The sequence below is a fragment of the Xenopus laevis genome, chromosome 6S, assembly GCF_017654675.1.
Source record: "Xenopus laevis strain J_2021 chromosome 6S, Xenopus_laevis_v10.1, whole genome shotgun sequence".
Lineage (NCBI taxonomy): Eukaryota > Metazoa > Chordata > Amphibia > Anura > Pipidae > Xenopus > Xenopus laevis.
Window position 1 is genome coordinate 21435955 of NC_054382.1, and position 114929 is coordinate 21550883.

At 39.1% G+C, this 114929-nt stretch overlaps 1 protein-coding gene and 1 long non-coding RNA gene across 3 annotated transcripts; one reads left to right on the plus strand and one right to left on the minus strand.

Moving 5' to 3' along the window:
• Window positions 1-44139: 44139 nt before the first annotated feature.
• st8sia6.S (ST8 alpha-N-acetyl-neuraminide alpha-2,8-sialyltransferase 6 S homeolog) lies at window positions 44140-97855 on the plus strand. Of its 2 annotated transcripts, none has more exons than XM_041567439.1 (8): window positions 44140-44907; window positions 65400-65453; window positions 75096-75191; window positions 84996-85082; window positions 91390-91534; window positions 93544-93656; window positions 95336-95428; window positions 96369-97855. In XM_041567439.1, exons 1-8 carry the CDS (start codon window positions 44801-44803, stop codon window positions 96742-96744), a joined length of 1071 nt encoding a protein of 356 aa, XP_041423373.1. In that variant the 5' UTR covers window positions 44140-44800; the 3' UTR covers window positions 96745-97855. The 2 variants fall into 2 exon arrangements, with proteins under 2 accessions (XP_041423373.1, XP_018124620.1); XM_018269131.2 differs by having other exon boundaries at window positions 44149-44907; window positions 96276-97855.
• On the minus strand, window positions 67632-74850 carry LOC121395002. The gene is made up of 3 exons (XR_005962168.1): window positions 74595-74850; window positions 68684-68774; window positions 67632-67693 (listed from the first exon to the last, which is right to left on the minus strand). It is a non-coding gene; the product is annotated as an uncharacterized LOC121395002 (long non-coding RNA).
• Window positions 97856-114929: the final 17074 nt, after the last annotated feature.

Below are 114929 nucleotides of genomic sequence, written 5' to 3' on the forward strand. Positions count from 1 at the left end.
AATAGTCCAGCTCACGATGGCAGAATTTCCAATACCCCTTAGTCAATGGGCCACATACACATGGCTTTCTGCAATGCCAATAGTCGACATTGCAATGTTGAGCAGTTGGAAGTAATTTCTGGCCTTTGAATCTCTTATAGAGATGGAAAAACTCTTGACATTGCCATCTGCCATTAGCCTAAGGCAATTATTACATTATAAATTGTTATTATTAATTTGTCCGTTTAAAATATTAGCACAATAGATGGCTGGAATAAACTAGAAGACTACAAGTAAACACTATATTTTTTCCTAAAAGAGTTACACTGGAAACAGGATGAAACAGAAATCCTAATTGCTAATGTATTCAGCTGACTGACAGTAATTTCTGCCTTTGCTCAATTTCCACAAATTTCAGTTCAACTCGTATCATTAGAACTTCACAGACTGTCAGAGAGCAAGAACCCGGAATCCGAGCACTAAGCAGGAAACAATGACTTGCACACTGTTTATATTTTCTCTCTTTCTCGTGAAAGATGTAATTCTACAAAATGAAATGCAGAATTTCCTTCGGGAGCCAACGCAAAAGAGAACAATGCTTCCCTGACAACGCACAAAAAGAATTAATAAATGCTCCGCAGATCAAAACCCTCTCGGAGGTGATATAGTCTGATAGCCCGGCTAAGCTTTAATACGATGACCCAGGTTTTTAACATAAGAATTTAAGCTCTAAGTTCTTATATTATTTTATATCTCTTTTATATCTAGTTTCAACTATTGATGGATATGCCTCAAACTATGCAAGTGATACACTCTAATGAGAGGACAGCTACTAAAACTGACATTCTGCAGAATTAGCACAATAACTTACTCATATCGAAAATGTTCATTATTAATGAAAACATAATGGAACATATTGCACCCCTTGGCCCAAAGTTAATGTAACACTTAGGGGGCACATTTACTAAGCTTGAGTGAAGGATTCGAAGTAAAAAAACTTTGAATTTCAATGTTTTTTTATGGGTACTTCGACCATCAAATAGGCTACTACGACCTGCGACTACGTCTTTGACTTTGATTCGAACGATTCGAACTAAAAATCGTTCGACCATTCGATAGTCGAAGTACTGTCTAATTCCTCCATTAAAATTTGAATTTGGCGCCGTATGCAAATTAACCATCACTAGCGTAATTTCACTTCACTTAGCGAATCAACGCTAGCGCAACTTTGCAACCTTACGCTACCCCTGAGCGCAACTTCGGATTTTAGTGAATTTGCTGAGCGCTGGCGAAACTACGCCTGGCGAAGTGCGGCAAAGTTACGCCTGGTGCAACTACGAATCTTAGTGAATTTGCCCCTAAGTCTTTTTTGATCGAAGGAAAATCCTTTGATCAATCAATTAAAATCCTTCTAATCAAACTTTTTCCTTCAATCGTTCGATCATAGGATTTGCGGTAAATCCTATGAATTTGATATTCGAATTTGTAGGATTTTACCTCAAGGGTCGAATTCAAGGGTTTATTAACCCTCGATATTGGACCCTTAGTAAATGTGCCCCTTAGTACTACAGGTATGTTGAGAGCCACAATCAGCACATTTTTCCCAACCTTTTTCTTGAACATTTAATCCTATTGGTGTTTAGTTGCCTAAGCCGAGGTTGTTGGACTGTTTGCTTGAAGTCCCTCCTTGGAGGAACAATCTTTGTTTAGGGCCTTCCATAGCTCATAGCAAGGTTACTGATATACTGTAGGAAATCATTGTTGTTATCAACCATTTAGCCATAGCAAATCAGTGTTAACCCCCAAATCCCACCCTAACTGTCTTTTTAGCTGGGCTAATTGATATTTAGGAGAGCAAATTCTGCTCAAAGCTCATCCCAATTTTCCTTTTTAGGTCCGAGACCCAGGCCACTGTTCCAGGCCTCCTCCACAGGGGGACCAGCCACAAATCTTGGTAACCACTACCTTAAAGGACAAGGAAAGTTTAAAATAGAATAAGGCTAGAAATGCTGTATTTTGTATACTAAACATAAGCATGAACTTACTGCACCACAAGCCTAATCAAACAAATGATTTATGCTTTCAAAATTGGCCACAGGGGGCTGTCAAATGTGTAACTTTGTGAAACATTTTTGCAAGACTAAGACTGTGCACATGCTCAGTGTGGTCTGGGCTGCTTAGGGATCGTCATAAACAAAGCTGCTTGAGTTCTGCATGGCTGGCAAGTAAGGCGGGAGCTCCCCCTGCTGTTCATAAGTATGATTGTTTCCCTGCTTAGCAGTTAGGGACCGTCTGACAATTCCTATCCACAGCAGTAAATGAAGGGAGAATTTCACTGTCATACAGTCATGTTTCTTATAAAAACGGTAAACATTTTTTAATTAAAGTATATTGGAGATAGGTTTCTTTTTCATTAAAGAAAGTAAAAATGGGATTGAATTTTTTTGCCTTTCCTTGTACTTTAAAGCATGATACTTCACATTATGGAAAATCACAGGTACTAGACATACTAGATAAAAGATCTCATACCTATATCTCACATACACATAGTTCCCATATAATAGAATTCTGTGGTACTTTCTGAAAAAATGTATTTATTTCCTTCCAATAAACATAAATTTATTTGTAACTTCATGTGCTGTCTGTTCGGGGGAAAAGTCAGTACAGGTATGTGACCTGTTATCCAGAATGCTTGGGACCTGGGGCTTTCCGGATAACAGATCTTTCCGTAATTTGAATCTTCATACCTTATGGGGCACATTTACTTAGGGTCGAATATCGAGGGTTAATTAACCCTCGATATTCTACTGTCAAAGTAAAATCCTTCGACTTCGAATATAGAAATCGAAGGATTTACCGCTATTCGTTCGAACGATCGTAGGAAAAATTGTTCAATCGAACGATTCAAAGGATTTTAATTCATCGATCGAATGATTTTCCTTCGAACCTAGGAAAGCTAACATTGATGTCCGGTAGGTTTTAGTTGGCGAAGTAGGGGGTCGAAGTTTTTTTTAAAGAGACAGCACTTCGACTATCGAATGGTCGAATAGTCGAACGATTTTTAGCTCGAATCGTCCTAGTCGAGGGTCAAAGTAGCCCAAAAAAACATTCGAAATTCGAAGTATTTTTTATTCTATTCATTCACTAAGAGCTAAGTAAATGTGCCCCTATGTCTACTAGAAAATAATTTAAACATTAAATAAACCCAATAGGCTGTTTCTGCTTCCAATAATGATTAATTATATCTTAGTTTGGATACAGTACAAGGTACTGTTTTATTATTACAGAGAAAATGGATTTTTGGGATAAAATGGAGTCTACGGGCGATGACCATTCTATAATTCAGAGCTTTCTGGATACCAGGTTTCCAGATCTGCCCAAGTAAATATATTTAGAACTCGTGACTTCCAGCAGTCTTTTCAAAATCTGAAACTGTCTTCTCATTGTAACTGCCTAGGACATAACCAGCAGGTTGAGTCAGAAACATCCGTGTTTTTCTAATGATGTCCTTTTCTATAACATGTACTGAAACATCTTTCTTCTTCTGTCAAGGTTTTTAGCTTGTTCACTCCTTACAGTTGAGAAAATGTGTCATTGTACACGAGTGCTTATCAGGTGGTGAATTTTCATTTCATTTTATGGAACCACACACACAAGAAAATGACGCAAATGAAAAGCTTAAATTGCTTGAACGGAACACGTTTACATCTTTGTCGTACAACAGCTGTATTGTTGAGAGATTTCTGTTTTCACATATTCAAAACATCAACGGGGCACCTGTATCAATAAAAAAAAAGTATTCTATAATGTGGTGCATCACTTCTCTTTATTTTCAGTGGGAGAGAAAAGGGAGCCGTTATAGTTCAGATCGTAGCTTTACATTTCCATGAACATGAAGATTAATGTAGGTGATTAACATAATCTTGAATAGCTAAAAATTCAGACGAATGTAACCTCATAATTTTTGTATTATTAGCAACATATATCACTAGTGTGGAACTAGGCTGCAATTATTTCCATTGTTCCTAGGTGATATAATACTGAGGTTATTATAATTAGCAGTCTGGAGTACAACAGATTAGTCATCAGATACCCAAATATATACCCTTTGTTTTACATATGGCGATATTCTAACTTTAATTAAACAGCAAAAGGTATTTTTTTTAAATGCTGAATATCATCGTACTGACCTTATGCTTTTGCCATGATGTTAAATGCTTACCCTGTATTATCCTCTGATGTTGTAGTGCTTCATTAAATTCCTTAGACTTTGGCCTTGTGTTTTCTTATAGCCATAACAATGGCATTCAGACGTAGTTGAAGCTCCACTTTGCTCTCCAGCATTTGGCTAGGACCTTCTTAGCCTATAGCAAGCTTACACATGTATGAAAACATTTTCTATAAGATAAAAAATATTTAGGACTTCATATAAGTGGGTGCTCCACATCTCACACCAACTGGCCTTCAGCCAGGTTCCCAGGAGAATATAACAGAGTATATAATCAATTTCCACAATATTCTTACATCCTTTATAATTGGGCATCACCAGCCAAGTCTTTAAGGGGAAAATTATAGTTTTATTACAATAAAATCCGAATTTTTTGTGAAAAGAAAACTCAAATTTTTCGAGATTTATTAGACCCCAGGGATGGAAAAAGTCTGAATCTGAAAATCAATACCAGTCAGACCTGCCAAGGTTGAGAGGTCCCTGTCCTATTTGGAAGTTTCTGTAGCCTAAACTGGAATTAGCCAGAAAATCCTACTATTTCCGGCTTTTCAGAAGAAATTCCGAAAAAACTCGATTCAAATTTTCACTCGATTTTTTCGTGTTTGTCCCTGATCTGATAAAATTGTGATTTTTTTTTAAAATAATAAATAAGGTCCAATAGTGGATTCTAGTTTGGTCGGACTATTAAAATAATTAGAAAAATTCAAATTTTGATAAATAAGGCCCACTCACAGCAGTAGAAGTTTCCTACCCCCTGATGTAGACCTTGGTGTTTATCTCTGATATCATAGGCATATCTTATATGACATTATATAGAATCTGTCCCATGAAGGTAGACAGCCAAGGTAGGATAGATAGGCCTAAATATGGTAGCTTGCAGGAATCGGGTCAGAGAAATATAACAATGCATTTTTGTTTCATGGGCATAGTAGTTCCTCAAGTTTCATCACCCATGAGAACACAAGGAGCCTGAGAAACAATCCATTTTTGTATTAAATACAATATATGATCTGCAATATTAAGCCGTTCTGTAGGTTGATAACATTTCCCATTCCTATTTAGAAGCCCAATCATTTTTACAAATCAACGGTAGGCTTGATCCAAATTCCCTGTGTGTATCATAGCCCTAACTGTACAGATTTAACCCCTTAGTTAAGCCTCCGTTTTTTGAAAATTCTCCATAGCAAGAAGAAGCCTAACAGATAATGATGCAAAGGAAATATCTCAAAACATCTAACTGAAATATGGTGGATTTTTCTCCAGCCACACACAAAGATACAGATGGAAAGACTGTTGAACGCAAGGCATATTGTCAGAGGTCTTTCCGATCTGATCTGGTTCGTGTTCTCTTGCAAGACCTTCAGTTCCCTTGTAAATTGTTACAAATGGGATTCAATAAATGAATAATTCTACCTGCCTTCAGGCTGCAGCAACATATGAATCACAAAGAGCAAAACACGTGAACTACAATGCCAAGCATCCTCAACTGGCAATAAGTACATTAATTAATGCTGGTGCACCATAAATAAGGCATTCTAATAAATCATACATTCTATACATTGCATACAGACCTCTCCACATACCCTGCTGAACACGTACTCTTCTGCTAGGGGAGTTCTTCGTCTTTTTGAGTTATTGAATCTTTTGGAATTTGAGAGTCCATGAGCCCTTTTTCCGTAGATCCAACCTAAAATAAATGGAAATATTTCAAAGACTCTGACTGTTCGGGGCCAGAGAGGCCATCGAGACGTGTCGTGAATTTTTATACTATAGCACATTTAACGGGCAAGTACAAGCAGGAAATACAAATGCCCAAAATGTATTTTACTTCACGTATACTACACTTTGATTCAGCATTTTTAGAAAACATAATATTTTTATTTGGAAATAACTGTGCTATTTGGCATCGGATGAAGTCGTATGGAGGTATTCTGAGTTTCTGCTGGAGTCTGAGCTCCAATAAAGCATTGTTCTAGATCAGGGGACAGGAATAGGATGGCTGAAAAGGAATATAGGAGATAGGAAATCTATTCTATGCTGGAGACCTGATACTTTGCACTTGTGTTGGTAAATGAGCCTTTAGCAGTGGAAGTTGGTGATAATAAGAGGACACAACATCAAGCTGGAAACACATGGAAACATTTCTATAGAAAAAGCATATAGAAAAACACACGGGGGCAAATTCACTTAAGGGCGAAGTGATTAATGTGACGTAATTTCGGAACTTCGCAGATTTACTCTATCGGCAGGCGACTTTTTCTCTCTGGCAAATGGACATAAGTTTGCTAATTCACTAAGATGTGCATTTTACTGAACGTATAGGGCTTCCTCAATTTTTTGTTGAAAAATTTTCTAAGTCCCAAAAAACATTTGCGTCTTTTCCCTTTTTCAGGGTAATAGGCTGCAAAAGTCCATAAAAATGTTCTTGGGTACCTGCTCTCCCCCCTACATTTCCTAACATATGGCACATAAACTATACACTGGGCTCATGTGTAGGGCAATATAACAACTATTTTATTTTATTAAGGTTCCCTGGGCTTGTGTAGTGTAATGCATTTGCTGCAACATAAACGAGCTTTGTACTTTCATTTCCAACCATATGCAAATTGCCCAACAGTAGCGCAACTTCGCTTTGCTTGCCGAAGTTGCGCTAGCAAAAATTAGGTTGCGTTCGGCACCCTGGACGCAACTTTGCATTTTAGTAAATTTGCGTTGTCCTTGTGAATTTACGCCTGGCGAAATGTTGCGATGGCTGCAAAGTCATTGCTGTCAAATTTTCGCTGCTTAGTAAATTTGCCCCATGGAATCCATCTACCTAAAAGTAATTTTAAAGAACTTAAAAGAGAAGAAAGCATTAAAGGGTCAACCTATATGGATCAATTTGATTTTTCTGCTGTTAGGGTTGGCACCTTAACCAAAAAAAATTACAGTCCGGTGATAAAGAAGAGTCGTAAGTGGTGGGGGCAATGCTACAACTAGCAGGACAGTGATATAAAGGGGGGGTCAGTTGGAGATTCAGTCAGTAGGGTAAGAGGATAGTAGGACAGGGAATATAAAGAGTGAGCTGGGAGAGGATATTGGGGCAGGCTGGGGGCGGAATTACATCAGATGACAAATTTCAAAGCCAGAACTAGGTGTATTCAGAAGAAAGTGTACAAAGCTTGGGTGGCACTAGGCAAGTATCTCATATGTATCCTACCCCTAGTCCAGGCTCTAGTACTTACACAGCCCTCAAGTTGAATTATTCCCCACCCCAACGCCCTGCTTGTTCACGCACATATCCTCATATTGTCACATGCACATGTGGGCGGGGAGGGGGGCGAGATGGTGGGCCAGGTCGCTTAGGGTGCCTGATTGGTTTGACTCGGCAATTACAAATTTACATTAACTACTGTAAAGACTAGTGATGGGTCGAATTTGTCCTGTGAAATGGCTAAAAATTTGTTAAACTCATTGACGTCAATTTTTACGCGCGTCAATTTCGACGACCGCAACAATTGTTATACGTGCGGCTATTTTGGCTGAATGCATTAAAGTCAATGGGCGTCTGAATAATTTTGATGCGTGACAATGTTTATGCGCATGACTATTCTGACCCGCGTCCACATTTTTTTGACGCGGCAGATTTTTTTGGGGTGAATATTTGTAGTTGCACCCTTTTTCCTTCCTCCTAAACTTAGCACGGGCCCATCTGATTAAGAGACTTCAGTGTGATCCCTGTTGTACCTGTACAGGTCTGGAACCTGTCATTCAGAATGCTTGGCACCTGGGGTTTTCCGGATAAGGGATCTTTCCATAATTTGGATCGTTATACCTTAAGTCTGGTAGAAAATAATTTAACATAAATTAAACCAAATAAGGTTGTTTTGCCACCAATATGGCATTATGCAAATTAGTTACATTCAACTACAAGGTACTGTTTTATTATTACAGAGAAAAGGGGAATCATTTTTAAAAATTGTAATTATTTGATTAAAATAGAGTCTATGGGAGATGACCTTTCTGTAATTCAGAGTTTATATATATTTGGAGCGGATCCTTTACCTCTACTTGTTTGGGAAGGTCTATTTTAGCCAAGATAGTGTTATAGTACATTACTCCATTACAGCCTTGGCTTGAATATTACTGGCTAGGCCTGTGAAATACTGGCCAGGGGGCAACCGTGGCCATAAAACTTTATATGTTAGATTAAATCTACCAATCTCCCTTCTGAGGGAACATTAGAAATGACTGATCCCAATCAACCTGCTGCTGTAGGAGCCTGAATATAAACTCCATGTTAATGTGCAACATAAGGAGTGATGTTATTAAGCTGTGGGTGTGCATTAAATCAGCCATTGGTGGTTTAAAAATAAAGCCTACATTATGGACTGTGCACCTGTCACTGAAGCTATTTTAATGCAAGACTTTTCGTACACTGAATGGCTATATTATGGCATAGGAATTAGTCAGCAGAACAAAATCTCTCATAGTAACAGGTCAGCACTTAATAATAATAATAATAATAATAATAATTATATTAATAATAAAAATAATACCCCAGTCTTTCCCACTGTCATATTGATCATTCATAGTGGATTCACCCACAATATCTGTTCAGCACAGAGATAAAATATTACATAACTAATAATTATGTAACATAAGATTTGGGGGGACGATTTACTTAAGGGCGAATTGTCGACAGCGACCACTTCGCACCCATCGATACACTTCGCCAGGCGCAAATGCACTCAGACTACGCTAATTCACTAAAATGCGGAGTTTCATTGTGGGCGTCGACTGCTGGCGACTTTTGGCTAGCGGTACTTCGGCAATGTGAGCATTTGATAGTGAAGATGCGCTAGCATTCATTTCTACCTACCGATACTTTGCCTTGGATCTTGCACTCAGGTCAATTTGCATAGGGCGGGAAATTTAAAGTTGCATGGACGACTTTATGTTAAATGTTGGTGCAAATACTTACAAATTACACTTTTTAAAACACATGTCCAGGGAACCTTAATAAAGACAATAGAGTTATTCGAATGTCCTACACATGAGCCCACTGTAAAATGAATGTTCCATATGTTTGCAAATGTATGGGGGAAACCGGTTACCCAAAAAAAGTTAACGTTAGGCTGAATCAGGCTGAAAAAAGGAAAAGACGCCAGCGTTTTTTGGACTTTGATGCATTTTCGCATCACAGAATATCATGTAAGTGACAGAAGATTGAGGAAGATGTAGCTACTTTAATGCACTTTGTCTGGTCTGAGGTGGCAAAGGCAACTCTGGCAAAGAGATAACATTCAGTAAAATCCGCACTTTAGTGAATTTGCGGAGTAACGACCATTCGGCAAATCGAAAAGTCGCCTGGCGATAGAGTGCGAATGAGCGCTAGCGCCAGTCTCTTTCGCTAGTGAATTGGAATTGTCCCTGCGGCCGGTAACGCTAGAGAATTGTCGCTAGCGTTAGCTACTTCGCCCTTTAGTAAATCTGCCCCTTGGAGGGTAGTCAAGACTTACAAGCCAGTTAAAGGGCAACTATAGTCAGGGTCGGACTGGGCCATCAGGACACCAAGAGAAAAACCTGGGGGGGGGGCGCCACCAACACAAATCCGCTACCCTCCAGCTGGGGGTCGAATCGGACTCTAACGTAGTTCTCATGAATGCAAAGTGTGCCTATTGGACATGCACATATATTAACCCCTGCCAGCCCACCCCAATGATTTAAATGCCCGCTACCGCTTCACCAGATCTTTGTATTCACTGGAGGGGATGAGGGAGGGTCAAGTGAGAATATATAAGTAAGCACGGAGAGAAAATGCCAGGCTCAGAACACCTGGGAAACCTACAGAATTCCTAGTCTGAAATTGAATACATTACTGCCCATTATACAGTATATAAAAGCTTTTAGGACACTTTCACTTCCAGGTTGTGTTCACAGTAATGGCATCCCAGGTGCAGCAAGAACTACATTCCCTTATCTGGCACAGAACTGCTTGCATCCAATTAAGTCTTCGTCCCTGTGACTTCTGTACTTGCTTTCTATTTTCTGCCTGGAGCTGGTGTGTAGTTAAACATGGCATCAAAGTGTTGAGTTTTACAGACACTTCTCAGATTTGCAGAGTCTGTTATCTACAGCAAGATCCAAATCTTCCATTGGTAATCACTCAGTACAGCGTACTTGTTCTGGACAATGCTGAACCTGCTCTATTATTTAGTGATTCATTTATTTTATGCATTAGCTAAAGAACGAAAAAGCTCAAATGCCACATTTAGTTCCAATTCCATAATAAATCGAAGTGGCAATATAATACGCTTCTCTTAAAGGGTAAGTGTCTCCACATGTCATAATCATTTGTACAAATGAATATAACATATTTTGCATATCTGCACAGTATGGATAACTCCAGTATTTCTTGGCAGCAACACTTCTTTGCTACCTGGTCTGTATAATGTGCTTTACCACCCAATAGAACCATCTATTCAGATCAGCATCCATTAGCAATAAACATACTTGTTACTAATAATAATACTGGCTGTATTTAGCTATTTGCTGAATGCCTCATTGCTTTAAAGGAGAACTAAACCCTAAAAATCAATATGGCTAAAAATGCTATATTTTATACAGGGCCACCATTAGAAATCACGGGTAAAGTAACCCCCCCACACACAAGTTATACAAAGCTATTGATGGTCAGGGCCCCATTATAAGTTAAAAAAAAAACATTGGCGCCAGGGCCCCCCTTACAAGTTAAAAAAAATTGGGGCCCCAAAGAATATTTTTTAAAACAACATTGGCGCCAGGGCCCCCCATCCGAGTTAAATTTTTTTTTAAAAAAAAACATTGGTGGAAGGGGCCTATAGAATATTAAAATAATACATTGGTGGCCAGGGGATTAAAAAAAAAAACACAAATTGGTGTTCAGTAGAATTGAACTCGTGGCTTCAGGACTTCAATTTCACCTCCTTTCGTGACTTTGGGTCTTTTCACCGCTTCAGGACTTCAATTTCGGCTGTTTCGTGGCTTTGAGTCCTTCGGCTGTTCGGCTTTTCGGCACTTCCACATTTCGGCTGTTCGGAACTTCGCAGATAGCCGCAGGGGGGCCCGGCTCTTTCAAAAATGCAGCACTGCCGGGTCCCCTTCATGCCCAGACCTGGGACACTTGTCCCCCCTGTTCCCCCTGATGGCGGCCCTGATTTTATATACTGAACTTATTGCACCAACCTAAAGTTTCAGCTTGTCAATAGCAGCAATGATCCAGGACTTCAAACTTGTCACAGGGGGTCACCATCTTGGAAAGTGTCTGTGACACTCACATGCTCAGTGGGCTCTGAGCAGCTGTTGAGAAGCTAAGCTTAGGGCTCGTCACTAATTATCCAGCAGAAAATGAGGTTGGTCTGTAATATAAGCTGATGCTACAGGGCTGATTATTCAATTCTGATGCTAATTGCACTGGTTTCTGTGCTGCCATGTAGTAATTATCTGTATTAATTACTAATCAGCCTTATATTGTGACATTTCTATTCTATGTGTACTGTATATTGTGAGTGGGTCCCTAAGCTAAGTAAGTGACAGCAGCACAGAGCATGTGCAGTGAATCAGCAGAAAAGAAGATGGGGAGCTACTGGGGCATCTTTGGAGACACAGATCTTTACTGCTAAAGGACTGTGGTTGCCTTGGGCTGGTACAGAAGCACATAACATAAAATACAACATTTCTAGCTACTTCTTTAGTTGAGCTTTAGTTCTCCTTTAAGAAGGAACAAGATCCTATGAAACAATCTATTTGAGGATCAATTCAGTTAACATCCAAAGACTCTTAATTTGCCTGAATTTGGCCATACACCTTGAGGTGGGCGATATCGGGCTGATCAGATCATGGACTGGATTAGGACCCAACAATCGGATCATAACGATGGGTAAACAAGTGGTTGGATCGCAGGACCGCATCAACAAACACATTCGGTCCACGTTCCGACGTGATTTTTAGTCCTGTCCAATCAACATTTGCCCGACTTTCGGCTAGATATTGATTGGGGAAGCCCATCAGAGGGCCCCATACACTCGGTCTGTTGGCACCTTTTATCGGCCCATGTATGACCACCTTAAAGGAAAACTATACCCCCAAAATGAACACTTAAGCAACAGATAGTTTATATCATATTAAGTGACATATTAAAGAATCTTATAAAACTGGAATATATATTTAAGTAAATATTGCCCTTTTACATCTCTTGCCTTGAGCCACCATTTCGTGACTCTATCTGTGCTGCCTCAGAGATCACCTGACCAGAAATACTACAACACTAACTGTAACAGGAAGAAGTGAGGAAGCAAAAGGCAGAACTCTGTCTGTTAATTGGCTCATGTGACCTTACATGTGGTTTGTTTGTGTGCACAGTGAATCTTACGATCTCAGGGGGCGGTCCTTATTTTTTAAAATGGCAATTTTCTATTTATGATTACCCAATGGCACATACTACTAGAAAAGTATATTATTATGAAAATGGTTCATTTACATGAAGCAGGGTTTTACATATGAGCTGTTTTATGCAATATCTTTTTATAGAGACCTACATTGTTTGGGGGGTATAGTTTTCCTTTAAGTGGGTGAACAAAACCATTCCCGGCTCCAAAACCAGTCCCTGGATCAACTCTGTGAAAAGAGTTCATTTCAGTAACCATGTCTTTTCTCACTTGCTAAAAAAAAGGCATTCGTCCCTTTCGTGCAATGATCTCATGTATCTGCCACCTACAATAGCTTCAGGGAACAACCATTAATAGTTTTTCTGCAAAGAAACCTATAATAAGCTACATTTTTGTTGTGGGATTGACATGATCAAGGTTTAAAATGCTGATTTCATGTGGTGAAAGAACCAAGACCATCCAGATCTTGCATTTCACATAAAAGACCCTCTAGCAGCGCTTAAACTATAACAGCCCCTGCATTTAGAGGCAGCCAGTGGTGGGATTCAGATGGCACTTAGACATTTCAGATTTAATGATGGATGATGACAGCGGCTCAGCGAGCCTTAAAGGTCTGAATTACCTTGCGCCCTTTACTACCTGTATCATGAGTCAGATCCGGAGTTATCTGAGCTGCTTAATGCCAGCAATCATTGTGTTATCTACACTGTGTGTCAAATATATCTAATGTGTACATGTCATCAGGCTATTACGCTGTATATATGTGATCATTTTATAGGGATAATTAACATGAAAGATAACAACAGTTTTATTCATGTTTTGCCAGTTGCTATGTTACTTCTTCCCACTTATGTTAAAAGTGTAACCAATATGAACCAGCTGGTTTAGGGGGCACTTTTATCATTTTAAATCTCAGCATCACCTTTCTGCTGTATGCAAAGAGAATGTTAGTCAAAGCAGTTCTAAGAGGTCATCATTGTTTTAAAGAGTAAAAATGTGAAAATTTGGTATAGTGGCTTTAAGGGTCACAAATATTTCCTTCTGTAAAGGGGTGGTTCACCTTTAAAGGGGGCCCGTCACCCAAAAAAAATATTCAAAATCCTATTTTATTACATTAGTCAAGCACAATGAACTTTAATTACACCGTATAAATTATTTGAATCTTGTTTCCTTCAGTCTGGGAACTCATAATTATAGCAAGCAGGCAGCAGCAATTTTGTGGACACTGTTATTAAGACAAGTCTTGTATCATCTCAGAATCTTGTTTGTGCACCAGAATGGGGGACCCGATGTCCATCCCCATGCCCTGGTTACACAATTAAATGGTGAAGAGAACGGGGGAATGTGGGGAGAGCAGTGACATCTAGGAAGTGCTGAATGGAAAGTGAAAGTAATTGTCTGCCCCGCCTCTCTTCCTAAGGCATAGAGAAGTGGCTGACAATATTTGATTGACAGCTGAGATTTTTAAATGAGTTTACAACAGCTATGAATGCTTTAATAAAAAATAGAAATTGGATTTCATGTTTAATTTGAAAAGGGCTTTTAAGTTAACTTTTAGCATGTTATAGCATGGCTTTAGCTAACTTTTCAGTTGGTCTTCATTTTTTTATTTGCTGTTTGAATTATTAGCTGCCTTCTTCTGAGTTCCCAGTTTTCAAACCAGGGTCACTGACCCCATCTAAAAAACAAATACTCTGTAAGGCTACAAATGTATTGTTATTGCTACTTTTTTATCACTCATCTTTCTATTCGGGCCTCTCCTATTCATATTCCAGTCTCTTATTCAAATAAATGCATGGTTGTTATGGGAATTTGGACCCTAGCAATTACATTGCTTTAATTGCCAACTTGAGAGCTAAAAACTAAATGCCCAGAAAATTTTACAATTTAGTTTTTTCCAATAAAAAAGGTATTCTGAACTGAAATTAAGTTATATCAGACTCTACCGTGCTGATATTCTGGGTTTGATCGCATGGTGCAGCTTATCTGATCAACCAGGACCAAACTGTCCAATTAGCCTCAATGTAGGAGGAGTTGGACCACCCCAGAAGCATCTGGTATTTCAGTGGCAGCCTTTTTTTTTCTTTTTATATTTTGCTCACCATTCCCTTCCTAATAATTTCCATGAATTGAGAGAAACCAGCATCAGGTTCCTGAACAGGTTCTGTGTATCTCATGTATTTTGGGCTCTGGTAAGACAGGAGGTGCCTTGATCTCATTGCATGAACCTCTGTACCAAATGCTTGATTTCCTTTTATTCTTTAATAAAAAACTAAGCTGGATGAATCCACATTGGTTTCAGAACAATCCTATTTGCCACCTATTAAAAGTTTTAAATATTTTTTTTGTAGACTAAAGGGATGGAGATCCAAATTATGGAATCCAAATTAGACCCCTTATCTGGAAAATTACAGGTGCTGAGTAATCTGGATAACATATTCCATACATGTATATATATATATATATATATATATATATATATATATATATATATAATGCTTATTGAGGGACCCGCAGATAGCACAGTTTGGCACAGGGTAAGTGGCAGATAGCACAGTTTAGTACTCAGGCCAGTGGAAATGGCAGGCAGATAGAACAGTTCAGTCCTTAGAACAGGCAAATAAGGGAATAAGTGCTGCTCACCAAAATTCCTTGTTTGTTTATTCCACGGGTTATCTTGTGTTAGATATCCCAAATGAATGTATCAGTAATGCTAATTGTTGTGGAACAAATCCAGGGCAGCAAACTTGACTGCAATATTCTTTATTGGGAAGCAGATTTACACAACATGTTTCGGGCTATACCCTTTGTCAATTGAGGAACTCAGGACAGGCAAGACCCCAGCTATGAGTAGCAGGAAGAGGCTGGCTTATATACCCATTGGATCAATTGCAGTTGACCCTATCAGGTAGACTCCAAGAAGACTGAGTCTGTAGTGTAAGCTTAATTGGTCAAGCTCTCAGGACCTTTTGTGGCTCAGTAGGGAAGGGCATAGTTTAGCAACGGTGTAGTCTTGGGTTCTAGGCTGGGCAAGTCCTGGCTGATTTAAAGTTTTAAATTGTTTGTTTGTTGGATCTCGTACAACTTGCCCCCCCCATGTATGCCTGCAAACTTTATAGTTATCAGGAACGTGTTAATAACATTCCAGAACTTAAAGAGTTTCCTCTTGTGCTACAGGTTTCCTCTTAGCATTATCCGCTCTGATTTACCGCAATGCAAGCCCCAGGACAGAATTTGGTGCATTACAGGGGACCGCAGAGACTGGTGCATGTTGAGACAAGAGGAAACTTATAACTGTGCAGAGACACAAACTGCAGCAATTAGCTTCAAATTCCACTAGAACTGGGGCAACGACAATCTCCCCCGAGTACTCATTTAACAAGACTCTAAAATATTTTAGGCTTTCTTTTAAAAGGAAAGGGAAAAAGATCTGATACATTTCTATATACACTTATTCTGATAAAAATACTGACATAAATGCAAGTGCATCCAAAGACAAGGAGCCGCCTCCTCATTTCCCCCGGCTATTACCCCAGGCTATTACCAGTAGCATTTACTGGGCTCTTCCCTTTTGCCAAAGCCAAGTACACCAGCTGCATGAAAAGCAGATTCAGATCAGACCGATCTCCGTATAAATTTAACATGGTGGATAAATATCTATAGCAAAGCCACCGAAACCAAGGCAATCCGGCTAGCCACAGCGCTCTCGCAATTCTCTCTCGACCGTGACTGAACACACACCGACATTGGCAGCTCACGCACACACACCAGGGTTGCCCGGTCTAATTCTCAAAACCAGCCAAAGTCAGCTACAAAACCAGCACAAAACTAGCCAAGAGACACTTCAAAAGTTGCCCCAAAATAGCACAATATGTGCAGTGAAAATAAATAAATAGATTAATATATAAATATATATATATAATATAAACTATGCCTTTCTCAAATTTTCACTGTTTCACATATTTTTCCATGAAGCAAAATGGGACAGATTCGCCCCCACCAGGAGCGTAACTATAGAGGGGGGGGGCAAGGAGGTATGGGGGCCCCATAATGCCCTAATACATAAACAATTTCAATTAATATTGGTAAAACATGTCAACCTATAGACATTTTGGTCACCAGCAGATTATTGTCCCAAAATTGTCTGAAATTGGGGAAAGTCACCGGAAAATGCGAGAATGCTTGAGAGGGACAGGAGACTCGGGTAAAGAGCCTAAAATCTGGTAACTCCCGACTTCTACACAAGTCATGCAAAAGAGCTACCAGAAGAGTTATAATATGTTGCACCATCCAGTGTAAAATAAAAAGGAGAAAATAGAAATAATGAAATAATTCAAAAAGCAGGAGAGTTCATGTGACTCTCAGAAAAATTCATTGTGCATTATTATTTTACATACAATAAATTTTCATAAGAATTTTGTGAAACGTTCATGTAACTGTTTTTTTTGTGATGAATTCATTGAAAAATAAATAGATATAAATATAAAGTGCTTTCAATTAATAAAGTGCCCTGTGTCGTTGTTTCTGATTTCTGAGCAGAATTCATGTGTTATGCTGATATAAAACTTAACATTTAATTGGTCCTTTAAAAACAAAAGAACAAATGATGGGGTTAAAAACACTTAAAAAATTGAGATGAATGGGTCTGGTTTTACAGGATAATACCAAATGGTACTCACAAAGAGTAAGTCTCACCTTGATCATGATATCAGACCACCAAAAAACCCCTTAGCTGAACGAACTTGCTATATAGGAGATATAGAGATAATGGGAACGAGCAGGAGCGATCCTGGCCCCTCTGCCGCAGTTGCTGCCGCCCCCCCTCCCCCGTGCACTTACCTCTTTGTGCCTGAGAGGGTTGAATTTACCCTTTAACTCTAACCTATTCTTGCTCTGTATCTTTGGAAACAAGTAACGTATCCCATTCTGCAACCATAGACTAAAACGCTTTCTTAAAGCCAGTCGGATGATTAGCGGAACGTCTTCAAGGAAAAAAATAATATAGGAAGTCCAGCTGATTTGACTTATTGCTATACCATGTATTTCACAACTACAAGAAGCTTGAATCTTTAAATTATAGGATAAGCTTACCGCTTAGTAGGCAGGCATCAATCCGGAACACCATAAAAGTAAAATCTGCGAGCCAAAAAATTCAACATAATTATTATGTTAAAAATGAACTGACTTTAGACAGATACGTGATATTAAAAGAAACGAAAGCTAATTGGTTAGCTTCATAAACTCCGCCTAAACGATTTTCTATTGGCTCTTGTTCCTTTAAATATCATGTATCTGTCTTAAGACGGGTAGCCTATTATTAAGTGTCCTTGGATGACACGAAACGCGTAAGGCTGTTTCATTTTTTGAACTTAATGAAAAAGAAAAACTTTTTGTATTATTTAGAATTTTGGGCTCCTGGATTTTACTTTTATGGTGTTCCGGATTGATGGCTGCCTACCAATTGTATTTCCGTATAGATATACCATGACCTGAATGAATGAGAACCTTCACAGATAGTATTTAATGTTCTTCCATAAGAAGCAGAGACCTGGATCAAGCCTAATATCAGCTCAGCCTTAGGTTCCTCTGGCCTCAGAATTTCAGAGGGGTGCTTAGTATGGAAGCTGGAGGACATTTTGAAAAATGCATCAACAAGATCCAGTGCAACCATCTGTACAACAATCACTGTGGTTACACACACGACTTTACAGAGTAGCTTAATTAAATGAATAGTCCATGAATATGGTGCAAGCTACACTATAATGAACAAAGTAGAGTGTAAAGAACGTGATGGAGGCGCCTACATGCCACCCCCAGACTCCATTCATCAGATAAGCACATGTTCCACCACCACAGCCTGTGCATAGTGTAGGACTACAACCCTGAGCTAAGGATCCAGCACTCTGTCCACCTCAGATTATCTACTTGTTCTTTAATTCAGGGTTACATTTTTAACTAAAAAGGAGCACTGGCCCAGAGTCCAAGTTGAGCAATTGTGATCCTTATCTAATTGGCACACCCTTTGATTTACACTTAACTTGTCTTTTCATTGGGTGGTTAGTGTACCTTTAACATCCACTGTCCATTGACCCTTTTAAATGAGAGCATCCCGGTGATGTACCGTGCCCTAGAATGCTAGGCCATAACATAATACACAACACTATTTCTGCAAAATTAACTTAGCAATCAGAATTGCCCTACCGTGTATCATTACATGCCATTAAGGAAATGAAAAATTCCCAGCATCCTCCCTGGAACATTTTATGCATGACCTAAAGCACTGAAATATTTCAATCAAGAGTCACGTCAGTGACAATTTTAATGATCAGCCTGGTTTAGATTTCAGTGTAGCTGTTGTTGCTATAGTTATGCCAGTCATCTCATTTATACATAGGATTTTCTGGAATACATGAAAGTTGAAATGTCACATAGTAACAATAAGTGAATACAAACGAAATATATAAATATTATTAGCAGACCAGCTATTATTTTCTACATTCCTTTGTTAGGCGTCTGAAAAACCAGGACAAGAATAGAAAATTAGAGCAAGAGGGGGAAAAAAATCACAAAAGCCATACAGTAACAGTTCTTTTCTCTGGCATATTGAAGTATAAATATTATGTTCATTAGACTTCATTTAGCGAGATTAAATCTAGCTTGACATTCAGTGTCTCCTTTGTGTGTTAAGGGAAAGGTACACATTTTTGGCATTCTGTGTGCATTCTAATGTCGTGTTCTTAGTGACCTTCTTTTGTTCTTTTGTTGTGCCATAAATACACATAGACAGAAGAAATATTTAGGGTACATTATACTGTATATGAGAAAATAAATGACACACAGTCAATTGTGAGGGTATCTGGACAAAAGTGATCTGCACTTGAGAAAAAAAACAAGCAAATAAAAAGATGAAATTTAGATATCTATGTTTTGCTATAGGATTTTCTACTTCAGATCATTTGATTAATTTGTTATATTTGGCTGCAGAACGAGAACTGGCAGAACGAGAACTGGCTTGGTCCCCCCAGAAAAAAATCTTTGGAGGGGCCCAGCGTGCACATCTCTCTACTCACCTCCTCCTTTCCGCCCAATCACAAATGCGAACCTTAAGACACTAGGTATGGAAGACTTTCTCTTAAACAGTTGAAGTTTATTGCTGTGACTCCATAACAGGTAGACAGTGCCACAAACTATTCTCCTTACCTCTCCCAAACGAAGACTGCTGTTTCTTCCTCTATCACTGCCATAATGACCACAGTATTTCCTTTTCCTGCTTTCTTCATTCACTTTTCAGTACCAACAACTTTCACAGTTCAACTTAGGAACACTGCCACCTAGTGGTCAAATAATTACACATTAACTGTTTAACCATGCACATTTTGCCTCCTTACACACGCCTGCTACTAATAGTTTACAGCGGGTACACCACTTTTCAGGAAGGAAAAGGCAGCTATGGAGGAAGTGGACACTGTGGCCCAGACCACCCTGTCTGCTTCCTCTAGATTGCTTCCAATCTAGTTAGTGATAACCTGAATTCTATTAAAACACATAAGGGGGCAATCTTATATGGCTGCAACGGTTTATTCTATAGCTGAGCTTCCATAAATTCCCCAGCTAGGATTCAATCTAGTTATCATTAATATTCCTGGGCTGACCAACATTATATTTTCATTCTATACCGACATCTATGGAGACACATCTCAAAAAACGCCAAGAACCGAAAATGAATGTAAATTGCAAAAGTGTTCACAGGACCGCTCTAAGTAGCTTTATCTCAATTCATGTTTTGGGTTTATATCCCCTTTAAAATGCTAAACAGTCTTATACACAAGTTTTTATCACAATATCAAAATAACACTGTTTTTCCTCCTGATGTTTGATTACATGAAACAATCATTTAAATATGTGAGCTAAGATAAGTAAGCAACAATTCTTTAGGAATTCCCCTGCATCTGGAATTAACTGATAATCTTCCTTTAAAAACTAGGAGGTGTAAGCAATGCAATTTTATGGAGGGTATAGCTACATCTTTATATGTGGGGTTCATGTTGTTTTCTCAAACTTGGATTTCAAGGTGACTTTAACTGGACTTCTTAAATCACTGCACAAGCTCTGTGGTTTTCTCAAACTTGGTTTTCTAGGTAACGTGACTTCTTCTATCACTGCACAGCCCCACAAGCTCCCGAAAGCCCTCCCAAAAGCCTTTGACTGATTATGACAGAATAATGAAGAAGCAATAATTATGGAAAGAACATAAGGCACTGGACTGGGGCCCAACAGAGCCTGATTTGTGGGAAGAATGAGTTAGAAAGGTAGTAGGGGTCAGTATGGCAGCAGAAAGCCAAGATGATGACAATAGGACAAGCTGGTGCTGGGAACTTTTGATTTTACTGGTACCGAACCTACACTTCTTTAGCTGTTTTTAAAGTATAACTCGGCACACCCACTAACAAAAGTCAGTTGTACATCAACAAGTGCTGAGGGTCCATATACAGATAAAGTCTTGCTTAGACTAAGCCTGCCAAAAACGGTCTAATACTTTGCATTTCAAATGGTTAGAGGACAACAAGGTGCTCCAGAATTTATTGTAAGGTTACTCACCAAACAGTGAAAGTGGTCCGGGTGCACCAGCCCCAGACCCCCAGCTTCGGGGAGCGGTACAGCAGAAGATAAAGAAGCAGGGCTGACCGGCACTCAAACGGATCCACAAGACCAAAGATGCTCAGTTAAAAGATTAATTTATTGGTAGAAAAATTAAAAATAAAGCTTCATCTCCATCCACCCTACGCGTTTCACACCCTTCAGGGTGCTTAGTCATGGGCTCGTGACTAAGCACCCTGAAGGGTGTGAAACGCGTAGGGTGGATGGAGAGGAAGCTTTATTTTTAATTTTTCTACCAATAAATTTATCTTTTTTGGTCTTGTGGATCCGTTTGAGTGCCGGTCAGCCCTGCTTCTTTATCTTCTAATACTTTGCATAACATTTTAAGATTAAAAAAAAACTGCTCCCATAATAACTTTCTAGTGTGCAGTCGGTATCTACGTGGGAGTGGGAATCTGAAGGAACTTATAGGTTGTGTAACATGAAGCAGCAACTGCTTTCCAACACTAAACAACCGTAGAATGCAGCACACGCATCTTCTGACATGCCTAGGAGCTTCCATGTGGCTGGGTTTTCCTTTGAACTTCCTTACAGCCAATATAAATCTCGCAAGGCAAAACTAGCAGTATGGAAGTTCATAGGTATGATAAAGAGTTTTTTTTTTTTGCATTTTACACAAGGCAAAGGAGCACAGGAAGTAATAGTAGGGTTGTCACCTGTCCAGTTTTGATACAAAGATCAGGTTGATGTTCGTTTGCCCCCCCAACATCACCTGCCCAGACTTCCCAGAGCAGAAAGGTGGCAACCCTAGGCAGAAGCAGGGACCACCACCTGGACACCATGGGCAGAAGTGAGAAAAGGAGGATAAACAAATGAAAAAATGAAGCAAGGCATAAACATAAAAGGGAAATAATAGAAAATCAATGAACATGGAGCAAAAAATACAATGTGAGTACGGTGTTCTATATTTTATGTACATCTATAATTTACATGATTGTTAGAATCATGTTGCTTGTATGCCTAGAATTGTCCATGCTGGTGGTGCAGATCCTTAAAAATTAGTGATGGGCGAATAAATTCACCTGGCACGAATTCGCAAAGAATTTCCACATTTCGCCATTGGCGAATAAATTCGAAAATCTCCCACGAAAATTCGCCTGCATCAATTTCAGATTTTCCCGTGAAAACGTTCGAATTACTCGTTTTTTCTGCGAAAGCATTCCAATTGCTCAATTTCTAAGTGAAAACGCTCAAATTGCTAGATTTTTTGGTGAAAACATTCGAATTGCTCAATTTTTTAGTGAAAACTTTTGAATTGCTCGTTTTTTTAGTGAAAACTTTCAAATTGCTCGCTTTTAGTTATAACGTTCGAATTGTTCGATTTCTCAGTGAAAACGTTCAAATTGCTCGATTTTTCTGTGAAAACGTTCGAACTGCTCGATTTTTTCATGAAAACATTTGAATGTCACGATTTTTCGGCGAAGCGAAACGGGAGAAATTTGCCCATCACTATTAATAATAATATGACAGCACTGAATTGTCTAATTGGCTGAAGGAAAACCATGCAGTGCCAGCAGTTTGGCCCTCCCACTGTAATATCTGCTAGTGCCAGTCATGTAATAGTTCTGGATATCTTAGCAAATGCCAGAGGCAATCGTGTAATAGACCTATGATTTAATTTGGACTAGTTGAAGGCTGGCTGGATCTCAGAGTACCTGAAAATGCAAGGGTCCATTTAAAATTCCAGTTTATATATTTATATGTGATACACAAACCATTTGGATTCTTTTTTACAGCAGTTGAGAATCCACTAAATGTGACACTAGCTTTAAGTTAGTTTGTATAAAGCCACCTGTAGCCTCTCCAAAAATTCTCCCTCTGTGTGAAGGTCCATAAGTTTGACCTTTTCCTTTGTATAACATGCAACCCCACTAAAGGTGGCCATTCACTATAAGATCCCATCGTGCCAACAAGGGGATTGGGCTTTAATCCGATTGTTCGCCCTAGGGCCAAACAATTGGATTACGATGGCCAGTAAATGAGCTCTCAGAGCAAGGGCAGCATCAACTAACTGATCTAACAGGAAAATCATATCAGCCCTATTAACACCTGGTTAATGTCCGGCCAGATATGGGTCTGGTGGGCTTGTTGGAAGTCCTCATACAAGGGCAGATAAACTGCTGTATCGGTCTAAAGGGGCTAAATCTGCCTGTGTATGGCCACATAAACCTGTTTTGTCCTTGTCCCCATTACTGCTAAAGATGGACCTGGTAGTGCACAGTAGAATTCAGTTTCTCTCCATAAATGCCCCATTACACAACCATAGCGCAACTTGGAATTAATAATAAACACGAGTTCATTTAAAGAAACAACATCTAGAATTAAGAATTTGTTGATTAAAAAAAGAATGCATTGATTAAAATATTGTTGTGTTCTAACTTTTTCCTTATCAGTAACTCAGGTTCATTTATTTCTATTGCTGTTACATTTCAGAGCACAGCTGCAGGCTGGTTTTTAAATATTGAAGGAATTTCAACAACGAGGGGCTTTAATCTTTGCTCTAATACGAAGAAACAAAATATTTGTACATATTTCTTCTGAAAATGTTCAACGTTAAAAAAAAAAAAATCAGTTGGATGAAAACGGAGCAATTATGGAAGGCCGCTGACACAGTCTCTGCAAAAACCAGATGCTTCTTGTTAAAACTAGAATAACGAGTGGCGATGACTCTTCATTTGATCTCTTAACATACAGTTACATACGTGTAAACAAACTAGATAAAGCTCATTATATTAATATATGATGTCAGCAGGAGGCCACCATTCTCATTCCAGCTGCTACATTCCCAACATGGCTTCTATCAACCACAGGAGCACAAAATTACTCTTTAGAAAAGTCTATGCTGATTCTAAATATAGCAGAACAATACTGTTACTGAATGCTACAGTGTAGCTACAAATGTTTCCATGACAAATGATTAGTGTTGGACAGATTTATTGTAGGTGCTTTTGCTTTTTTTTGTGTGTATATATATATATAAATATATATAGGTGCAAGATCAAAAAGTCGCTGTATATCATGTGTCATTCATGGGGGGAGCAAAGTTTTTATTATCGTGTGCACCCAGTCTTTTAAAATAGTTTTATATTCCTTGGCCATTATATGACCCTTAGGATCAAGCATGGGATTTAATAGAAAGACCACGTTATCAACAGACATTGAGGTTCAAATGCTATCACTGAATGTAAACAGATCCAGGAAAAGTAAATGGGGTGAAAGATTTTTCAGGGATCCAGCCTTTGTGCCCTTGATATTGAGTTTGTGTCCTTTGCTTTGTACTTGGATACAGAACAGAACAGCAACCCTTTTTTAAAGGTAAAATTCAAGGTTCATAAAACTCTCACCCCAGGACAGTGACACTAATATGGATCGGCCAACAAGATATCTGATTTGAGCTTTGTAACCTACAGTAAAGGGGCAGATTTATCAAAGGTCGAAGTGAATGCGAGGGAATTCGAAAAAATTCGAAATTCAAAGTAATTTTTTGGATACCTCGACCATCGAATGGGATACTACGACTTCGACTTCGATTCGAAGTAAAATCGTTTGAATATTCGACCATTCGATAATCAAAGTACTGTCTCTTTAAAAAAAATTTGACTTCAATGCTTCGCTAAATTAAACCTGGCGAAAGTGCTATGTTAGCCTATGGGGACCTTCGACAGCATTTTTCTAAGTTTTTTTTAAGTCGAAGTGAAATCAAAAAGGATTTAATCGTTCGATCGAACGATTTTACTTCGACCGCAGAATACCCTAATTCGAAGAAAAAAGTTTGAATTCGATATTCGAATTCAAAGTATTTAAATTCGATGGTCGAATTTCGCAGTATTTTTTACTTCGAAATTCGACCCTTGATAAATCTGCCCCTAAGTTTCCAGTATGTAAAAATTATGTAAATGTGTTAATTTTGCATTATCTGGAATTACAGAACTGATGCGTATGGTGTGTCTTCATTTTGGGGCCCCTATATGCCACATACTTAGGTAAACCAATACACATTGGGCATCAAACTGTTCAGTGGACTCATTGCAATACTATATCGGCTGTTTTACCTTGGTAGCTAATGATATGTGGGATTTATGGTGCTCTAGACTGGAAGCTTTGAGGTCATTTTTCAAAAAAAATCTGTTCTTTCTAATAATGGGTAGTTTTCTAGAGTAAGGGGCAGATTTATCAAGGATCGAAGTGAATTCGAGGGAATTTTCTTAGTAAAAAAATTCGAAATTCTAAGTAATTTTTTGGATACTTCGACCATCGAATAGGTTACTACGGGGCAAATTTACTTAAGGTCGAATATCGAGGGTTAATTAACCCTTTATATCCGACTGTCGAAGTTAAATCCTTCGACTTCGAACATCCATTTTAATCCATTGATCGAACGAAAAAAAAAAGATTGCTAAGCCTATGGGGACCTTCCCCATAGGCTAACATTGACTTTGACTTAGGGGGCGAACTAGGGGGTCGAAGTTTTTTCTTAAAGAGTCAGTACTTCGACTATCGAATGGTCGAATAGTCAACCGATTTTTAGTTTAAATCGTTCAATTCGATGTCGAAGTCGTAGTCGAAGGTCGAAGTAGCCCATTCGATGGTCGAAGTAGCCTAAAAAAACATTCAAAATTCGAAGTTTTTTTCCTCTATTCCTTCACTCGAGCTAAGTAAATGGGCCCCTACGACTCCAAATTTACTTCGAATTCGATTCGAAGTAAAATAATTTGAATATTCGATAATCGAAGTATTGTCTCTTTAAAACTTCGTTTTAAATAGTTCGCCAAATTAAACCTGCCAAAGTGCTATGTTAGCCTATGGGGACCTTCTAGACCATTTTTCTAAGTCTTTACACATTGACGTAAAATCGTCCGATCGTACGATAAAATCGTTCGAATTGTTCGATTAGAACGATTTTACTTAGATCGTTCGATGGCCAAATTCGGTGAAAAATCCTTCGACTTCGATATTCGATGGTCAAATTTCAAAGTATTTTTTTACTTCGAAATTCGACCCTTGATAAATCTGCCCCATAATCTACTGTTAGTGGAGTGTTTGGCCTTGAAATCAGAAGTTTGCCATTTTGTAGAGCAGTGCTTTAGATCTTTGGTAGCGTACTACTTGGAGTTTTTGATCTTTACAAGTGAGAAACCTCCATAAAACTATAAATATTTGGTATTGGCACGTTCAGGAGACTTTCCAAATCTGCTGTGTTCTCATACATAAAACAAATTTCTGATATACAGGTATGTGTTTGTATTATGGGAAATCTAAAAATCATTTAGACACTTAGAAGTGCAATTACACCAAAAGCATATTTTAAAAGCTCAGTTTGTCCTGAAAAAAATGATATATTGTTTTCCTGGGTAAACGAAAAGACCCTCCCAGGAAAGGCTCCTAAAGTGAAAGAGCGCAAAATGTTCAAAAATGGTCAGGCAATAAAAGTATCAAATCACCCCAATTGGCTGGCAGTGAAAGGGTTGAAACATAAGATCTGCAAAGAAAAGCTATAGAAGCTCACTTTCTTTCCTAGCAAAGATCAGCCTTTCGTTCGTGGTTTTTAGAGGTTTTCAAACATCAAAATGTTTATTGTCACACAATTTCATGAAAAATGTGTGGTTTCGGATTTTTTTTGGCACCTATTGTTGTTTTGTACTTTTTGTATTCGGATCTTTTAATAACTTTCGTGCCATTCGTGGTTTAAGAGAAATAGAGTTTATTCATGGTTTCAAAAACCTCTAAAACCAATAAAATCAACCTTTAATATGTCGGCCTCCACACATCTTTGTGTTTACCTGTTACAATGGTTTCCATATAAGCCATGGAATTGACTTCAGTATTTGGGAACAGAATATAGATATCTTTCATCACAAATACAAATTACCCTAGCATGTATCCATTTAGGTTACCCTTTCATGTAATAAGGCTAAATGATTTGTGGAAGGCGGTAGTGAACTCCATCATTGTATATACAGATGTTACCTGACAAGAGGAGGAAATTATCTTCCTTGGTTCCTGTTCTCATTGTAGACATTACAAAGGGACTTCACAAAAAATACAACACACTGTTTTGACATACTAGTTATTTTTTATCCTAAGCATGCCATAAAACATATTAAAAGCAGAGATAATGATGAGTTGCTATCTACTCCCTACAGTATTTTATCTTGAGTTAAATAAACCACCACCCAGTTTATTGTGTGCATATGCAAATCTTGAGTTAGAAAGTTCTAGAGGATGAAAGAAAAGGTGATTTCATATCATGGTTAATAGATAAGATCAGAAGTGAATATTACATGGGAATGGTTAGACAGCATTTGCATTTCCTTTTCCTTGTCCTTTGGGCTGGGCACTGGTGTGATGTATTCTATATAGCACCAATACTTATGAAAGAGTTTAGAGTTCTTGAAACTAGCTGGCAAAACATTTAGGGGCAAATTTACTTACCTTCGAAGTTGCACCAGCGTTGGCTTCGCCGCACTTCACCAGACGAAGTTTCGCCAGGGCGTGCTAATTCACTAAAATCTGAAGTTACGCTCGGGGAGGTGAAAGATAGCGAAGTTGCGCTACTGTTAATTCGTCAAGCAAAGAAAATTTACACAAGCGATGACTAATTTGCATATGGCGCCACGTTAAAATACAATGGACGTATATGTAGCAGTAAATACATTACACTACACAAGCCTGGGAAAGCTTCATAAAATAAAATAGAGTTGTTATATTGCCCTATACATGTGCCCACTGTATAGTTTAGGTGCCATATGTTAGGAAATGTAGGGGGGAAGGAGGGTACCCCAAAAAAATGTACGATCTTTTGCAGCCTATCACCCTTAAAAAAGTAAAAGACGCCAGCGTTTTTTGGGACTTAGAAAAATGTTTTACTTTTTTTGAAGCAATCCCTATCTACTCTATTGCACTTCGCTTGGTCTGAGGTGGCCAAGGCAAGTCTGGCGCAAGAGGTATAGTTCAGTAAAATGCGCAAGTTAGTGAATTAGCAGAGTTACGTCCCTTCGCCATAGCACAACTTCGCCTGGCGTAAGGGTGCGAAGTAGTACTAGAGTAGGTCCACTTCGCTAGCGAATTTACGACAGCGCCCGTTAGTAAATCGGCGAAGTAACAAAATGACCTCACGCTGGCGAATTTTCAAATTTTTCGTTAGCCACTTTGCCCTTTAGTAAATTTGCCCCTTAGTTCAGGTGTTTTATGACATTGCCAGTAGCTTGATGGCAGGCAGGATTTTTTGTTGAGAAACTAAATACATCATGGACTTTTGATGTTATATGTCATACCCACAATGCTCAATGAAGTCATCACTAATTTTTGTTGTAGGGATTCCTAATGTACATGCATTATGAGAAATCAATGTAAGCCTTCAAGTGCATGTTATATAGTGAATAAAGTACCCCCTTTTGTAAAATATAAGGATATTATAAGTTACCGAGGAGTTTCATGACCATATAAAAACACGAGGCCGAAGGCCGAGTGTTTTTATACAGGTCATGGAACTCCAAGGTAACTTCTAATATCCTCATATTTTGCAACTGGGGGTACTTTATTTATTATAATACACAAATTTCGGTGAGTCATGTGACAGAAATGATGCGTTTTCAATAGTTGCCCAAAGTTGCCTCAGTGAGGCAATTTCAGGCAACTATTGAAAATGCATCGCCGTGTGTGCATTAACGCAGGCAACTTTTCATTGTAGCCTATGGGGAAAAACGCTGAGGCAGTTCAGGGAGATAGTTGCTCAAAAGACGAGGCGATTAGTAGCCAGGCGAAAAAATCTCCCTGAATCTCCTCGTGTGTCCTTACCCTAAGAAGGAAAAACAGCAGCCTTCCAGAAAGCATTTCTATCCTAAGGTGCAGGCACAAGTCACATGACCAGGGGCAGCTGGGAAATTGACAATATGTCTAGCCCCATGTCAGATTTCAAAATTGAATATAAAAAAATCTGTTTGCTCTTTGGGAAATGGATTTCAGTGCAGAATTCTGCTGGAGTAGCACTATTAACTGATGTGTTTTCCGATGACAGGATCCCTTTAACTTCTTAGCTCCATTAAGCCCAGCTCTCTGCTTTGCCTAAATCAAACCCCTGGCATTCCCGATGACTGCACCACAGTGCTCCCCCTCTCACCTACTGTATATACTCACAAACACAATTTTAAGAGTATATATGCAGGAGGGGGAGCACTGTGGTGAGCCCTTACCTGATACATGTTACTCACATTCCCTGCTAATTGGTAACAGGATTTTGAAACCTTGCAATTATACCATTGGTGATACACTATGGAAGTCTTCCCTTGTGCTCTCTCCTTCTCTTTTTAAGCACTTCCTGGTTGGTGTGTATGAAGCTGAGGATTCTACAATACTGAGAGCTGCCTCAATTTGGATTTGAGTTCAGCGAGAAACCTTTAAAAAAGTCAACTGAAACTGTGCCGTTACTTCGCACAGCCAACTAGATATTTGTGTTCATATTCTAAAATATACAGTAGTAGATTAATGATAATAGCAAATTGGTTGGTATGATTAAATACAATTGTTCAAGTTACCCCAGCCCAAAAATGTAGCGGGAGTACATTACTGCATAAACCTAAGGCCAGTTTTGGCCAAAATGTACACTACATTCAGTGCTATCTCAATCACATGAAATTTTCAAGCAATGTTGCATATGAATGATTTGATCTGTGCATTGATGGCCATATTTTTGTAGGCAGCACACTGCTCTTATATCCCCAGCTTGCTTGGATCTGTGACAGAGGGTAATAAAAATAATTTTATGTTTTGGTTTCCGAAGATCCACATGTTCATACATGGATCATACAAATGAATACTGATATTACCAAAGCTGTGATCTGAGCACTTAGTGCAAGACATCAATGTGTTCTATCACGTGTAGTAGGAACTATGTGTAAAGTTGATTATTTCTGTTTACTTTACCCTTAATGGATTTGCTACCTAAAGAATTAACCTTCTTCATTCAGTTCCCAGTAACTCCTTGGGCTAAATTCACAAAAGTGGCTATATTGAGACAGTGGAGATAAAAATGTCAGATTTCCCACCAAATTCACAAACCTCTATCTCCACTTTTGTGAATTTGTCTTTTAAACAGACATCATTCAGATTTTGTCTTTTGCATGACATTTTAACAACATTTTTTCTGAATTTGTCTTTAGCTCTCACTAAACCTGTCAGTGAGCCATCAAATTGGATTTTTTGGGGGAGGGGGGTTTATTTTACCTAGGAAAGTATACATCATTTTCAGGATCACCTGGGCTCTAAACCTGCCTACATATTTGTGTAATTCCACTTCTGTAACAAGATACAAAGGTCTAAATACAAGAAATGATAATTTGCATAATATAGGGATTTGTATCAGAAACATGTTTTACCTTAGGTCAAGTATTGCAGTGCTGCCAAAACTAAAAAATTGCCTGGGAAGATTTACTTTTCCTTTAAATAATATGGTCACTAAAATTGCTAATAGTGTTTCATTCATTAAGCTAAAAACTAAGAAAATAATGCAAGTGGGACTTTTAACATATCAAATTGTATAAAATACACTTTTTTTTGCTTAATTAGTGTTTTACTTGTTTTGTTAAAGAGGCTTTCACACCTATAGGGTTAGACAGAAATTTGTGCCCTGACTATAAAATGCTAATCCCTATTAATATGATAATAATTCCCCAATGGGGCACCTACAAGAGGTGTGGCATAAAGATTGGGTGAACCAAAGCAGAGCAAATCATCTTAGAATTGATCTGACACATGGGGAAGAGTTATACTGAACTTTACTCCATTTTTAAAATATCTGGAAAAAATAATGTTGTTTGAAATTTTGTTTTTGCACCATTTTTATGTCGTTTGAAAGACAAATTTATAAAAGTGTCTGTAAACTGTTTTTCTTTTAGTAAAAAATGAAAAGTGGAGGTTGAGTCAGAATTTAGGCGGATTTCTGTTTGTGAATAAAGAGTAAGTATTTTAAACCAGATTACCACCACTTTTACTCCAAAAATGAGCTATCTCCACTTTTATAAATCCCCCCCCTTGAATCAATAGAACTTACAGGAGTAGGAGAAATCAGGGCAAGTGTAACATCTCTGGGATGCCATACAAACGAAGCAATCCAAAGACAACGGCTTTATTAAACAGACACTTCCTACAATTAAAGCGCACATGAAAATATCCTTTAATTGGAGTCAATGGAATTTCAGAACACTGAAACGTCCTTTTTTTTGTATGTGGATTTTGTGTTTCTATTGTTTGGCTGAGAGCAAGGCCTATAAAAACCTGCAGAGCATCTTAAACTTTCAATAAGCCCAATTATTTTTGAAGAAGGGGAAAAATAACAACTGCATTTCTATGAAAAACTTTTAGCAAAAATACCAATAAAAAAGTAATGAAAAAACAGGGCTGCAAATTTAGAATAAAATTCTGTTTACGATGGTTATAAAACACCATGAGCTTTTTATAATGAGGAGAAATTTTCTTTCTAGTAGTAAGGGATATCTTCTTGCTTGAACTGGGTTTCTTTTGCAGAAATGGGCAGGCTGTACATGTATTTATTTTGTGGCTTAAAACACAAGGCACTAACATTGGATGCAGCATTTTAGCCCTTTAGAAGTAATGTTTCGGGCCCTGTGTCACTTGAATGCTTATTAAGTTGATAGATTTTCCCCAGACTTGTCATCATATGAACTGTATATCGGAATTGGAACTGTTACTGAAGTGTAACACCTTTTTGGATCTGGGTTGCTCACTAGAACATCATGGTACTTTACTTGATCTTACCCAGGAGTGGTTCTGCCAGTTGCAACTACAGCGTGTGTGACATACAACTCTTTTACTCGGATGGGCCCTTACAGTACTGTTGGAGGAAGGGTTATACATGCTTTATACCAAACACGACCGTTTTGCCCACTTCGCAACACTTCGCTAGGCGTAAATTCACCAGGACAATGCTAATTCCCTTAAATGCAAAGTTGCGTCCATGGCGCCAAACGCTGGCGAAGTTGCACTAGCATCACATCGGCAAGCAAAGCGAAGTTAAGCTAGCGTTGGCTAATTTGCATATGGCGGGAAGTTAAGGTTCAATGGACATATGTAGCAGCAAATACATTACACTACACAAGCCCAGAGAACCTTAAAAAAAAAAAATAGAGTTGTTATAATGTCCTAAACATGAGCCCAGTGTATAGTTTATGTGCTATATGTTAGGAAATGTAGGACCTGCGTGTCCTACTCAGCCTGTGGAATGTGAGCCTGGTACAGTTTGTTCTGGGGATTAGTTTGGAAATTGTTGTTTTGGCCCCTAAGGTGTTTAATCATGTGCTGGGGGGAAGGGGGAGCAGTGTTATCCATAGGGGAGGAGGAGGCATATGGATTTAAGGGTATATTTTAATATGACTTTAATTTTTCACATATGAGTGATATCCCTGCAGCAAGTACCAACCATTTTTTTGGTGTGCTACCACCATAAATGTGATGGTAACAGTAAGTTATTGTGGTAAGTTATTGTGGTAACACTGGCTTCTATTATCGGCCCTCCACCACGTAAGCCAGAAGTACTACAGAAGTTGGAGAGCACTGCTGCAGCACATCTAATTCTCACAATCCTTTCTGCAGGAGGGCAGGGCTGATTTTCAAGTAGTTAACCTGATAAATAATTCTGTAAATGGAAGTCTAATGCCCTTAGGCTTTTTAGACACACACAGAGCAACTTTTCAGGCATTTTGCTAGCCAGATCCGAGCTATGGTATTAACTGCCAGCCTCATGTTCCATAGATCACAGGTCCGTAGCATGCTTTTTTTTTCATAGGTCGATTAACCTGCTAGTTCTGCCACAAAAAAAAAAAAAAGTGAAGAGACTGCTTTTAATGACAACTACATTACAAATAACTTTAATATCACTGGAAAAAAATAAGTAGCGATGTTTATAAGGCAATACCTAAAACATGTCCTATCACTGCTATGATAAAACACTTTGCAGTTTATAAATAGTGAGACAAGCTGTCTACATGGCATCATAGACTATAAAGGGTTTTATTGATAGCAACTACTGTATATGTGTTAGGCATTGCCCTTTAGAACAAGGCCTGACTCATAAATGTGCTGTTCCTGCTTGATCTGTCTGATTGATCTTACCCGTTTAATGTTGGGATTATAGGTGAAAGAGTGTTTGCTATTTTGACCAAAGTGGCATAACATCAGTTTGTGGTTGTGACCAAAAGTAAATTACAAAATTAGCAAAGAGAATAGATGAGGCGTTGGAGACAAAATTGTATATTAAATATAATTCTCTTGATCAGTCTGCAAGAACATTGTTTTTGTCTACGTTTATTACTATATTCCCAAATAGGGATGGGTGAATTTTTTCGCCGCAAAAATGACGCCCATAGACTTGTATGGCGTTGAGCGTCAATACTGACTTGCCATTGACACAGATGGTGCCATAGTTATTGACACTCAGTCATCCTGGTCACCAAATAACTGTTGGTGCACTCTGGGTTAACGCAAAAACATATAATATCAACAGTAAAACAGACCCAGTTCAAAACACTGCACTCATACGTAGTCTTAAAGGAGAATTCAACCGTAAACTTAAAAACCCCTACCCCCTACCCTACATAGACCCCCCTCCCTCCTCCCCCCAGCCTAAGTGTTACCCCTGGCAAATGCCCCTAATGTTTTACTTACTCCTCGGTGCAGATTCAGGCATTGGAGTTAACGGGCGCCATCTTCAGCCACTTTGGTAACCTTGTGTGGTAAGGACCCAGTATTGGGTGACCCTGCTATGGTGATGTGGACTCAGGAAACTCACACTGGCACTGTAACAGTTTTAGACATTGGCATATTTTACAGATTGATCAAGTCCCAGGGTTGGACTGGAGCTTTGGGGGCCCACTGGGTTTCAAACTTCCGGGGCCTCCACGCATGCCTGCCGGGCCGCATATCTTATTTAGCGGGGCCAGCCGATTGGGGAGCAGGTCTGACCCTTTCCAGTCCTACGGTTTTTGAGGCACCTAGTATTACTATAGTTTAGCAAATCACTAAATGTGTGATAACAGAACACAGCACTTTATTTTTTTCTCTATCCCTGTGTTTACATTAACCCTAGTAGTTTTACGACATGAGCACCCAAATATGACAGGGCACTACATATGACATTTCTCCTACTGGCCACCACCTTGATGATCTCCTATTGGTTTAGGGGCTGATACAAAAAAAAAGGTAGTTTGTCAGAGTTTTGCCTTGACAAAGCCCTAATTGGGGGTTAAAAAAGGCCTCAGTATTTAATCTTCTCCTCACTTTTTTATAAATGGACTTCTCAGTCATTACTTCTATTTGTGGGGATTTCAGTGGGGGATTAGAGGCGTCAGGATCTTTATAGCAACAGATTATTGTATTCAGTGTTCAACCTGCAGCTGAACAAGAAAAGCAAATTACTGTTTGGATGCTATGGGTTACTGCCCAGTTCTTATAAAGGAGCCCCAGGGCTTCCTTTTTGCTCTACGGACATAATGTTCTTCTGTCTGTTCTATGGCACTGTACATAGGCTTTTTCTCACTGCTGAATTATTTGACTCTAATGTATGCCATCTATTGCAATACTAGATTTATCTCTTCGAGGGTCAGAGCCTAAACTGTATAAAACGCAATAAAAATTATGTTCTTTCTGTCGCGTCTCTCAAAGGTAATGGACATTATCTCAGTCTGCATTTATGGTGGATTGCTAATCTGGTTTATCACTTTCCGTGACAGAAGTGATTTACTTAATATCTAATTCTGTGCATATATAGCCAGTAATCATTGATAGAAATTTATTTTGAGACCATATATATATATGTGTTTATTGCAGTACTTACGCAATAAATATTCAAGGAAATATAAAAACATGTAGAGGCATGTTTAGTAAAGGTCAAAATTTCAAATTCATGTGATTTTTAACTTGAACTCGAAATTCGTTTTGGGGTTTTATTTATTTAAAAAATCGAATATCTAAAATTGTGCCGAATTTTACTGACCCGAAGTTCAAATTGAATTCGACCAAATAAAAAACTCGAATTGAGTTTTTTCTCTGAAAAAAACTCGAAAGTCAGAACGGCTACTCACATCTTAAAATTGGTCACTGGACCTCTCCCATTGACTTATACATGAATTCGGCAGCTTTTAGGAGGCCAATAGTCAAATTCGAATTCTAAAGGGCCAGCTTTGATAAATCTCGAAAATCGAATTCGAATTTTTTTAAAGAATCCGAATTGAGTTTGTATAATTCCCTAGTCGAATTGGAGTAGAGTAGAAAGGCTACTAACATCTTAAAATTGGTCACTGGACCTCTCCCATTGACGTATACATGAATTCGGCAGGGTTTAGGTGGCGAATAGTCGAATTTGAATTCTAAAGGCCAGCGTTTGATAAATCTCGAAAATCAAATTCACTAGCTGAATTTGACAGTTTAGACCATAAAAAATTCCAATATTCAATTCCACCCTTAATAAATCTGCCCCTTGTTCAGCTAAAGAAATGACTGGGGGGGAGCAGTAATAAAAATATAAAGTAGGGGCAGGAGATGATTGCATTTGTTTCTCCAGCTTTATAGAAGCACTCAGTGGCGTAACTAGATATTACTGGGCCCCACAGCAAATTATTTTTCAGGCCCCCAAAATGTTAAGAGGTTGACTTGTTTCTCCAATATTTATTGAAATTGTATATGAATTAGGGCCTCGTGGGCCCCTATACCTCCTGGGCCCCCCTGCAGCCGCAGGGTTTGCTTCCTCTATAGTTACGCCCCTGGAAGCACTGATATTCTGTAAGGATGATAATGGCGAGTAAGGGTATTTCGTTTGACTAAGCTGTGGTTTGAGGCTGGAATTGTAGGACTCACGAGCAGCGATGTGATATTTTCTATGTGCAGAAAGCAGCAGACAGAAGACACACTGCAGGCATACAATGGCATTAAAGGGTTTAGAGTAGTGACTGCACTTACATCCATGGAAATGATCTGCTGCACAGGATTTCAGCAGTGACATCTCTGAGTATCAGGGAGAGAAGTGGCTTTTATCTGAAACACTTTTGTGATCATGATGTTTCAGAGACATAATCATAAGAGGAAATGAATATCAATTGTATAAAAGTATTGTCTCCATCTCTGTTTGCATGGTAGCTACAGGCATCAAATCTATATAACCCCTGCCATTTTACCCTGCTTATATCAATTTACCTAGAGGCCGACTGATCCAGTTTAAAGGCAGATGACTCACACATAAAAGGAAAGCAAAGGTGTTCTGTGCAAGGAGGAATAGAGTGCTGCGCAGGGAAAGAAGAAAGGAAGGCATGTGCACTGATCTGTAAATAGAAGAAAAGCTCTTATTAGTGAGCAGTAGTGATTAGCAAAATGTTCTCCAGGTTGGGCTTCAAAAAAAAAACACCCATAGACTCCAATATATTGTGCTTTGAAAAAGTCCCAAGGAAATTGTGCATTGTACTGATTTTTGCTGTTTTGCTAATTTTTCTGCAAAGCGAAACTAGACAAATTCGCTCATCAATAGTGAGCAGTTGTGTAAGTAGCATAGAGCAGACCCTTTAATCGGGGGGGGTTTGATTGTCGTAGGATCTGTTGTATGGTTCCAGCTCCATCCTGGACACCAAGGGCCCACCAGAGAACCTGAAATCAAGGGCCCGCCATAGTGAGCACTTAAACCATTTCTTCTTTAAACCCTTTCTTCTTATTGTATGTATGTATGTATATTTTCATTTATGTAGTGCTACTTGAGAACACAGCTAGCTACAGTTACAAAAACAAAGAGCCAAGGAGAAAAGAGGATGGAGGTCCCTGTCCAGTAGAGCTTATATCAAAATGGAACGGTAACTTACAGGCACAAATAGGAATATATTAACCACTGTAGGGTATAATGGGTGACGCTGCCATATAAGTGCCAGTTCTTATTGCGAAAAACCCGGGTATTCTCATGTTTGAGGAGTTATTTGTTCAAATATAACTGATTGATATAGGCTTATAGCCTAACATAGAAGGCACTGGTAATTTGCCCACTGTATTCCAGGTCACTGAAGTCTTTGGACGATTAATGCTAAAGGATGATTTTTTCGGACAGACATAATATCCAAGGCTATAGTGATACTAAAAGCTATAGTTAGTTTAGATATGGATATATATAGTTTATGTGAGTGTATGGAGGGGTCAGTGTGTGTATGGAAGGATGCTGGGTTTCATTTGGAGGGGTTGGACTTCAACAGATCTAACTGTGTAATGATACACAGAGATATCACAGTAACCAGTGTGGTTTCCAAAAAGATGCATTCAGGACTAATTCTATATGGGCAGCTGTGCTCTCCGCCATCCTCTGTTTGTTGCTAGTACAAGTTGAGTAAGAACATAGAGCAACAGTGTGTTGGCCAAACCACTCTATGTTTGTGCTATTTACAACTCAGACTATATGGTTGTTTTGTGAGAAACTCACATGCCAGCTCTGTATAGTTAACAGCCGTCCCGGGTTCTCCTGCTTATCTGTGGCTATAAATTTGGCCTCAGAACAAACACGGACTTGGGGTAGGAAGAAGGTCCTTTAACAGGTACCTGCCCAGCGCCCCCTATCATTGTGCTCTAGACAGGTGCTTCTGCCGACCACTAGTATTGGCCTTGTTCTTGTGAGCTGTACATGGAAGGAAATCCTTTTATAGTGAGCTGTAATAATGAGCAAAACTTTTTTTCATTGAAATTTCAACAAATACATTATTTCTGGAAGCATTAAATATGAGTATGATCTAAATAACACACTTCTGTATATAGTGTGCAAGATCGGACTGGACCAGACCATCAACTACCCTTACTTTACATTCAGGCAATCTGTACCCTCACCATAGTTACCTGGAGGCACCTCTAAATTACAGACCAGAAACATTGGCTTCAAGATTCACAACAAGCCTTTTTCATAATGGTACAAAGACATCAACATGAATGTGCACTGGATGGTATCATTATGTTCTGGCACTGGATGGCAATAACATTGGATTTAAAAAAACAAAAAACCCAGTCTACAGCTGAATCTGAACCCGTCAAGCTCTTAAGTGTATTACATAATGAGATCTGTCACCGGGAGAACATTATACTAAATGGATTTGATTTCGAAATAAAGTGAACACACAACAGGGAATCATTTTGCATAATGTCTGCAGATCTGGAGCCCTATAAAACTGGTATTCTACAGTTTCACCCACTGTAAGACTGTAAGGCATTTTCGAAAATTTTTCATATCTAATGCAAAATATTCAGCATGTAAAATGTGTGTAGCATTACCTGCTGGAACCACCATCTCAAAACATGAACATTTGTTGTGCCTGTCTTTGCTGACAATGAAACTTTCAGTGGCAACTATAAACGTATCACTTATTATGAAGGCATAAAGTAGAGTCCTGCGCAGGTCCATTTTTTGGAACCCATACCCGACCCCCAACCTGCAATCTGCAACCCGGATCGGCAACCTGCATTCTTACCCCAGGGACCCGCTACCCGACCAGCAAGTACCTTATCCACAACCCGCAACCCGCTGACCATCAAGAATTAGAAAGTGCTGTCATTGTAAAAAAGTGACATCATAGGAAGTAGGAGTGATCAGAAAAAAGGAGTAAAAATCGCTATTGAGAAGACCCGCGGCCCAACCCGCGATCCCACAAACCCGCAGAACTGCCGAACCGCGTCTAAACCCGCATTCTTACTTTGTCCCTGCTGAGCAGAATCCCTTTTTAAAGACAGCTGTTAGAATTGATACAATAGTTGCTTACATTCTGTTAATGCTGATAAATGTATCAACTAAAGGAACAAATTGTAACAGTTCAGAATCTGCCACACTGAAACACAAGCTTTACATTTTGAAAAAAATGGTAAAAAAAATAAACTATGGAAAGCAATTGTAAAAAGTTTATTTCTGGTGAAAAATCTGAACTGAAAAAAAAGTGTTTGGAAGGTGAACAACCCCTTTAAAGGGATACTGTCATGGGAAAAAATTTTTTTTTTCAAAATGAATCAGTTAATAGTGCTGCTCCAGCTCCTGCACTGGAATCCATTTCTCAAAAGAGCAAACAGATTTTTTTATATTCAATTTTGAAATCTGACATGGGGCTAGACATATTGTCAATTTCCCAGCTGCCCCAAGTCATGTGACTTGTGCTCTGATAAACTTCAATCACTCTTTACTGCTGTACTGCAAGTTGGAGTGATATTACCCCCTCCCCTTTTTCCCCCCAGCAGCCAAACAAAAGAACAATGGGAAGGTAACCAGATAGCAGCTCCCTAACACAACATAACAGCTGCCTGGTAGATCTAAGAACAACACTCAATAGTAAAAACCCATGTCTCACTGAGACACATTCAGTTACATTGAGAAGGAAAAACAGCAGCCTGCCAGAAAGCATTTCTCTCCTAAAGTGCAGGCACAAGTCACATGACCAGGGGCAGCTGGGAAATTGACAAAATGTCAGATTTCAAAATTGAATATAAAAAAATCTGTTTGCTCTTTTGAGAAATGGATTTCAGTGCATAATTCTGCTGGAGCAGCACTATTAACTGATTCATTTTGAAAAAAAATGTTTTTCCCATGACAGTATCCCTTTAATATCTGTAATTGACAGCTACACTGTCACAGCATGATATTTAAACGGCGAACACAAATTCATACTAAACCATTCCAGCCAAGTTTCCAAACCAACTAATAATTAGCAATTATATAGGTTATTGTACAGATAACTGGAAAACAAATGGCTGATTCTACAATAGTGGTGGATACATTTTAGCAGATAAATAATTTTCCCCTTTAATCTCTCACTGGACCAAGAACCTGGTGGGCACCACTCTTTCATCCGCATCCGGAAACTTGAGAGCTGAAATACATTTCTCTGCATTGACTCAGGTCACTATTAATATGACCATTTATGCAGCAACATCAATTACACTGGAAATGAATCATCTTCGTGAATTATCACATGACTATATTTAGAGCTGAGTTATAACATTATGAATATTCTCTAGATCATGTACATTGTTAAAGGTAACCCTTGAGCAGAGCGTATGTTTTCTGGAGCCTACAGATGCCTACGGAACAAGTGATTCAGAGACCTATAAAATTCATTATAAACCCAGATAGCTCATTACGACCTGGACAGCGCTGGATTTTAATAAAACAACTTACTATAGAATTATAAAAGTGCTGTGTTCATGACAGCTTTGGATCTTCTGCAGATAATGAGATTTTTTTTCAAAAAGAGTTTATGATATTTTTATAAAAAACTAAAAACGAAACATACAGGCTTTGCAGAACACACAGAACCAAGATACTCTTGGTAATTGCATATTCTTTTTACATTGGACGCCGGGCGGTTCCTGCCTCAGGCGGCAGTGAGGCAAAAAGCCGCCTCCTGTAACTTTAAGAGCCGAATTTTTGTTTTTTATACCAGAAATTCGGCTCTCCTAGTGCCGAAAGCACGGTACACGCTCGCTGCGCTAGCAATGCAGCCCGCTTTGACCCGCTCCGATGCTAAACTTTTAAGCGCGGCGTGGGAGAGGGGGGCGGCATCAGGGTTGCTGCCTCAGGCGGCAACAGCCCGCAAATCGCCCCTGATTGGACGCCATTAATGTAAAGGATGGTCTGACTAATGGTTGTAAGAAAAACAACTGTTTAAAGGGCAAGTCAACCCCAAAATGTATATTTGCCTAATAAAAGAAAACATAATACTAAGCAACTTTCCAATATACATTAATTAAAAAATTGTCAGTGTTTTTAAAGTGATCTGTAAAAACAATTGCCATTGAAAGCAGCATTGGTTTAACTCCTGGTTGCTACTTTTTAAACAATGTTGCAAAAGTCTTGGTTCCCCAGCAAAGACATTTCTGTTAATCAGCTGCCTTGTCTTACATTGTATCAACAGTCTCAGCCACCAGGGCAGAGGAATAGACAAGCACCACTTTCTAGTGATGGGCAAATATATTCGCCAGGCACAAATTCACAGTGAATTTCCGAGTTTCGCGGATTGGCCGCGAAATGTCAAATTTTTCTTTACGCCGGCGTCGGAACTGGCAGTACCGACAGTACTGATGCCAGCGACAATTAAATGGACACCAATTGACTTTAATGCGCATCAATTGTCGTCGGCATCAAAATCGTCGCTGACGTCAAAAGTCGTGTTTGGCAAATATTTTGCCCATTTTGCAAAATTTGCAGGAAATTCATGAATTTCGTAGTGAAGCCAAGCAGGACAAATTCACCCATCACTACCACTTTTAAATAGGGATGCACCGAATCCAGGATTCGGTTCGGGATTGGCCAGGATTCTCCCTTTTTCAGCAAGATTAGGATTGTTAGACTGTAATAACAAATATTACAAAATAACTTTGCCATACATACCACTTTGTTAGCCTAAGAAATATGTATAAGACTTTATATTTTCAGGCTTTAGCAGTGTTACTTACGTATTATAAATAATATAAAAGCTCAATGAGAAAGCAAGTTATCTGTTACAAGGGGCAGGATTATTTTGCTCATTGAAAGGGTTGTTCACCTTTGAGTTAACTTTTAGTATGATATAGAGAGTGATAGTCTGAGACAATTTGCAATTGGTTTTAATTTTTTATTATTTGTGGTTTGTGAGTTATTTAGCTTTTTATTCAGCAGCTCTTTAGTTTGCAATTTCAACAATCTGGTTACTAGGGTCCAAATTACCCTAGCAACCATGCATTGATTTCAATAAGAGACTGGAATATGTAAGTGATAAGTAATGTGAACTGTCCCTTTAATTGTTAGATTGCTGGACCTAATGGTGGAGGAGGAAGAGAGAGTGAACAGAAGAGCAAATAAAGGCTTACAATCATTGCATGTCCTAATCACCTCGTCTTTGCGGCAACCAATCTCCCCTAATGCCTTCCCCGACTCTGCGCCGGCTTAATCACACGCGGCAGTTCATTTTCCGAAGTCACCCGAAGTTGCCTCACAAGGAAACATAGGGCAACTTCATAAAATGAATCGCCGCGTGTGATTAGCGCCGGCGTTTTTTCATTTTAGCCTGCGCCGAGTCAGGGAAGGCCATTGGGGAGATTGGTCGCCGCAAAAACAAGGCTATTAGTCACCAGGCGACCAAATCTCCCCAAAACGCCCAGTGTGGCCTGACCCTTAACAAGGTAATGCTCCACCTTGTTATCATACAGCCCAAGGTTTGAATCCAGCCAGTAGGGGGAGTTAGATTTGTTCCTTCAAATGCTAAAATGTGGGGGAAAAAGTACATCACATAACCTAATACACAACTAGAGAAACCAACCTGGCTAAAATACTGTCGGTAGTACGGAATGCTAAAACTATAACTCATTATTCTGTTTAGAATCAGTACTTTTATATATACAACAGTACAACAATATATATGGCTGATTCAGTTAATGCCTTTAAGAATGGCTTGGATGACATAATATTAAAGGCTATTCTGATACTAAGCTCTATAGTTAGTATAGATATGGGTATATAGAATTTAATAGGGAGGGGTGTGTGTATGGATGCTGGGTTTTCATTTGGAGGGGTTGAACTTGATGGACTTTGTTTTTTTTCAACCCAATTTAACTATGTAACTATATGTTTACACTGTAGTTCGACCAAGCATGCTGGGAATTATAGTCCAGCAATGGCTACCTAGTTAAGCTAGAAGCCAAAATAATATTTGGCCAAGCAAGCACCCTCTACATTCTATAGAGTGAATATACATTGGAAACAGCAGCATTATATGGTAAATCTTTAGTTCCACTGAGCATGCTGGGAATGGTAGTGCAGTGATGGCTGCATTGTTAACAGGCAAAAACAATATTTGCCCAACTAAACACCCTCTAGGGGTTACAGAGTGAGAAGACATGTAGTTAAACGGAGCATGCTGGGAATTGTAGACTAGTAATGGCTACATCGTCCCAACATGTCTTTAGCTGACCTGAACATCTCTCATTTCAATCCACTTAAATGCCACTGAGCAGTTGCAGAGCTTCTTGTTCCCTCGCACCCTGTGTCCCTAATTATCAGCTCCCCTGCCACCAATGTGTATGTGAAAAATGAGTTCAGAAGTTAAAAATAAAAGTGTGCTTGGGTGTGGGAGAAATTTTAGGGGTGGCATTCCACTCCCCAGTGATATAATCTATCTATCTATCTATCTATCTATCTATCTATCTATCTATCTATCTATCTATCTATCCATCCACTTATCTGTTCAATCTACCTATCATCTATTTATCTGTTTCTATCTATCTATCTATCTATCTATCTATCTATCTATCTATCTATCTATCTATCTATCTATCTATCTATTTATCTATCTATCCATCCACTTATCTGTTCAATCTACCTATCATCTATTTATCTGTTTCTATCTATCTATCTATCTATCTATCTATCTATCTATCTATCGGTATGGGATCTGTTATCCGCAAAACCCGTTATCCAGAAAGGCTGTCTCCCATAGACTCCATTTTATCCAAATAATTCAAAAAAATTATTTGCTTTTTCTCTGTAATAATAAAACAGTAACTTGTACTTGATCCCAACTAAGATATAATGAATCCTTATTTTAAGCAGAACCAGCCTATTGGGTTTATTTAATGTTTACATGATTTTCTAGTAGACTTAATGTATGAAGATCCAAATTGCAGAAAGACCTGTTATCCAGAAAGTCCCAGGTCCTGAGCATTCTGGTTAACAGCTCCCATACCTGTATAGTATATAATATGAAGAAGTGATGTAGGCAGGGGTGCAAGTTTCAGTGAGCAGAAGAAGAGATTGTGTGTGTGTGTCGCTGGGCAGGGAAGCCTGTGTTAGAGGGCTGTACTTTGATCAAGGCAGGCTGATGCTGCTGCTGCTGCTGGAATGAAGCTGCTGTCGGGATGAAGCTGCTGCCACTACTGCAGCTCCTCTATGGGATAGAATGTTGCTGGCCATGAGCAGCAGCAGGCAGACCTACACTAGGAACCATCAGAGCATCCCTGAGCCCATGTCTGGCTGCTGTCCCCGGGCTGCCAGGGTTTAGCAAGGGACTGTGCAGCAGCCATCCTTTCAGTCTTTGAGGTGGCTGGGGTTAAATACTGAGTGGATACGTGTATCTGATGCCCATACAGAAAGGACCGTCAGCTTAGGGAACAGTGAGCTCCATGCCATGGAAAAATGGGAAAATGTTCAATGTTCCAGAGGTGCGGGAACCGGGGGAGGGAGCCATGAGTCTGACTAAGGTGATGAGGAAAGAGCACACGAGAGGCAGCTGAACCCAGAGGAGGAGGAGGAGGAGGAAGACTGGGTGGGCTGGAGACAGGAGGGCGGAGGGTGTGCAAGCTCATATCTCTAGGCTCTCATGCTTTGCAGACAGGTGCTGGGGGATTCGTGCCAACCTGTGAAGAAGGAGTGGAAGTGGCTGGATGAAAGGAGCCGGGGGTGGGGGTGGTTGGCCCTTCACTGACTGCCCCACACCAGCAGGACAGTGACCAAGCTCTGCCCCAGGGGCCACACACACCTCTCAGTGGGATGAGGGGCCGCAACATGAAGAAAACTCTCTTCCTTCTGCTTGGGACCAGCCTGCTGCTCTTCATCCTCACTGTCTGGCTCTCCATAGGCGAATCTGCACGTTACAGGTACGGTGGCGACCCTCACTCCAACTCCCTCTGCCCCTGCCTGTTGCCTGTAGTCTGAACAGCATTTCTAGGGACCTTCTGTTAATGTTGGGCACTGGCTTTAGTCTGGGGGCAATACACCCACCCTACATGGCAAATGGGCATTACAGTCATTCTGGAAGAATTTCCAATAATCCCTTTGCAATAACTACACAATCTATAGGCATTGAATTGCTGCTATGCAGTTGGTCAGTGCAAAAGAAACTAAAAACAACTTGCCAGATACTACTATTTTCTTTCACTAGTCAGCTGCCAATTGTCTGCATGGGACATCAGAACTGTGACCAGCCAAAAGCTGGTCTTATAACAACTGGAGGGGCTGCAGGATCCATATACCTGCTGTAGTCGTAGGGCGTAGGTCCCGAGCATCCCAGGGGCCCCATAGGTAACAATGTGGATAACAGCAATGTGGATAACAGCACATGGGATGTTTTTTCTAACCCTTTTTAAAATCTGTCAATAAATACATTGGGAATGTCTGACATGCATTTCTCCAGCTGTTGTTGATTTGCGGCTCACAAAATCCTCCCCAAAATTCTGGATTTATGTATTTTTTTTGCCCAACATAGATAGGGGAACCTTGACTTTCTGCCGTGTGCAGCCCCACTTTTACTCAAAGACCCTACTTCTCCGTATGGAAACACAGAAAGGAAATTATCTGTGTTCACCAGTATCTGTCTATTTCTGTATTTATCTAAATATATATATAGATATATATTCTTATCTGAAAGACACAGTCTGCCACAATTTAGGTATATGGCCACGTACCTCCCCCCAGGAGGGGTGGTAACCGAGACCTTATTTTACTGCAACTCGAATCCCGATGGATACATACCCTAGATACAATATTTCCACGGGTTTAAATGAATCATTACACATATCTGTGTTTTTCTAATTCTGTAATCAGTTCTACAGCCCACACAACTTACTGTAATTTCATGTGACTCTTAGTGTATGTTAAATTGACCAGTAGTCGCCCTGACCAGTGGAATTCATAATAATTATGGCATGTTGGTTAATCTGGTGTTCTACTCTTACACGCAGTAGGTTTGCACTGACAGCCTATTAAGCAATAACCTTATTTACCTTTTTTGGGTTTTTTTGGGTGTAATTGTCTATGTTCCTGATATAATTATGCTAATTATAGGACAGTTTGGGAATTTTACATTCTGGCTCTTGCCTCTGAGTCTCCTTAGCCTCCTCATTGGCTCACCTGTCTTTGAGCCCTGTTTTTATATAATAATACTCATGAGACACCTATGGCAAATACAAAACTTTGGCTCTTGCTTAGATCCCCCCTAGTCTCAGCGTCACCTAGTGCATAGAAACACAGACATTGCTGGGAAAGGCTTTCTTAATAACTTCTGAGACCCCAAGTGTGATTTTTAATACCAATTTTAATACTATAGGGGAAACAGACCAGGGACTTGGGCCCCCCTTTTCCCTGGGCCCCCAGGTCTGCTTCCTCTATAGTTACTCCAGTATATATATATATAGAGAGAGAGAGAGAGAGAGAGAGAGAGAGAGAGAGAGAGAGAGATACAGATAGATAAATAGATATATATATATATATATATATATATAATGCCTTTGGCGTCCGCACTCGCAATATACTCGCATATACTGTATATATGTAGATATATATATATATTGGTACCCCACCTGAGGAAGGTTCTCGTATCTGAACCGAAACGTCGAAATAAACATTTTCACTTTTTTTGCATTCACAAGTCCTGTGTAGTGCGGTTTATTATGTTTGATTTATATGCTATAGATTCTAACCAGCACCCAGGCAGCTGCTATTTTTGAATGTGTGCTCCAGTACAGGACTTAGCTAGATATATATATATATATATATATATATATATATATATATATATATATATAAATATCTGGTCTGACAATCTGGTATGATGGTCAATAACAGCAGTAAATGTGCCTGGGTGCAGAAACGGCAAAATAATCTCAATATCTCCAGAAGAATCCACACTCACAGGACTTAAATATAAAGTATACGTTTTATTTTAGAACTACATAAATAAAACAAAAACATATTTAAAACATAAATAAAACATATTCTTTATTTTTAAGTCCTTTGAGTGCAGATTCTTCTGGAGATATTGAGATTATTCTGCCGTTTCTGCACCCAGGCACATTTACTGCAGTTATTGACCATCATATCAGATTGTTGTACTCCTCAATAATGTCATTGTTCTGCCACCATGTTTTTGTTTGATTTCACTCATTTACATATATATCTGGATCCACTGGCAGTTAGGCAGGTGAAATTGAGATCAAAGGTTGAACTTGATGAACGTGTGTCTTTTTTCAACCAAACTTACTATGTTACTATATAGAAATAGATGCCACTTGTATGCCGAAATACACTGTAATAAAAAAAAGTCTCAGGAAACCCACTGTCAAAGTACAAAGAGAGATAGAAACCCTGTCACAAAAGCACATTTGACAGCAACACACACACACACATTATATACAAACAATACAATCCAGCAAAATGGTAAAAATCCCCCATAGAAAGTGTTTCATTAAAGCTTTCTGTACTTCAGGTATACTGACCAGGTAAATTAGCAACAGCAAATCAGCTGCAGTGCTACATAATGATAATTAAGGCCCCCTCGGGAATTACCATATACTGTAGGACCTCCAAGAAAGAAAGAACTTTAATTCGGTCGCACTCACTGTGAAATCATTAGTCAATAAGCTCTTTTTTTCCCCAATGGCATTTAAAGTAGTTTGTGTGCAACTCAATAATTGTCTATTGATCGGGTCAGTCTTTCTAGGAATTGTCTCATTACGTTATTAGGACATTAGAAACGGCAATTGGTTGTTAGAAAGTGTATGTGGCCTTTACTTCTACGTTTGTACAGTCTCCAACAGATTTACGGCACGCATATATATTCATACACAAAAGCTAAGATCAATATTTCAGGGATGTAAACCCACCACTAGAATTTCGCTCGATTAAAGAAACTTTCCAATACGCATTTACTAAAGATTTAAAGTTATTTTTAAATGTTGCTGAAAGTGAAAACAGCCTGTTTGTCTGTCCCCTTATGCACAGCTGGTTCTGTCTCTTGAATCAATGTAGCAGAAGTCAGACTTTAAGGGCTCTTACAGACGAGCGTTTTTACCTGCGCTCCCCTGCGTTCCATTTTTCTGCGTTCAGCCGCAGGGGAGCGTAGGGATAGACGCATTACATTTTTTCCAATGGGGCTGTACTCACACAGGCGCGTGTAGGCGCCGAACGCAGGAAAAATGCAGCATGTTGCGTCTCAACCTGCATTCGGTGCCTACACGAGTGAGTACAGCCCCATTGGAAAAAATGTAATGCGTCTATCCCTGCGCTCCCCTGCGGCTGAACGCAGAAAAAACGGAACGCAGGGGAGCGCAGGTAAAAACGCTCGTCTGTAAGAGCCCTAAGACTTTGTCACAGGTTTCCTCCTCTGTTGGCTTCTGCTGCATTGTTTTCAAAGTGAGGACCAGCAGTGGGTAATGTTTAAAACTCTGTGAAATTAATTCATAAGTAATGGAAGGTAGATGTTGGCTTCTGCTTCCTTTTTTTTCAAAGGGAGAACCAGCAGTGGGAAATGTTTAAAACTCTGTGTATGACAAGGCACATTTTTGTTTTGGGGTATGCATCCCTTGTAAAAAAAAAAAGAAGCAAACTAAATGCTGGGAGGTTGCATAGATGTAGATTACTAAGCTTATATCCAGTGTTGGAAGTAGCAACCCATGCGCAATCTACAGTGTAGTATATATTTTGCTTTACAGGTATGGGATCTGTTATCCAGAATGCTCAGGACCTGGGGTATTCCGGATAACGGATCTTTCCATAATTTGGATCTTCATACCTTAAGTCTTACTAGAAAATCATGTAAACATTAAATAAACCCAAAAGGCTGGTTTTGCTTCCAATAAGGATTAATTATATCTTAGTTGGAATCAAGTACAAGCTACTGTTTTATTATTACAAGGAAAAAGGAAATCATTTTTAAAAAATTGCATTATTTGATTATAATGGAGTCTATGGAAGCGGCCTTTCCGTAATTCTGAGCTTTCTGGATAATGGGTTTCCGGATAATGGATCCCATACCTGTATATTCAATTAGTGTGCTCTTATAGAGAAACCAAACGAAATATCAGGTGTATTGACTAGGGAGATACCAATCTTATTTCTACCTATGAGGCAGCAGTCGGACTACAAGCACATTATAATAAGGATTCTCAGATATGTATTGGCTGCCAGCAATATATTATATATATTAACCACGCACTACATAATGAAGCAGTTCATTGCATTAATAAAGCAAGTATTTTGCAGCCAAGTTGACAGTGTATCTAATCATACGCTTATACAGAGAACAGAGAAGTGCTTAAATATTTGCATGTACTGAACTAACTGCCCGGCCGTTTTCATACTAAAACTTCAAAGGAGAAGTGGGAAGGAGGGGCTCAGTCGTTAAACAGAGTATACTAATGAATAAGTGATAGTGAAAGCAGTGCTTGTTTGCATGAGTGACTGTGCTGCGGAGTGTAAGTCCCATAGATGCTCAGTTCAAGCATAAAAAAAATTGCTTGAAAAAAACCAAATAGGCACTCTACCAATTTCCATCGTAGTTTGGTCAATAAAAAGTGCTGTGTCAATTCCGTTTTCCTTATCATCATTATAACAGTGTTATTATGCAGCATATAAATACGGCGCCCTTGGGTAAAAAAACCTGGCTGATATTTGTTTACAGTTAATTTAAGGTGTACTGTACTTATAATTATGCCATCAGACTGGAGGCACTGAGGCCCACCAGGGCTTCCTCCACAGGTCCCCCTCCCCCCTTCAAACTCTCCTGCCCCTTCCTCGTGAGGCAACTTCGAACGAATGTGGAAATCGTATGTCATCCCACCAGCGATTCATATTCTTGCCGGAAGTAGAGAAGATTTGTCGCTGGGTGACTAATCTCCCCATCTGCCAGCACCCTAATGGTATATGATTTTTTTATCCCAATACATCCCAATTGTTCAAAAGCCAAATGTTTGAACAATGTTAGGCACCCCCTAGTGAATGTATTTACTTATCTGAAGCTCCTCGCTGGAATAACCCCGGGCCGGTGCAGCTTTCTGCTGATAGGAGCACCGGCCCGGGGTTATTCCATCGAGCACCACAGAGCGATCCTCTTCTGGCTTCTTCTTTCTTTAAAGTTCCCAGGGCAGACGCATGCGCAGTAGAATGAAAAAGCCGACTTTTTAGTTAAAGTTCAGCTTTGCACTCTAATGAGCATTCGCAGCCGCGCAAAGAAAGAGGAAGATGAAAGAGGATCGCTCCGTGGTGCTCGCTGGAATAACCCCAGGCCAGTGCAATTTTCTGCTGATAGGAGCATCAGCCTGGGGATTCAGGTAAATAAATACATTCACTTGAGGGTGCCTAACATTTGGCACCCCAAAGTGCCAAATGACTTTCCTTCTCCTTTAAATATGTTTATTTAATATAGGAATGCACCGAATCCAGGATTCAGTTCAGGATTCAGCCAGGATTCTTCCTTTTTCAGCAGGATTCGGATTCGGCCGAATCCTTCTGCCCAGCCGAACCAAATCTGAATCCTAATTTGCATATGCAAATTAGGCACAGGGAGGGAAATCGTGTGACTTTTTGTCACAAAACAAGAACGTAAAAAATGTTTTCCCTTCCCACCCCTAATTTGCATATGCAAATTAGGATTCAGATTCGGTTCGGTCAGCCGAATCTTTTGCAAAGGATTCAGGGGTTCGCCGAATCCAAAATAGTGAATTCGGTGCATCCCTAATTTAATATTTACATGATTTTTTTGTAGAATTAAGGCATGAAGATCCAAATTACAGAAAGATCTGTTATCCGCAAAGCCCCCGGTCCTGAGCATTCTGGATACAGTGATCTGCAGCATGTAGTAAGCTATAGGTCCACAGTAAAAATGCCACAGTGGTCTCTAGCATAGGGCAGTGCCCCCAAGAATATAAATGTACAGTCTAACATATCCCCAGCATATAACAGTACAGTGAGCCCACCTCTAGTATATAAGGATACAGCATATAAAGGGCTGCATTCCCTGAAACCACCATTTGTAAATATACTATAGGTTAACTTAAAGGGGAACCATCCCTTAGCTTTTAGTATGTTGCAGAATGACTTATTCTTAGCAACTTTTCAGTTGGTCTTCATTATTTAATTTCTATCGTGTTTTTAATTATTTGCCTTCTTCTTCTGACTCCTTCCAGCTTTCAAATGGGGGTCACTGGCCCCATTTAAAAATCAAATGATCTGTAAGGCTACACATTTATTGTCATTGCTACATTTTATTACTCATCTTTCTATTCAGGCCTCTTATTCAAGTCAATGCATGGTTGCTAGGGTAATTTGGACCCACAGCAACCAGATTGCTAAAATTGCAAACCAGAGAGCTGCTGAATTAAAAGCTAAAATAACCCAAAAACCCCAAATAATAAAAAATGATAACCTGTTGCAAATTGTCTCAGAATATCACTCTCTACATCATACTAAAAGTTTATTTAAAGGTTAACAACACCTTTAAAGGGGCGAGATGGTAACCCTTTATGTGATAGATCATAGCAGGTTATGTTATGCAGGAAAGTTAATGAATACATCGGTGTGTCTCAAAAAATGTTTCTGTTTGTTTTCTGAAAGACACAAGCGTATGGAAAGGTACAGAGACTGTACTCTCTACTGTTAGGGATGGGCGAAATTTATTCGGCAGGCGCGAATTCGTCGGCAAATAAATTCACGAAATTGCAGCAAAAATTCACAAAAAACGTTGAAGCCGGCAACAATTCTGACGCCGGCGTCAATTAAACGGACACCCATTGACTTTAATGCACGTTAAATGTTGCCGGCGTCTGCATTTCAGGAAATTCGTAAATGTCGTGACAAATTCGCCCATCACTATTTACTGTATGTTAATACCAATATGCTCCTGAGTTACTTTGCTTTCTGGTCCTATAGTAACCAATAGACTTGTGCAGTGGTATATTTGTCTTGTTTAGAACAAAAAACTTTTCTTCGCCTTGCGCTTTCCATGTTTTATTTGAGACTTGATTGCTTGGGGCAAAATATTTGTTGACAGTTCTACTAAACAAGATGTACTGCAGCAGTCCAGGCTTTGGAATCCCAGAGGTCATTAAAACCTCATAAGCACAGAGGTAAATTGGCCACCTGCTATCTGTGTCAGACTGACTCTGATAAAATAAATGTCCACAGACAGAACTCATGTAAAGAATACACACAGGATAATGGAAGATGACAATGTCTCATAGAGGTTATGGTGATGCATCATTGCAAAGGAACTTTTAATAATTCTTCAGTATCTGGGAATTATGCCCTATATTCGCAGCTGGTTGTTAAATGATTCCACACATTTGGATTTACTTTTGTCCAAGGGCCCTACATGCAAATTGTGCTGGGAACTTTGCCTCGTACAGGTATTCGATTCGTTATCCGGAAACCTGTTATTATACTTCGCTAGAGGTCTTGCACTCAGGCTAATTTGGATACGGCAGGGAATTTATAGTTGAATGGACCTCTTTATGTTACATACATTGCATCTAATACATTACATTTACACTGATAACTACACATGCCAAGGGAACCCTAATAAAGTCAATTGAGTTGTTTTCATGCCATACACAAAAGTCCAGTGTAAAATAATGTTCCATATGTTACAAAATGTATAAAAAAAATTTAAAACACTTTTGCAGCCTATCACCCTGAAAAAAGGAAAAGATGCCAGCAGTTTTTTGGACTTTTTCCACTCAAAATATATGATGTAAGTAACTGAAGATTGAGAAAGATCTATGCACTCCATTGCACTTCGCCTGGTCTGAGCTGGCAAAGGCATTCGCTAGTGAAGTGACGCCTGTGCCCGATAGTAAATCGGCAAAGTCCCTGAAAGCGGTGACGATTCGCCAGCGTTAGTCACTTCACCCTTTAGTTAATCTGCCCCCAAGTGTTTGCCACACAAGTGTTTGCACTTGCAGATCTGAAGCTGCATTTATGAATGTAAACACATTTTCAATGTTCTAAAATTGAGGCAAAGTTATATTGTGCATATTTATACTATTCAGAAAGGTACTGGGGCCCATAAATGCTCCTTTGTAACTTGCAGTAAACATCAACATGCCCCGTCAGCCTGTTCTGAATTACAGGCAAGTGCACCCAATGATGCAAGGGAACCCTCGTATTACTGTTAGCCTGAAGCTGCTGGTTATTCCAGGGTTCCAGGATGTTGCTGGAAGTGATGCCATTCCAGCACAAATGCAAGAGAAATAGTTTTCCCTGCAACATGCTTGTGACTTACCAAAACAGATGCAATTCAGTGTCCATATTGGTGCATCACACTTAAAGGAGAAGGAATGTTGTTCAGCACTTGGGGGTGCCAAATGTTAGGCACCCCCAAGTGATTGTATTGACTTATCTGAAACCCCGCTCCTATCAGCAGAACAATGCACCAGCCCGGGGTTAATCCCAGTGTCAGACTGGGCTGGCGGGACACAGGGAAAAAACCCGATGGGCCCCGGGCACATGTGGGCCCGCCGGCCCAGATCGGATTGTAAATGGTAAAATAAAAAGTTGGCGCGTGCACAACTGACATGGCGCCGCACACATAAACACGAACCCGGCACTGCGCACATATACACAAATGAGGCCGGTGCAGTTTTAGGTAAGTAAATACATTCACATGGGGGTGCCTAACATTTGGCACCCCAAGTGATGAACAACTTTCCTACTTCTTTAAGCTGTGGTGGGCTGGCTGTCAAGTTGTGGTGGATGCAACTGGCTGTTTGCTTGCACTCACAACCAAGGGTGCCAAAACCCCTTTATATAAAATTAAATGACAGTCAACATCTTTTTCCTAGGTGTCTTAAAAAACGAAAGACCACAGAGAAAATACTGTTGCGCTGACCATAATGGTAATTGTGCTGACCCTGCTGGTGAACCCATGAGTTAGGTGTCTAAATTATCCTTGTTGCATACCTCAAAACATTTTGGAAATAGAAAGAAGGACAAAAAGATTTGCCGCGTGGAGCTGGCACCCTCTAATTACCATGCTCATTTTACAAAATTTTGCAGGTTATGAAAGTTTCTGTGGTTTTTATGTGTTATTACAGTTATGCTTATGAAGGTGAATTGCCCTTTAAGCTGCAAGTCACAGTTTCCCAAAGAGACCTGCTTATCTTAAATTGTTACAATTGCTTCTTTGCTTATCTTAAATTGTTACAACCGTATCCAAATACACCTGACACATATTCTGGGCCCTCTGCCAAAAGCCAATTAAGTTAGAAACTTTGTATCTATTTCTGGCTGTTCAGTGCATCAAAGGAAAGAGAAAGTTGGGACATTTCAGTAACCTTCCGGGACTGCGGGTTTAGCAGTCAAAATCGAAACTGTCCGGTGAAAAACGGGACAGTTGGGAGGTATGTTGTTGGATAGGTACTTGAGCAGCTTAGACCCTTGCCAGGGTTAATAGATCATGAAACATAGAAAATTCTGCAACACTTCCATTTGCAAAGATGAAAAATTCTTTTTATTTTGGTCAAAGATCAGGTGATGTTTTTAAGCCTTCTCTTGTCCTTTCTCAAGCCTCTATTACCCGTTACACTTAAAGGGCACACAGGCCCCCCCATTTGTTTCAGTGGGGGGTTGCCAATCATATTAGAATTACCTAGTTTTTTAGCCTTTAGTTCCTATAAAGGGAGGATGCTATCATTTAGCTCTTATTCATAATCATAAAGCCTGCCTGGATTTAGAACTAAGAATGTCCCATCTGGTGTCACGAACACCCCCCTTTGTGTAATAAAAATGCATCAAATAATTACAAACTGGAGAATTTATTTACATTAGAATACATTTATTTAGGTATAAACATTGATGTGCTAAAATAAAATGTACAGCTACACTTTGGACTTCATTGCATGATAAATTGTAAGTAAATGTTTAAATTCCACTGATAGGCTTGGAATATTCTTGTCTTATTGTTAGCGAAGTATCCTGTACTCTGTAAAAACATGTGATGCTGCCAAGTGTTTGAGCAAGCTGGAAGAATGCTAGAAGTTATTTTCTTTATCTACATCTTACGGTTTTTGAAAGTCTTTGATCATTTTTATGGGGATATTTTACTGTCATGTAATCAATATATATTGCTCTATGAAATGGTCATAGTTAAATTCTAAGATATACTCAGTTTCCTCCTTTGAGTTATACTTGTCTTCCATAAACGTAATTTTAAATGACTGTTCCACGGAAACACAAACATAATCTTTTTTTCTCATATTTGGCTTTCATTTTGTATTTCGGATGTTCAACTCACCACGGGACCGGGGTTAGGGATCAGGGGGACTGTTAAATGTAGGCTGGAACCCCAATCCTTGGGGATGTACTGTATGCCTGATTAATAATGAAATGTTACCACACTTGCACACCCTGGCTCTCCGTGAAGGGAATGCTCAGTGCCTGGTGAAGAAGGCTTCGGTTACCGCCAAATTCGTAAGCACAAAGAATTTCACTGGCAATCCAAACAGGGACAAGCCCTTGCCACGTTTATTTGCAAAAGGTGCAACGTTTTGGGGTAAACCCCCTTTGTCATGCTTGACAACGAGTTCCAGTGAAATTCTTTGTACTGTATACCCGATTAGCCTCTAGCTGTTAAACTAAACTTCTGGCAGAAAAGGTGGCAACCGCACCAAAAGCTGAAGTTAGGTGTTGCTAGGGTTGGATTAGGGCTTTTTCTATGTTTTGCCCTCTCCAATTCTGCCTCCTCACATTCATTTTTCCATTTTGGCACCCAGTCTCCTAAAATTTTGATGTTGGCCCCAGAGGTCCATGCTGAAAAAATTACATTTTGTTATAGCGTTATAGTTTTTTTCACCAGCCAAGATTTTCCCCAAGTCCCCATAGTACTTTGACTTACCGTGTTATTTACAGTTGATTGGCACAAACATGGTGGCCCTACATGCCTTAATTTGCACCTTCATGTCTAACTCTAAATTTCACCAACCTTTTAATAAAATCTGTTCAGAAGGATAGGCGCTCAGAGGAATTCTGTTAAATGGAATGTTACGAGTGGCATGAATAATGCATGTCACTTAGAAATACAGTGTGAAAGTAACAGCTGCTAAGAATTGTAATGGCCCTGGGATTAGCCTGAGGCCAAACCAGAAGCCCTCACTGCCGCCTCTCCTAACTGCCCATCACCTGTTACAGAGACCCAGTTACATAAACTGTACACATTACCCAGGCATTGCCATTTTGGCTAAATTACTAAAAACACCAGCTGCTTAATTAGCTGTGCTAGACAGAAAACCACATAAATACACAGGAAAGCTTTCAGGAATAAAATAGAAGATATGGCCATTTGGTTTACATACATCTGTCGCAAATTGAACTCCTAATACTCAGACAGAGTTGCAAAAAGGCAGAGCATGCTTACGGTAGGGAAGAAGCATCCTGGAAATGTGTTTCAAAAGGAAATATATGTGCCACCTTTATCTATCTATCTATCTATCTATCTATCTATCTATCTATCTATCTATCTATCTATCTATCTATCTATCTGTTTATATAGTATTAATACTAGAAATATTAATACTAAATTAGCAGGATAGAACAATGAGTGGGGTGGAATGAGTTGAATGACAGGATGAGGTGAACAAAATTGTTAGAAAAGCATGATAGTAACTGTGCTTGATAGACTGACAGAGATGTGAGGTTTATAGCAATGATAAGTAGAAAATAATATTGCAGCTTTCATTAATTTTAGCAACTTGCATTAATTTATTTGTAGGGTCTAGCACCTCTATAATGTGTACTGATGGTTCTGGCCTTTGAGGTTTCCTTATGCCCTTGGCTTCATGAATAACCCTAAACAATACCTCCCCCTGACTGACCATCTCCTGCACCATACTGCAATGTCATGACCAACCATAGGAATTCAATGGGATTTAACCATAACACATACATTTGCTATTAATACTTCTTACAGTCCCCACAGCATTAAAATAGCATTTTTTTTTTCATTGTTAACCTTAGAAACAAACACACCTTTACCCACAGGATCAGGTTATTCTCCTAGGAGCAGATATAGTCACAAGTCACACAAATAAACAGAAATGTTTGTATCCATCCCAGTATATGGAGAAAATCCCAGTACTTCACTGATATCACTGGGTCTTCTGTCATTTTAAACATTAGCAGAAAATATAATTAGGTGGTGGTGGGCGAGGCAAAAACAGTTGTGGTCTCATGGAATGTCCTTGGTCTCATGAAATCAGCACTAGTCTTCTAGTTGCCACAGTCAAGCAAATGAGAGCAATTATATACAGTACCTGTTATTATCTCTGCTTCTTAGTTTCTGTGGTTTGCAGGACTGTCCAGCTTATGCACATGATAGTTCATAACCCTCTTGAACCATAAATTAATGTGAAAAAAGGGGAGTTCTTTAAATTCACAATTTCACAAAACTTTTTTTTTAATTTTGGTGTTCAGTATGCTCATTTATACTGAACTAAAGTGTAAGTCATTATAATCAGAAGGGTTACTATATGGCAAGAGTTCTTTGGGTATTGTAGAGGACTGGAATTGAAAAAAACAGGGTTTGAATATTAGGGAAAATTAGTCAAAAAGGCATTAATTGATGTCCTGCAATTAGATTATCCTTCTAGAGCTTGGGGGAGTAAAACCGATATTGGTTTGGGGCCGAGTATCCTCAATTTATGCCAATGTAAACAGTAGCAGGTGATTATATTGAGCTGAGCAGAGCCAGTAAGTCCCTGAGCATATTAATCAGGAACTGACTTCTCACTAATATAACTGAAATTATGCAGCCTGATAATGCAACTTATTAGTGTATAAAACTGTTTTTCTATAGCAGAATCCTGGACCTGAAATATCTCTTCAAGAACGTATTACGGCTTACATAGACATTTTGTTTGAATTGTTATTGAACATGATGCTTGTTTTTGCATTTGCATGATGGAGTTGATGCTAGAGAAAGATGGACACACTGTTATACAGCATGTGTGTGTTTAGATATGGCAGAGTTTCCCAAAATATGCAGCTGCCCCTCATCCTAAGAGTCAGTTGTGGGTGTATACTGGTGTATACACCATTTGGCCAAAACTTTGTGGACACGTGCCAATATCTTATCTTCAAAACCATGGGTAGATGGTCTTCTCTTTGCTGGCACAAGAACTTGACTGTAATGTAAGGTATCCCAAACCCAGAACAAACCCCTAGGTCCCGGCCTCAGCTCACGCTTCCGCCTATAACTGACACCTTTTCGCTTCAGGAGGAGCCCTCTGCTACTCGGATGCCGCCAGGTCTTATAGTGAGAGGACCAAGGAGAGAGTTCTGGACCTAATTTTGACAGCTCAACCCGCAGCTCAATTTCGCTTCTGAAATATCTACACTTTCTTTTTGATCTCCTGCACTTAACAGTCAGAAAAAGATACAAGAGGTCTCTAAAACTAAAAGTGGCTTTTGGCAGAGAGCTCAGAATATGTGGCAGGTGCACTTCGATACATTTGTAACAATGTAAGATAAGCAAAGAAACAATTGTAACAATTTAAAATAAGCAGATCTCTTGGGGAAACTGCTACTTGCAGCTTAAAGGGTAATTCACCTTCATTAGCAAAACTGAAATAACACATAAAAAACACATAAATGTGTTCAAACTTCATAACCTGCCAAATTTTATAAAATGAACATGGTAATTAGTGGATGTGGCCACAAAAAAGGGCATGTTCAAAAAAATTTCCAGAGCGCGACAAACCTTTTTGTGCTTCTTTCAATTTCCAAAATGTTGGGAGGTATGAGCTAGGGAACCAAACGTGTGTAGGTAGAACAGAGAACAAGCAGTACCAAATCAGAAGACAGAAAGGTAGTCGGGGTCACAGGCCGAGGTCAAAACCAACCGTAGCACAGTACAATAATGATATCCAAGAGAATGGTCAAAGAACAGGCAGAGGTCAGTACAGGCAGCAGAAAAGCAAGGGTCAGGGACAGGTAGTGGTCAATAACAGGAACAGACAAGATTAACACACCCAGGAACTATGGAACATAGACCTATGTTGGGCAACGAGTGTTTGGACGAGGCCCCTTTAAATATTTGAAATTCCCATCAAGCTCGATGACGTCACACTCGGTACACCCATCAAAACCCACTGCAGGGTAGCGGTGGCCATCCCTGCAGTGGGAGCAGCAGTCATCCCTAGACTAAACTAGACTACCAGGTGCTTTCACTTTGACCATCAATTCTTCTGGGAAGACAATTAATTAAATATTGGAGCATTGTTAGTGCAATTTTCTAAGGGCTGAGCACTAATGTTTGGAATCAGGCATGGTTTGCATTGTTATTGCAATTCATCTTATAGCTGCTCGACTGTGTTGAGATCAGTGTGGTTCTTCCGCTCCCATCTCTACAATACACTTCTTCCCAAACGGTCGCTACAAAGTAGAAAGCATGGGACAGAAGGGTTCCAATAATTAAAAACTAGAGGGCCAGACCAAATTCTGGATGACAAATGGGAGCGAAACCTCTTAGTTATGGGGTTATCTAAGGCATATATCTGTCTATCTGAATAAATCATCAAGCTGAATCCCTATAGGAAAGGACTTTAATTGCCCTGGAGCTGAGCTGTAGTTCTGAATTTTTAATTCTAATTTGCTTGAAATATATGCTCATATTTAGCTGACCTAGGTTCATTTGGTTTTTAGCTTCATGAGCCTGCATTGCATGGATTAATGACACACTTTCCTCAGCCTTAGATTTTATTCTTTCCTACCAAAATAGATGGAAGTTGGAAAGAAAACAAATGGAAATGTACCATGTCTAAACTTTAGAAGAAAATGCACTGTATTAAAAAGTAATGACCTCATGTTCCAGTTCAGAACATCAAATCAGTCTTCTCTTATGTGTTATTTATTTGCCACATTTGACTTTTGAACTTGTTAACTCAGCCAGTAATGTTGCTTTTGAAAGATTTAGATGTGTACAGAGGCGAACAGAGGCATCCGCTAATGTCCTGAGATTATGAAAAAAGATTGTACCGGCGCTCCCACTCTGTATGTACTGTATTTCTCTACAGATAGATTTGAAATACCATAGAAACGGCACTACTGCACTTTATTCAAACTGTATTGTAACTTTATTACAATACAATGAAGACTACACAAAATAAAACAAGTTGACAAACACCTGAGGAAGAGCAAGGCAATAGCAGAAGAACCCTCACCACCCAACCTGTGCAATCAAATGCAGAAGTAAAACACGAATATGGAAAAGTGCAAGTAGTAACCACATATAAGTCTCACAATAACATGAATATCTGGATACGTAAATAATGTGTTGTGATAGTAAATCCATGTATGAATCTCCCAAGTGCATCTTAATTATGGATAGGCTGCAGTTAAAGGAGAACTAAAGTAAAGATTGCGATTGAAGAGATGCTGACACCAGAAATTAAATATTTTTGCCATAAGGTATTTGTCCAATGCTTTTACATTACTTATCTATTCCCCTGTGTTTCTCTAAGCAGTGGTAGTACATTTTAGAGGATGAGAAGGGACAGTCAGGTTTAGGAACTTAAAGTAACAATTATTCGCAAAAGCAGAACAATCAGCCAAAAAAGGACCAACATGACCTATAAGGTAACTTTTAGGGGCAGATTCACTAACTTCGAGTGAAGGATTCGAATGAAAAAAATTCGAATTTCAAAGTATTTTTTGGGTACTTCGACCATCGAATTGGTTAAATTCGTTCGAATTCGAACGAAATCGAACGATTCGAAGTAAAAATCGTTCGACTATTCGACCATTCGATAGTCGAAGTACTTTCCCTTTAAAAAAAACTTCGACCCCCTACTTCGGCAGATAAAACCTACCGAAGTCAATGTTAGCCTATGGGGAAGGTCCCCATAGGCTTGCTAAACTTTTTTTGATCGAAGGATATTCCTTCGATCGTTTGATTAAAATCCTTCGAATCGTTCGATTCGAAGGATTTAATCGTTCGATCGAACGAAAAATCCTTCGATCGGTCGATCGAACGTTTAGCGCTAAATCCTTCGACTTCGATATTCGAAGTCGAAGGATTTCAATTCGAGGGTCGAATTTCGAAGTATTTTTAACTTCGAAATTCGACCCTTAGTGAATCTGCCCCATAATGTGCATTCATATTTTGAAGATTAGTTGTTTTAGTGTCAATGCCTTAGGGCAGATTTACTAAAGGGTGAAGTGGCAGTCGCTAGAGAAAATTCACCAGAAATCCCATCCGAAGGGACAGTGCCAATTTACTAACAGGCGTAGAGCTCAATCCACTAGCGAAAGAGACTATCGCTAGTGCAGTTTCTCACCCAGGCACATTTTCACTCAGGCAAATGATCATTACAAATTTTACAGAACATTACCTCTTTCGCCACAGTTTCCTTCACCAGCTTAGACCCGACAAACTGATAAGATGAAGTTTCATCCTCCTCAATCTTATGTCAATGACATCATATCCTGTATGCCTGAAAGTCATAAAAGTTCTAAAAAACTTGTTTTTTTATATTTTAAAGTGAGATTGTCTTTACAAGTTGTAACTATTGAAATATTTTATTTTAACATTTTTTTTTTAGGGTGGGCTCGTGTCTAGGGCATTAGAGAATCACTTTTGTCTTGATTTTGCTTCCTTGAACATTTTAAATAATAAGTGGGCACTTGAAGCATTTGCACCAACATCACTAATAAAAACATATATATGACCTATATGTACCCGCCCTAATTAAATTGACCAACGAGTAAGTGAACTAAAGAAGTTTCGCTAGGCAGAAACGAACGTTGTCGAAAGTTTGCTATGAAATGCACATGCAAATTAACGATAGCAAAACTTTGCCAGTGTTTGGCTGCAGAGACGCAACTTCGCATTTTAGTGATTTAGTAGTGGTAGCAATTTGCGGCTGATGAAGTTTCACTTATTCACATAGCCCGCACTGTTTGGAAAATGATGCTTTGCAAGCAGAGACACAGGGGGTTATTACTAAACTCCGAATTCAAAAATCACGAAAAATTTTTTACATTTTTTTAAACAAAATCTGACTTTTAAAAAATCACAAATTTTTCAGAATTTATGAAACCCTGAGGATGGAAAAGTCCGAGTCTGAAAATCCGGCATCTCAGACCTGTCGAGGTTGCATATAAGTCAATAAGTCACAATGATTTTTTGCGCTGGGTTTCAGGCAATACCCCGGAGTTTTCGGGTGAAAATTACAAAAAAATCGGATGAAAAAGTCCAACAAATTCGTAAAAAATAGATTTTTTCCCGCAAAGCAAATTTTTGGGAAAATGTAATAATAAATAAGCATAAAAAACCCAAGCGGATTTGATCGGAGTTTGTAGCAGAAAATATTGAGATAAATTCCGACTTTGATAAATAACCCCCACAGTGTTTTGGAGGTGCAAGAAAGGCACATGCTTGTGCCCCTTAATACTCTTGCACTTCGGTCCGGGGTCCTAAAAAATAATCCCTTTTTTGTTGACTTGCTGTTGCTCTTGTCACTGTCCTTGTATATTAATGAGATGTTTCCTGCACTGTGTTCATGTAGCTTTACAATTGAGCTTAGTTAAACTAGTAATAATAATAATACGTTTTGCCAGGGGCTCTCTTGAACTGTATGGACTTTTGAAAATAGGACAGAAAAAAATTGGAGATGTAGCATGGGTCCTACAAGCTGGGTTACACATTTAAAAGGTATTTGTAATGGATTTGAAAGTAGTATCTGTCTGACATTTGATATTCTCTACACTGCTGGTCCTGGTTGCATATATTATTGAAACAATGTTGCAGCTGTTCTTCAGAAAAAGACAACAGTTCCCACAATGCCTTACAGACGAATGACAGAAGTGAGCAAGGCATTGTCGGTAATGGAGTGACTGGAGGGAAGCTGCTAGTACATAATTTTAAGGGGTACAGGTAGTCAGGGCCTCCAATTGAACAGCAAGCGGCAGCTCTTTGTAGAAATTCCATGTACAAACTACTTTTTAAAATCTTTGCAAATTGAATTAATGCATTATGAAAAGTTGTATGCATGCAGTATGCAAGGTGTTATGTTTGGGTTTACACCTTTAAATTAGGGAAACCAGGGCAGCCCTTCTAGCTGGAATTCTAGAAGTTTCCCTGTATTTTTTTTTTACATTATCAGGTAACTTTAATTTGCTGCCAATAATGTATTGTGAGTCACCAGGAGAAAGCTTGAGACACAACTTATGTAGTTACGGTAATTGCCAATCCTAATAAACACACATGTATATAATAGCTTGATATAGAACTGCATTTTCTGTAAAGAAGCTGTTGCTTTGCAAACTCTGTATAAAGAAATTCTCTATTTTTCATGTGATGTTCTAGGGATGGTTATTAGAGCCCTGCCCATACATTTGCCAAGCACACTATAAATGCAGCGAGAGTTATTGCAAATATTCTCACACTCAAATGCTGACAGATAAGTGTGTTTCACATTTAACTCTCATATAGAATGGAAGAATTATGTAGGAGGCATGAATGGAGTAAGGAAAATGTTGTGTTTCTATAAGGTGTCTTTATATATATATATATATATATATATATATATATATATATATATATATATATATATATATATATATATATATACATATATCTATATATATATATATAATTGGAAGGGAGGTGACCGGACATGGAGTAGGCTACAGAGCAGGTACATACCTGGCGCCCCCCCAGATTTGCGCCCTAGGCACGTGCCTACTCTGCCTACCACTAGTTCCGGCCCTGCTTGGCGGGCTCTGTTAATTACTAGTCACATCATGTTACATCTGTACCATGTTTTTGGGACCCCTCTGTCTGTGTAACAATGGTGTGAACACAATCTATACAGTACAGGCATGGGATCTATTATCCAGAATGCTGTGGACCTGGTGATTTTGTGTAACTTGGAATACCATACCTTAAAGCTACTAAACATTTGAATTTGAATGAAAACCAATAGGATTGTTCTGCCTCCAATATGGATTCATGCAGCTTAGTTACCATCAAGTACAAGCTACTGTTTTATAGAAAAATGAAAATGATTTAAAAATAAAAATAGTTAGTTTAAATGAACATGGCTTTCTCCTAATTGAAAGCTTTTTTTTTGTACATACCAAATCTTTTCTCTGTACAATTCTGTGATCATATGGTCTATGAGACAACACTGATACAGGTATGGGGTCCATTATCTAGAAGCATGTTATCCAGAAAGCTGCAAATTATGGGAAAGTTGTCTCCCATTGACTTCATTTTATAGTAATCCAGATTTTTAAAAATTATTTAATTTTTTCTGTATTAATTAAACAGTACCTTGTACTTGTTCCAAACTAAGATATAATTAATCCTTACTGGAGGCAAAACCAGCCTGTTGGGGTTTATTTAATATTTGAAAGATTTTCTAGTAGACTATGAAGGTCCAAATTACAGAAAGATCCGATATCCAGAAAACCCCAAATCCCAAGCATTCTGGATAACAGATCCCATACCTGTACACTAATATAATTTTCCAAACTTGTTTTTATTAAAGGATCATCACATAATAGTTACATGGTCGTGACCAAGTAAGAAAATGTACACGCTAGTTTTGTAACATTATGTTAATGCGATAGATATATTTTATCAAGAATAACAATAACAAATCAAACTAAACTAACAGCTCAGACAAAGTACTAAGATAATCAGAAGAGATCCCTACATAGGGTTCCGTGAATAAGAATGTAATAACCAGTTGGTGAGATGTATCCCAGGGGGCGTGTGGCTTAAGCGCCGTTGGTCTAGTTGCTGGTCTCTAAGATACTGGGATGATTCCATAACCCTTGGATGTTCCGTAAGTAACGATGTATCATACCAGGTAGTATAACGAAATGTGTTAACTGTAAGGTGTCTAAGTAATATTGGTAGAGATTCTATATATGTCGACCATGTCAAAAAAAATTTTTCAGTGTTCTGTTCCTTTTTTATCGTAGTTTCCAACCAGTCCATGTGAAAAATGAAGTGTAATTTTTGTTTTACTACTACCATGGTGGGTGAATCATTATTAAGCCACTGCTGCAGAATCGTTTTCCGGGCTGCTGCAGCCAGTTTCCCCATGAAATTTTTGTCAGACTTCGATAAACGTGTCAAAGTAGTAACATCACTAAACAACGCCCATTCTAATTGCGCAATAACGGGTTTACCAGTCATCTGAGCACCATATTTAGCAACCTCCTCCCATAAGGTCTGTAAGAAGGGGCAGGACCACAGACACACTAATATAATTTTAAAGAAGTGGTAACAAGACCTGTATGTGATTTTTATTTTAACTGCTGGCATGTTACAATGATTCTAACTCTTAATCTTATTTTTGTTTCCCTTTTACAGGTCTGGAACAGTTACATCCAGAGTCGGATTAGTAAAACCGGAATTAAGCTACACGTAAGTTATTATTGGTATTGTCATTATTTCCATAATATATATATATATATCCTTTGTGACTTCTAATAACCTTAAATTACAATAGGGGGTATACTATTCACTATGTAATTGGTTAGCTTAAAACAGGGGTGCCCAAATTATATTATTATTAAATAAATTTAATAATTTTAGGACCATTTGTAAAGAGCATTGAAATGGAAAAGCTTGATGAAACATGTTCGTATTCTTACATTATTAAAATTGCTCATAAAACCAATATTTTATTGTTAAAAGCCAGACAACATAAATTACTAGCAGAAAGCATGACTTTGCATTCTGAATGTCTGCTGCATTAAAAATACATTATAAAGTAGGATTTCGGCTAAATAAAACATGCCCTTTTGTCACTGCTCTATTAATTTGATAAGTTGTGTGCAGGCGCGTAGGCATGCATAAAGCTCATTTTGCAGTAATATTAACAATTATTTTTGGGGCTGCTGAAATGCAGACAGATAATTGCAAGCCATCCACTAGGAATTGTGCCGGCAGAACAGAGAAGACTTCTTGCTTAAAGATTTCTTTAAATGGGTTAATGAATGAGAAAGTAATTGTGCAGCATTAGGGAATGAAAAGGCAAGACATATTTTTTTGTCTTTTCTTTCTGGGAACTTTTAAAGGGGTACTGTCATCAAATAACTACACATAACTCTTTATATATTAAGCAGAATGCTCGGGATCTAGGGGTTTCCAATCAGGGATCTTTCCATAATTTGTATCCCTGTATCTTAAATATATATTAAAAAATATACCACATAAAATAGCTCTTATGGAAATCCTCACGTATCTTAACCATTTTCATAATAATACACTTTTTTAGTAGTACAGGTACGGAACCTGTTATCTTAAATACTCAGGACCTGGGGTTTTCCAGATAATAGATTTGGATTTTTATACTTTAAGGGGGTTATTTACTAAACCCAGAATGCAAAAATCAAGACAATTTTTTGATTTTTTTTTTTAAAATGAGACTTTTAAAAGAAAATCACAAATTTTTCGGAATTTATTAAACCTAGAGGATGGAAAAGTCTTTATCTGAAAATCTGGCATCTCAGAGACCTGTCGAGGTTGCATATAAGTCAATGGGAAAAGTCCCAATGAGTTTTTGATGTGCGCTGGGTGCAATACCCCGAAATTTTCGGAGTTTTTGGGCAAAATTCTGAGTTTTAGGCTGAAAATCGGATGAAAGATTTGAAAAAAACGTGAAAATCGAATTTTTCACAATTTTTTTGGATTTTTTCCCGTAAATGAAATTTTCGGAAGGTGTATTAATAAATAAGCCCAAAAAACCCGTGCGGATTTGGTCGGAGATTTTTTCAGAAAATATTGAGATAAATTCTGACTTTGATAAACAACCCCCTAAGTCTACTAAAAAATTGTTTAAACATAATAGGCTGGTTTTGCGTGCCATTGGGTAATCCTAAATAGAAAATTGCCATTTTTGAAAACTAAGGGCCACCCCCTGGTATTTTTTTTGCTTATAATTGGCTTTGTCGGTGATGGCTTTCCCATAAATTTGTACTTTCTGGATAACAGGTTTCCGGATAAGGGATTCCATACCCTATCTATCTATCTGGCTATCTATGAAACTCCCCAGCTGGCTCACAATTAATTGTATTGGTGTATAGAGAAAAATCCAAAGGCACGTTTAATGCAGAAGTGCAATGTTTTAGGGGCACGCACCTCACCCCTCTCTTGTACCTTTAAAATAACAGAGCTGTACAAGCCTAGTCTAGAACACATTGTAGCAGAAAGAGCATTGGAGATGAAGGAGATAACTCAAGAAACAAATGCCTAGGAATATAGTATAGCTTATCTTTTAATATCGCACAGCCTCTTTAACAATTATTGGTGATTTAGATAATGACTATTTAATATACAGTTATGGGACCTGCTATCCAGAATGCTCAGGACCTGGGGTTTTCCAGATAATGGATCTTTTGTAATTTGGATCTTCATACCTCAAGTCTACTTGGAAATAATGTTAACATTTAATAAACCCAATAAACTGGCTTTGCTTTCCAATAAGGATTAATTATATCTTAGTTTGGATTAAGTACAAGGTTCCGTTTTATTATTACAGAGAAAAAGGAAATAATTTTGGAAATTTAGATTATTTGATTAGAACTGAGTCTATGGGAGATGGCCTTTCTGTAGAGTTTTCTGGATAACGTGTGTCCGGATGATGAATTCCATACCTGTATCTGTACAGAGAAGGGGCCAAAATAATATTTTCAGAATTCATAATATTTAATAATCTATGCATCTGCAATTGTCAACACTCTAATTAACCAAACATATTACATTGTTTTCAGGTACATGTAAATAGGTAAAGGTAGTTTTTAGGGAGGAAATCAATGTTCCTACATTGTAGTCTACAAATTCTAGAAGTGAAGCTGATGTTTTTGATGAAGTTCTGGGTAATTTAAATGTAGACAATAAACAGAACACACTTTAATTCATCTGCTACCAAATCAGGAAAGTTATTTCCACTGAGCATTATTACACCTCTAGCTCTATTATATTTTAGTATTTCCCTTTTTTAAAATAGAACAAGGTATAATAAGGGGTTTTAAAGGCTAAATTTGAAACTATGTACTATTTAGAAAAATGGATATTATTTTTTGTTTTTTTCCTCCTTTTTGCCATTCAGGTTTCTTCTTGATTTGGGTGCTGTGGGTAACCCTTTAAGTGCACCAGCACATCCTACCTAAGATGGAGTTTGGCCACAGAATGTGCAAGTTAAAAGCAGAGACTGCAGGGCATGAATGTGTTTTCCATTAAATACAAAGGCAGCATTTTACATGGATACCTGCAATTCACAGTAGGATGCAACACACTTGTAAAGTCCTTTTATGAGGCTGACAATAAAATAGCAAAGCTGTGCCAAATTTCTGCAGGGTTCTAAGTCAACACCCGCTTAATAATATAGGTAATTGCATGCAGGGAAAGAATAGGTCTCTTTTTTTGTCAAAATATAAGAAATCATGAATCTGTTTTCTTATCATTATCCATTTTTACATAATTCCACGCTGGAGATTCAGGTATCAGATATACTGAAAATTGGTTTGAGAGTAAAAATAAGCTTTTCTAGAATTCAGCATATTCGGCAAGAGAAGAGAATGTGATATCAGCAAATTTTACTTCATTCCCTCCAATGAATCATCTTGTGCAGCTATTGCCCAGTTACTTACTTCAGCAGGTACTAGAAAGTTTCATTAAATTAGAACTGGTATCTAGCCAAATATGCTGTTATAGGGCTGGCAAATCCTCCATCTTGAATGTCTATGAATGGAACACAAAACACTTTTAGACTTGTCCCCAGCTCACAGCCCCTACACACTTCCAGAGCTTGCAATCCAATCCCCTCCCCCCTTTGCTCACGCCACTAGTATTGGTCTGTGGAACCAACATAGGTCCCGTGGGAGCAAACTCATCAACCCAAATCAAGCCTCCATACAGTAACTAGACGTTCATTGACTGCCATTTAATCTTAGCGGTGATTTGTAGGAAATTAATTTATGGGCAATACCCAGTAAGCAGCTAACAGTTTCCACACTTCTGTAATTAAGGGGGCTGTTTAAGTAGAGGGCATAAGTGATAACATCGCGTTGCACTATTCATCACACACTATTCATCACACAATAATAATCAATAGAATGTCAGAATAAAGCCCGAGTCCTGTTATTTATATGGACCCAGGTTCAATACCCAGATTAAAGAAACAGCTGCAGGTAGCCATGCTCCCTTCCCACCTTCTGCACATTACTGAACTCTCACACACATGCACAGATATAGAGAAACAAGCTCATTCCTTATCCTTCACTTCCATGTACAGAGCCATATTGTACCACACACACACAATCTCACTCACACACACCATCATGTGACCAGGCTTCGAGGAGCCATATTGTACCACACAGTCTATCTCTCTCACACAGTGTCGGACTGGCCCACTGGGATACCAGGAAAACTCCCGTGGGCCCAGATGTCAGTGGCTCCTCATGCTGCTAAACTTTTGGCCTATTTCATGGTTATTCCTTATTTCTATGAGAACAAAGAGGTTTACTAGATGCAATAATAGATTATAGTATGTAAAGAAAAGAGACTAGGAGAATAGAGGTCGAGTGAGGAGAGAAAGAAAATAGTTCTGAGAGTGGGCCCGAGTCTGAAGTTTTATGGTGGGCTCCTGGTCTAAGGTTTTTTGGTGGGCCCCTGGTGTCCCAGTCTGACACTGCACTCACACCATCATATGACCTGGCTGCTCAGAGCTACATTGTACCTCACAGTTGCTCTCTCACGCAGCATCATGTGACCAGGCTGCATACAACCATTTTGTACCACAGAGTCTCTCTCACACCATCATGTGACCAGGCTGCATACAACCATTTTGTACCACAGAGTCTCTCTCACACCATCATGTGACCAAGCTGCACAGAACCATTTTGTAGCATAGAGTCTCTCTCACACAAAGCATCATGTGACCAGGCTGCATACAACAATTTTGTACCACAGAGTCTTTCTCACATCATCATGTGACCAAGCTGCACAGAACCATTTTGTAGTACACAGTCTCTCTCACACAAAGCATCATGTGACCAGACTGCACACAGTCATTTTGTACCACACAGTCTCACTCACACACAGCATCATGTGACCAAGCTGCACAGAGCCATTTTATACCGCAGAGTTTATCTCACACCATTATGTGACCATGCTATGTAGAGCCATACTGTGCTACACAGTCTCACTCACAAACAGCATCATGTGACCAGGCTGCGCAGAGCCATTTTGTACCGCAAATTCTCTCTCACACCATCATGAGACCAGGCTGCACACAGCTATATTTTACCACAAAGGGGCAGATTTAATTTGTGTTCTAAAAAATGGCACCACACATCACCAGGCATTTCTGTGTAAAAACCGGAGTTAAAATGACTTGATTTTTTATGGGCTTTTTCTTCGAGCAACTTCTGCCGGGAACTTACTTAAAAAGGTCTGAAGCAGTGTAAAATAAGGGTGGAAAATCTGGCATTTGCATGGTATAAAATAAAACACAACTTGATATATATTTATTTTACACAGCTTTGTACACTGTTTTTTTGGTGAATTTCGTTTTACGCAGCATAATAAGTAGGCCCCATAGTGTCTCTCACAAACAGCTTCATGTGACCAGGCTGTGGCTCCAAAAAGATACAGTAAGTAGCAAGTATGAGGCCAGTACTGCCTGGCAGCCGCCTGCAGTTTTATCAACAGACTCACAATCAGTACTTGCTAAGATCTTAAACACTGTTATGGAGACTTGTAGAACTTGCTTTTGCCTGCTTGAGATAATACTCTTGCTGTCTCCCCATGGATGCCTATGATCCTGGACAGGGGCCTTGAGCACTTTTCAGGCCAGTGGCAAATTCTATTTGGTGCTGCCATTGGGTAGAAAACTGTTGCAGACAAAATGACCATGGGGCAGATTTACTATGGAGCGAAGTGGCTAACGCTAACGACAATTTGATAGTGTGAGAACCCGCAGTGACATCACCAATTTACTAACAGGCGCAGGCGCCAAATTGCTAGCGAAACAGACCGTCGCTATTGGTCATTCGCACTATATCACCAGGCAACTTTTCTCCACCTCAGACCAGGCGAAGTGCTGTAAAGCAGCTATATCTTCCTCAATCTTCTGTCACATACAGTACATCATATCCTGTGAACTGAAAATGCATCAAAGTTCAAAAAAACGCTGGAGACTTTTCCTTTATCAGTGTGATTGCCTGCAAAAGACCTAACTTGAACTTTTTTTCGGTAACTGGTTTTCCCCATAAATTTTACAACATATGGGACATTAATTTTACAGTGGGCTCATGTGTAGGGCATTATATTTAACTCTCTTGTCTTTATTAAGGTTCCCTAGACATGTGTTATAAAAAGTGGAAATGTTAAGTATTTGCACCAACAAATAAAATAAAGACCTTCAAATTTCCCTACACAAATTGACCTGAGCGCAAGATCACTAGCGAATTTCCACTAGGCACAATGAACGCTAATGCATCTTCACTATCAAATGCTCGAATTACCGAAGTACCGCTAGTGAAAAGTCGCAAGCGTTCGGTGTCCAGGATGAAACTCCGCATATCAGTGAATTGGTGTAGTCTGAGAGCATTTGCGCCTGGCAAAGTGTTGCGTTGGGTGCGAAGCTGACGTTGGTGAAAATTCGCTTGTTAGTAAATCTGCCCCCATGTTTGCCTGTCACCTGATTCTTACACAGCTCTGCTTCCTATGTTTTTGTGAGGGTCCCATACCTCACAACATTCACATTTTAATTAGGCCTATTTCTTTAAAAATATTAATGAATGCTGGTTTGGGTGCTTAGGTTGGTCGGACCATGACTTTTAAAATATTAAACCCACAATGCAGGCATGTTTCTTGAATAATTAGGATTTAAACATATATGTATGTATACATAAACCCCAAATTGTCACACTGTATGGACAGGGTTTTGGGTGGTTCATTGTGTGCCTAAATGTAACTGGGCAGGTCTATGTGGATTAGAGGTGTAATATGTTCTTAACCTTTACTTATGGAATGCACATGGTCCACAGCTAATTAGTGGGCTTTGCTGGTATATTAGGACCTGGGAATAATACTCAAGCACTTCACAATATACTTCACAAATAAAGTTCAACGTTAATATGTATTCTATTGTCCATCTTATTGTTTAAAGGGGTTGTTCACGTTTAAATGAACTTTTAATATGATGGAGAGAGGGATATTTTGAGACAATCCTCAATTGGTTTTCATTTTTTATTATTTGTGGGATTTGTGAGTTATTTATCTATTTATTCAGCAACTCTCCTGTTTGCAAAGTCAGTCATCTTGTTGCTAGGGTCCAAATTACCCTAGCAACCATGCATTGTTTTGAGAAAGAGACTGGAATATGAATAGGAGAGACCTGAATAGAAAGATAAGTAATAAAAAGTAGCAGTATAAATGTGTAGCCTTACAGACCATTTGTTTTTTAGATGGGGTCAGTGACCCCCATTTGAAAGCTGGAAAGAGTAAGAACGAGAAGGCAAATAATTAAAAAACTATAAAAATGTATGATGAAGACCAATTGAAAAGTTGCTTATAATTAGTCATTCTATAACATACTAAAGTTAACTTAAAGGTGAACCAGCACTTTAAGCGATTTCATGAGTAAACTGATCAGCACCCAGTCTGCTGAGAGATGCAAAATGTTATAACATACTGTATATACAGCAAATATTACAAAATTTCCAGTTATGGTTATAATACTTGAGTTGAAGGAACTGATAAGCCACTTCTCCACCCCAAAACAGTTTTTTTCATAATGAAAGGAAGTATATTGTATTTCTAAGCAACTCTGCTATGCTATCCCTTATACAAGCAATGGCATGCTTACATTTTAATGCAAATTTCCCGGCATCCTCAGCCAGCATGGATTCCTAACTGCAGTGGCGTAACTAGACCCCTAAGGGCCCTGGTACGTAAATTTACAACTGGGCCCCCCCCATTATAATCAAATAATTCAACTTTTTAAAAATGATTTCCTTTTTCTGTGTAATAAAAAAAACAGTACTTTGTACTTGATCCCAACTAAGATATAATTAATCCTTATTGGAAGCAAAACCAGCCTATTGGCTTTATTTGATGTTTGTGATTTTCTGGTAGACTTAAGGTATGAAAATCCATATTAGGAAAAGATCCATTATCAGGAAACCCCCAGGTCCTGAGCATTCTGGATAAAAGGTCCCATACCTGTACTCAAAGGATCTAAGCACAGGAGTCTGAAATAAATTTTTTACTGTTTAAATGACAAGGGTTAATCAGTGCTGCATTAAAGGGGTTGTTCACCTTTGCATTAACTTTAATATGGTGCACAGAGGGATTTTCTTAGAAACTTTGCAATTGTTTTTTTAATTTTTTTTGTGGTTTGCGTTATTTTGCTTTTTATTCAGCAGCTCTCCAGTTTGCAATTTCAGCAGTCTGGTTGCTAGTGACAAAATTGCACTAGCAACCATGAATTGATTTGAATGAAATATTGGAATATGAATTGCAGAGAGCCTGAATTAAAAAAAAAATTGGGGTGCCAATGGTTAGGTACCCGTTACCTGATAATCCGGGTCAGTACCTTTGTGACTGAAAACTGCACTGGCCGGGGTACTTCTGTAGGAGCATCACAGGGCAATCACGTTATTCTGCTTCTTCAATGGACACGTACATGCATGGCAGAGTAAAAAAATTTGACAGTTTGCTAAAAGTTCAGCTTTTAACACTACTGCACATGCACCAGCCCAAAAGAGAAGAAGTGCATGAAGATTGCACACAGTTCCTATAAAAGTACTCTGGGTCAGAGACCAGGAACACCAGCCCAGGGGCATAACTATTGAGGAAGCAGACGCTGTGGCTGCAGGGGGCCCCATGAGGCCCAAATAAAGAGCAATTTCAACATATATTGGTAAAACAGGACAACCTCTGAATATGCTGGTGGCCCTAAAATAAATTTTCTGTGGGGCCCAGTAACATCTAGTTACACGACTGGATCCTTTGCACTTTCAATTTGCACTCTCAATACAGTGATTATAGTCTTTATAGATTCTTTTGTGCCACAATTCGAAGACATGCTCGAATGTAATGATTACAAAACCACAGAAAAGTGATATGTACTGGTGCTTCCAATGCTTATTATTCAGCACCAAGAACCCTGGTGTGTCATGGGATTCCATAATTTCAGCTCCTGCCATAGTTATGTAAGTCTAAAACATACCAAATGCTGCTATAGTAGTCAGGCCAGAATGTATCCCCCTGACATCCCAAGACCAGGCAGTAGCAGGCCAGTGGGTTGTACACTGCCAGCAACTTTCAGGTGCCCACAAATAAACAGGGCAGCAGGGAACGGCAGTCAGTGAGGCAGGGGGTTGTGGTTCATTTGCAGCAATCCCTGGCACATCCACTCACCATTCGTGCTCCAAGTGCCAATGGGAGCAACATGAGCACCACAGGCCGGAGGGATACACAGAGCCGCTGTGCAGCTTCCTCCACTCTGAGCTGAATGGAACAAATCCGAGTGAGGAGGAAGAAAGGACTTACCGAACGGAGACATGGAGGCAGCACTCCGTCGGCCCATTCGGCCTACCAAAAACCATGATCAAAATTGGCGCCGCCAGTGACGTCACACGCAGCACGCCACCTTGATGTCACAAGCAGCGCGCCGCCGGCGACGTCACACACAGCGCACCGCCGGAGGAGTGCGCCATTGAAAAACAGCTTTTTCCCTCTGTGGAGTTGAAGTTCTTTGCGCACAACCACATGCGGGCCCTGGGCTGCGCGCCGTTGCGCACGCGCGCTCTCAGTTGCGCACGGTTACACACAATTATGCACGGCTGCCGGGGGGCCCTGAGGGGGTGCGGGCCCTGGCCCAATCGCACCCCCTGCTCCCCCTGGTAGTTACGCCACTGCCTAACTGTTCCTCCTTTTAATAATCTCTGATCAATTTTGAAACATATAAAGCAGCTCATTGTGATAAAGTGTTATATTAATGAATCAAGTTTTATAATTGATCTTTTTATCTTCTCATTGATCTAAATGCAGAGTTCCTTCACAGTCCAACTATACTACAAGCCCTGTAATCAGCTCATTCTGCAGGGATGTAGAAGATCGACTGCTGACTGTATCATTAAAGAAGCGGTAAGTTTGATCTTAGTTTTCAATTTCTGTGGGGTTTTAAGTTCATTTCTTTTGATTTAAACTGGAGTAAAGTTTACCCATGTTCTCAATCTGTGTTCATCTGTAAAAGAAAGTTATAGTCCCAGATAAAGACTATTGACATTCCCAAACAAAACAAAATTAAATTTGTTTCGCAATCTGAATGGAACGTGTATACTATATGTTCCAGGTATGTGGTGTGACAAGCTGGCTGCTTCTACATGCAATTTTTTGGAGAAATTAGCAATGGTAGGATGGTAAGCAGAAGAACAGGAGCATAAAGACAGGGATACTGGGGTCTCAACACCACAGGTTTATTTAGGCAACTCTTTCCAAGTTTTCAGGAACACAGTTCAATAGCGTTCTAACAGCACCCATTCAAGACTTTTCCCCACACCGGGGTTCTCACCATACAGGGTGGCTTCCACACTCTAGAATATTCTGGGCTTCTCACTTAGCCTTGCTGTCTCTCCCCTCCAAGGATACAAACTCGCCAACCTCTGGCCTTTCGCACCTTCTGGCTTGTCACTTTTGACTCTGTCATCTGCTCACGTCTCCCTCTGTTCCTTTCATTGACCGGCAGCACCCCAGCCCCTCTAGGAGTTCCTAACACAGACAGGTAACCTTCCTGCTCAGAGAGACTTTCCTAACACTCTCATTGCCATTAAATACCATTCCACAGGACAGCCTTCCTGTGGAAAGTGAGCTCAAACATTTGAACTGGACCACTGGAATGGATTATCTGGCTCACCTGTTCCTTCCAGAACACTACAGCTTCCAGGGCCAGATAGCAAACATCTCCCACTCTGAAAAAATTAAAGGCCTTCTCTGGGGTCAAACTACCACAGTGGGCATTCCTTCTAATTATTAGAATTGGCTATATAAGCTACAGCTATCTTTGATGACACAAATGCCACTAAATCACATAATGATATTCCTGAGAAGTCCATGCTTCCTTCCTTGTTGGTATAAGTTTAGGGAAGAATTTTATCCTGTTTTAGCATAATAATGCCCTCATGCCCATACTGTACTGGAGTAGAAGAACCTGACTGGCCTGCAAAGGGACCCTGACCTCAAACCAACCAGGGCCAGATTTGTATTTCTTGCACCCCTAGGCCAGCCCCTCCCTGTCCACTCCCCTGCCCACCCCCTCTCAAGTGCAAAGGTGCACATCACATCACTCCATCAGCACTTTGTGCACAGGAGATGTAAGTAACTTTGGCAAATTTGCAGCACACCCAGTCCTCAGTGCATGTAGAAATTAGTCCAGTCAGCATGCATCCCCTGAAATGGTGCCAACTAGTCGTGGACGTTTTGTGGTCTTCCCACAAATCTGGGCCTGAACCCATCTGAACACCTGTGGGATGAATTCTGGGCCTGAACCCATCTGAACACCTGTGGGATGAATTGGAACACCCCTGTGAGCCTGTACTGATCCCCAACATCACTGCCCAAACATGAATGGAAGAAAATTTCTCAGACACTGTTCCAACATCTAGTGAAATGCTCACTGTCGGACAGGGGCCCACCCAAAAACCTAAGACCAGGGGCCCACCAAAAGACCTTAGATTAGTGGCCCACTCTCAGTACTATTATTCTTCCACTCCTCACTCAACCGCTATTCTCCTAGTCTCTTTTCTTTACATACTTTAATATTATAATCTATTATTCCATCTATTTAGCCTTTTTGATCTCATAGAAATAAAGAATGATCATGAACTATGCCAAATGTTTAGCAGCATGAGGGTCCACTGACACCTGGGCCCACCAGGAGTTTTCCTGGTATTCCGGTGGGCCAGTCCAACAAAGGAAATGCTGTTGCAGAAGGGTAAAAGCTGTTGTACAGTAGTAGCATAAACTCAACCAACTTCATACTGGAATGAAATGTTGAATGGGAAGGTATCAGGATACTTTTAGACATGTGCAGTGTATGTCCTCCCTGTGTTGGTTTCCTTCAAGAAATAGAAAAGTGTGTACGCACTCCCTGGCCCTCCTCAAATTCCAGAATCTGGTGCTCAGTCCTCTAGGCAGACGGCCCTACCCTGAATCCACTGGATACAACAAACGAGGAACCGGCACACAGAAACGAATGCAAAAGGGTATTAACCCCTAAGTGTTTAATGTGTCAAACGATACATGTGTATTCCCCTTTTGCATTCACTTCTGTGTGCAGGTTCCTCGTTAATTGTTTCCTTCAAGAAACCCACTGTTTTTTCACTGCCCAAAACATACTAGCAGGTTACTACTTTCATGATGACAGTAACTTCATTGTTGTCTGCATTTATGTTACCAGATAGAGAATTTAAATTGTAAACTCTCCATAGAGAGGGTCCCAAAGGAAACCCCTTACTGCAGTAGGGGATATATTAGAATTCATCCATTAGTTCTGTACCAAATAAAAACACAACACCGCAGGCTATGAGATTTTTACAGGGAACAGAACTCCAAGGTGACAGCATTACAAATTAAAGCCAGGGATTTCGTTTGCTGTATAATCTGCTATTTGCTTTTCTGCAAACTATAAGTAAAATATACTATTAAAGCTACCTACATTACTTCATAGCGTAGGCATTCTGCTATTCAACTACCACTGGTATTTTTCAGAGGCTGCAACTGCATAATTCAAAATCCTCTTTCTTGGCTTTAAACTTCTTTCCATGCAGGTTCTATTTGCCATTAGGGACTGTTAAAAATAAAAATGGTTGCTTCTGATGTCAGTAAGCCTTTAGAACTATTTTTCATATCACTGCCAGAGTGCAACAGCAAGAGACATTCTGGGCTACGTCGGACCAGTGTGGCCACTACAATGTGTCTTTATGTGTAGGTGAAACCCAAACTACATTTAATTGTTTGTCACTTTATTTGTGAAGCAATGTTTGGAGGTGCCTACAAGCATAAATGCACTTTTGACACAGATCTTTTATAAATTTGTTACATAATAATTGAGTTTTAAAAACAAGTGAGGCCTTGTGAAAATAAGGTTGGCAGTCTCCAATACTAAGAAACGTCTCTTAGAGCAACACAATATTCAGTAATACAAGTTTTCCCATGTGAATATGTGACAATACAATAAACAAAGACCATGCATTGGACTTTTCAAGTATTCAAGTCTGTACAATGGCACCCATTACAAATAAAGAGCTTTGGAATATATGATCAGCAAACCCAGACTAGCTACCTGACACCAGAACACTGTATTATATGTATTATATTATAGATACATCTGATCAGCCTGTGGGATTGTGCTCAAATATTGTGATGATTCCATCCTCAGAGCACTTGAACTGAAATAGCCATAAATGTACTCTTGAATCTTTCAAAGTCTTGGTAATAACTGTTTAGCATTTTCTAGATATTACAAGTGACAAACAATAGGCTACTTGTCTTAACCATAATAGGGAGCTGTTTCTTGGTTAGATAGATGCCCGATAGCTCTTCCATATTCTTTCTTTCTTTCCAACAATGTACTGTATCTGATAAGCCCTTGGCTCTATGTGCTAACCAAAGTTTCTCTCCTGCCATACTGCTTCTAATGCTATTAGCCATCTATACTTATAGGTGAAGATTAGCAATTGCAATAACTAATTGCTGGCGTTCAGCATTTAGCCACAAAACTAAAAGTTTTGCGACTTCTGCATGATAATTATCTTATTGTATTTTCAATATGTATAAGCCCAAATCTGAAAGCCACAGGCAAATTCTGTAAAGCTCTCAAAATTGGATTTGTTTTCTAATAAACTTGTTTAACAAACCCTGTTCTATGAATTGAATGAGTTGCTAGCTTAAGAATATATTGCATATATAAACACTAACAACTTGGTCCAATATACAGTAAAAACCACAGCATTTTTTTGCTGTTGCCTTCAAAGTAAGAAAGTAGAGGCAAATTTTATGCAAATTCCTTTCATTAATCATTTTACTGAATAAGCCTCTGGCAAAAAAGCACTATTTCTGTATATTTAGGAATGCTTTCCTGGCCTCATTTCCTCAATAAAAAAGGCTTAATTGGTTTATAGGGTTTTTGCTTCTAAAGAACTTTTTATTGCTGCAGATTTTGACAAAGCAAACATTTTTTTAGCACTTCTTGAGTAGTAGGGCTTTTGTATATCCACACAGCCCCGTCCTGAATTTACGGCCTCTTCCATTGTTCTTGGGTAATATTTTAAATTATGTTTCCTCAAATAAAAGTTGCTTTTGGCAGGATTAGACTTTTTCTCCAGTTTAGTTAAACATTTCTACTTCATCTTTCCTACCAATGTGTCAATGGCATTTTTTAAGCAAGACTGAGACTAAACAAACAATACATTTTTCGAAATTTATTATACCCTGATGATGGAAAAAGTCTGAATCTGAAAATCCAGCATCTAAGACCTACCAAGGTTGTATATAAGTCGGTGGGAGAAGTCCCTATTCTATTTGGAAGTCTGGAATTACCCTTAAAATCCGACTATTTTGGACTTTTCTGGCAAAAATCCGGAAAATCTGGGCGTTTTGGGAAAAAGCCAGAAAAAATTTAGTGAATCGGGAAGAAACTCAGAAAAAAACGAATGATTCTGATTTTCAGTCAATTTTGGTCCAATTTAAGGTCCAATTGTGGATTCTAGTTTGGAGTCATTTGAGTATGAAGGGTCCTCTTATCATAGACCTTGATCCTCTGGCCAAAGGTCCCTATTATGAAAGTGCTCCTGGAGTAGTGACCTGGGGGGCATGTAAACTCGGCATATGAAAAAAAAAAAAGCATAAGAAAAAAATATAGTTACCCAGTATTTTCAAGGGAAAGTACACCAAGAGCTCCCCCCCAAAGTAAGGTTAAAATACATTTAAGAAGAAAAGAATCCGTATAGCGAACAATTACTTAAACAGGGGGTCTCACTAAAGGGATATTTTACCAGTAGTGAGACCCCCTGTTTAAGTAATTCTCCGCTATATGGATTCTTTACTTTTTAAGGGCATGTAAACTCACAGCTCAAGTGGTGGCCCACAGTATGTAGAAAGGCAACACAGTACTGTATAAACGCACATAAATTAATCAATATAGCTCAGTGCATTTTCTATTTTAAAATTGCGTCAATCCGCTACTAATGGTCCCTTCCAGATCCTAGTTCTCAAACATGGATTCTTTTAACGATCATTAGCAAAAACCTCTTCAAATAGTGTAAATTGCTCACCCTTTATCCACGATGACCCGGGTGTATAAACCCCAGGTTCCACACTTCGGTAAACACTTTAACTATGCATGAGGGGCGATCCTGGTCCCTCCGCCGCCTGAGGTAGCAGCAGTTGCTGCTGCCCCTCCTCCCCCGGAAATTCACTCTTAAAGTACCAGGAGCAGCATTTTTGCTGCCCCTGGTACCTAGTGGGGTGCTGCCGCCTGAGACGACAGCCTCAACTCGCCTCATTGGCGAAGCACCCCTGGCCATAGGAGAAAATGCAGGGCATCGCCCCAAACCCGTAGCTGGAGGTAAATTGCACTTAAGGACAAAAGTTGGCAAGCACTCCATATTTCACCCTTTGGATAAAATAACGTTTATTTCAGCAAGTTAAAAAAATCCTGACACATTTTGTATCAAAGATATGAATGGAAGCATGGAATGTTGGGTAAAAGAAGAGGAAAGTTTGGTACACAGCAAGCATGACTGTTCGTGTCAAAGTGCAGGATCTGTGTGTTCTGTTTTCCTTCTGTACATCAGTTATACTGCACAGGGTATCAGAGGATCTTCTGGTGGGTATAGGCCTTAGTGGATCGATAAGAAAATTCTTATAGCACACTATTATTTTCACCATAAGACTGTATAATCTCTATATCAGTGCTGTCCAACTTATTACATACAATGGGCCAATTCTATGTCATATAATATGATGGAGGGTCAGACTGAATTAAAATGATGATGTCATACAGTGAAGTCTATGGAGCCTGTGAGCAGACAAAATCTTTTGGAGGGCCACATCCAGCCCTGCTCTATACAATTTGGAATTGTCTCTGTCTTATTGTTGTGAGAGTGAACGCTGAATGTCAGGTTCTCTACTGTGTTCTAGAAAAAGTAGTCAAACCTGTCCCTCAGCCTATGGTAGTAAAAGTCTTTACAAAGCTTATTTCCAGTGTCAAAAAAACTACTGCAAGTGTTTATATAATGCTGTTTCTTTATTATTTAAAACAATGATAGGTCCAATCTAGTAAAACAACTGCATAAAAGAGCTTTATAATATAATTCTAAACCATGATAATTATAAAATTATAATATTTTTAATTGAATTTAGTGCTGTTAACAAAGAAACAGAGATGCACCAATGTGTGTTAGTTGATTTGTATTGCTTTTCAATAAAAAAAAAAATAATACTATGCCTATGATGAGAAATTAAGAATGATGTACTAATTCCATTGCATTAATAAGCAACCTGGCTGGGGAGACTTAAGTAATTAGGAAGCAGTTAAGCAGCATAAAACTTAATTACATTTCTGATAGCAATAATTATTCAGAAGCAACATTAGTCTGTCAGACAAAACAGATATAATCACCCCAATTTATTATTTCTCCGACGTGTCACATGTGAAGTGAATCACAAGCACTTTAATCACTAAGACTGAACGATATCAGGGCGGTCCAACTGCAGGCAAGATGTCTCCCTCCATTACATATTTATGGCTACCAGTCTGCTCAAGAACTCCACTGACCTCTTTGTATGCTATCATTATGTTTTAATCATCTGAGCATGTAGCATGGTGAATAATTGGCCCACTATATGATAATTGATGGACATCACTGAACTATATTATGTGTAAAGGTTACAAACGCAAGCAGTAACATATGAGGATAATGTAATGAAAGGTGCAATGTTTGCTATTGGTCTAGAAACCTACAGCGATGTTTCCTTTCAAACAGCTTAGCTATCTCATGATTGGTTGCTATGCGTTATACCAACTTTGCACCTCTTATTACATTAGCCCCTAGGACATAAAGCATGCAATATTATATTTATTTTTTCTGGCATTTATATAGTGCTGAAACATTCCTCCAGTGCTTTCCAGAGATTATACATCAATCTTATACATCAGTCCCGGCCCTAGTGGAGTTTATAATCTAAGGTCCCTATCACATTCATACACAGTAGGGCCAGTTTTATCAGGAGCCAGCAAACCTGCCTGTATATTTTTGGAGTGTGAAACTGAGGCACCTCCAGGAACCCCACACAGACACAGTGAAAAAATAGTGTCCTGGCTAAAATTTAACTAAGGCAGTACCGGGCCACGCTGGGCAGGCCCGGCAGGCCCGGCGCCTACACGAATTTGCGTGCACATGCGAATTTAAGGTCGCACGCTCGTGCTCGAGAGCTGAGAAGCGCGAAGAGAAAAGAAGGGAACCGGACTTGGGGTAGGCGACAGAGAAGGTACGTGCCTGGTGCCCTCCCAGCTTTGCGCCCTAGGCACGTGCCTACTCTGCCTACCCCTAGTTCCGGCCATGCACTCAGGCCTTGCTGGGGTCAAGTGTTCCATTCCATATACAGTTATGGGATCTATTATCCAGAATTAGTGATGCACCTAATCCGGGATTCTGCCTTTTTCAGCAGGATTTGGATTCGGCTGAATCCTTCTGCACGGTCGAACCGAATTGGAATCCTGGTTTGCATATGCAAATTAGGGGCGGGAAATCTTGTTTTCCCCTTCCCACTTCTAATGTTAATATGCAATTTAGGATTCAGTTTGGTATTTGGACTAATTGTTTTCGAAGGATTCGGGGGTTCGGCTGAATCCAAAATAGAGGATTTGGTGCATCCCTCTCCAGAATGCTCGGGACCTGGCGTTTTCCAGGTAACGGATCTTTCCATAATTTAAATCTACTAGAAAATCATGTGAACATTACATTAACCCAATAGAATGGTTTTACATCCAATAAGGGTTAATTATATCTTCGTTTGGATCAGGTACAATGTACTGTTTAATTATTATAGAGAAAAAGGGAATCATTTTTAAAAATTTGGATTATTTGGAGAAAAAGGAGTCTATAGGAGCCATTCCATAATTCAGAGCTTTCTGGATAATGGGTTTCCGGATAACGGATCCCATACCTGTATACCAATATAGAAGATACATAATTCTATACCATGTATATAAGATACAATACTATATGTTCTATATGATACAATGTTAAATAGCATATATAAACCATAAAATATGCAATATTATATACCGTATAGAGAACATATAGCATACAAATATACTACACATTTGATCTCCATGCCTTGTATTCTCCCAGAGTTTGTTTTCTATATCTGTGACACTTATATTCCTGCTTGAAGAATGTCTACGGCAGCTGAATTACATTTCGGTACTCCTTAGTCTATAATTGTTTGAGTTGCAGCCACATTAGAATTAGAATTAATGAAAACTAATGAAAATAGCTGTAGGCTATCTATATAAAAAAGCAACATTTTGCATAGGGTCCCAAGGTAAAAACTATTTGCTGACAGGAACAAAGTCTTTGCATATTCCAACCATTTTGTGGTCACAGCTTTTAATGAAGAGGGAACAGATTAGGAAAGGCACAGTTTAAAGGGACCCTGTCATCAGAAAACATGTTTTTTTCAAAACGCATCAGTTAATAGTGCTACTCCAGCAGAATTCTGTACTGAAATCCATTTCTCAAAAGAGCAAACAGATTTTTTTATATTAAATTTTGAAATCTGACATGGGGCTAGACATTTTGTCAATTTCCCAGCTGCCCCTGGTCATGTGACTTGTGCCTGCACTTTAGGAGAGAAATGCTTTCTGGCAGGCTGCTGTTTTTCCTTCTCAATGTAACTGAATGTGTCTCAGTGGGACATGGGTTTTTACTATTGAGTGTTGTTCTTAGATCTACCAGGCAGCTGTTATCTTGTGTTAGGAAGCTGCTATCTGGTTACCTTCCCATTGTTCTTTTGTTTGGCTGCTGGGGGGGGGGGGAAATGGAGGGGATGATATCACTCCAACTTGCAGTACAGCAGTAAAGAGTGATTGAAGTTTATCAGAGCACAAGTCACATGACTTGGGGCAGCTGGGAAGGGAAATTGACAATATGTCTAGCCCCATGACAGATTTCAAATTTGAATATAAAAAAATCTGTTTGCTCTTTTGAGAAACAGATTTCAGTGCAGAATTCTGCTGGAGCAGCACTATTAACTGATAAAATTTGAAAAAAATGTTTTTATCCCTTTAAAGCACCCCTGCAATGAACATCTGCCACTCTGAGTTATTGTCATCAGTGCTCTGCCCTCTAGTGTCTACAAATCATATTTCTCCTTATTATCTCCACTGTTCTAACATGCTCAATTATAAGCATTCACAGAAAACCTTTTAATTCTAAAGCTTACTTTTTTTTTTTGACGGTTCAACATGAAGCCAAATAGGAAATCTAAGCTGGCCTAACAAGATCCAAAATGGCAAACTCCTGTGGATAGGGTTGCCACCTTCTCTGGAAAAAAATACCGGCATTCCTATGTATTTATAGCAACATTTTGGATTCAACATTTTGGAAATAGAAAGAGGGAAAAAAAAGATTTGACCACTCCCATATTGTGGCCACACCCCCTAATTATCTTGTTCATTTTGCAAGATTTGTCAGGTTATGAAAGTTTGAACACATTTCTGTGGTTTTTATGTGTTATTAGTTTTGCTAATGAAAGTGACTAGCCCTTTAAACTGCAAGTCAAATTGTTACAATTGTTTATTGTTACTGTCTATATGTCTCAGCATCTTGTTAAGAAATGTTCTTCACCATAAAAAATGATACACTATTCACTGTTGTTTTCAAGGTACTCAGAAGACTATTATATTCAGACTGTTAATGAACTTCAGAACTGTACATGGCAAAAAAGGCCACAAGAATATAGCAAGTTCAGGTAAGAAAACTACTGAATTCTTCCCTGATTTATTGGTGCTGGAATATTTATTATAGTGTAAAGCTATTTGCTTCAGTTATTTCCTAGCTACTAAATAAGGAGAGTTATTAGCAAGAATTATAAATAAGAAAAAGAATACAGACACCAAGCTATAAGTTTTTGGGGCATGTGTGTCTTGGCCATGCTCTGTTTGCCCAAATTACATATTCAGAAACAGGGCCGGATTTACATTGCGGGTGCCCCTAGGCCCACTGGTGTTCGTCACCCGGCTCCCCCCCCCTTTATTCATGCAAATTGTCATAATTGGGACCTGAGCAATATGGATTGGGTACTGAAAATTTACAAAATAATTGTATCTTCTGCGCATCCTCAGTGTTTTTGAACCAATGTGGGTGTGGTTGGGCAACATGTCACCCCCTTAAAATCCTGCCGCCCTAGGCCCAGGCCTTGGTGGCCTCTCCACAAATCCAGGCCTGTTTTCAGATTCAGGTTTTCTGCAGCACAGTACATTAGAAAGGTGTATTTATCAAACATACAAGTACCTTAAAATACAGATAGATTGAGCAGGGCCCTCTTCACGTCCTCTATCAATCTATAATATATTAAAAATGAGATCGCACTGTTTCTGTCAGCGACAGTGGGGTCACATGATGTGACTTTGACGTAGTTGGCCAGCTTGAATAAATTACAATATATGGACAAACAATCCCTGTTTTGTTTAAAGGGTAAGGCATTTTTATTAGCTTAAGGCACAAAATGTCTCAATGTCTTAAATATATTGATAATGGGTTCAAGTCAAAGAACCTCTTGTATTTGTCCACATGATGTGTCAGTCATGAAATGGTTTGGGCCACATGTGTCAGTGTAAGGGCCACACAGGTGTGTTAGTGGGTGTGCCATTGGGTGGGGCACTACACCTATCATCCATATATCTTTTTTCCCACCTCAACCAAATAGCTTTGTTCTCATGAGAGAGACCAGGAAGCTCTCAACTTCTTCACCACATGTTTCTCTTGCAGCATCAGACCGTACATGGAAACATGTAATAATTATCTGTATTAATTACTAATCAGCCTTATATTGTGACATTTCTAGTCTTTGAGTACTGTATATTGTGAGTGGGTCCCTAAGCTCAGTAAGTGACAGCAGCACAGAGCATGTGCAGTGAATCAGCAGAAAAGAAGATAGGGAGCTACTGGGGCATCTTTGGAGACACAGATCTTTGCTGCTAAAGGGCTGTGGTTGCCTTCGGCTGGTACAGAAGCCCAAAACATAACTTACTATATTTCTAGTCAACTTCTTCAGTTAGGCTTTAATTCTCATTTAAGTGAATTAACCTAATATAAATTATAAATATACAAATTTGTTGTTTTCACATTTGCCAGTTCACACAATGATCAATTAAAGTAAAGGCTTGGATATTTATTGACCAGATCAGTTCTCTTTTGATAAGTATTACCAGCTGTTACAGGAAGCATAAACCAATAAAGGGTTTTCTGTTTCCACTTGTTTTCCTATTCCATTGGAATACCCTGAGATTCCATTTTTTACTTAAATTGTACTTTACACTTATAAAGATCAATGCTGTACCCATTTCCTATTTCCTTGACCCCAATAAAAGTAAATAAAATATATTTATTAGAGATGCACCAAATCCACTATTTTGGATTCAGCAGAACCCCGAAATCCTTCTCGAAAGATTCGGACGAATACGGAACCAAATCCGAATCCTAATTTGCATATGCAAATTAGGGGTGGCAAAAAGTTGCAATTTTCCTCCCTGTCCCTAATTTGAATAAGGAGATTAGGATTTAGATTCGTTTCGGCCTGGCAGAAGGATTCGGACCATCCAAATCCTGCTGAAAAAGGCCGAATCCCGAACCAAATCCGGGAATCGGTGCATCGCTATTCTTTATAACATTAGCTCTAACACCTTTACGTAATATTTTAGTAGTGATATATAAAGTGTTAACTATGATATGAAGCCTAGAACCACTGATACACCCAGCCCCATATGTAAAAATGATGATCCATGAAATGAGATACTGGGAACTGCATAACACAAGGCACCCAAACAATAAAGAAGACTAATGGACAAAATATATATATATATATATATATATATATATATATATATATATATATATATATATATATATATATATATATATAAATATTTATTTAATATTTATGTCCTGACATTCCACTACAAAATGTATTTTCCTTTAAAGTCATCTGTCTCGTCTTCCAAGATTTTCTGATCCTTGCTTCTGTGTCTTCTTAATTCTGGTATCAAGTTCAACCTTTTTACTTTTTTTAACCTGCCTCACTGCCAGTTGATCCAGAGGAAGGCAAAAAACCCCATCTGAAGCCTCTCCAATTTGCCTAAGAGGGAAAAAATTCCTTCCTGACTCCAAAACGGCAATCGGACTAGTCCCTGGATCAACTTGTACTATGAGCTATCTCCCATAACCCTGTATTCCCTCACTTGCTAAAAAGCCATCCAACCCCTTCTTAAAGCTATCTAATGTATCAGCCTGTACCACTAATTCAGGGAGAGAATTCCGCTACAAATGTTCTTCAGGATTTTCCTTTAAAGTCTTCTGTCCTGTCTACCAAGATTTCTGACCCTTGCTTCTGTGCCTTCTTAATTTCAGTATATAGAAAGGCATTATACAAAATATTATTTTCAGTTATCAAGGGGGTTAAATATATTTTAAATTGTTTTTTGGAGCAAGGGGGGCTTCTGAATCTCAAATAACCAGATTTCAAGTGCTTCCTTTGCATTTCTTTGGAACGGTATTTGTTCACTGGTTTGTCAGAAACAGAGACAATGGGCATTTGAGGTAATGGCAAATATGAAATGTCTTCTTGAAAGTATTTTAGTTCATGCCTCTCTCTAGCTGGAAGCTTAGTTGTCTGTTGTTTTGCTCTGTTCTTTTCCTTCTTTACTTTCTCCTCCATATCAACATTATCCATTAGACTTGCTAAGTGTCTGAAGCCAAAGATTACTAAAATAGTTAGCAGTATGGACAGGCAGATGTATGGATTATTAATAAGGGCGTCAATCAGAATCATAAATTTTGCATCCTAAAAAAATGAATAAGAAAGTTTAATTACTCAGCTAAAAAGGAATAAAGTTAAAAAAAATACACACAATATTTTAAGCTTTGTCAATCAACCTGAGTGGTTCAGATGTGTTGCATGGATCTATGGGGATGTTTTTCTGAAATGGCAAACTGGTTGAAAGTGACTGAAAATGGTTTAAACTGTTTTTAAACCAATAAGCTCATCATGGTGAACATTTCTCCACCTTGTCAGGAACCATTTCAGACCATAAACCATCCATTCACTTCTGAGCTTCCTTATTAAATAAGTCTACTAACAATTTAAGGCAATGCAACATTGATGTTAAAATATTAAACATACCTGAAAAAATAAACTTGTGGCTGTTATAACAGCTATTACGTAGTTGAAACTCATTTTTCTTTAATCTTCTAAAGTAATATGTAGAAAAGATAGAAAAGTTTGAAATGTTAGCGTGGAGCAACACAAAGCTGCACCACTCTGACAGATCCTATAGTTCCTATAATAGGAACCACACCATAGGAGATCATTTCAAAAGGCATCGTTTATTAATTAACTAGACAACCTCACATAAAAAAACCTTAAAGTACAAGGAAAAGTTAAAACTAAATCAACTTCAGAACATTTTTAAATAAAAAAAGTCAGACTGAACTAGAATCCATGAGTTGAGCTTGATTTAATCAAAATTCTACCAAAAACCCGAATCATATTGTTTTTAGTTGTCGTATGGGTTTTTTCCCGAATCGCTCAAATTCCAGTGCAGACCACAGAAACTTCAAAATAGGATAGGGACCTCTGCCATTGACACAACCTCAGCAGGTCTGAGATGGCGGAATTTTAGTCAGAAACCCACTATCCAGAAAGCACTGAATTATAGGACGGCCACAGTGTCGGACTTGGCTGGCGGGACACCGGGAAAAAACCCAGTGGGCCACAGCCCTTATGGGCCCCCGCTGGCCCAGACCTGCTCCCCCCTGCAGCCCCATAAAGAAACCAACCTGTGTGCACTGTTTGTGCAAGCATTGCACCGTGTCCGCACGTGTGCACGCATCATGCCTTTGCACGCGCCGTGAGGCCAGAGACTATGATAAGAACCCTTCATTTGCAACCCCAGTGGGCCACCAAGGCTCCAGTCCGACCCTGGACGGCCATCTCGCATAGACTCCATTATAAGCAAAGAATTCTTATTTTTAAAACAGGACTTTGTATTTGATCAAAACTAAGTTGCATGAATCCATATTGATGGCAAAACAATTCTTTTTGGGTTTATTTAATGTTTAAATGATTTTCAGAACCACACGAGTATGAAGAGCTTCGACCTGTAGATAACCCTTTTGCTGGGTAGGGTGCTCAAACAGTGAAAGGATCACCTGCCTGTGATCCAGAACATATGTAAGAAACCAGGTACACTGTGGCACACCAGACGTGGAGATTTAGTGCATCAACATTTCTTTATTGGCCCCAAAAGTAGATACATGTAAGGCAACGTTTCGGACCCCACTGGGCCCTTTCTCAAGCCTATCTCATAGGCTTGAGAAAGGGCCCAGTGGGGTCCGAAACGTTGCCTTACATGTATCTACTTTTGGGGCCAATAAAGAAATGTTGATGCACTAAATCTCCACGTCTGGTGTGCCACAGTGTACCTGGTTTCTTAACTGATTTTCAGAACACATAAGGTACGGAGACCCAAATTACAGAAAGATTCCTTATCTGGAAGAAAACGGGTCCCAAGCATTTCAGATAATATAGACTATACCTTCAATTAATACAATGAGCACCAAAAATACCATGTTCTCATGTAACTTACACAATTAAAATACAGTTTGCTTCACAATCTAAATACAAAAAAAGATGATCAGCACCTGTGGCAACAGAAATCAAAAACTAATATGGTGTAGTACGTTCAATTATATAGGCGCCATCCAGTGTTTGCATGAATTATTACAAGGGTGCCTGTTTTCCACCTTTAAAATTCACACCAGGATTTGGATTGGGGCTTTATACTCGTGATGGTGAACGTTCCTGTGTTTGGTTCCCAAAAAAACAAAACCAAAATGCCTACTTACAAACCAATGGTTTGGTATGGCGTATAATGTCGATCCTCACATAGGTCTCCCTCCAGCTGTACACATGTCTTCAGACTCCAAAGACAGAGATAAAAACCAAAATAGTGTAAAACCATTTCACTCTTTAAAACAATCGCATATAGTTCAAATCGGGTGCTATGTTGTTCCAAGGGGTGACAGAGACAAGCGAGAGCCGAGGCTGAGCAGCAGCAACAGTGTCATCTCCATGTACAGTGAGTCCTCCCCCTGTTGGGGAGCTGTTATGGTTGCCACCTGGACGGTATTTTTAATAGGGAAAAAAGATAAATATGTAGGAAGGCTGGTATTTTTTTACAGAAAAGTTGGCAACCCTAGGAGCTGTGTGGGAGAAGGCGCTAGTGGGCTGCTACCGCTGAGAGCCAGGGCGGTGCTTGTAACCACAGAGACCCACAACCAACGGCTTTCCGTACACATACAGCTGACGGGATAGAAGCAGCTGTCGGGCTGCAGGAAATACAACGAGGTGGACTGAAAGGAAGCCGGCGGAGTCATCCCTTGGAACAACGAATGAGGAACCGGCACACAGTAAATGCAAAAGGGGATTAACCCCTGAGTGTTTAATGTGTCAAAAGATACACAACATTTCGGGGGCTGGACCCTCGTCAGATGATGACCACGGTGTGCGTACACACTTTGACTAGACACCCCTTGGAACAACAAAGCGCCCGATTTGAACTATATGTGATTGTTTTAAAGAGTGAAATTGTTTTAAAGAAATATATTTTAATAAAATAGCATTACACTATGTTGGTTTTTATCTCTGTCTTTGGAGTCTGAAGACATGTGTACAGCTGGTGGGAGACCTATGTGAGGATCCACATTATACTCCATACCAAACCATTGGTAGGCATTTTGGCCACTCAGTGGAGGTTGTTTTGTTTTTTGTATACAGGACCTCAAGAGATTTTAGATCCCAGGGTTTTTGATTCAGAGTTTTTAGACCATCTGACTTTAATAAATCTCAAAAAATTCCCTTAGAAAATGACTAATTATTTGAGGTTCGTATATTAGGAGCTTGATATATAACCCCCTAAATCTCTATTGTCTGCTGTCTATTATTTGTATGCTTTGGCAGAAGGTGGATTAAACCGGGTTTTATTATTATGATTATGCAGGTTGTATTTGTCCACATGCTGCAACGGTCTCAAGAACTTCATCGTTTCCCAGAATAATACCTCACTAGGAAGCAACATTACATACGAAGTGGAGAGTAAAAAGAAAATTTTAATAGCAGAAGAAATTTATAGAATGTTTCCAAAGGTAGGAAACGCAATGAGCATAAAGATGTGTGCAGTGTGAATGTGTGAACTGAGCACAGATTGCAATTATAAAGGTCTGTAGCTAAAGGCAGTTGTAGGGTCCCAAGGCAAAAACAGCAGAGAGATGTTGTGACCCTATACCAAACAATCCAATTACAAAGCACAGTTCCCTTCAGGCTGAACAGATGATGATCTGCATGGATGAGACTCAACCAACCAAGAAATTCCATGTTGTTGTGTTGACAAATGAAAACTTGAGCCAAAACGGCAGTTCTCTCCTTAAATATATAACAGGGTCATGCTTATGAGGTAAAGTGGTAATCAGAGTACCTGTCAGAGTTGGAATGGGGGGTACGGGGTCCCCCGCTTTCCCCTTTCCTGCTGCACGTGAACTGTGTTTTTTGCCTTGACCGTCCCGAAGAAGGGAGGTCTGTAGCTTAGTTCAGGGACCAGGTCTGGGCCAGTGGGGCCCACAAGACGCAGGGTCCACCGGGTTTTTTCCCGGTGTCCCGACAGCTCGGTCCGACCCTGGTTCCAGTGCAATAAAATTTCTAGGGATGCACCAAATCCAGGATTTGGTTTGGGATTTGGCCAGGATTCAGCCTTTTTCAGCAGGATTCGGATTCAGCCGAATCCTTCTGCCCAGCCGAACTGAATCAAACCCTAATTCGCATATACAAATTAGGGACAGGGAGGGAAATCGCGTGACTTTTTGTCACAAAACAAGGAAGTAAAAAATGTTTTTGCCTTCCCATCCCTAATTTGCATATGCAAATTAGGATTTGGATTCGGTTCGAATCTTTTACAAAGGATTCGTGGGTTCAGCCGAATCCAAAATAGTGGATTTGATGCATCCCTAAAAATTTCTACCATAGATCAACCATTGTCCATTTAAGTGAAAGAGAACTGCTACCTGAGGGTGATGGAGTTTCAAGAAGAAGAAAGGTATAATCACTGGTGGGTGTTTAATGTTAGACACACTCCCAGGAATAATAATTGCTTACCGGAGAGCCTGGCCCAGTGATCATGTTCTCTGAAAACTGCACCAGCCAAGGGTACTTCTGTATGAGCACCACGTCTCATTCAGACCAGGCCAGGAACACATGGGCTGTAGAGTGAAAAGCTGGCGTTTTGTTTTTAAGTTTGTGTTTTCACTCTACTGAGAATGTACACCCTGATGGGGGCCAAAATGGTGAAAAAAAGAATCGAAGTAAGCCCAGGCCAGTGCACTTTTTAGCAAACAGGAACCCCAGCCTGGTGTTTCATTTTAGTGATTATAAGATTAAAACAGTTATGAATATCTGTAATGCCATGATCATTGGCTATGGCCATACTGGCTAACTTATTGTTTAACTACAAAGGAAAGCCATTATTTGTAGAGTGAAAGCATATGGTGTACAAACTTGATCCAGTAGAAGACATATGCCCTGAAGGGTCTCAGTTTTTCCTAAAACGTAAAGGTTTTTTTTCCTAACTACAAACAGAAAGTAATCCCCCTTTCCTAGGACGACAGCTGAAAGTGGTTGATCTTTAAATTAACTGAAACAATGTTCAGTTGTTTTTTATTTTGTATTGGTGGTGCTTGAGTTATTTAGCTTTTTATTCAGCCGCTCTCCAGTTTGCAATTTCAGCACTTGTTGCTAGGGTCCAAATTACCCTAGCCACCATGCACTGATTTGAATAAGAGACTGGGATATGAATAGGAGAGGGTCTGAACAGAAATATGAGCAATAAAAAGTGGCAATAACAATAAAATTGTAGCTTTACAGAGCATTTATATTTTAGATGGGGTCAGTGACTGGAAAGAGTTCGAAGAGGAAGGCAAATAATTCAAAAACTATAACAGAAAAAATGAAGGCCAATTGAAAAGCTGCTTAGAATTAGCCATTCTATAATACACTAAAAGTTAACTTAAAGGTGACATGCTCTTGGAATGCGCAAAGCAATGCACAACAGTAAATAATGAAGACTATACCACTGAAGTGAGTTTTTTTATTTATTTTTTTGTAGTCTCAGCCCTTTGTAGGAGCCCCCTTCAAGCAATGTGCTGTGGTTGGCAATGGTGGAATCCTAGCAAACAGCGGCTGCGGAGCTGAGATTGACCAGTCTGATTTCGTATTCAGGTAATAGAAACTTTTACAATATATTTATATAGAAGCATATACAGTATACAGTATCCTTCGTTCCACATGGATTGTAAAATAACTTTTCTCAATTAGGGGCAGATTTATGAAATTTTTTTTTTCTGTCAAAACTCACAAATTCAAATTTAAAAGCACTAACTCAAATATAAATTCGTATGTGAGATTCGAATGTATTCGCCACCTAAAACCTGTCAAGTTCATTTACAAGTCAATGGCAGCGGTCCTTCGACACATTTGAAGATGTTAATAGCCTTCCTGACATTCGAGTTTTTTTCAGAGCAAAACTCAATTTAAGTTTTGTTTGTATTCAATTTGAATATGAACCGAATTGTTGGGTCGTTCCCATTCGATCGTATTTTAGACATTGTAATTTTTTCATAAACGACCTCCCATTTGAGTTGTGAGTACCTTCAAATTTATCTGTGTAAAAAAATTTTAACATCAATTCAAAATTCGACCTTTGATAAATAACCCCCTGTATGTCTTTGGCGAGGGGATTGAACCATTCTATGGTAAAATAATTACTAAATATGTATAAATATATAAAATTATGGAATATAGATACTTGCTGCAAATATTCTGCACTGTTATGGGGTAATTTATCCATAGTCCAAAAATAAGAACGATAAGAATATCGTGATGACACAGCATCCCAATATCCTGGCTCATGAATGCAACTTATATTCCTAGTTTTACTAAACTTAACTAGAGTATCTGGAAAAAGGAAAATTGGGCCTAGCAGCCTTTATGCTCTCTGCCCTGTTAATTTCTGTGAAATCCCCTAGCGAGTATAGATTCAACGACTGATCCAAAATGTATGATTTGTATGCTTTTTGAGTCTTGTCTTTATTCCTAACTTCATAACATTCAGAATACCAGACCTCTCAGGGTGGAGGGGGTTCACAAAAATGGTGGTAAAGGAAAATGTAATAAAAATGTAGCAAATCAGAGTATTTGTGACAACTAGTGATGGGCGAATAAAGTCGCTTGCGTCAAAACCGTCAGGCATCAACATTATTCAGACGCTCATTGGATTTAACGCCGGCATCAAAATTGGAGTTTAGTGAATTGTTCGATGTTTCGCGAATTTTGCTGTAAATTCGTGAATTTTTCGACGAATCGAAACGGGACAAATTCGCCCATCACTAGTTATAACCTTTAAGCCAAAATGTCTTCGACATAAAAAAAATGTTGGAGGAAATTGTTGATAACTTCTGTGTTACCATTTATACAAAACGTTTTAAAAATTGTTGGCGTCATATCACATCCATAAAACTATAAAATACCTTCTGTAAATTTAGCAAGCAGCACTTTGAGAAGCATGTACTTACTAGTGAGATGCGTGCCAGCTGGAAACCCACGGGTAGGGTGGGTTCGGACCGACTTCCACACAATGTTCTCGGGTGGGTTCAGGCTGAATTTTATCCTGCCTGTGACCTTACAGTGCTCCACCTCCAGTCGAGGCTTTTTATAGACCCGCTCCTGCTTGCCCTGCCCCTTCCATGATGTCAGAGGTCTATAAATACAGAAGCACATGGGATTAGAGTGCACTAGTACTTACCAACATTTTTGTGCATTCTCCCCTCTGTCTCATTTATTCAGCCACCCCAATCAAGTTCCATTTACAATCTGTTTTTATCCATTTTTATTTATTTCAGGTGTAACCTGCCTCCCACATGGGGAAATATTAGTGTCGATGTTGGAAATAAAACGAATCTTGTCACAGTTAATCCGAGTATTATTTCTCGAAAGTAAGTACAGCTTTCCCAAAATACTTTAATTGCAGTCGATGCAACCTGATGACTTTCATGCAGTCTTGTATCCTTGCATTCAAAGCCGAACAACCCGTTTAATTAAACTCTAGTTCAAGTCCATGACAGAAAAGAGGAAAACGAGTTTTCTGATAACGGATCCTATACTTTTATATAATAAAGTTATGTTATTTGATACTAACTGAGCTGCATTAATCCATATTGTTGGCAAAACAATCCTATTGTTAGTTGATGTTTACATTTTTTATTTTTTGGTAGAAAATACCAGGTCCGCAGTTTTCCAGATACTATACTGCTGTGACTACATTAATCCTTCAAATTGCAGCCTTGTTTTAAATACCAAACTAGCATTAGGTCCATGAAATCTCCCTATTTTACAAACCTGTCCTTGTAATACACAAGCTCACATACCTAGACCCTTACAGTAAATGTGAAAATATTTCCTGGTGTGATGAAATAGCTTGTTTCAGAATTTATGTATCATTAGAACACCTACATATTCATAAGATCAGGAATTTTCTTTACCAAGCACAAATGGCAAGCAATAGCCTGCCGACCACCTGCCATCAGCTCTCTGTTCTCTAAAGGAAGTGACTGACGTTCTTTCACAGCTTTTAAATTGTACCACAAACTTTTCTTTATAAATAGTACATTTTGCACTGAATTCTTTTTTTATCATCTCTGAACATGCAGCCTGCACCCCAATGAGATGTATGAGCTGCAAATCGGAGGAGGCATTTCCCTCCTGTTAACTCCCACAGACAGCAATTAGTACATGCCTTTGCACACCTTAATCTTTAATTACTTTTTTTTTTATTTTTTGCAGATATAGAAAACTTAATAAGGTGAAAAATGTTTTTCTAAAGAATGTTTCAAACTATGGATATTCCTTTCTTCTATTGCCCGCATTTTCCTACAGCAGCAACACGGCCATTTCATTTGAAGTGCACCGTATACTAGAGAAAAACCAGGCCAAGCAAAAAGCAATATTCTTTCACCCATACTATCTCAAAAACCTCGCACAGTTTTGGAAAGGGAGGGGAGTGAGGGCTTATCGTCTTTCTACTGGACTCATGATTACCAGTGCCGCCATAGAACTATGTGAAGAAGTGAAATTATATGGCTTCTGGCCTTTCTCCAAAAATCAAGAAGGAAAACCAATTAGCCATCATTATTATGACAACATACTGCCAAAGCCCGGCTTTCATGCTATGCCCAAAGAATTTTATCAGGTCCTTCAACTGCATCACAAAGGGGTCCTCAGACTTCAAATTGGGAAGTGTGAAAAGAGATAAAACAGGGATTTCACCACCCCTTGCTAGGAAAGCCTGGATACTTGGTGACCTCAGATTCAAGAAGCTGTGGAAGGAGAACTTCACTTGGATAAATCTCAAGAGCAAACGTCGGCTCCAGCTTGGAAATTGAGGATCAGGTTTATGGTTTCCTTGGTGAACTTCTGAAGAGAGAAGATCAAATGAAGTTTTTTTGCCAAATAAAGCGTTTTAATAATGGATGATTGAAGAACATCAACTTAATCATAACTAAATCAGGTGGTTGTTCTTGGAAGAAGATTGATTCAGTTTTTTTTGCATTCTGCATTATCCCTTTAAGGAGGGAGGAGCTAATTTATCACCTGTATGTATTTGTTGAACAGTAGTTCGGATGCCACGTTGTGCCGTGTATAATACACACATGACTAGACTATCAAAATGATCAGGCCTTGATATTCCTTGGATCTCAAAAGCTACTTGTCACTTTAGAATGGCAGCACACGCCTGTTATTTTCTTTGTCTTGGCCATCGTTTCTGTTTTGGCCACATGTGTCGTGTAACAATTGTATGTTTTATTTTTAATTTAAAAATGTAAAACAAACTCAGGACTTTTTTCCCCTCAAAAATGTTTACATTGTATGGTAAGAACATGGGCACTGTTTTGCAAATATTCAGCCTATACAGATTCTACTGAATATCTCAAATTGGGCATCAAAACAATAGGTAAGTGAAGGTACTAGTTCTGCAAGCACCTAATTACACAAACATTGATATTTATTAGATAGCTTTACAAACCAAAGTTTGCCAAAGATATGAAAAAAAACAGCAAGCCCCAAGCTGATAGGTTCATTTGTTTTCACAGTCTATACTGTTAAGATATATTTTAGTTTATAGCAGAGCAATGTGACCATGCAAAGGAGATATGACCGGGAAGTGAGAATCGCTTGATTTGTCATTTCATGTGTGGTCCACTGGCTAAAACATTCCTGTAATCTGCATGACTGCCTTTAATTTAATTAGGACACTGATGAAAGCAGTGATATAACTAGATATTACTGGGCCCCACAGCAAATTATTTTTCAGGCCCCCAAAATATGCAGAGGTTGACTTGTTTTATCAATATTTATTGAAACTGTATATGAATTAAGGCCTCAGGGGGGGCCCTATACCTCCTGGGCCCCTCTGCAGCAGCTTCCTCTACAGTTACACCCAGGGGCATATTTATCAAGGGTTGAATATCGAATTTGAAAAACTTCGAAATTCGAATTCAAAAAGACCAACCGAAATTAAAATGAAGTTTTCAATTGTATAGGTCCATTTTCGATGTATGAATCAAAGTAATAGTGCATTTGAATCATACGATTCGAAGTTGTTCCTAAAAAAACTTCGATTTTTCAAAGTCCACCAATTGACTCCAAATATGTTCTAGGTTTTCGAATTTTCAAATTTTTTTCAAATTCAAATTGAATTTGGACTATTCCCTAGTCAAAGCACACAAAAATAGCTCGAAATTCAAATTTTTTTAATTAGAAAATGCACCTCGACCTTTGATAAATCCGCCCCCCAATGTCGGACTGGGATACCAGGGGCCCACCAGAAAACTATTACTACAGAAGACTATGGGCCCACTTTCCAAACTATTATTCCTCTTTTCCTTAACCTCTTTATTCTCCTAGTCTTTTATATCTACTTACTATATTCTTCTTGTATCTACTTCCTGTATTCTTCCATTATTAAGCATTTTCCCCATAAAGAAATAGGGAATGGCCATGAAATAGGCCAAATTGTTAGAAGCAATAAAACCCACTGACACCTGGGCCCACCGGGAGTTTTCCTGGTATCCCGGTGGGCCAGTCCGACACTGGTTACACCCCTGGATGAAAGTACAGCACCTGTACAGGTTTAACCTGATTGTAAACCCAAAGGTACATTTTACATAATTAAATCAAATTTAATGAGAAGCAACTTACCGATATACATTGATTACTAATGTTCATGTACTATGGAGAATCTTTTTTTGCTTTTATATTGCCTGCACTGCTGGTTCTGACTACATATACTATTGAAACAGTTTTACAGTAATCTGCTCTCTTCTAGAGAACAAAAAAGTGAACCTGCACCTGCACCTGTTTCGAATATCGAAATTAATCATGTACTGTCTCTTTAAAACTTCGAAATCAACCATTCGCCACCTAAAAGCAGTGCTGTTTTAGCCTATGGGGGACCTCATAGAACCTATATGGAGGCAATTGGTGGAGCTTGAGAGATAGAAGTTTTTTGGGGGAAAACTTTGAATCGAAGTAGATCGAAGGCGTTATTCCTTCGTACGATTCGAATACGGACCACTTCGACCCCCAAAAACCTTCGACCTCTATTCGGTTGGTCTTTCTGAATTCAAAGTTTTTTTAACTTCGAATTTCTACCCTTGATAAATATGCCCCCTAGGGACATATTTAGCAAGGGTCGAATGTCGAATTGAAAAAAATTCGAAATTAGAATTCAAAAAGATCAACTGAAATTAAGTCTAAATTCGACCGAATTCGAAATCATACGTATCAAAGGAATATCACATTCGATCGATTTCGATTCAAAGTTTTTCCCCCCCAAAAAATTAGATTTTTCAGAGTCGACCAATTGACTCCAAATAGGTTCTAGGAGGTCCCCCATAGGCTAAAACTGCAATTCAGCAGGTTTTAGATGGCGAATGGTCAAAGTTGAATTTTTAAAGAGACAGTACATGATCAATTTCGATATTTGAATTTTTTAATTTTTTTCAAATTCGATCGAATTTGGACTATTCCCTAGTCTACGTACTTTTGAAAATTCACCGCGACCTTTGATAAATCTGTCCCTTAGAATAAGGGAAGACTTAGAAAAACACAGAATTAGCAGTTCCTGTGGCCTTAAACAGTATTATAAGAACCTAAGGCATTTGTTATTGCACTGCTTAAAGGAGAACTAAACCCTAAAAATGAATATGGCTAAAAATGCCATAGGCTTGTACCAGCCTAACGTTTTAGCTTGTCAATAGCAGCAATGATCCAGGACTTCAAACTTGTCACAGGGGGTCACCATCTTGGAAAGTGTCTGTGACACTCACATGCTCAGTGGGCTCTGAGCAGCTGCAATTTATCAAGCAGAAAATGAGGTTGGTCTGTAATATAAGCTGATGCTACAGGACTGATTATTAAATTTTTATGCTAATTGCACTGGTTTCTGTGCTGCCATGTAGTAATTATCTGTATTAATTACTAATCAGTCTTATATTGTGACATCTCTATTCTATGTGTACTGTATATTGTGAGTGGGTCCCTAAGCTCAGTAAGTGACAGCAGCACAAAGCATGTGCAGTGAATCAGCAGAAAAGAAAAAGGGGAGCTACTGGGGCATCTTTGGAGACACAGATGTACTAAATGGATGTGGTTGCCTTGGGGCTGGTACAGAAGCACAAACCAATATGTACAACATTTCTAACCTACTGCACTTCTTTACTTAGGCTTTAGTTTTCCTTTAAGGGAGAACTTCAGGGTTGTACATTTCAGAACCAGCAGTGCAGAGAATAGCAAACATAGATAGATAGTTAGACAGTAGATAGATACTGCTTTCAATAACAATTACCTTTACAAATAACTTTAAAATCACACCCAAAAATTACTCATACATATTGTAGATTTGCTTAGAATTAAATTTGCTTTCAAGAGGTAAAATTCTATGGACCTAAAGGTTCAGCTGGATCAGAATGATAAAACTTTTTTTACTGTGTAATATTTTGAGTGGTGTCAAGCACAAATATATACAGTATTTTGCAGGCCTGGGAACTCTGTCAGAGAAAAGAAAACTGAATAATGAGTTTTGATTCACCTAAAAAAAGCCATGATTTGCCTCCTCCCTAGTCATCAGAATTGAAGTGCAACCTCTGACTGTGCAAAAGTAAAAAGCCTCAGCACTAGCTAGCCCACACATTCCCTGTATTAATATCACAGTGCATTTTATAAACGAGTATTTCATGTATCCAGCCTGTGCTCCAAGCAGCCTATTTTATAGCTGTAAAGATGATGTGCCAAATTCCTGTGCCGTGGAGTCCTTGAAAACAACTTTATTTCACTTGTTCAGGGTTTGCCAAAAACATAACGGATGCCATTCTATGCTTAATTGCTTAGAAACTAAACTGAATGTTTTTTTTTTTAATGAAAAAAGATAATAAAATGAAGGGATAAGGTTATATTTCTCAATATTGACCATTTTTATATTTGCTATTTTGATTTTATTTGTGTAAGGTAAATATTAAGTAACAAACTTCCTGTTATAATTATGTCTGTCCCTGTAAAACACTACCCATATAAGTAACCCATGCTCTGTGTGAAAACAGAAAGGATTACTTACAGTCTCAAGTGCAGTTGCACAAATTTCAGTTGCACATAAACCCCATTTATTAATAGATACCTCCCAATTGTTCCGTTTTCTGTGGGACAGTCCTGATTTTGACAGCTCAGTCCGAAGTCCCGGGTTTCTCACTGAAATGTCCCGACTTTCTATTCGATCTCATGCACTAACGCCAGAAAAAAGATACAAAGGGGCAAATTCACTAAGATTCGTAGTTGCACCATCGTCTGCTTCGCCGCACTTCGACAGGCATATTTTCGCCTGCGCTATGCAAATTCACTAAAATCCGAAGTTGCGCTCAGGGGAAGCGTAAGGTTGCAAATTTGCGCTAGCGTTAATTTGCATACGGCGCCAAATTGAAGTTACAATGGAGGTATATGTAGCAGCACTACACAAGCCTGGGAAACCTTCAAAACAGCAAATAAAATTTTTATTTTGCCCTACACATGTGCCCACTGTATAGTTAAGGTGCCATGAGTTAGGAAATGTAGGGGGGAAGGAGGGGAGCCCCAAAAGAATTTTCAATCTTTTTCAGCCTATCACCCATAAAAAAAGAAAATTTTTTAACTTTTTTGGAAGCAATCCCTATCTACTCTATTGCACTTCGCCTGGTCTGAGGTGGCGAACGAAGTCTGGCGTAAAAGGTAGCGTTCAGAAAAATTTGCGCGTCAGTGAATTTGCGTAGTTACGTCCGTTGCGCAAATTCGCCAAGCGTAAGGGTGCGAAGTAACACTAGCGAATTTATGCCAGCGTCCGTTAGTGAATCGGCGAATTAACGAAAATGAGCTACGCTAGCGAATTAACACTAGCATTAGGCGATTCGTCGTTTAGTCAATTTGCCCCAAAGTTTCTGAAACTTAATTAAGAAAAGAGGCTTTTAGGCAGAAAAAAGATACAAAGTTTCTGAAGCTTAATTAAGAAAAGAGGCTTTTTGGCAGAGAGCCCAGAACAGCCAAGCAGCTGCACTTAGATACATTTGTAACAACTTATGATAAGCAAAGAAACTATTTAAGATAAGCAGGTCTCTTGGAAGAACATAGACTAGCATCTTAAAGATCAATTCACTTTAATTAGCAAAACTGTTATAACACATAAAACATTGCACTAAAACTTTCAACATTTATAACGTGCCAAATTTTGTAAACTGGACATGGTAATTAGGGGGCGTGGCCATAAAATGGGCATGGCCAAACATTTTCACCATGCTCAAGTCTGTGTCCCTCTATTCATTTTTTAAATGTTGTATGATTAAAGGTACTTGTGCCAACTGCTGTACCAACTGTTGCAGGGGGAACTCAGAATCTACCAACATCTCCATAAGGCAGGAGTTAACATAGGGCCCAACTCATTCTCTTGCGTGAATAAATGTCATGCAAGGTAGGGGTTACCTATGTGCATTCCCCTTCAGCATGAATACAGCACTGCCAAATGCAGGCATCAATGCATTCATGGGGCTGGCCACCAGTTCCTGTGCTCCGCGACCTGCATCAATACAAAAAAAGTGCAAAACGAAATGGCTGATTTTTTTTGCACCCTGCCTCCTTGATCATGCTTGTACAGGTATGGGATCCATAATCTGGAAACCAGTTATCCAGAAAGCTCAGAACTACGGCATGGCCTTCTCCCATAAAAGACTCCATTTTATACAAAAAATCCAAATTCTAAAAATTATTTCCTTTTTCTCTGTAATAATAAAATAGTAGCTTGTACTTGATCCAAGCTAAGACATAATGAATCCTTATTGGAAGCAAAACCAACCTATTGAGTTTATTCAATGTTTACAGGATATTCTAGTAGACTTTAGGTATGAAGATTCAAATTACAGAAAGATCCATTATCCATTACCCTGTTGTCTTCCATATTCATTAAATGAATTTGTTGTACAAATCCTTACATGTCTCAAGCACTTAATGTAAGTCGTAACATTACTGTCTTTTTATGAGGGTATCATGAAAAAAATGCAGCCCTCTGCTGAAAATCTTGTGTAGTGGTAAACAATGGTAAGCTTAAGGGTAAGTCCACACAGGGCGTTTTGGGGAGATTTCGTCGCCTGGGAACTAATCGCTTCGATAAAATGAAAAAACGCCGGCGCTAATCACACGCCTCGGAAACTTAGGGCGACTTCAGAAAAATCGCCGCATGTGATCAGTGCCGGTGTTTTTACATTTTAGAGTCAGGGAAGGCGTTTGGGGAGATTGGTCGCCGCAAAAATCTCCCCAAAACGCCCTGTGTGGCCTTACCCTAAAAGTATGCTGGAGACACTCAGATACATCCACCTATTTGGCTTGACTGCCAAAAATGTATTTTAATTGGGTGGTGGAACTCAAACAAATCCTATAAGGGAATCCATCCAGAATTATAGATGGATGTTGTGTCTACTTCCTTAAGATATCTTTCATATAGGGATCCTATACTATGTTCAAGGTATGATGACTAACAGCAACCAATCAGACATTGCCTTAAAACAGGAATGTTACTATTATTATTATTATTATTATTAACATGTATTTATATAGCGCCAACATATTGCGTAGCACTGTAAAGTAAATGTGATTATACAACTACATCACATGAATTACATACATAGAATATATGGAGTAACAAACATCACAATCAATACAGGTACAAAAGGTGAGGAAGGCCCTATGCATAGGCATACAGTCTAAAGGGAAGGGAGTAATACACAAGGTGTGGGAGTGGGCAAGATCGAATTAAGTGGGTGAGAAATGTGGTATTGTATGTGGTGTTGCGTTTGGTAGTTAAGCAGAGTGAGGGTAGGCTTCTCGAAAGAAGTGCGTTTTCAGAGATTTCTTGAAAGCAGAAAGGTTGGGAGAAAGTCGGACAGACTTTGGGAGAGAGTTCCAGAGGAGGGGTGCAGCCCTTGCAAAGTCTTGAATGCGAGCATGTGAGGAGGTAATGAGAGAAGAGTTGAGGAGCAAGTCAGTAGAGGAGCGTAGTAAGCGGTTGGGTGAGTATATAGAGATGAGTTCAGAGATGTAGGGTGGGGCAGAGTTATGAAGTGCTTTGAAAGTCAGGGTCATTAATTTGAATTTGATTCTGAAAGGTAACGGAAGCCAGTGCAGGGATTGACAGAATGGCGAGGCAGAGGAGGAGCGGTTGCTGAGGTGTATGAGCCTCGCAACTCAAGATCCAACCTGAACCTCTTATTACATGACCCTCATTCTACTTTTTTCTAAAAAACAAATATCTTCTCTTTATTTATTCTGTTTTTCCAACAAATACATATATCATATCTTCATATACTTCTCTTTATTCTAAATTTAATTAAACATTGTATTCATTTTGTCTCACTGCAGGTACATTAGGGGGCAGATTTACTAAGGGTCGAATATCGAGGGTTAATTAACCCTCGACATTCGACTAGGAACTAAAATCGTTCGACTTCGAATATCGAAGTCGAACGATTTAGCGCTAATCCTACGATCGTACGATCGAAGGATTATTCGTTCGATCGAACGATTAAATCCTTCGAATTGAACGATTCGAAGGATTTTAATACAACGATCGAAGGAATATCCTTCGATCAAAAAAACGCAGGCAAGCCTATGGGGACCTTCCCCATAGGCTAACATTGACTTCGGTAGCTTTTAGCTGCGAAGTAGGGGGTCGAAGTTTTTCTTAAAGAGACAGTACTTCGATTATCGAATGGTCGAATAGTCGAACGATTTTTAGTTCGAATCGTTCGATTCGAAGTCGAAGTAGTAGTCGAAGGTCGAAGTAGCCCATTCGATGGTCGAAGTAGCCAAAAAAACACTTCGAAATTCGAAGTTTTTTTAATTCGAATTCTTCACTCGAGCTTTGTAAATGTGCCCCATGGTCTTGTGAGACTTTGCTCTCCTATCAACAGTCTTTGTATTTACAGATGAAGAGAACATCATGGCAAGAATGAGTTTTGGATTCGGTTTGTTAAATTCACCAAAGCCTAAAAAGGCCAGTGAACCTGTTGTTCGAACTGACCTACTGTTCTTGTTCTGTACTATACACAGCTCTCTTTCTAGAACATAATGGGCACATTTTGTATGGCAATAAATATATTCAGCTATGTTTACTGATATAGGGCAGGGATACTAGTTTTTCAAATGAGTTTCATCGTCCCTTACCCTGTGCAAGAAATGATATTTCACATATAATTCACAAGATGATATTCTGAGTATTATAAACCCAGTCAATTCACAAGATGGCATTGTGAGTATTATAAACTCTAGACAATTCACAAGATGATATGCTAAGTATTAAAGGAGAAGGAAAGGCTTTGTGCACTTGGGGGTGCCAAATGTTAGGCTCCATGGTGCTCACTGGTATAACCCCGGGCCAGTGCAGTTTTCTGCTGATAGGAGCACCAGCTCGGGGTTTCAGGTAAGTCAATACAATCACTTTGGGGTGCCTAACAATTGGCACCCCCAAGTGCATAAAGCCTTTCCTTCTCCTTTAAAAACCCCATACAATTCACAAGATGTTACTTTGAGTATAATAAACCCCAGGCAATTCACAAGATGATATTTTGAGTATTATAAACCCCAGACAATTCACAAGTTGATATTTTAAGTATTATAAACCCCAGATAATTCACAAATTGATGTTTCCAGTATTATAAACCCCAGACAATGCACGAGATGATATTCTGAGTATTATAAACCCCAGACAATTCACAAGATTGTATTTTGAGTATTATATACCCCAGACAATTCACAAGATGGTATTCTGAGTATTATAAACCCCAGACAATTCACAAGATGATATTTTGAGTATTATAAACCCCAGACAATTTACGAGATGGTATTCTGAGTATTATAAACCCCAAACAATTCACAAGATGATATTTTGAGTATTATAAACCCCAAACAATTCACAAGATGATATTTCGAGTATTATAAACCCCAAACAATTCACAAGATGATATTCTGAGTATTATAAACCCCAAACAATTCACAAGATGATATTCTGAGTATTATAAACCCCAAACAATTCACAAGATGATATTCTGAGTATTATAAACCCCAAACAATTCACAAGATGATATTCTGAGTATTATAAACCCCAAACAATTCACAAGATGATATTTTGAGTATTATAAACCCCAGACAATTTACGAGATGGTATTCTGAGTATTATAAACCCCAAACAATTCACAAGATGATATTTTGAGTATTATAAACCCCAAACAATTCACAAGATGATATTTCGAGTATTATAAACCCCAGACAATTCACAAGTTGATATTCTGAGTATTATAAACCCCAAACAATTCACAAGATGATATTTTGAGTATTATAAACCCCAAACAATTCACAAGATGATATTTCGAGTATTATAAACCCCAGACAATTCACAAGTTGATATTCTGAGTATTATAAACCCAAACAATTCACAAGATGATATTTTGAGTATTATAAACCCCAAACAATTCACAAGATGATATTCTGAGTATTATAAACCCCAAACAATTCACAAGATGATATTCTGAGTATTATAAACCCCAAACAATTCACAAGATGATATTCTGAGTATTATAAACCCCAGACAATTCACAAGATGATATTCTGAGTATTATAAACCCCAAACAATTCACAAGATGATATTCTGAGTATTATAAACCCCAAACAATTCACAAGATGATATTCTGAGTATTATAAACCCCAGACAATTCTCAAGATGATATTCTGAGTATTATAAACCCCAAACAATTCACAAGATGATATTCTGAGTATTATAAACCCCAAACAATTCACAAGATGATATTCTGAGTATTATAAACCCCAGACAATTCTCAAGATGATATTCTGAGTATTATAAACCCCAAACAATTCACAAGATGATATTCTGAGTATTATAAACCCCAAACAATTCACAAGATGATATTCTGATTATTATAAACCCCAAACAATTCACAAGATGATATTCTGAGTATTATAAACCCCAGACAATTCTCAAGATGATATTCTGAGTATTATAAACCCCAAACAATTCACAAGATGATATTCTGAGTATTATAAACCCCAAACAATTCACAAGATGATATTCTGAGTATTATAAACCCCAAACAATTCACAAGATGATATTCTGAGTATTATAAACCCCAAACAATTCACAAGATGATATTCTGAGTATTATAAACCCCAAACAATTCACAAGATGATATTCTGAGTATTATAAACCCCAAACAATTCACAAGATGATATTTTGAGTATTATAAACCCCAGACAATTCACAAGATGATATTCTGAGTATTATAAACCCCAGTCAATTCACAAGATGATATTCTAAGTATTATAAACCCCAGTCAATTCACAAGATGATATTCTGAGTATTATAAACCCCAGACAATTCACAAGATGGTATTCTGAGTATTATAAACCCCAGACAATTCACAAGATGATATTCTGAGTATTATAAACCCCAGACAATTCACAAGATGATATTCTGAGTATTATAAACCCCAGACAATTCATAAGATTGTTCCTCAGGAAGTAATTCTGTGCTTATTCTCGTCCACACTTTGAAATGCTATGGTGCGTCAATATCATACACAGTGATTACTTTTATTTCTGCTATATCCCCCACAAGCTTCTCCTACCACCGGTTCCCTGGGTAAAGGTTTAGCTGAACCCAGGGCAAAATGATTCTCCCTATCCACGCTCATGGCAAAACCAATGGATGTAAGGGGTTATCAATCCTCTACGGAGGGGTAAAGTCAGGCTGTACAATACAGGGTGATTCTCTCAACATGCAAAGAGTGTTAACAGTGTTAGCATTCTGTGCTCTCCCCCTTTGTTAGTTGTCTCCTTTGATTTCTAATTCTGTTCTTCTCGTCTACCCCAGTGAGAAATTCCGTGCTTCTTCTCTTCCCCAGTGAGCAATTCCGTGCTTCTTCTCTTCTCCAGTGAGCAATTCTGTGCTTCTTCTCTTCCCCTAGTGTACAACTCTGTGCTTCTTTTCTTTCCCAGTGTGCAATACTGTGCTTCTTCTCATCCCCAGTGCACAATTTTGTGCTTCTTTTCTTCCCCAGTGAACAATTCTATGGTGCTTCTCTTTCCCATTGAGCAATTACGTGCTTCTTCTCTTCCCCTAGTGTACAACTCTGTGCTTCTTCTCATCCCCAGTGTGCAATTTTGTGCTTCTTTTCTTCCCCAGTGAACAATTCTATGGTGCTTCTCTTTCCCAGTGAGCAATTCTGTGCTTTTTGTATTCCCCACTATGCAATTCTGTGGTGGTTAACTTTCCCCTAAGCAATTCTCTGCTTATTCTCTTCCCCACTATGCAATACTTTGCTTGTTTTCTTCCCCAATGTGCTAATTCTGTGTTGTGTAATTCAGTATTCCAAACACCTTGCAATACATCATATTGTGTCACAATTACAGTGTGAAATTCCTAAATCATGATCCATGACTCTTGGCCTGACCCTTCACCTGTTATTCAGATCTGCTGCCGGGTCTGACTCCTGTGTTAGCAGTGTTGTGTCATATTGGGCCCCAGGCAGGAGCCTGGGAGGTAGGTTCACAGAAAACTCTGAGACTTCAAAAGGGCATAGTTAAGGGCCAACACCTGAGGAGCTCTCCTGCTTCTTTGTAGGACTCAGTTTGTCGTTTCTTCACTGGATACTTAATTTACTAGTATGCAAATAGGCTAAAGATTTTTGTACAATGCCCAACTCACAGTATATTGCAAAAATGTATGATTCTTATCTTACCTGCACTTTACACACTGTGTGGGGCATTGTAAATGAGGCATATACATTTTTACTTGTGACCTGCGCATATCATTTTTCTCTCCCAATTTATATTTCCTGCCCAAATATTTGTTCCCTATCCTGGAGTATAGAATACAGCAGGCTACAAACAACATTCTCACTAATTGCCATAATACCTAGAAGCCAGAAGCTAAGCTCTTCAATGCTGTCCCATCTGTTACTCCAGCTCAACTGTCATGTGGGGAAGAAGGCCTACCCCATTACGGAGGACAGAAAGTTGGTGCCAGACCAATCGGAAGAATGAAGGTTGAGGAGTATCACTGCTCTATTTAGGGGTAAAGGAAGGCTTTCCATACTGGGTTTTCTCCTTCCACTATTGGTTTCCTGGATGAAGTTTTGACTGATCCCAGGGTAAAGGATTCTCCCTATCCACGCTCATGGCAAAACCAATGGATGTGATGAGTTATCACTGCTCTACTGTCAGGCTTCACAATACAGGGTGCATCTCTTGACATGCAAACAGCTTAGCATTCTGTGCTCTTTCCCGTTTGTTCATGGTCACCCTCAATGTCTAATTCTGTGCTTCTTCTTCATTTTTTAGTCATTAGCTTTTATTCTTATACCCCCTTTATTCCCCTTACTGCCAATTACTAACTCATTATTAGCCAATATTTTTTCCAAGTGTTCCACAGTTTTTGTATTTCAGTCTTAAAGGGCAGGAGCAAATTTACTGATGTTCTCCCAGAAGATAACAAATATCCCTTATGGCTACAAAAGCAATAGAGATGCTCCACTCAATAGAAAAGGTGCGCAGATTCGCAAAATATATTCAGATACACATTCTTCTATGTAGAATGGCATTAGAACTGTGTGTGTAAGAAACCAAGGATGGCACAACTAATTGGCTGAAGGTGTACATTTTCTCAATTGCACTATTAGTTAATCTGGGGAAATCCTGTAAACTGATCATACACAGAGAACTTGGCCACATACCATTATAAGTATATAGTAAATGCACACATGAGTCCTCTAGTGACCAAAAAGAGGTAAAACCACAAACTCAGAAAATGTCTTACTATTCATGCTTATTTTGTTAAAAACGATTTTTATTGGATCATATTAAAATCTCAATAACCCTACATGGAGCCTAACACGTTTCATGCTTACCTAGCACTACCTAGGCAATCCCAAATGAGACTCATGTCCCCATACACATGTATACATTTACAGATGAACCCATCCATCTGCAAAACCAATCGCAGTTGGGCAGAGCTCTTATTACATAAGCAGCTCGTTAAGGCATTCTAGATAGGCCCACTCTACTAAAACCCTATTTTGTTAACTATTTCAGAACCATGTACCGGGGTAAAATACATCAGAGTAAATACATAAAGTGCTTAAAGTATATATTATGTCTATGTCATTCAGCGTTGTCAAAACTAATTCTCAAAACCAGCCAAAGTCAGCTACAAAACCAGCCCAAAACTAGCCAAAAAGTTACCCAAAAATAGCACAATATGTGCAGTGAAAAATTTATATATAATATATAATATGCCTTTTTCAAATTTTCACTGTTTCACATATTTTTCCATGAAGCAAAATGGGACAGATTCACCCCCCCACCAGCATCTTAACTATAGAGGGGGGCCAAGGAGGTAAAGGAATCCCATAAGCACCCAATACATATACAATTTCAATAAATAATGGTAAAACAGGCCAACCTATAGACATTTTGGTCGCCAGCAGATTTTTGCCCCAAAATTGTCTGAAATTGAGGATAATCACCGGAAAATGTGAGAATGCTTAAGAGGGATAGAAGCTTCTGATGAAGTGGCAGTGAGCCACGAAACGCGTTGGGTGGGCGTCCCCACAGGAGAGATGCTGCTGTAATTTTTATTGGATTTATAATGGGTTATATATATATATATATATATATATATATATATATATATATATATATACATATATATATACATATATATATATATATATATATATATATATATATATATATACATATATATATACATATATATATATATATATATATATATATATATATATATATATATATATATATATATATATATATATAAATATATTGTTCTGGCTCTGCAGTGCTCCGTTCCTCTACATTTATTTTGCCCTGGAACATGACAAGGCTGAATATGCAATGTCAGTCTGTGCTCCTTGTACAATAATGGAGACCTTCAGTTTATTAATACATGTAAAAAGTTAACATGTTATTATAAACAAATAGTTTTATTGCCTCAAGTACTGTCTAGTCCAGGGGTCCCCTACCTTTATTACCAGTGAGCAACATTCAGATGTAAAAAGATTTAGGGAACAACACAAGCATGACATTTGTTCCTGGGTGGTGCAAAATAAGGGCTGTTATTGGCCATTTGGTAGCCCCTGTGTAGACTGTAAACCTATAGAAGGCTCTGTTTGACAGTACATCTGGTGTTTATACAACTAAAAGTTGCCTCCAAGCCTGGAATCCAAAAATAAGCACCTCCTTTGAGGCCACTGGGAGCAACATCCAATGGGTTGGTGAGAAACATGTTGCTCATGAGCTACTGGTTGGGGATCACTGGCTAGTAGTCCATAAGGAATTTGCAACTCGCAATGTAACAAGAAAATGTAAAACAATGAAAAAAAACCTATTGTACAGATGAGCAATGATTTATTTTTTATCTATTATATCTTCAGGCCCGGATTTGTAGCGAGGCCACATAGGCCCGGGCCTAGGGCGGCAAAAATGTAGGGGCGGCATGCCGCCCAACCGCAACCCTGCCCCCACAGTGTTCCCGTGATTTAAATTGCGATCGATGTCGCTTAACGCAGCCGGCGCTAGGACCATGTAGTGCCGGCAGCGGCAGGGGGGCGTGCGCAACAGAAGAAGTCGGCGCTTGGACAATGCGGCCTTGGGGCGCCGTGATTTGAAATCCGGCCCTGTATATCTTTGATGGAAAAAAACAGTTAATAGAGTGTAAATTTGCGTACTAAATTAAAAAATAAGTTGATGATTGGTAATTGGCATAGAAGATGTTGAAAACCAAACCGAAACACTGCCGGTTTCTGCTGCTAGATGGCAGTAAAGCAGTAAGAAGTAAAGCATAGTCCCTCGTGCTACATAGTTGGCTCATGAGGAAACTTCGGAAAAAGAAGTTCCATCCAGCTGGAAATTTACATTCTAGTCGGTGGGAAGGCTTTTCGGGGAGATTAGTCACCCAAAGAAGAGGAGATTTGTCGATGAGCGACTTATTTCCCTGGAATCGTAGCATCTCCACCCTAAGTGCATCAGGAATAGAGGCAGTGCTTATAGTTACATTAGACTATCATTTGGAAAGTGCACACCCATTAAACCAAATGCTGAGGTGCCAACCCTAAGGAGACTGTCCAAATAAAGCCTCCCAGTGAATATAATACCAAATAGATCTACGGATTGCACACTCAGTCTATATAAAAAGTCAAAAATGTATTGTATCAAAAACGTACATATTAGCAAACAGTTTACATAGTTACATTAAACACGGCTTCATGCACCAAATCCACTTTTCCGGATACAGCTGAATACAGAATCTTCCACGAAGGATTTAGCTAAATCCCGAACTGAATCTGAATTCTAATTTGCATATGTAAATGAGCATAATTCAGTGGCGAAAAGTCAAACTGATCCATGTGATCTAAAATTAAGGATTTTAAGGGTTCGGATTCTGTTGAATTAGGACTAGGTTCTTCCCTACTTGATAATATAATAATGGGCCAGAGCTGAATAATGTCATTGACTTTAAAATCGAATTCTCACATAGATCAGTTTATTTGTGAAAAGGCCTGGGCCTAGGGCAGCAGAATTTACAGGTGGGCCATGCCACATACGCACTGGGGATCAGAGTTTGACTGCTGCATACCTCCCAATGTTTTGGAAATAGAAAGCGGGACAAAAAGATTTGCTGTGTGGAGCCACATCCCCTAATTACCACGTTCATTTTACAAAATTTGGCAGGTTATGTAACACATTTCTCCATTATTACAGTTTTATTAATGAAGATGAATTGCCCTTTAAGCTGCAAGTCTCAGTTTCCCCAAGAGATCCTTATCTTTAATTGCTTCTTTGCTTATCTTAAATTGTTACAAAAGTATCGAAGTGCACCTGCCATGTATTCTGGGCTCTCTGCCAAAAGCCAATTACATTAATTTTATGGCTGTTCAGTGCAGGAGATCAAAGATCAAAGAAAAGGTCGGGACATTTCAGTAACAATCCGGGACTGTGGGGTGAGTTTTCAAAATTGGGACTGTCCCGCGAAAAATGGGACAGTTGGGGGGCATATAATATAGTAAAATATAAAAATATATAAAAATATAATATAATGTAGTTTTTGTCACTGCACAGGGATATATTTCTCTTGTCTTAGCATGCACCAATATCTGCAGTCCCCTGGGCTGTACTGGATTGTACTGGTCAGGCTGTCGAGGGCAGGCAGTAATGCAAGGGGGTGCAGTGACATATAGGAGTGAGGTAATGACTTTCATTGAGTAGATGTAGAATTGAGTAAATTAGGGCGGGTGGGTGGCCAGCCTTGGCAGGTGTTTTACCAGTTAGGATAGTGAAATACCAGCCAGACGGCAACCCTACATGTAATGTACTGCATTCTGTAGCTGGTGCTTGCATTGGCCCTGTAATAAATGTACCTGGGGTTGTGCGGCGACCTGATATTCTGTGTTTGACCCCTGACTCTGCAATCTCGGTGCCTGTTTTGACCATTCTTCTGGTTCTTATTGGTACTGCTTTACTTCTACCTGTGTATGAACCTGGCCTGTGACCCCGACCATGCTCCTGCTACCCGCCTTGGTACCCATGTTGTTTGACGAAGCCTGTTCCTTGACTTCGCTAGCTGCTCCCCCGTCCTATCCAAACACGTTTGGTTCCCGTGCTCACTGAGAACTGAAGCCAAAGGCAGCTGCTAGTGGTAGGAGAGCGGGCTGAAACCGGAACATCGGAGTTAGTTCTGGGTTTGGGACACCGATCGTTACAGGCCCTTTGGTAAATCAGATCAGATACTGCTAAGGAAATGTGCAGAAACTCTTCTGCTTCTGAAATGTATAAATGGTAACTAAAGTTTGTAGGCATAAATGGCGGTGGGTCAAGCTGTATGAGATCACAGGCAATGTGCAGACATGTCAACCCCGCCCCCCAATTTTGTCAGGAGTTACACAATTTGTACCCCCCTCTCCGTGGCCTCCCATCACCTTATGTAATTCCCTGGGTCCCTAGTTTTGGGGTCTTCTATTACCTCTATCCGCTAGAGCACAGGCACATAACCCATTATATCAGTGGCTGTCAGACTTTTTTCATTTAAAGCCCCTACTATTGGTCTGTGCCGTGTTTGAATAAAGGCCTTTTATTACATTAAGGAGGTGCTGTTCTTGTCTACATTGAATCATTTAAAGCACCCTGCACCCTTGTGATAAAGCACCCCTGAAAAAACCAAACCCTGGATGGCGAATAAGAATCTTTTTTTGCTTATGGGATCCCCTAGCCTCATACCGAATTGACTTTTTCTATTAAAGGGCATGTAAAGTCTAAAATAGAATAAGGCTAGAAATGCTGTATTTTGTATACTAAATATAAACATGAACTTACTGCAGCACAAGCCTAATCAAAGAAATAATTTATGTTTTCAAAGTTGGCTACAGGGGGTCACCATCTTGTAACTTTGTTAAACATCTTTGCAAGACTAAGACTGTGCACATGCTCAGTGTGGTCTGGGCTGCTTAGAGATCATCATAAACAAAGCTGCTTGAGTTCTGCATGGCTGGGAAGTAAGGCGGGGGCTCCCCCTGCTGTTCATAAGTATGATTGTTTCCCTGCTCAGCAGTTAGGGACCGTCTGACAATTCCTATCCACAGCAGTAAATGAAGGGGGAATTGCACTGCATACAGTCAGGTTTCTTATAAAAACAGTACACATTTTTTAATTAAAGTATATTGGAGATAGGTTTCTTTTTCATTAAAGAAAGTAAAAATGGGATTTTATTTTTTTGCCTTTACATGCCCTTTAAATGTGGAACTCAATGATAAGGGTTAGTAAAGAAAGAAAAACCTACAAATGGCT

Coding starts and splice junctions, on each gene's coding strand:
- st8sia6.S (XM_018269131.2), top strand. CDS start 44,801: ATGAGGGGCCGCAACATGAAGAAAACTCTCTTCCTTCTGCTTGGGACC. Junction 85,083..91,389: donor CAAGAATATAGCAAGTTCAG/GTAAGAAAACTA, acceptor ATGATTATGCAG/GTTGTATTTGTCCACATGCT. Junction 95,429..96,275: donor CCGAGTATTATTTCTCGAAA/GTAAGTACAGCT, acceptor TATTTTTTGCAG/ATATAGAAAACTTAATAAGG.